Below are 144,179 nucleotides of genomic sequence, written 5' to 3' on the forward strand. Positions count from 1 at the left end.
CAGTGTTTCTTTAGCTGTAATATAATCTGTTCTTGAGAACTTACTTTCAACTAATAGTTCCCTAACAACAAATCACTTACATTACAGAAAAGGTTTTGCAGAATATAAGAAAAAAGAAGTTTCTGATTTTATATAAGTACAAAAGAACATCACAATCTCTATTCTAATTAAAATCATGTGCCTCCTGCCTCTGAGGTATAAAATTTTAGTCAGTCTGATTCCTAACCCACATTTGTAGAGGTGACTTGGGAATTCAGATGCTTGAATTTCATATCTTTAACGTGAAAGGATCTGATTGTTAGAAACTGTTCTGAAAGTTTTCACTGAAAAGCAGTTTTTTAGCAATAGAAACAAAGAAAATTTTCAGGTTAGTTAAAGGTTAAGAACTAGAGGCATCAAATGAAACTAGCAAGAAGTCACAAAAAAAATGAAGTGGTTTTTAACAATGCTGTAGTTTAGGGAAACTACTTCTTAACTTAAAAGATTTTTGTGGGTCGTTAAGTTTACATTTATATAGGTCCAAAAAAACCACTAGGCAAGTTCAAGGAAGTAAATACCGGGAAACTGTGATATAAAAATGACATCTTTAGCCATCTAAGCAACAAATTGCTAAAACTGTGCAGAGTATTCCAGTAAAAAAAATATTGCTATTTGACTTCTTATAATCATTCCTAAGCATAAGATATTTGATTTTGCCCCAGTCAAACATTAATGAGCTAGAAATATATTTTATATGGTCTTTCTCATCATTTTCTAACATCAATCACCTTGTGAAATAGTTGTAATCTAAGAAAAGACATAAAATTACAGACAACACCTAATACTTAAAAAATTACAGTGAACAGAAGGCAAAATATTCAGAAGTTTTCATAAATTAATATTTAGCACAGATGAGGAAAGGAAAATAGCTCTGTTCACACATACACATATTTAAACTGAAAGAGGGTAGGTTCTCACAGCCAATGTGGCTAGGACCTTTTTGAAAACTGGCTAGAGTTTGGAGTTGTTTAAAAAAGAAATCATCTCTATGTCTCCCCCAAAGTGTGGGCTGCCTTTGGCCTTGGAATCTGTGGGCTGATGAGTCTTACTGTTCATCCTTTCCATTTATGGGCTTTAATAAGATGAAGGTTGACAGATTCTCATATGCCTATAACACTTCATATTAAAGACACGAATTACTATCAGCTTTCTGCATCACAGTTTAACATTGTCATCTTCTTGGGTGAAGCTTTTATATATGGATGCTAAATTTTACCTGGGTGGAGCGGAGGACTTGTTCTGCCTGAAAAAAAATAAATTGACCAAAGCAAGATGCAGTTTATTGAGAGGGATGAATTACTGCAGTGAAGTATCTGCTGAAACCATGTATGTATATCCCACTCAGCCAATTTCCATCAAGACAAGTGGTCTTGATGACACCAAAATCTCTGTGGTCCCTGCTTTTGTGGTGTTCTAAGGAACAAAATAACTTTAGTCTAATTAAGATCTCCTGACTCTAGTAATATGAACCACAAAGGCCTGTGATATAAAAGAGACTGAATTAGGTGAAATAATCCCTTTCACCTTAAACTCAACGGAATTATAAAAGCTTTACAAACTCCAGCTAACAGTGGTGTGTATCAATAGCCTTTGTTCTGAGACAGGGATACCCGATATCATATTAGTTCTGCAATGTCAGCTTTACTGAGTTTGAACTGTGGAAGCTTGCCTTTGATACTCTGGCCTTGTTTTAAACAGCATCAGAGAAAATTTGAAAAAGACTGTAGATGAACTAGTGAAACAGCGAAACAGCTCAAATTCAATAAAATAATAATAATAATTTTTAAAAATTACCTTTTTTTATTCTTTTAGAGGATTGATCTTGGCATAGTGTTTAGATTTGGAAGCTGTATATAATAGCTTCAGGCCATGTGGGTAACTGAGAAATGTTTTTTAGCTTTTCTTATAGTTTCTACTGTGACAAATTAAAAAGCAGGAAATAGGTATTATCTGTGTAATTCAGAAACATTCACAGAAATGCAAAGTATTAGGTAGTCTTTACAGAGACACGCCGTGAAGCCTTTGGAGCTGAATCTCTTTTAAATGCATGTCACGTGACTATTCAGTTAGATATGCAAATTTAGGGCATCTGTTACTTTTAGTAGATTGATCTTTATTTGAGATGAAGGCATAGATCACAAGACAAGCATATCATAATATCAGACCTTTTATAATATACTGCAGGTAGTTATGTTTGTTTTCTACTCCTCTTGGCAGTTTGCTTTCTTTCTATAGGGAAAGTAAAATCTATGTTGTCTTAGTTTTGTCATTCCCACAAGCTTTGATAAAGTGTTTCATCACTGAGGCTTTACAAATAACCCTTTGCACTTCAAAAGGACGTTTTGACACTGTAATACCAAACCTACACAATATCCAGCATCTCAGAATTAGTTGTATATTGCAGATAAATGCAGCTGAAAGATCTGGAAAGTCAAAAAGATTCAATATAATTCTGTATTTCTCAAGTACCTAGTTGTGTCTGTAATATATTCAGGCCAGTGAGAGAATGGGAAGAATTGCTACCCTATTTCAGATACTATTTCAAAGTAGATTATTTGCTAGTTCCTTTAGGTGTATTTTTAGAACAAAATTTTGAGTGTTACTCCTGAAACTCTTACAGAGAAAAAAATGAAATGCACTGGGGGAAGGGCATTAAACAAAGGTCAAAAGAAAGTAATTACTGACCACTAAGAGAATTCTTGGTTAGTTAAAAGGAGACTGATTTAAAGTTCTGCAAATGTCCTGATATACATTTTGGAACATTAATAAACCGTAAAAGTAGATGTCACTTGCCAGGAGTCCTGAACTTGAGCTGAAATTTCTCCAATTCCAAGAAGACCTTTATATCCTTTTTCTCACTTTTCCTGCCTTCTCCCCTCCCACAACTCCAAAAGGATGTACACAACAGTCTTATACAGTGAGTAGTTTTATCTTCCTGGTGAGGATAAACTGCTCTCCAGATTTTCTCCAAAGTCGTTCTTTTCAGGTGGATTCTCTGGGAATAGCTGTTAGACATTGCTCACAACTATCCATTCAAAATTATCAGTGGGCTGTTTAGCCTCTGTACACCTTAGTTACACAATAATGGATAAAAGAGGATAAAAGTACTTTTTTTTTTTCTCCCTCCCACAAGAAGAAAATTCGAGCTCAGTTTTGTCATTCTTTAGTACTCTGTTCTGCTGTTACTGCAAGGGATTAAAAATCCCTGTAGCACTCCTTTTTTCCTCGGCTATATCACTTGGTACAATGTTCTCCCTACAAACACTACCTTATCTACGCTTAAACCAGCTCAGCTACAATGATATTGCTAAAAGTTTAAAATACAATATAGGACAGCCAGGTTTCTCTAGAGCAGGGTTTGGATGTTGACAACAGTACAGAGAACAGTATTTCAATGACTCAAGTTTCCCAAGTTTAAGAGAGGGGTACCTGTCTCACTGATATTTAGCTTGGTTGAAGAATTTATTTGTGGGTCCTGGTGGTAGAGATAAAGTTAGTCTTCTTTGTCATGAATCAGTCAAGGTTCTAAAGAAACTCAACACCAGACCATAAAATCCAAGTAAATTTTATTTTTAGATGCATAAAGTTCCCAAAACTCTAGCTGTGACTAAGGTGAGTATTACATACATGCCCTGTGCATTGGAGTCTCTCGTGCTTTCTCTACAGGATCCTGTGCAAATGAACGGTGTTGCTGGAACGATTTGTTTCAATTAGGAAATTCTCTTTAATTCCTTCCTATGTTAAGAGACTGGTATTCTGGAAAAACAAACTACAGAAGAGATGTGATTTGCAACTGCAGTTATCTGTTAGTCAGGCAACAAGCTCATCAATGATAATAAGCAAAAAGGAAAAAAAAAGGAGAAGTGAGCAGATGAGTAGCTTCTTGAAGAACAATAAAGGAACAGCAGGGAAGCTTCTAATTAGTAGCAGACTGCAGTGAGTTCTAAGACAACTGAATAATGGGAAAGACTTCTAAAACATATATATTGGAAGGGTATCGGACACCTATAGGTGTTTCTTATGAGTACTTTGCACAGTTCTATTTTCTAATCAAATTACAAAGTACTTTTGAAATATTAATATGCACTACTAATTAGAATCCTAAAAGGTGACTGAAAGTAGGACTTTAAAAAATTTATTAATAAAAACATTGAAAGCAGAAATCATTGCAATTATATCAGTCACATTATTCCTTTACTTCCACTTTTTATATATAATCATGGCATAACTTTATCGAAAAATGCATGGTTTTATCAGATGAGCTCATTAAAACTAATTTGAGATTATATTTAATCTAAACAATGAAAAATGACAGCTTTGCTTCAGTCTCTGTATTTTTCAGCAACTGCCAAGAATTCTTTTTCCACTATGAAGTGGGGCAGGGGTGGGGAGGAAGGAAAAGAAAAACCAAAAGCAAAATCAGAAAGATTCTGAATGTGAGCATGTGTCATGGTTTGAGATAGCCTCAAAAATCTAATTCCCTAGTCTAAGCCCCCTCCCACATCTCAACCTAATGTGAGATGGGTTTTTCCAGACAAAACACACCAGACTCCAAATGGAGGAAAGGGAATATATTACAATAACTATACAAATAAATATTATAACACATTATACACACGATCACAACTATCTCTACCATGACATATAGTATTTACAATGGATCAGATCTCTTCTCCCCTCCAAATAAAAGTCCAGGAGGGAAGAAGGACAGATCCCTTTCCAGTCTCAAAGCAGGAGTATCTTCTACAGCAGCAGGTTCTCTGTGTCTTCCACGCAGTAGTTGATAGCTGGATTTCTGCCAGCACTCACGAGGGAGGTATCCAAGCTCCCTCGGCCCCGTTGCCACCAAGCGAGGGGTCTTCCTCCGTGGACTACGTCACCCCAGACAAGGTCGTTCCTCCACGGTCATATCACGAGCACAGGGGGCTTCGTGATGGTCTGGTATCTTCAGGAGATTCAAGCTCCTTGCAGGGCCTCTGTGCCCTGCCTCAGGCTGCGAGTTTCTTTGTAGCTTGCAGCAAGGGAGGGTCCTCAAGGTCACCCTCTCTGCATTCCTCTCCGTCCCGGTCCAGCTTCCCAGGACGACTGAGCTTCTCAGCTCCTCTCTCTCTCCGGTGCTGCTGTACTCCAAGGCTCCTCTCAAATAGGAGTCCATCTACTCCTCCTTTCTCGGAGGTCTCAAAGGGGTTTGGGGGAGGTCTGGTTCAGTTCTTACCCCCAAAAACTCTGTCTCTCAGCTGCTGGCCCTCTTTCAGCTTGCAGAAGTTCTGTCTGCTTTGCTGCATGTTTTGTTTGCTGCTCCCTTATCTCCTGCCTCTGTGCTGCCGCTTTTCCTCCGGTCAGTCCTGGCTGCTGCTACTCCGGCCGCTGCCCACGGTGGAGAGAAAACTTCCAACCTTCATAGCTACAGACACATAGTCTAGCTTAACACTGTTCCAAGTCTCTGCAGTCCCCCCCCCAGCCAGGGGCTGGGGGGCCCCAGAGGGCCCAAGGGGCTCTGAGCCCCTTTCCTCGTGGCTCTACAACATGGTCACCTCTCCTGCAACAACCAAACTACAACTCTTCTCTTCCGGTCAGCTTGTGGAATGTTTACATTTTGTAGGAACTCCCATTGGACAAAACTTCAAAACTTCCAGGGGTTACCACCCCTTGGGGGTTTTACCATTTTTCTTAGCCTCTGGGGGAAAACAAGGTCCAAACCACTACAGCACATTAAGCCTTTGTAAGCAATTTGAAAGCACTCTTTAGAAAACCTGAAGTGAATAACCTGAGCACCTGAGGACACCAACTAATGGAGACAGTATCTGTTGCTTTTAAGTGACTCATCTAAATTCAGTAAAATGCATCTAATAGAAGCAGACTGATATTCCAAAACATGCATTTGAGTAGCCATAATGAAAAACATAAACACTTAAAGCCAGGAGTGACATATTGCCTCCTAAGAACTGGCCAGCACTTAACAAAGCTAGCATTAAATTTTATAAGGAAATTTCCAGTTACGAAAGAAGAGTGGAAAGTGGGAACCATGTATTTTGTCAAGAGATATGGAACTTGTTCAACATCTCTAATGACAAAGAAAGCAAAAATTCCACTAAATTGAGCATTATGCGGATTGTTCAGATTTGATTTCAAAGTTACCTTACTGGGCAAATTCTGAGTTCAAACTATTCAAGACAAAAACTGTCCTTGAAATCAGCAGGTGTGTAGGTAGAAGGACATGTCCTACAGACAGAAGTTTCTGCTTTGTGAGAATCCCAGAAAGCATGGAATTCAGCTGGAGCCAAAAACTGAAAGAATTTTTTTGACAATTTAAATATAACTTTGCAGCCTTCCAGGTCCTGAAGGAAGCCTACAAGAAAGATGGAGAGGGACTTTTTACAAGAGCGTATAGTGACGGAACAAGGGGGAATGGATTCAAACTGAAAAAGGGTAGGTTTAGATTAGATATTAGGAAAAAATTCTTTCCTGGAACAAGTTGACCAGAGAAGCTGTGGATGCCCCATCCCTGGCAGTGTTCAAGGCCAGGTTGGACGGGGCTCTGAGCAACCTGGTCTCATGGAAGGTGTCTCTGCCCATGGCAATCCCCCATTGGAACCAGGTGATCTTTAAGGTCCCTTCCAACCTAAACCATTCTATGATTCTGTGATAACTTCCTTAACTATCTATAATCTCTCCCACTAAAGGTTTGAAATTCACAATGCTAAATCAATACAACGAAGATGCATTGACTTCTCTTGAATTATTTTTTCCAGTGTATTGCAGACAGGATTTCTGTGCTGCATCTCACAGACCAGCATCCAAAACAAGCAATTTCACAACTACGAAGAGTTTAATGATTAATAAAAAGGAACTAGAGAAGGTCCTACAAGTATTAAAACAGCCCTGAAACAATGAAATGTTGTAAAGTGACCTTTACACAAATAAGAACTCAAAAATAGTTAAGATTTTGGTACACTATATCAACAAGGGACTGAGTGACTGTGAGAGACTGGTTTAGCATCTCAATGGATTATTTGATTATTGGGTCAAATCAATCAACTTGTGTGTGTCGGGGCAGGGGTCATGTCAGAGTCCTCATGGTAAGGCCTTCCACGGACGGCAAGTGGCCTGCATCGGAAGCCATGTGGCAGAGCCTGTCAATCAAAAGGTCTGCCTGGTAGCTCACCCACACCACACCCCCTGGATCCTCTGGTTGGCTACAGCAACCCTCACTCTGGCCTGGAGGGCACTGAGTGCTCAGTTGAGCCAGATATCCTGCCTGGGAGGGATGGCCACAGTAGCCAAGGCACATAGAGGAGAACAAGGGCTCTATTTTGCCTTTTCGACAGGACCTGCAATCACCATGTGAAGTTCTGGATTTCCATAAGACCTTTCAGCGCTAGCTATGCAATTCTCTTATTCTAACCTCTTTCTTTACTCCTTCTTTCTTTTCTTAATCTCTTCCTTTCTTTATTTTTTCCCTGATCTCTTGTGGGTATTTTACTAAGTTGTACGGGATTGGTGTTTGCTGGGTACTTTAGTGAAATGCTGCTGCTTCTCCTTGGTTGTGTGTTACTCCTGTGAACCTTTTGTCAAAATGCCTATCATCTCACTAAATTAGAAAAGTGTCTTGGGAAAAGGTGCGTGGCTTTTTCTCTTTATGTGAACACAAGGTATTAAAGAACTAAAGGCTCTGCAAAAGTTCACTGGGAACTCTTAAATTCTTAAATAAAAGTAAAATGGCTGGGTGGCTTGTTGTTTTGATCCGGGGCTTTACAGTGACATATTACTCTCTTTGCTTGTCTAAACTTGGATGGGGGGGGAGCTTCACAGACTACATGGAAAAATTATTGTAGTGGAATAAAAAGGAAAATTGTAGCTCTTTTTCTTTGCTGGCAAAATAGATTTGAATAAGGTACAATGTGCATACCAGCTACAGTACAATGATGAGAATATCAAGATGAATGTTTTCAGAGAGTGTTCTTTCTTCTCCTTTAACCTATCTATACAGAGTTAGAACCCTACTGAATTCAGGCTGGTCCTCATAGGCTAGGTGATTTTTCTATGCATCCCAAACAGCAAAGCTGATGCTTTGCTGTACAATATACAGCAGTTTATCATCCCTTGAGTAAAAAAATGGCTCAGTCTGAAATAACATCACTCATAAAAGCAGATAAAAGCATTGGTATCAACTAATATGGAATAAGTAAAATTTTTCAGTAAAAGGATTCCCCTTATTTCTTCTGAATCATCTGCTTTGTGAATTCTTTCATTCATAAAACTAGGCACTTAAATGCTCTAGACAAAACTATTTAAGTGTATAATAAAAATAATGATTTTCAGTTTTCATGAATCTACTGTCCATGTCTAAAAGCAACAAAGTCATCCTATTCTTTCACTTCAGAAAAGTTAATTTCTTTGAAACACTGTGATAGGGCAGGGAGGAAAAAGAGGGAGAGAAAGCAAAGGGTTCTTATGGTTTTTTTTATTTCCCAATCAATATGTATACATATTTATTATTTCACTACCACCACCAAAATAAAAATATTAAAAATTTCTTTTATGACCCATAGAGGACATCTGCCAACAGCAAAATGATTCTCAGAAATTCTAAAGTCTAAAAGTCTAAAATTTTATGAACTAAGAAGCTTGGTGGCTAATTCTTTGTATTTCAGTGATATGAGACATGGAGAATGACACAAAATGTGTCTGACAGAAACAGTTTCTCTCCAGAAATAAGAAGTTTATAGACCATGACATGCATGACCATGACATTGATGAAAGGAAGATCTTCATACTGATGAACCTAGGATACAGCATTGGAAAAGTTTAATGGCCATTTCAGCTTATGCAGCTATCAAACATTATACATGTAATGTTTATTATGACCAATAAAACCTATTTCCAGTCCATTGCAAAGGGACTCTATTGAATGGTCAGTTTCCTAATGTCATCATCTTTGCTGCCATTGTGTAAAATCTAATGATAATTCCATTGCAGAGCATAGAAATGCTGCATGTAGATCAGATTAGCTGGGTCAATTTAAACGTTGTTACTGGGTCGATTATATTGGCTAAGGCAACATTGATTTAAAATAAATTCCCATATTGTTTCATTATCCTGTAGATGATGAGATTAGCTCAGTTGGGTAGAGCATAGCACTAATAATGCCAAGGTTGAGGGTTTTGAACCCTGTATGGGCCTTTCGCTTAGGAGTTGTACTTGAGGATAATTGTGAGTCCCTTCCAACTCAGAATATTCTCTGATTCTGTGAAACATGAACAGCTTCATGTACAGATTTATTCTTCAGATCTAAACAGATTCACAGGATGGCTTCTAATTCTGTGATATATCAATTTTAATAAAGACTAAAAAACTCTGTGTAAACCATATGTAGAGAATTAGTCACAGGTTTATGAAGTTGTCATAGTGTGGGAAAACAGAAAACAAAAGAACATTACAAATATGAAATCTAAAAGGATTCCACCTTGTATAGTTCAGTCAATGACTGATTTAGATTTCAGTTGGAGCGTATACAATTCAGAAAGAGCAGTAAGGTTTTTCCTTTTTAATTGAAAAAGATTATTGCAAAGTTTCAGGTCAAAAAAATCATTTTTACACCAAATTTTGGGGGAGGGGGTTTCCTTCATTTTATTTCTTAGTCTGACCATCTACCAGAGGAAGACACTTCTCAATTACACGAGGCCAAGGGTTAAAAATAAATAAAATCAGAACATAGAGTATTTTTACAGAGGTAAATTCAGGTGGAAACCGTTGTTTCCTAAAAACTCTAAATTTCACATTAAATTAGATATCCAATATAATGCGCTAATGCTTGCTAAGTCAATGAAGGGATCTCTCTGAAGTAAGTATTTGACATAGGTTTACTTGTTCTAAAAAACCCAGTTTGAAATTTTTTTTCCCCTCCACTACGGTGAAAGAAAAGGTGTTGAACGAGGGAGGGGGAGGGCGATTCACACACACAAAAGAACTAGCCAGCAGACCCACATTCCAAGCTAATGGTCCCCAGAAGACTGGGGGGGGGGGGGTGGTTGTCGCTGATAATGTCGGAACGGCCAAAGTGACACGAAAAAAGGTTCCAGCAAAGTTTATTCCAAGGAAAAAGCAGGGACAGCCACCCGGGGCTGCTGCGCAGCCCCTTAAGTACAGTTTTTGAACACACGTAATGCACACGGATAGGACAGTTCAAACTTTCACACCAGAATTCTTACAGCTAATAGGTGCATTTTCTAAACTCTACTTTCTCACAACAACTTTGCTCTTTCTCAAAACAGCCCAGTTCTTTCCCACAACAGTCCCGAGCACCTGTTCTTATTTTTCTCTCATGTTGATGTTTTTCCCAACCACTCTCGTTCAAAACAGGTCCTTGTTCTCATGAGACAGTGCTCCTGCTTTCATGAGACAGTGTTCTCTGTTCCCACGGGACAGCTTCTTCAGGATGCATCAGTATGTTGTCAGGATCAGGGCCTCCATTTTCAGTCCTCTCTTTCAGTCCATCTCAGGGGTATACTTTGATCTGGTCAACATCTGTTGCTTCGTCAGTATGTGCCAAGGTGCTGACAGACCCGCTGTCACCCGTGACAGGTGGTAATGTTTTTTCCTTTCTCCTCGGGAAACGGCATCGGCACTTTACTTTTGCCCTGACTCAGGGAGAGTGTGTGGGAAGAGAAGAGCTCCAGGGTTCATTTTGGTTTTGGCTGGGTCATCTGGTTGCCTTTGGCCCCGATCTGCCTTTGTTCTCCCACACCCTGTTCTGCCCGCAGCCCAGACCTGCTCAGATTTCATCAGAGAAAGCCAGGGCCATCTGCGGAGGAACCTTTGAGGAAGAGGCCGCCCCTTCCCTCCTCCGTTCCTGTGTTGGCAGCGACTTATACGCATTGACAAAGGGAGGTAATCCCAACCAGATCCAGCCACTGACAGCATGAGTCCATAGGAAAAAACCCTTTTTCCCCTTTTTCGCTTCCTCTTCTCGGTGTGGGGGAAACCCCATTTCGGCTTCTCCGGCACACCGCGGCCCCCACACGGTGACCGCCGGAGCTCAACAGCGCCCCCTGCTGGCCAGCACCCAGCAACTGCAGGCTCCGCTCCTCCAGTGATCCAACACCATCCCCTGCTGATCGTGGTTAGAGTTGCACCAAAAGACAAAAAAGTACTGAACTGTTTTTGGAGGGAACCTTGGATACAAGATTGTTGTTTCGCTTTTTTTTGGTATTCTTTTGTTGTTCTGCCTATACACCTATATCCTTTAATAAAGGGTTGTTATCTTTTCTTTCTCACTATTTCCTCAACTGGAGCCTCTTAATTTCGGATTTACAATTCCTTAGAGGGAGGAGCTTGGTCTTTCTCATAGCTCATCCTCCTTAGCAAACACTTCAGTCTCATTAAATTGAGACAGTATTACATACTAAGACTGGCAGAATTCTATCAGTTGCTGATAAGATATAGAGACATTTCTCAAGATATGAAGCACAACTATAAAACATGACCTATGAAGTTAATTTGCAGATAAAAACTATGTTGAAAGTCTTCATTTACATTGCAAAGTCTAGCTGTTGGCATCTAGGGAAGGACTGAATCACAGTTTAATACACAACTGATTAATTGATGATCACATTTTCCATAAACCCAAATTAGGTCCTTCTGAAATGTATATCTGGAAAAGTACTCTGATTAGATACTGGTATTATTTACTGGTTACACAGTAAATATTTGACATTAATTACTTTCCTTGTGTCTTTTGAAATCATTATTGATTTTAATAGTGTGTATTTTGTTTGGTTTTTGATAACACCAAAGTAATATTAGTCTGTACATCCTATTTCATGAGCCTTGTATTTACAGCCTATCCCTCTTTGAATTTTAGTGATGTTAAGTCATGGTAATAGAACTATCTGTTCTCAGGTCTAGACTTCGGGTTGTTCTGTTTCTTTTACTGTTAAATATGCCCAAGGTTATTAAAGAGTTGTGGGCTTCATCTTTTCATTAATTATTACTATTCTGTAAACATCATATATCTAAGTATTATTACATATTTATCAATAATTAATAGAACACTCTAAACTTTTCTTCAGTGGAAGGTGTAAGTAATCAAACTCCTGCCAACAACAGAGGCAAGTATGCATTTGTTGTGATATCTGGATTATTAGATCTAGTGATTTTTAAACACCTAGTTACATGTCAAAGTGGAATATTCCAATATATCAATACCAATTTTGGTATTATCTTCAATATTTTAAAAAAATCTTATCAGCCTCAGGAACGTTTTTCTTATTAGCACCCCTTATGGGTACTCCTGGTCTATCTGAGAAAACATTGATTAAAGTCCCCAGAACTGCATCATTATGTCATTACAAATTAACTTTGAATTCATCTGCTGTATCATCTTGAAAATTCTCCCAGTTTCTAAGAAACAAAATAATTCATATAGAAAAGCCAGCTTAACAAAACTGAATCGCTCCATTATAACAGATACATTCATCTTTTGGCTCCTCATCTGCTCTATCTCTATCTATAAACAACATTTTGTTTATAAATTCACTGGAGTGGAAACTATCATTTACTATATAACTATATAACTATATAACTATATAACTATATAATATAAGTTTTGATTACTTGAGGATCTCTAGGTGTCTCACCAACATAACTAGTAAATACAGAAGAAATGAGACCTAAGTAGGAGCACAATAACAGGTAATGTAGAAACTTCCCTACTGATGTCAAACTTCCCTACTGATGTAGAAACTTCCCTACTGTTGTGCATGATCTCTTTAACATAGACATCTGAAATATAATGATTTGGAGTGAAATTATGGCTCCAATGAAGTCCATGCTTTTTTTTTTTTCCCATCTTATTTTGGTAACAGTGTAACTTTAAGAATATTTGTGTATAAAATTAACTTTAGAAAATGGCATATGTTTTTGTTTTCCTCTGTTCTGCAATGGGTCTATTATTGTATTTACAAGTCCAATATGACAGAACATTCTTGTTTTCATCCTTGGTTTCATACAAGAGCTATTTCTTTTTTCTTTCAAGGTTATGAATCTGATAGCTGTGTGTCAGTTTTGTAGACTTGATAGATATATTCAGTTAAGGGAGGAGATCAAAGGGAAAGCTGATGGGCCTGAAAGTTTTGACTGTGACAGGATGAACTCATCACCGAGCATTGTGCTGACAAGTGTTGCTGTCAGGGCACAGTAAGAACCAGCTGCTTTCTTAGGGCTGGGGAGCCAAGAGCTGAGGGAGACCCCCATGCTGGCTGTGCCCTCACAAATGGGGCACCATCCACAGGGTCTGAACACAGTATGTAGAGCACAGTGATGGTAAGAGGGCCCGTCATCAGCAGTGAACCAAGTCCAGAGAAAGTCCTGTCAGGAGCTGTTGGTGATGGGGCCAGAGACAGGGCTGAAGACAGCTCTACCCTTCAGAAAAAGATTGAGCTGGGCTTGTGGGCGTTTTCAGGTGAGGCTGGTCAATAAGCCCATTCAGGGTCGTGAGTGAAATCAGGCCTCACAAAGAGCCACTTCCTTTTAATTCTTTTCTTTAGTTTCTTTTTTTCCTTCCTTTTTCTATCAACAGCAGACCTAACAAGATGAATACAGCTTGCCTCATTTCATTTGTGAATGGTATCCTGTGTAAACATCTATGAATAATACTTAAGAGTGTTGCAGTCCAAAATTTGGATACCAGCAGAAAAGGAAATGCTGAGTTTAAACAGAAAGCCTTGGGCCACAGGGACCGAGGAAAAACCCACCATCTAAAAGACCAGACAATATCCATTGACATTCATTCATGTGGACTGTCCTGTCTCCCCCAGTAGGATATGGAGAGACTCTGCTGTGATGCTATCAGTTCATGCAAAAGCCCCATTGTTTTCTTCCCACCCTGTGTAATCCTTATTTCGGGAAAAGCTGACCATCCTTCCTTGGTGTAATCCTGATTGCTGGAACTATCAATCCTTTTTCCCCCAAATGTAAATACTGGATCCGAGAAATGTAAATCCCTTTTTCCCCTTATGTCGCCCCTCCTACTGGAAATGCTAATGGGTTGCGGAATACCCTAGTTGGCATAAACTGGTCTCCTTATTAGCATATTAAGCCCCCAAGACCCTTAAATAAGCATTTTGCGTGTTCAATAAACTATTCCAATTTCTACCTCCATATCTGGGATCGTCTAGCTTTATTGGACCCATTACAAAGAGGATAAAATGCTGAAAGTCTTCTTCATACTTAAGGGAAATACAATTAAATTATCTTTAATTGTATCTATTGGATATGCTGAGTTCTTGAGCAGCCTCTTATGGAATGTTTTCATACACAGAGCTCCATCTGCCTGAATCTACAAATTAGCAGACAAATTAAACAAATAAGAGACTCTTTTTGCTTTCATATCTTTGGACTTTTACACTTACAAATGCTAATTTACTTGCACAGCCACACATCACAAAGAAAATTTCTTGATACTACTGAAGAGAGAGAAAGTTTTTCAGTGGAGCTGTGATTTCATACTTACTTGTTTGCTATTCTAACAGGTTTATGTGCGAATGTCGAGGATGTGTTTGGAAAGAGTGATCAACGCCTCCCCTGGGACCTGAAATAAAAGTAAAACAGTAACAGAGACTTTTGCATTTCAAAGAAGGTTCTTGAAACCGAGTTAGTTACGGAGAAAAATAAAACTGACTCTTTCTTTATTCTTTTACCTAGCTTAATACAATGCTTGTAAGACTCATGTTTTTCTTATTTATGCTCCCTGTATTTGTCAGTCAGATTTCCTCAGTCATTAACCCTTCTTTTGCTATTCTGTAATTTATTTTGTTAATTCATTTTACAAGAGAACATGCAAGGATTCTTGCTTCTCTGTTCAAGTGAAGCATAGTGCTTTATGCTAACCTTCACAAGTCATGCTGAACTTGTCAGTGATATTTATCATCCGAGTTTAAAAGGTTATCTATACATTTTCCAGTTGGACACGTCATTCATTAGTTTGTTTATTTTTTTTACTGATTTCTCAGCATGTAGTGATATGGGATTTGTGATCCATATGGTTTACATTTCAGAGCTGATCAGGTCAAAAAAAGATCAGTAGAAGCTGTTCAGTCACTTTGATTGATTTATCAGTTCTAATGACATCATACTGAGTGAAATGTTTTCAAGAATGCTACATAATCATAATCAAACTATCTTGCCTCAACATATGATAGTTCATTGAACTGAAAAGTGACACATAGAAAAGGAATGGAACCATTTAATTTTATCATCATGTTATTAAAAATATTAATTGAAAATCAGGTACTTAGTTATTCAATTTATCAATTGGAAAAAAATAAATATTATGTTCTTAGCCTGTGAATTTGAAAACAACGTATTGGTTTTGTCTTAATAAAACAAATACATACCAGTAAAGCTGGATTAAAGCCAAAATGTGACAGTGCTTTTCAGTGACATTTAAGAAGTTATTAACTAAAAGAAAGCTTCTTCTAAAAGAAACTGGGTACTTCACAACATATATCTCATTAACTTTCAATGGGCTTTTTTGAAAATGAGGTGTCTAATTTATCACTTTTATAAGCAGTAGTAATGGAATACTATCCAGCATTTTCATATATCTCAACCCCAATACACGAATGTTGTAAAGGCACATTCATAAATCATCAATTTCTATGTTGATTTTTTGTTCTATTTAATTGCAGCTGAGATTGACCTCAGCACTTCTAAAATTGCAACCTATTTTTACCTAGATCTCTGGATTTTGAAAGGAAGCTTAAAAATAGGCATTCCAAGTAGACAACACTGGTTTCATTTATGTAATTTAATAGTTTGTCATCACCAAATATTGTAATAATATTCCTTTCATTTTGCCCTTGATCAAGCAGATAATTCATACCAACTGTTGAAGAAAATACTGGGAAGTAGACTGTGCATGCTACTAATATTTTGGATTCAAGTAGATTTTAGGTCAAAGGGAGGACAAAAACATAATTGAAACTAAAATTGTTCATTTCTTTCCCTTCCTTAAGGACTCTTCCTTTGCTTATTTAGGTGAGTTAGTGCTATCTGTAAGAATATTTCTGGTATACAGAAATTTCACAAATTTATGTGGAAAACTACTCACTGAAATCATTCTATGGACAATAATAGAAAAGTCCAAAACATCACTATACACAAAAGAAAGTCAAATAATTACAAATATCCACAAATCCAAATAAAATTATTGCAAATACCCATAGAAAATAAAACTTCTGTTTGTATAGCAAAGACTGACAAAAATACTGAGCAATTTATGTTTGGGAAAAAGATCAAAAATCCTTGTGAGACACCACTTTTACCATAGGAGTCATTCATCCCAAGAGAATTTTGAATGCATTAGGTTGTATGACTGAAATGGTATTTATATATCTTCTCTTTAAGGTGTTTAAAATATAGTTTATCTAATTACACTTTTGCTTGCTGGAGAGTTCCTTATCATTTATGGATGTTGACTCCCACAGTTTTGAAATCTAGAAATACCGCCAAAACTATAACTGATCCTATTCTTCATTTCAACAGGGTTTTTTACAGATAATGTGCAGAACATCAAAAAAGCTCCACTGCAGATATAGGAAAACCTCAGCCTATTATTCATGGAATTCTATCTGGGAATGTTCAAATATTATATAATTTAAAAAGCAACAAATGTGGAACTGAATTCTTTTTTCTTGCAATTAAGAAAAGTGTCACGGATATATGAGGATCACCAGTTATATCAAACACAAGCTGGAAAACTCCTACTATTTTCCCTGGGTATAAATTCTCTTCTTGAATTTCCCCATGCCACCACACATAGTGGTGTGTGGTCCAGCTGCCGCCAAGGGACCAGCAACAGAGAGCGAACAGGGGGAGTGATGGGAGATGGCCTTATTGTGGGAGGTCCCGTGGGAGTTTGGAGGGGATAAGAACAGTTGGCAGGACAGGGACAGGCTCTCTTTGTTCCGGCATGGCAGTCAACAATGAGCAGCCACCTCTTGGGACCGTGGCCACTGTCGTCTTGCTCTCCCTGCCACGGGACCCAGCCAGCCTCCTACCCCTGCCTGCCATGCCTTGCTACATAGAGTCTGTGTTGCCCTGCACACCCATCGCTGGTGTTGCGCTGCATATCAGTGGCACCCTCACTGCTGCCACAGAACCTGGAGGAATTCCCTTTGTGTGTGGTGAGCGTCGCTGCCCAGGCACAGGTCTCCAAAGCTGTTGGCACAGCTGCAGCCAAGAAGAAACTGCTGCCTCTCTTTATTCTGGGATGGCAGCTGAGTTGATGAGCCCCTATGCTCCTGCCTGTGGCTTTGCTCCACATACCAGCGCTTTCACTACCAGCCGCCACCCTCCCGTGTTCCTCTGCTGCCGACTGCTGGGCCAGGGTGTCCCATCCTGCTCACCAGACACCAGGACTGTGCTGTTTTTAGACCACTGGTGCTTTCTGCCATTTTTTGTCTGCGCTGCCTAGGCACCCCCCTATCATCACTACAGCCAATTAGAAAGAACTGGGAACCTCCTTTGTGCACCTCTCCATGTGTCATCTGCCTGGCACGGCGGCGATTCCACTCCAACTCCATTGTAACTCCGTGACTTTGCTGGGACTGCATTGTTGCCTCAGTGACACAGAAGTGAAAAGAGTGATTTCTGGGTGACATTTTTCTCTGTTATTGTGTGGATGTTGCTTTTGTTCTGTTTTGTTCCTTGTTTTTAGTAAACTGTTATCTTTTTTCTATACTTTGCTCGAAAGTCTCATATTTTCAAATTGACAATAAGTCTGGGAGCTAGGGGTCTCTATTTCATTGGAGGTACTACCTCCTAGTGTACATTGTCTTTAACCCAAGACACCCGGCGAAGGACAAAAATTTTACTTGTGACTTAAGGTCTTTAGTACATAATAAAGACATGGTTATAGAATAGAAACAGTTGGAAGGGACATACAAGGATCACCTAGTGCAACTGGTTATAGTGGTCAGAAATCTCTCTTTTCAAAGAGCAAAGTTATAAATACCTTATAAACTAATAAAAACCATGGAGAATCAGAAAATCTGCAGGACAACCAGTAGAAATTTATCTTTCTCTCAAGATTTTTGGTTGTAAGAAATTCTAATTACCATAAAAAGTATCTTCAAAGACTCTGTGTATTGTAACAGGACTTTGGGAAGCTGATAGAACCTTGCTCCAGAGAGTAAGTCTAATAGATGGAGAGAAGTTGCAGGTTTGAAGGTCTACCAAAAAAAAATAAAATATTTTTAGACTTCGCACTAATTCATTATACACAGGGTATAGCAAGAAAATTTGTGCACCATATTTAAATGTATATATACTTTTTCAAAATTACTGCTTCCTGAGCCTCACTGTTAAAGGTTCATTTGCTAGAGTTCTAGCTCAGTTGACTGAGTCTCTGAATTTAGAGCCAAGTGCATTACCTGAGTGACAGCAGATCGAGCCTGCATAAATAAGTGAGGAGTTATCAGTGTAAAGAGTGCAATAGCTAATAGTTCCAATCCTTATTTTTAAATTAAGTGTAATACACACCCTCCTCCAGAATCACCAACCAGATTAAAAAATACAGTCTAAATGCACTGGTGTGAATTGACCCTGACTAGACACCAGACGCCCACCAAAGCCATTCTCTCACTCCCCTCCTCAGCTGGACAAGGGAGCAAAAGTAAAATAAAAGGCCTGTGGCTCAAGGTAAGAGCAGGAAGAGATCAGTCACCACTTACCATCAGAGGAAAACCAGTCCACACTTGGGGAAATTAGTTTGATTTATTACCAATCAGATCAGGATAATGAGAATAAAAAAGTAAATCTCAAAATCACCTTTTATCTGCATAGCACCACTCAGGATTGCATATGCTGTACCTAGTGGTATAGATCCCACACCTGGCAGTGGATCACAAAATGCTTCACCTATAGTAAAGCTCCACTAAACCACATGTGGTTATATTACATTTCTATTATAACTTATGCAATACCCATACAACATGCCAGACCTCTGAAGGGAGAATTTAAGCCATTTCTTAGACTATTACATTATAAAATTATTCTAATAGTGTAAGGTTTCATTCAGCTCTTTACTTTAGTCCCTAATACACAACATATTTTTGGTGTACTTAATTACCAATTTTGTTATATCAGTGCCCAGAAAGCCCTGGTTGTTACGTTCAATAAGCAGTCACATAACTGCCTTTGATGGGTCTAGATAAGAAATTAAAAATAATGGTGAAAGGATATAAAAAATGATGTATAGGCTGAACCTAGTTCTGATTTCAATTTCATTGACTGTATACTAATTTAACTGCACGGACTTAATAAACATATTATGATTTACACTGCTGCCACTCGCCTATATTTCAAACACAGATCATAATTCTATAATTCAGTGCTACCTAATCCCTTAAGGCAACAATGAAAGTCCTCTTTTTTAAAAAAAATAGTATATATTTTTTAAAAAAGTGTATATATATAGATATACAAATATACATACAGACAGACATGCAAATGAAAAATTATATACAATATCTATAAATAAAAAAAAGCTGCTCAGGTATTATGCACCCTCTCAATAAAAAAGAATGGTTAAGGATAATAACTTTCTTTGCTAGCGTGTTAATTTACCTGTTTTGTGTAAAGAGGAGAAAAAATCAAGAGTAAATTTAAAAAATGAAATCAAGGAAGAACAATACTTTATGGGCATTCTTGCAGTAAAAGCAATTAAAACCCAACTGTTTCAGAAAAAAAATATGAACAGAGATTTAAGCACCAAAAATTTTTGTTCTTATGTTAAATATGCTGGTTTGTATTTATACTACTCATATCAACATATATTATGACACGTTGGTGTGGTTTATGAGTGATATTCCCCAATTTAATTTTCCCACTGAAACACTCCAAACCATGTGCCGCTTTGTCACTCCCCACTTCCCTTTCCCTTTCTCCTGCAGCGGGGTGGAGAGGAGAACTGGAGGCACAGAAGGTAAAGATTACGGGTTGAGATAAGAACAATTTACTGGAAACAGCAATGAAATAAGAAACAAACTAACAGCAGCAGTACCAATAACAGGATATACAAGAAAAGAGGTGAACGACTCACACGTTGCTCATCCTGCAGAAACCCCCCAAAATACCCAACCACTCCCTCTGCCACGCTACGTGACCTGGATGAGAGCCCTTCCCTCATCCCCAGAAAATGTCATGAGGTGGTAGAGAATAACTTTCATGTCCTTGTCATGCCCCCTCCTGACTACTGCAAAAATTAACCCTGTCCTTCCATTGAATATACTTAATTTCCCCCTGAAAAGTCCACTTGTAAGGCAATTAGTATTTCTTTGCTAAGTACAATGCAGTTTGATTTCCAACAAGAAAACTTCCCTGTATAAATTTTGAGCTACCTTTACTGTGAGGTCACTACTAACAATGAAAAAGAAAAGCTTAATACAGCCCCTATGGAAAAGCATAGCCCTCTTCTAAAGAATCAATGAAAAATTTCAAACTAAATTTTAGGTTTGTGATTTCATCAGTCCTGCCTGGGTACTTCCTAGAATAATACTGCACCAAGATCCACTTTTAATTGTCACAAATTTTTCATGTAATAAAACTCTATGATTGTAAAAGCAAATATATGGGTATTAACTAAAATATCTTCATTTGTGACATTTACTGCTGATCTGGCTATTTTAAGCCCATACTTCAGGTTATCCAGTTCTTGTTGGTTTGTTTTTCCAATGTGAAAATCTTCAGACAGAGAGGCATGTGGTGCAACAAGCACTAGAACCTCTTTCAAACGGTGTCATAGGTTTACTTGTTCTAAAAATCCAAGCAGAAATTTTCCTTTCCCCTGTCCCGATGTAAGAGAAGGAGGTTGAACGAGGAGGGGGAAGGGGTAATTAACTATACAAAAGAACTAGCTGGCAGACCTGCATTCCCAGCTAATAGCCCTTCTAGAAAAACTGCAGGGAGGGGGAAGGATTTTTTCTGCTCCTCTCCTTGCAAACAGGGGACACTTCATTTTCTGCCATAACGGAGGCAAGGGGGGGGGGGTATTGGAAAAACTTTGCGGCCATTTTTGCTCTTGATCTGGTCATCTAGCTGCTCTTCGGCCTCGGCTCGCCTGCGCACTGCCCTGTCTCCAGCCTGAATCTGGGGGAGTACCGACCGCAGCCAGTCGCAGACAATGTGAGTTTTGCAGGAAAGAAACCGCCCTTCTCTCCCCTTCTCCCCTTCCCCTCCTCGGTGAGGGGGAGATCTCCATTTCAGTTTCTCCTGTGCACTGGGGCTCCCACGCGGTGACCACCAAAGCCCAACAGCACCCCCTGCTGACCAACACAGAGCATTGCAGGCTCTGCTCCTCCAGTGATCCAACACTACCCCCTTCCAACCGTGATTAGAATAGTGCAAGAGGACAGAGAAGTATCAAAACGTTTCTTTTTTTTTTTGAAGGCGACTTTTGGGTACAGGATTATTGTTAAGTTGGTTTTGCGTTCTTTTGCTGTTTTTTGCCAATATACATATATCCTCTAATAAAGGGTTGTTATTTCTTTCTTTTTTCCATACTTCCTCGATTGGAGCCTCTTAATTTCAGATTTACAATTGCTGAGACAGAGGAGTTTGGTCTACCTCATAACTCATCCTCCTTAGCAAAACACTTCAGTCTCCTTAAACTGAGACAAATGGAAACACAGAACTCTACTATAGCCACTGCAGCAGTTCCGTCACATTATTTTAATCACTCTGCAGCATTTACAGTTGTCAGGAAAAGGATTGCTTCCATTGGCTCCATCTGGCCCGCTGTTTGTCATCTTAATGGACATGCATTCCAGGTCTTCTTACGCCCATGGTCATGTTCAAATTCATCCGCCCCAGTGGAATACTTAACAAGAGCAATTTTTAGAAAAAAACATAGTTGAATGAACCATCAGACTTGGTCTTCAGGGTTAATAGCTATTTACCTAATTAAAATGCTTAGAAAACATTTTTTCAGGCTTTCTGTGGCTATTAGCTTTTTGTTTTGGTTTGGTTTTCCCCTTTTTGCCCTCCATTAGTTATTTTTCCATCATCAAGAATGATTTTTGTTTTACAATAGTGAAGGGAGTAAATTAAGGTGTGGACCTAACTATCATCCTCTCAAAACTTATAGAAGGACCTAACTCTGGAATAGAGAACTCTCATGTAGAGTTACAGCAAAGGTACAGCTCAGTGAAGCTCAGTGGTACTGCCTTCCCTTTTGGGAAACTGCATCATCCCTCAAAACTTTGTCAAAAATACAACAGAATACAGACATATCCATCTGGCTTTAAGGTTTTTTTCTAGGTTTAGAAGACTGAGGGGAGGGACATTTGTGATTAAAAATTTTTTGGCACCCCAAACAGGAAGTTTGGCACTTGTTGTCCTAAAGTTGTGTTACCCCTGTAAAGTCTAGTAATTTATGCATATTTCATACATGTGCATGCCTAATAATTTAGAGAAATTCATAGGTTAAGAGAACACAGAAAAGTCTAGCCTAAATAAACATTGATTTAGAGGACAAAAATCAGACAAAAAAGAAAGAAAGAGAAAAAAAAACAACAAAAAAAAAGAACAAGAAAAGGAAAAAAAAAAAAGAGTAAAAGACAGTTGTAATGACCTACCTTCATAATTTGCAAGTGAAGTGATAACTGAAAAATAATTGTTTTAAAATATCTATACCTCAGTGGTAGGTAGCTGATTCATGCAACTGTGAATGAGACTGCAATAGTGAATCACATTCCAGGATCCAGCTACCAGTAAATCAGATATCTTAGAGACATTTGTCTCATGTTTCTGTTTTACACATGTACATACCCACACAGCAGTTTTAGCTTCAGTAGATACTTTGGAAATGAATTTTAATGGAGCTTCATAAAACAAACATTTGCACTAATTTAAATGACATTAATGTATTTTTATCGATCCCATTTGCCATTGCTTTGGTTCTACAAATTTTCTCTCTGCACTCACATTCCTAAGATTAATAAAATTAATATTTTTTGAAAATTGCGGTGTCCCTGTAATTACTTTAGATACAAATTGCACACATTTTATTGCCTTCATTAAGCCTGTAGTCATATGTGGCTCAGAGGATTAGTAATTAGGTGATTAATGGACAGTTTACTCTACTTTTCCAGTCTGCCTTCCAATTTTTTTTTTCCATCCGCTCATAGCTTCTGGAAGCAGTTGTAGCCTTTTCATGTTGACATATCTCTTCTTCCCTGGCTGAAGGAATCACCTACATGGAGTTTCAGAAAACAAACAGTCTTATAAATCAGCACAGAATTACACAGAAATTAGTTTACTTCATTGAAAAGCTTTCTTTCTAACTAAATGTTGCTGCATGTAGTAATGAAAACTGTGACCCTGCAAATCATAATATGGTTATTGACAATTAATTAAGGACAAGAACTCTTTTATTCCCTACAATATTAACAGTCTAGATTCCCAGCAGATAGCCCACATGCTCTTAAATTTACCAGTAGTTTTGAGAAAGGAATGTAATGAAATTTAGGAAACCAGAAATAGGCAAACCAGCAAATTGCAAATTCTGCTTGTGCTCTTCCAACAACCCAGGGAGCCAAAACCTGCCTGAGCTTTTGCTTTGCATTGCTCAGCACCGCATGTGCTAGTTATGCTGGGCATCCAATGCTGCAGATATGGCAGCGGCATCCCCTTCTCCTCGTGGCTTTAGAACATGGCCCCTCTTCTCCAACATCAACTACAACATCCTTCTTTTCCGGTTTGGTGTGATATGTTTAATTTTGCAAGAGTGAGGGGGTAGAGAGTTGTGGTGGGGGAAAAAAGTTTTCCCCCTAGAGTTAAAAAAAATGGTAACCATCGAGGGCGTGGTGTCCCTTTGGGTTTGAGACAATGAGTGCTCCTGCAAAATATAAACATTATCACAACCAGACCGGAAAAGAAGATTGATCTTGTAGTTACTGCAGAGAGTAGCCTTGTTTTAAAGCCACGAGGAGAAGGGGCAGGAGTCCCCCCTGGGGGGCCACAGCTCCCCCTGGGCCCCCAGATGGGGCTGCAGGAACTTGGAACAGTATTAAAGTGGGCCAGGTGTATGTAGCTAAGAGCTGGGGAAGTTTTTCCACTGTGAGTGGGAGCAGAGGACTGAAAAGCAGTGGCAGAAACAGCACTGACCGGAGAACAGTGGCAAAGAGCCAAAAGAGATAAGAAGAAGCAGCAAAGCTGGCATTGCAGCCAAGGAGAAGAGACACAGAGAGACGTCTGATGGAGACAGAGCAGAACTAAGCTCTATAGAGAGAGAGAGTTTGGGGTAAGAACTGAAACAAACTCCCTAAACCCCTCTGAGACCTCCTAGGGAGGAGGAGGAGATGGACTCCTATTTGAGAGGAGTCTTGGAGTGCAGCATGCACTGGAGAGAGAGAGGAGCTAAGAAGCTCAAGACGTCCCGGAGCTGGACCGAGATGGCCAGACGGAATGCGGAGGGGGTGACCTTGGCCCTCCCCCGTCGAGACAGAGCACAGGAGCTCTGACAGAACGGTTGAGGCAAAGGCTTTTAATTGAAAGCTGCCCGAGACGTTCTGACTCAAGGGAGCTTGAATCCTCTGAGGAAGGGACCTTCATGGGGATCTTACCCCCCATGATATGATGTGGTGAAGTGAGTTCTGTCCCTGCTACGCAGCCCACAGAAGAGAGAGAGACCTTCCATTGGAGTCGAAAAGCCGAGAGGGGTAGAGGAGACCCCCCTTGTGTGTATTGGAAAGAGATCCAGCTACAACAATCCAGTTACAGCTGCTGCATGGAAGAAGAGAGGCTGCTGCTCTGAGAGTGGAAAGGATCTTTCCTTCTCCCTTCTGGACTTTTATTGGAGGGAGAAGAGATTGATCCATTGTAAATACTGATTTATCATAGGAGAGATAGTTAAGACTATGTATATGATGTATTGTAATATTTATTTGTGCAGTGATTGTAATTTAATTCCCTTTTCCCCCATATTGAGTCTTGTGTAGTGTCTGGAAAACCCATCTCACACTGGGTTGAGATGTGGGAGGGGGGCTTGGACTCAGGAATTGGATTTTAGGGGTCTCAAACCAGGACTGTATTGTACACTAATCCACAAAGCAAAGTAAAGCTTGGAGTTTTTAAAGTCTCTAGTTAAATTTATATGCAAGCCTATAAAAATTGATATGAAATAGTCATTGTATGTAGCCATAAAAAGTCCATTAGATATATCAGATTAATTGTTTGTAGGTGTGGATTATCTGGTGTATAGGTAACATGGAAGTCATTTACCACAGATGATCTGTTAAAATGATGAAACATTTGTTCTTCTCAGCATGAGCTTCCAGTCGCTCAGAGGGTCTGCTCCTTAAATACCATGCCAATGCACTCTTGAGCCAAGGATCTAGCTGCAGATGGAGTCAGAGGCTTTTTACTTCTTTAAAGCATTAGGCTTTCAAGCACCGAGCTAGAGCTGAAGCAATCAACAGCTACCAGAACATGATGACTGTTCCAGGGTGGTCTTAGTCCTTCAAACGTATCCTGCTCAGTCAACAGAACGAGGATACCTACAAAACAAACTCAGCACCAACAGAATAGACATATAAAATACTCTAAGTGATTGCAAATATCCTGCAAAATCATATTCTTTTAATCTCTAGTTAGCTTTCAGTTAAGTATGCTCTGCCTACAGCACTGATGGATCAATAAAGGATGCAAAAAGCAAAGCATTTTGAAAGGTGTAAGTCTGTGCTTTGGTTTTGGCGTCAGTATCCAAAACAGCTAAAGCTATTGGAGCTTTAGAATTTCATCAAATGCAAATTGTCAGCTTTGGTACACAGAAGGTTAACACTAATTCTTAGCCCTGGAGCGATATATGAAAATATACAGTCAGAGACTTCAGGAAACCCATCTACATTTTGTACATTTTTCACTTCATCAGCTACTCTGGTGGTAGCCAGTAGACCAAATTTCAGCAAATTTGTGCTCCTGACAGCAGTCACATCAAATTACAGAATCTTCCAGACTTAGCTGGCACCCTCATCTTAGCCTTTCTATCAAATAATATGCCTGTTGCCTTCATCATGCCTTAATTATGTGAAAATCAGCAGACTGCTGCTTGTGCCAGCAAAGAAAATGGGGAAAGAATTGTGTTCTTTCCAATGGATATGTCTGGACACACTTCAGAGACATCTGATTTGATTACCAGTAACAATATTCCATTGACGTTCTTTTTATATCTATAGCTTAAGGCCCTTTTCCTAAAGAATTAGGTTATGCATGCACATAATAACCTGAATAATTTTTTTCTTGGTGACAGAGATACTGCGAATTTTAGTTCTGATTTTCCAACAGATGCTACTTGGTAGATTAATATGATGTATCCCTAGGGCCACTATATTATGTTAAAGAAAAGATTAGGAGGGTGGGTGAAGGTTGTTTACTGCAGAGGAATAAATCTTATGGGAGACACATGAAATACCTTATCCTAGTCCCAGACCAAAGTGTTCTAATTTCTTGGAATCAAACACAAAGTCCAAAGGGAATCAAGGTCAACACAACAAACTAGGTGATCCAACATCAACATAATTACATTCTATCGACCCAGAAGAAATTCTAGAAGAAACACAGATACCGCTGGATGCCGGAATGGTATCTATCAATTTCTGGCCTCTGGGTCGTGTCATTACCTGACATCTTCACTGCTAAAACCTTTCCTTCAGAATCTTCTCCTCATTTCTATAACCTGATTATTTACACTGGATGCTAGCACCTAACAAACTGTTCCAGGCTAAATTCTACCAGTCTGCATCATAAAAGGGATTTTGTTCCTTGGAACATCCTGCCTTTCATTATCAATGAAAAATATTTTAAAATAGGTTTCTTTAGAAATCAAATTCTGATATTTGCCATGCATTTATCCTAAGGCATCCCAGGAAACCTGACCAGAGGGATTGTCTGAGGACTCTTGTCTGCCTTAGTTATAAAAGAACCAAACCTCACCAACTTCACAAATAAGAAAGGATAATAATTAAACATCAAAGAAAAATGGAAAAAAAAGAAAACTATGCATGGACAAATTGACCGGTCTATATCCGATATATAATAGATCTCCCTCTTTTCTCTCTTTTACCTAGTATCTCACTGGGACAGGGGTCTGATCTGTGTGCCCACAATACACTATCAATTACAGAAAAGTAATCAAACTCGTGCGTGACAAATATGTTTTACAAATGTTTCTTGCTAATGGCCCAGCATAACTGCTCTTTTCAAGGATGTCCTCCGGAACACTGAGGACAGCTGAAAAAACAAACAAGAAAACTACACTGGAAAGATAAAAAGAAACAGAGTATAAGGATTGTCTGTTTCTCACAGTCTGATGACTTTTCAGGGTGAGAGAAACAGACTGTTATTGGCAAGAAATTAATATTAAAATATAAAATAAAAGGTACATTCGGTCAAGTCCTAAGTCTGTGAAGCACCGTGAGTGTGAACTGTAAAAAGCATTCAATTGTTACAACTGTATTGAACTGTACACTATGCATTTCTTTTTGCTTATTGCCTCATGCCACAAATATTCCCTAATTCCAAATCTCAGCCACATGCAGGAAAATATATTTGTGCTGCAATCTAAATGGTCTAATAAAAACAACATTCAACCATTTGGAACTGAAATATTCATGAGATACTCAGGGAAAAATGAAACTGAATTGCTTCAGCTATCCTAAAGGAACAAAAGTCAAGAAAACACAGGAATAACTAGAAAGTGTTCTACTGTGCCTTCAAACTTTGCTTTTTATTTTTATTTTGCCTTTTACTCCTCTTACTTCAAATCAAGCAACTTCATTCCAATTTAGTAGATATCACTCCTGGCTACCCAGGTTGCTCACATCCATCTATTTAAATTTTAGCCTGTATTAAGCTACTATGAAACGATAATAGGAATTCTGCCCAACTCAGTGAACTTCCTCTGCCACAGTATAGTCATAGAGCCAGATAATGTATTTATGTGAGTGTTTGCATTTTCATGTGAGTCCAAATAAATGCCAAAATTAATTTTAAAAGTTTCCTGAAATTGAATACTTAATCTTAGCGAAAACTGCATATCCCTTGCTTGTTATAATTTAAAGATATTACTTTGCTGAGAACTAGCTCTAGGCTCAAGCTTCTTGAGACACTTGTATTAACTGACCATTTCCTGCTTCAATAGAACATATGACCCAAATAATAAAAACAGTTTCCTAATTAAAATTACAAACAGTATAACTCAATTATCTTACATCATTATTTAGAAATCTGGGTCAGTGCTGTTCTTGCCAGGAATTAAATGAATCTAGAAATAATGCACACTGGGAGCAGCTATCTTAAACTACTGCAGCTCTATCCCTCAGACCCTTATGACTGACATCTGCAGCTAAAAAGGATGTGCCTCTTCAGTATCTGTTGGTCTGGGTGAGCAGAAATTAATTTCACATGATTCTGCATATGTTTATTATTCTTTATTCTTAGCATCTCTCTAGCTATATCTGTAATGGCAAATATAATTGTCACCTTTCTCTCCTTTTTAATGGATGCCCCTTTTCACAAGAGAAAATGGAGCATACCAGCAACAACATGCAGAAGTCCTCTGTCTCCCATTTCCCAAATGTCTTCAACTAACCTATGCTTTTTTCTCTCAACATTATACATAGGAAGGCAACTAAAACCTAAATACAAAATAAAGCAGATAATCAGCCAGCTAAGTCTGTGATACATGGAAATAAGAGAAATTTTACAGAACTCAAAACTTTACAAGGAACCTTTGATCTACTGCTGATCTACTCTGAACATTTTAGATTATGTCCCAGCTGCCAAGATTACCTTTAACTCCTACACTGCAATTTTCCCCTCCTAAACCCTGATGCAACAGCCAGCACTGCCTACCCACAACTTCTTTACACATCATATAAGGGCAAAGGCTGCTCTGTCTGCAGCTAGACTACTCTCTTCCAGCTCCCCAAAGCTCTTTGTCAGCAGCTTTCTGCATCGACTCTATACATTACCAGCTGTTTGAAGCCCTAGTTTGGGCTTCTGCATCAACACCTAAACAATGTTTAAAGTCAGGAAATATTAACTACATTCAAAAACATATCTCTAAATCCAAGATTGGCTTAAAAACATTTAAATTCTTGCCCACTAAAAGATATTTCTTGCCCACTAAAGAATAGTATAAAGATTTGGTATGAATTATTGTCAACTCAGCTTTTCTGAGTATAAGAAAATTAATAGACTAGGGGAGGGGAAAAAACTAAGTTTTTCTTCTAGAAAACTGATTTTTCCTATTGACTTGTTAACTGACAATTTTTGACACGTTCTTTAATGCTAACAACCATTTTTTCTAAGGTAAAATGTGTTTTGCCAGTTTCTTACAGTTTTTAAATCTTCACATAATATGTACCATTGAGAGAAGTCTCATGGATGCAGAATACAAATATTAATAGAGGATTTGGAAACTGAAAAACTAAACACTACCTTACTTAATGTTTTTGTATTTGCATCAAGCTGTCATGTGCTTACAACAGTACAGATAAAACAGGATCTTAATGTTTTTGCATCAAAGAAGCTTGTAAGCTAATTTGATTTGATCCAACTGCTTTACCCTGCAATCCCTCTATACGTAGAGCCTTAATCATGACGTCTTAAAAAACTTTAGGTGCTGAGAGAGACTGGATTCCTATCTCACTAGATTATGTAATTATTGGGTTGAATCAATCAACTTGTGTGTGCTGGGGGAGGGGCCAGGTCGGCCAGCCCTACAGCCTCATGGCAGCCACAGCAGACCACATCGAAGCCACATGGCACAGCCTCACGGAAGGTGTCAATTAAAGGGCCCACCTGGTAGTCTGCCCACACCACGCCCCCTGGAGCCTCTAATTGGCTGCACCACTCCTCACTCAGGCCTGGAGAGCACGGAGTGGTCACTGAGCCAGGTGTCCCGCTTGGGAGGGGTGGCCAAGCTGGCCAGACCATATAAATAGAGGGGCACAGTGTCTCCTCTTTCTCCTCTCCAGCAATCACCACCTGGAAGATTGTCAGTGGTAACTATTGTTCTCTTATTCTAATCTCTTGCTTTACTCCTTCTCTGTTCTCTCTCTCTTTACTCCTGTTTCTTCTCTTAATCTCTCTGTTTCCTTAGTCTCTTGTGGTTAATTTAAACCAGTGGGTTGTATTTTACTGAGTTGTGGGTTGCTGTTTGCTGAGTGCTTTGTGGAATCTTCTTGATTGTGTGTTACCCCTGTGAACCTTTTGCCAAAATGCATATTTTCTCACTAAATTAAAAGAAATCTCTTCAGAAAAAGTGTGTACCGTTTTCTCTCTATGTGACCTCAAGGTATTAAAGAACCAAAGGCTCTGCAAGATTTTGGTGGGAACTCTTGAAGTGTTAAATAAAAATAATACTCCCGGTAAAGCTTGAGGCTTCTGGACTGGGGTGTTATAGGTGCCATTCAAATTTCCAGATTATAAACTTAGTTTTTGGATGATACCTTGTTCCACAGTGGCTCTTTTGCTCAATTTATACTGTGTATTTTCTGAAGTGTTTAGGAATCACTCTGGGATACCAAGTGTTTCAAAGGCATGAGAATGTGCATCCTCCCCGTTGAATGTAGTCTTCAATGTTAAGCCACACAAAATTCTTCTTTCCACTTTTACAAATATCTGCAAAATATTATGAGAAAAAAACCATCTCTTTACTTTTTAGTAAAAAAAAAAATGCTTTTATTAACATAAGTTTCCGTTTGCTTTTCAGAAAAACATTTGCTGGAAAATTAAGGGTTTAAGAATGAAGAGGACTTCAAGACATCATATAGTGAATAAAGAAAGACCAACCCAAACAAGTTTTTGTTTCTCTTTTTTGAAGGCATTCTATGCAGCAGAAAAGTAATATATATTGTTTCATATTTGTAAATCAACCATTAGTTTTGTTTGTTGAAATTATTAACCTGCAGTCCCGTTTGATTCCTAGTTTGAAAAATATATATTCTGTTTCTGTGCCTATTAACAGAATTCTGAATCCAGTTCAGTTAAGTCTGCTCAACTTTGTGGCTATTGTTAAGAAACATAAGTATTTATATTAGCATTTTTATTCAAGGAAATTTATTTATAAGGGAAACAAGACCCATAATTCAAATGTCAACTTTAAAAAAATTATTTATTTGAACTATGTAAAAACTAAGTTAGAATTTATTCATAAAAATAGTGTAAGAAGATATAAATAAATGAAAGTTAAAGTATAGTACTTTTGACAACTTTAATAATATTTATCATCCTCTAAAACATCATCTAAGCTTCTATTCTGCAATATCATTTTGTTATTTCATCATTTCGGCTGGAGAGCTACTCAAACCATTGGATTTCAAAAAGATCTCAAGTGATTCTATGTCTTGTAAACCAGACATGTTCAATAAATAAACTTCCTAATATGAAGAAATTAATGACAAATTATTTTCTGAATCTCCCCTTTGCAGAGCACTGCTGCTCAGGAATTGCCAGCAAACAGTGGTTATATTAAGCCTTTATCTATTGAGTTATTTGAGCTTTAGATTTCAATCTGTACTATAGATTATACATTTTTCTTCTAAGGTATCTTTTGTTATTTTCCTAAAAAGAAAGTCTATTCTTCACAGCACATGTGGAATAGTAAGATATCTGTACTGCATGGAAGAACATGTGCTTTTTTTGCCTCATATTGATAAATCAATTAAACTTTGATTAATGTTTGGCTCAGTGTCACATAAATTTGCCTAAGGGCTGATACCACATAAACCAAGATGGTTGGATGTGACCTCTCTTAAAACACTGCATTCAGTGCATCCCATGTATTCCTTTTCAAGCACAGGTTTGCTTTGTCTCACTGCAGAAAATTTCTGACACGTAGAATGAAGACCTAGAAACACCCATCCTGTGTCTTTTGTTTGCAATCAAACATGGCTAAGAATGCAACCAGAAATATTCTTACAGTGCAAATTACAAGTTTCAATAATCTACTTTAGAGTTTACACTCTATTTGCTACTCCTTTTATTTGCATGATAAAATAAAACTGACAAACTGGAAGATTTACAAAGCTGTCTCATTCTTTCAAAATAAGAATTCTAGATACATCTCAAATACTTTGATCAAAATTTCCTTGACTCATTCAAATCTATTGTCTGATTTAAGTCATCTTTACAAGCAATCAAGCCATGTGTCTCTATACTCAGGCAAGGAATGGCTAATGCTGTGATGAGCTCCACAGCAGCTTCCTTTTAATAAAGCAATAAACTGACTTCCAAGTATTTGGCAATGCCAACCAGGAAGGGTGTAATCATACAAATAGGTAGTTCTAAATAGTTCGCATATGAGTTCCAGACATGCAGGGGGAGACAGTGTGCTAGGAATGCAGAAAATAAACTTCAGTACACAATAACTTATGTGTTAAGAATTCAATTGTCCCCTTGATAATACCATGATAAATTATCCTGTTTAACATGGACAAAGTATATAAAACATTTTTAAATGTACAGCTTCCATCTTTTGGTCGCAACAAATTTGGAGCACCATCTCATAGATTTAATGGCTGCAGTAATGTGGCCAAAGGTTCACTGATCTAGTAAAAGCATTTCTAGAATTATGAAGTCATTAAAAGTCATTAAAAACAAGTAGAGATAACAAGTGAGAAATACATAGACAGTGATGTTAAAAAAAAAACAAAACAAAAAGCTGATTGACAAGGAGTCACTAGTATCACTTTTGATGTATTTAATCAATATTGATTGTACAGCTTAATGACACTCATTGTGGTCAATAACTCTATATTGTTATCTATGGAAATAATTTCATAATTTCATTGTCCATAATTATGGAATTAATGTATGAAGCACAGTACTTGATGTACTATTCAGTATTTATGGTGAAGTCATCTGTGTCATCTCTATCATTTAGCACTGGGAAAGATCCAGTTACAGACAAATTCAAACTGTAATTAGAATGACGAGTCAAATTTACACTTGCTCAGTGGTAGGTATCTATAAAGCGACCAGATTTCTCGGTTACTTCAGATGACTTTTCTCAAAATGTCTATGAATGTTTATCAGTGTCTCCATTTATATTTGAATATGATATGCATTAAGTAATTAGACATTTGAAATAACTGTTAGAATTGTTAGCTGGCTCTCTCTTCTCAAAAGGCCAAAGTAGCTCACAATGGCTAATAACTAAATATTTCATGTGTAAAAGGATATGCAGACGCAATTACTGCTGCAACCTCATCCAAGCAGCCAAGTCTAATTAAGTGCCAAGCTAGAGTTACAAAAGGTTTATGAAACTTCCCCTCAAAAATGATGACTCAGCTATGGTGACACATAGACAATAAAACTACCTCCAGGAGCAAGAAGAACAAGACTTTTATATAGCTTTGTGAGTAATGTTATGGAAAGACCCTGTTCTCCCACACTATTCAAAATATATTATTGAAATTAAAACACAATTGAAACATTCAACCTGTAGTCAAGAAAGAAAACTTGTTGTAATATTCCCACCTTCATTAACACATCCCTAAATCTGTTTAAATTGTTCTTCCCTTCAAATCAAACATAGGAAGCTCTCATAAGACTTACCTCTTTCCATTTGTTATTATTTACATTTCTAATTACTAGTATATCCTATTAATGATTATCTTAATTATTACTAAATTGATCACTAAAATATGAATGTTCTGTATTCTGTTTATCAGCACATACAAACTATAGAGGTCTATGAATGAGAGTACTGTGTTAGATATTCAGAAATAAAGATGGGAAGGAAATATTATTGGTCCATCAACCTTCCAGTTTTAAAACAGCTTTCCTCATTCCACATTGCACTCAGACAGAGCTTTCAACTTCTCGTAAAAGTCTTGACAGAGTAATAAGTCCATATTTTTATCTAGCCTTAGTGTGTACTATGTAAAGAGACTGTACATATCTCAGAGAAGATGTCAGACCTTCATATATCACCAAGTATTACAACAAATGTCTGATTCTTAAGAATAAAAGATATAAAGATGACATAAACACATTTTCTATTGTTTGTCATCCTACACATATACACCGACATTCTTCATAATTTCTTCTTAATGCTGCAATGACTTCCTCATTTGAGAATCAACTCTCAGAAATAAAAGGTAATCAGTGTGGCTTTATCACATCCCATTATTTCTAGAAGTGGCTGCCTATCTTATGTTAGAACAAGGTTTCTTCTTTTACTTCTTCCACAGAGCTCTGTCATTTTCATTGTATCTGTGCTGAATAATATTGATCCTTTTTTAATTTAAAAATGTAATAGTGTTTCAAGTCAATTCCTGCCAGATTACTCTTCATGTAGAGCAACAGAGCTATGCTAATACTTGATGTGGTAACAATGCAGAATTTGCTCAGATTTTACTATTAGGAGACATTAAACTCTTCATGTGTGGTATGCTAATCTTGTTCTAATTCTTCATCCATCTCTTATGAACTTTCCTCCATTCCCTAAATCTACTGACAATCCCATGCCACTGAATATTATTACAGTTCCTAGAACTGTTCAGGATACATTTTATCTTGCTCAAGGAGTCCTTCTGATGATATGAATATGTACATGGAATATCTTAAACTGATTGGCAACCAGTCACCTTTTCCTCAGTCAAGACAGCTATTTAGTATTTTAATATCTTCTCTTAAAAATGCAAGAAAGAATGCAGAAGTTTAACACCGCCTTTAAAAGTTCTGATTTTCCTTCCTACTCAAGCAGTAGTGTCTACACTATGTGCTAATCAAATACCATTCAGTTAAGGGGATGAAATACCAGGCTTACTTAAAGAAGCTATAAATAAAGTTTATTTGTTTCAGTAAGGACCTTAGCAAAGGACAGGTTGCTGTCTTTGGTCGTGCTGGGCAGCTTTCTTACTGCTCTTAATACTAGTTTCGTGATAACCTCATAAATTTCTCATGGGTAATCAACCTGGGAGCCAGGTGCTGTGAAAGCTCCTTCTCCCGCTGAGTGAGCACAAGTCATGTCAGCCTGTAAACCGCTCTGATTATTAACATGAGCTGCACAACTCTCCTTAAAATCTGTGAGCCAAATGCTGTATTGAGCCATTGTTAGAACCATCTTTAACAGTGTCTTCCAATCGTGGGGCATGAACAACATGTGTTACATAAGGTTTCCAAATAGGAAAACATATGGGGCAAGGAGACACCGCTTTCTTTAACAGTCTGCCTCGGTTCCTTCATTGCCTCATACAGCAGCCTTTGGAACTGAGGGTTTTGTCACGGTCTGTATATTATGAGACATGCATTTAATCACTTCCCAGTCCTCTGCTCGTAATGCCTCCTCCCGACACCTTTACCATCTGCTTATGGAAACACTTGTGCCTGCACCTCCATTCTCAGTCTGAGGGACGATGGCTGACCCCTCTCCAGCATCCTCCATTATCTCACTCCTTACCGGACCAAGGCACCCAGTCTCCAACAAGGGCATGTGAGAAAGTGGCCGCTGGACCAGAAAAGAAGGACCCTCTTCTGCCGCGCGGCTTGGACAAAATGGCTGTGAGGCCAGGAGAGATGGACCCTCTTCCACCACATGGCTAGGGGAAAATGGCAGTCCCCAGTCAGCCACGCAGACGCCACATGGCCGCAGCTCTGCAGCCACCCTGTGGCCAGGTTCACCCTGCATGCATCCCTCTATTTCGCGGCAGGAATCTGGGAACCGCCCCCTGGTAACAGTCCTGTGGTTTGAATTACATATTCGTGCCCGCAAAACCTTGGCACATAGCTACCACCCACAACATCCCCCACCCATCCTTGGCTGTGGGAATACAAGACTGACTCCGAGAACATACTTTCTCCTTCCCAAATTCTCTCCTCCTGTGTTCCCAGCAGTTCCTCTCCACCCCCATCTCTGTATCCTGTCTCTAGGGGAATTCTATGTCTGTCGGGGCTTGTGAGGGGAACAGGAGGGTTAGTGTCTATTTCCATGGAGGGATTGGCTCTCCTCTGTGTGCCCTTTAAGGCTTCCATGACCTCCATCCAGGTGGTAAGGTTTCTAAATGCCTCCACATCTCCCAGCATTGCTCTGTCTCTTAAAGTCTTCCTCATTTTTTGCCAAGTAGTCATACTTAGAGTCCCGGCCAGGGGGAACCCCGGTGCAGCTTTGCTGATCCATTTTAATAGCTCGACTAATTTGGTTTCTTTAATTTCTTACGAGTACTTTTTAAGTATTTGGCTTAAGGCTTCAGCATTTTTCTCTAGGTCTCGGGAAGTATGCTTCCCCATCCTCTCTGCTTACCTGGAATCCAGTCTCTGAAGCTGTATTATCTTCTTTTTTCCTTTGTAACTTGATTCTTTTAATGTAGGGTTCCTTCCTACCACAGGATTCCTTCCGACCGATTCCAGGTACTAGGCTTGCAATTCTTTTTAGGAGCTCCTTTCTTTATGTGGTCTAACTAGGGGGTGTTGCCGAAAGACATCTATGCCTGATGTCTCTTACTTAATGTCCCTGTTTGGGTGTCATTTGACGGCACTGCTTGCACAGACCCTGGTGCCTGGGGTAGCAAGCGCCTGAATCAACTTTATTGAGAACAACAACACCTTATATATGAGGTGCAAAAAGTAACAAATGATGTTTAACCAATCACGTACAATTCCATGGAGCACGTGCAACAGAGTACCAGGAACTACATTTCCTAGGATGCCTTTTGGCACTCTTCCTGTGACCTACCTGCCACATCAATCTACTTCTCAGAGGAGTAAGCAGCATGAAAGATAGCTCTGTGAATGACTGATTGACATAGAAAAGATCATTTCACGAAGATTATATTGTATTCCTAACAAGACCAAAACTGTGCACTAAATTACTGTTATGATAATTACCTTTGGCAGGTTTTGTCTTATTGTTGAAAAGCAATAGTAAGGTACCTTAAGAGGTACTTTACAAAGCATCATCTCCTTATAAGGGCTGCCCATGTAACTTTGACAAACATGAGCAGCACTGTACTAGATGATATTTAATGTCCCTTCTGAGCCAAACCGCTACTGAAAAGCAGGAAAAGAGAATGCGCCCTTAAGATTCACATGAACAGAGCCAATAGCAAATGAGGCAGAGGTATAACTAGTCAACAACAACCAAAGAAACATTAGAGTTGTGACAAATAACCCTCAACCAGCAGGACAGTGATGGATTTCCAAATGCTGGCAAAGGCCCTAGGAGAAATACAGACTAAGAGACCTGGGCTTTGGATATGTGTTGATAATATGCTCTTTTTCCTTTTTGCAACACTGTTTCCAAGTTTGTAGTAACCTGACTGATATTATACTTCCATAAAGTGAACTAGAATGACTTTTTTACCACAGAGATTTGTCTAGTCAGCAATATTTTCCTTAACTAGATTTAAAGGGATGTCAGCTTGAGAGCAGTAGATCTATTTCCAGGACATACATACTTACCTTGAGTTACACATCCCAGAGATGTTTCAGATTCTCAGGAGCGGGCATAACGTTTTAGCACCCAGCTGATAGAGTCAAATTTACGGATTTATGATGTCAGGTATTAAATCAGAGGAAAAAAATAATGTCCTCTATGCGATGGAAAAACCTCTGATTCTTTGTGGAAAAATAAGACAGCTTAGAATTTCTGATATATTTTGAAATTCTATTGTGTAGTGTCTTTTTTATTTGTTTGTTCCATTTTTAATATTTGCTCAAATAGGAGAACAATTTATTTTAAATACGATAGAATGACAGTGACCAAAATGGGGTAATTTTTTCAAATATTCTACTGAGTTTCTTTGATACACCTCTAAAAAAGCAGAACACTTATTCTATACAAAACTCCCCTACCAATACACACAGAGGAGAGGGGGAGGCAATAATGCAGAAGAATGGCAACATGATCAGAGGGCTTCTCTCCTGTGAAGACAGGCTGAGAGACTTGCAGTTGCTCAGCCTGGAAAAGAGAAGGCTCAGAGGAGCACATTCCAGTACCTAAAAGGGACTTACAAGAAAGCCAGAGAGGGACTTTTTACAAAGGCATATAGAGACAGGACAAGGGGTAATGGCTTTACACTGAAAGAGCGCAGGTTTAATAGCTTTAAGACAATAAAAAGAAATTCTGCACTGTGAGTGTTATGAGGCAACAGGACAGGTTGCCTAGGGAGTCTGTGGATACCCCATCCCTGGAAGCGTTCAAGGCCAGGTTGGATGGGGCTTTGAGCAACTCTATCTAGTAAAATGTGTTTCTGCCCAAGGCAGAGGGGTTGAAATTAGATGATCTTTAAGGTCCCTTCCAACCCAAACAATTGTGTCATTTTAGGATTTCCACCTTAATTATCAGGGTACAGGCTATCAAAAGCTTTTAAGAACATCCCAAGACACAACAGAATCAAGGCTTCACAATGACCCTTTCAGATAATTTCTACAAGGCTCTGACTTACCCAAAGGCCTTCTAGAGCTACAGTGAATACAAGGAGGGTTTCATTCCTGAGAACACTCTGAGTTTGGACTATAAATTTCATTTGAGTATTCAAGAAGACATGGAAAAATGAAAGCAGTTTTCATCTTTCAAAAACTTATTTCATAAAAAAATAATAATACAATTATTGTTCCCTCATTTGAGAGAAACAGATGTTTGAACAGTTTTCAGTACTTACCACAGAATTTAACACATGCAGCTTATTTAGAGCTTACATAATCAAAGGATTTTGAAATCTGCTTTTAGAATGAGCACACCACTCAGCTGGGTAAAGATCATATCAAACAATTTTATCACATAAACATATGTAAACAAACAGAAAAAATAAAAAAAATGAAATTCAAAAAATATTTCTCACTGTGGTATCATGGAGAAACGTGCCCTGAAAGAAAATGGATGAAATCCACATAAAATTCGAAATTATATCAGTCACTGTTATGCTTCCTCTCAAATTCCTTGTTAGTTTCATAGTACTGAATTTTCACTCCAGTCTACTTGACCACATATCCCTGCAGCTAACATATGGATCCCATCTTTGTTTTCCCCCAGTTCAGTTCAGTTACCTGAACCCTGACCCTGCTGCAGACATCACTGGTTAACCTCCCATTTGGGATAATCAAACACAGCTTTTCCTCTTGAAGGACACCAAGTGAAACAGCACAGAATACTGTTTTTAAGAAACATGTGTCTCAAAATATGACAAGACTGCCTTAAAAAAAAAAAAAACAAAAAAAATAATGCATATGTGCATTAGAAAATCAGTTCATTCATTTCTGTTTTGTTCATGAAAAGGAGCCACAAGCAGTTATTCTTGCACCTTTCCAAGCCTATTTGAACATTCACTTAATGAAAAGATGAATGACTAATGAGCATACAGTTTTGATGAAGGACTTCTGTCCATCATACAGGAGACCATGTTCTGGGACCTAACACAGAATCATAGAATGGTTTGGATTGGAAGGGATCTCAAGAATCACCCAATTCCAACTGCCCTGCCACAGGTAGAGACAACTTCCACTACACCAGGTTGCTCAGAGCCCCATCCAGCCTGGCTTTATACACCTCTAGGTATACTCTGGTTTTGTTGTCATCACCTCTACAACTGGTAGTTTTCAGAAGAAATATAAAAATATCTCCGAGCCACAGGTACAGACTTTAACTCATGGAAAAAAAGGCACTGCATTAGTTTCCTGAAATACTTTTTGTGTGTGCAAACTGTAACACAATATTCAGCTGTATTCATTCAGGTATTCTAAGCTTATTGTCCTCATTATAATATTAGAAATTATTTTAACATGTTTCATCTCAGACTACACACATACAGGTTTGCTAAAATCTTGCATAACTGGGGATCAGCCATACAGAGAGGAAAAAGATAATATAGTGCAGATATTTGACTGTCAAAGAAGGGTTCAAGTTGTGTCTTCTGCTCTCTCTGCCTCAGCTGCAAGGCCAATTTCTGCAATGGCCTGATGTTCCTCTTCCAATCTTTCTTATTCTACAATCCATTTATGTTATTTCTATAACTGAATTCCCCAGTCAAAGCTCTGACTCTCCAAGAACAGAACCTCTACATATACACTAGAAAACAAGTACTTCATTCAGTTCCTACTGACAAACAGGGTTCCATGCTAATGTCTCAGCACTCCTGGTTTCAAAAGGAACAGTGAAATTCTCAGTGTTCAAAAATCTACCTTCCAGATCTGGTGATCCTACCCGAATCTATCACTGATAAGCAGCATTGCTGATATGATAATTTCTTTTATTTAATTTTTTTTCCTCATTAAACATTCTTGAGAATCAATAAATACTTTGAGAGAGAGAATAAACCGTTACACGATAAATGAAGCATGTTCTTATAAACATGATAAAAGTTTAAAAATCATAAAGGGTTCTCTACAGGTGCTAATTTTACTACTTGAATGAAATTAATAAGACTCTCCATGAAACAGCAGGAGATCCTTAGATTACATGAGTAATCAGCAAGAAAATTTATTGTGGATTCACTAAGCAAAAAGTGTTTATGTAATGTATGCAAAAGTGGTATTTTATTCTCCACAGTGAACAATTCTGAGTCCTTATAATAGAAAAATATTTAATAGCTTGAAAACTCTTGAGGCATAGTTTTAAAAAGTTGTTCAACTGTGATTAATTCAAGTCATGACAAACCAGTAATGAAACAGGTCTGCCTTATTTTATATTAAGTAGGATGAATTATTAAAATAACTACTTAAGGTTAAACAATGGTTATAGAGACAACTGAAAATCCAACTTGATGTCTAGGAATGTAAGAGTTAGAAGAGTGGGATTCATAAATGGGGTAGTACATTAATCTGAAAAGCTAAACTGTTTTACAGATAATGTATTTATTTACATGACTACTTATTTCTGTAAACCTCATGTATGTTTTATGAACCATTTCAGATGAAGAAGTTCCAGCAGCAGATCCAAAGAGGAAATACTATCCTATTTGTGCTAATAAATTCCCGGCAAGTTATAGCATTCAAGGAACAGTGTATAGCCAAGCTTTAATAATTTTTCAAAAATCTTTTATTACAATGTACCATGGAATCATGAGTTTGTGTTCAATACTTGATATTGATTGCTGCAATTAATTGCTTTTGGTTTGTACCTTGGGGCTTAATTAACTGGACTAAAAGTGTCAATACACTGTGGCTGTTCAACTGACTCACAAATGAAGCTAAATGATGCTTTACTGTGACTAGTTATTAATGTTCTGTCAATGAAACAAGCAAGGGGACTGCATGGGTCATGGAATTAGTAATAACGATAAAATATAGTGCCTTTAATTTTTAGATTAGCAGCTCAGCACAGATTACCAGTAGCTAAAATGACTGTAATCTTACTAAGGACCCTGATTTACTCATGTTGTATGTGTTATGTAAAATGAGATTACTGATAACAATGTAGTGCTTAAAGACATCTCATGTCCTGAAGAGAGGCGACCAAACTGCCCAGCTTCGGAACCAACTGAAAGGCACATGGTGTCTTCGTACAGTGTTAAATCAAAGCAAACACATCTTAGAGACAAGGCCACAAATACTAGCTGGAGCTAGTGAGCATGAAAATGTGTTCCCATGGCTTTTGAATTGAATCTGTGTCGTATTCCATAGGGCTATAGTTCAGGCAATGGCAATATACAGTGTGGATATATCCACTAACAGTTCAGGAAAGAGTTTTTATATCAAGTAATTTGGGGTTTGATCTACACTGTAACTTCTGTAACTGTTCATCCCATTACAAGATTCTAACCCAACAATGTAAATAGACTCTATTGCTGAACTTTTCAAGTGTATAAAAAAGGAAAACCACTATTTTGAGAGCTTTGACACTTCTCAGGAATAGTATGCTAAAGCATATGCAAATAAAGATGCTATGTTTGTTGAGGTCAATTGCTACACCTTCTTTGATAGCAATTGTTATAGATTAGGAAATCAGGGGAATTTTCCTTCCCCCTGCCCCACTCCAAGGGAAAAGAAACGGAGTGAGGGGGGGGGGGAGGGAGGTTATTAGCATTACCAAAGATGTAGCCAGGCTGGGTTAATGGCTCATTTGGAGGAAGAAAAGGAAGAGGCAGGGAGGCGGGGCAGGTCGGACTCTGGCCGGGAGGGGAGAGGCAGTGTGGGTGTGTGTGGCTGGCTCTCTGGGGTGCAGACAGGTATTTTGGTTGGGAAGGGGGACCGGAGGTCTAGCTTGTTTTTGGCTGTTAATCCTGGGGAGCTCGACCTCCCATCCTACTGGCTTCGACCTGCCTGACTGTCCCGCCCGCCGGAGCTGCTGTGTTTCATCGGAGAGTTTTTGCTTGCCCGCAGGAGAGGAGGAGGAGTTTTTGGAGACATTACCACCTGAGACTGCAGTGAGTCCTCGCCACTTGAGACAGCGCGCCCCCTGCCGACCGTGACCGGGTACTGCAGGTCCTACAGCTTCAGCGACCCAACAGCGCCCCCTGCCGACCGTGACCACGTACTGCAGGTCCTACAGCTCCAGCGGCCCAACAGCGCCCCCTGCCGACCATGACCAGGTACTGCAGGTCCTACAGCTCCAGCGGTCCTACAGCGCCCCCTGCAGACCGCAATTAGGACTGTGCTAAAGGACAGAGGAGTATTCTTTTAGACTTGTTGTTGTGGTGGTTGTTGCTGGTGTTGTTTTGTTTGGTGTTACTGTTTTTTTTCTTTTTTTGCCAACATTCATATATTTCTTAATAAAGGGTTGTTATTTCTTTTGTTTTTCCACATTTTCCTCGAATAAAGCCCCTTAATTTGACATTACAATTGCAGAGAGAGAGGAGTTTGGTCTACCTCACAACTCACCCTCTTTAGCAAACAGTCTAGTCTCTCTAGACTGAGACATTTTTTTGGCACCCAACGTGGGGCCTAGAAAGAGGAAAGGTGGAAAAAGAATAACTACCCTTTTTGTGATTGACACGCATTTTTGAACTTGTAGGCACCATGATATTAGGGGTTGTTGCTTTCCTCTGGCATATAACCATGCCAAGATACCTGTCCCACCTGTCAACGTGTTTCAGTTCGGATACTAGTACTTACATTGCAATAAGTACCTTTGAGTTTGTGCACTGAGTATATGACACGGCAAATTCAGCACCTATGATTTTCATCCGGAACATATCCTCAAGGATACACTACTGCTCTAGCCTAAGCTGCTTCCTCTGGGGTTTTAAGGATAATAGTACCCATTCTTATGGAGACACACAGGGGAATGCGCGCGCCCAACCTTTTATTCAGTTCCCTTTTGGATACAATACAATGATCTCTGGGAAGTTTAAATCATTTTTAGATGTATGAGACATTTCAATTGTTGGGCTTTTCATCCTAAATTGTGCCACTATAGCATACCTGATATACCAAGCCAAGGCCAAGAATTACCGAGAAGGCGTTCAAGAGCCTGACCCAGGGGTGGAAAACCTCGAGTGGCGTGGGTTATGGGAGAACATGGGTAAATTCCTAGAAAGTTGCTCAGCTCCCATGACATGGAAACTTACCCTTGAACAACTCCTGAACCCTATAAAAATAATGAAAGCTGTGAGGGAGAGGGGTCGTGATGGATCCATGGAGAAGCAGGTGACAGCTGCATGTGGGGTCTTGGCCATTGCCTACAGGAAGTTGCTTGGTATGGTGCAGCATTCCCAGGGGAAAGGAAAAGACGAGGACAAGATACCTAATACCAAGGTGACTCAGGATAAGGCAAAAACTAAGGGGCAGACTAAACCAACAGAGGTTGCCACTATCCACAGGAAGAAATGTAAAGCCAAATCAGTTCGCCTAGTTGACGATGATGGAGAGGCAGGGTCCTCACAAGCGGCTGCTCCAGAGCCAGAAATCATCACTGAGTCTCTATCGTACAATAACCTCCGGAATCTACGGGCAGACGTTGCTCGTCGTCCGAGTGAGCCCGTTCTGACCTGGATGATCCGAGTTTGGGACTCTACAGGTGATGCAGTAAACCTTGATGGCGGTGAAGCGAGGTTCCTGAGATCTATTGCCCAAGATGTAGGTATTGAGGAGGTGTTTGTGAGGGAACCGAAGCCCCTGTCTCTCTGGGCACGGCTCGTGGATGGTGTGAGAGAGAGGTTCATTTACAGAGATTCCTTGCAGGCAGATCATTACACCAAGAGCTGGAAGACCATCGAAGAAGGAATCCTACGGCTGAGAGAAATGGCATTGCTAGAAGTACTGTTTGGGGGGGATGGGTAACCTACCAACGATCCTGACAAGGTTAAGTGTACACTACAGATGTGGTGGAGCTTTACACGTATGGGGCCGTCCATACATAAAGGTTACCTGACGTCATTGGAGGCTGGGGAGAAGCGGGAGCCAGTGATGTCTGTAATAAATAAACTTCGGTTGTATGACAGTATGATCGGAGGACTGATACAGGCCCGTATCTCCTCTGTAGAGACAATAGTTAATGAGCTCAAGGAATTAACTACGGGGTTGAAAGAGAGAATTGAGGGAAACAGTCTCCATACGGCCCCAGTGAGAACCAGACGCCCCCCAGCTAGAGAGAGCAGACAGACTTCACGAACTGAGTTGTGGTACTTCCTAAGTGACCATGGAGAAGACATGAGACGGTGGGACAGGAAACCTACCCGGGCCTTAGCAGCCCGAGTACAAGAGTTGAAAGAGAAAGAAAAGGGGAAGTCTGCGAAAGTGAGTGCCGTACCAGTATCCGGCGGGCAGGGATCTGACTCGGTAGAGGGCACCTCCCGTCGACATTCACAAGAGGAAAACGGTGACTGGCAGGATGAAGACGAGTGTTAGAGGGGCCCTGCCTCTAGCCAGGTAGAGGCACGGGACAACCGTGTCTATTGGACTGTGTGGATCAGATGGCCTGGCACGTCAGACCCACAGAAATATCAGGCTTTGGTTGATACTGGCGCTCAGTGTACGTTAATGCCCTCGGGACATGTGGGACCAGAGACTATTTCCATTTCAGGGGTGACTGGAGGATCTCAAGAGTTGACCATAGTGGAAGCTGAAGTGAGCTTGACCGGGAAAGACTGGCAGAAACACCCCATTGTGACTGGTCCAGATGCCCCATGTATCCTGGGCATTGACTATCTCAAGAACGGGTACTTCAAGGACCCAAAGGGACATAGATGGGCTTTTGGAATAGCTGCTGTGGAGACCGAGGCGGTTAAACAGTTGAACTTGCTGCCCGGCCTCTCGGAGAGCCCTTCGGCCGTAGGGTTGCTGAAAGTCGAGGAACAGCAAGTGCCAATCGCCACTACAATAGTGCATTGCCGGCAGTACCGGACGAACCGAGACTCTGTGATCCCCATCCATAAGATGATCCGTGAGCTGGAGAGCCAAGGGGTGATCAGCAAGACCCATTCACCTTTCAACAGTCCCATCTGGCCTGTGCGTAAGTCTAACGGAGAATGGAGACTGACTGTGGACTACCGTGGCCTGAATGAAGTCACCCCACCGCTGAGCGCTGCTGTTCCAGACATGTTGGAACTCCAGTATGAACTGGAGTCCAAGACAGCGAAGTGGTATGCCACTATTGACATTGCAAATGCATTCTTCTCCATTCCCTTAGCAGCAGAGTGTAGGCCGCAGTTCGCTTTCACCTGGACGGGTGTGCAGTACACTTGGAACCGACTGCCCCAGGGGTGGAAGCACAGCCCCACCATCTGCCATGGACTGATCCAAGCCATATTAGAGAAGGGTGAGGCTCCAGAACACCTGCAATACATTGACGACATCATCATATGGGGGGACACAGCAGAGGAGGTTTCCGAGAAAGGGAAGAAAATCATCCAGATCCTCCTGGGAGCTGGTTTTGCCATAAAGAAGAGTAAAGTTAAGGGACCTACCCGAGAAATCCAGTTCCTGGGGGTGAAATGGCAAGATGGGCGTCGTCAGATCCCGACAGAAGTCATCGATAAGATCACAGCCATGGCCCCACCAACCAACAAGAAAGAAACGCAAGCTTTTCTGGGTGCCATAGGTTTCTGGAGGATGCATATCCCGGAGTACAGTCAAATCGTAAGCCCTCTCTATCTGGTTACCCGAAAAAAGAATGATTTCCAGTGGGGCCCTGAACAGCAACAGGCATTCGAACAGATTAAACGAGAGATTGCACATGCTGTAGCCCTTGGGCCAGTCAGGACGGGGACAGATGTGAAAAATGTACTCTATTCTGCAGCTGGGAATAAAGGTCTCTCCTGGAGCCTCTGGCAAAAGGTGTCTGGTGAGACTCGAGGTCGCCCACTTGGGTTCTGGAGCCGAAGCTACAGGGGATCTGAAGCCAATTACACCCCAACAGAGAAGGAGATCCTAGCGGCTTATGAAGGAGTACAAGCTGCCTCTGAGGTGATTGGCACAGAAGAACAGCTGCTCTTGGCACCTCGACTACCAGTGCTGAACTGGATGTTTAAGGGAAAGGCCCCCACCACACATCATGCCACTGATGCTACATGGAGTAAGTGGATCGCTCTGCTCACACAGCGTGCCCGTATTGGAAATCTGAATCGCCCTGGGATCCTAGAAGTCATCACAAATTGGCCGGAAGGCGAGAGTTTTGGTCTAGCAGATGAGGAAGCAGAAGAGCAGGCGGTACGGGCTGAAGAAGCTCCAGGATTTGATAAACTACCGAAAGAAGAAGCACGCTACGCCCTCTTCACTGACGGTTCCTGTCGCCTTGTAGGAACGAAGCGCAAATGGAAAGCAGCTGTATGGAGCCCCGCCCGACAAATTTCAGAAGCTACTGAAGGGGAAGGAGAATCGAGTCAATTCGCAGAGCTCAAAGCTGTCCAGCTGGCATTGGACATTGCTGAACGGGAGAAGTGGCCAAAGCTTTACATCTACACTGACTCGTGGATGGTAGCCAATGCTCTGTGGGGATGGCTGGACAGATGGAAGAAGGTCAATTGGAAACGCGGGGGAAAACCCATCTGGGCTGCTGATACGTGGCAAGACATCGCTACCCGAACAGAGAAGCTCGCTGTGAGGGTCCGCCACGTAGATGCCCATGTGCGCAAAGGCCGAGCCAATGAGGAGCATCGCAACAATGAACAGGCAGACCGAGCTGCACGAGTCAAGGTGTCACAGGTGGACTTGGACTGGCAGCACAAAGGAGAGTTGTTCCTAGCACGGTGGGCCCATGATGCCTCAGGCCATCAGGGCAGAGATGCCACCCATAGATGGGCACGAGACCAAGGGGTGGACTTAACCAAGGACATTATTTCCCAGGTTATCCATGACTGTGAGACCTGCGCTGCCATTAAACAGGCTAAGAGACTCAAGCCCCTATGGTATGGTGGACGTTGGAGTAAGTACAGGTATGGGGAGGCCTGGCAAGTCGATTACATCACACTGTCACGAACCTGCCAAGGTAAGCGCTATGTGCTTACTATGGTGGAAGCCACCACTGGATGGATGGAGACGTACCCGGTGCCTCACGCTACTGCCCGAAATACCATCCTGGGCCTTGAAAAGCAAGTCCTGTGGCGACATGGTACCCCAGAGCGCATTGAATCAGATAACGGAACTCATTTTAAAAACAGCTTAATTGCCACCTGGGCAGGGGAGCATGGCATCAAGTGGGTGTACCACATCCCATACCACGCAGCAGCCGCAGGGAAAGTTGAACGACATAATGGACTGTTAAAAACCACCCTGAAGGCGTTGGGTGGAGGGACAGACAAGAACTGGGACCAGCATCTAGCAAAGGCTACATGATTTGTTAACACCAGAGGTTCCATCAACCGAGCTGGCCCTGCCCAGTCAGAGTCCCTCCACACCGTGGATGGAGATAAGGTCCCCGTGATTCACGCGAGGGGTGTGTTAGGAAAAAAGGTTTGGGTTGACCCTACCTTGAGCAAAGACAAACCCATTCGTGGGATTGTTTTTGCCCAAGGGCCCGGCTGCACCTGGTGGGTGATGCAGGAAGATGGAGAAACTTGGTGCATACTTCAGGGAAACCTTACTCTGAGGTGAGCTGGCTGTAACTGTATACTTGTATCTGTATGTAACCCTGCACCTGTATCTGTATGTGTATCTACCTATTAGTGGATGTGTATATAGTTGGAATACTGCATGTACGTATGAGGATCAAAGATCTAACCTGATAAGTGTGGCAGCATGGGGAAGAAAAATTAGGGGTGGATAATGTTATAGATTAGGAAATCAGGGGAATTTTCCTTCCCCCTGCCCCACTCCAAGGGAAAAGAAACGGAGTGAGCGGGGGGGGGGGGGGGGGGGAGGTTATTAGCATTACCAAAGATGTAGCCAGGCTGGGTTAATGGCTCATTTGGAGGAAGAAAAGGAAGAGGCAGGGAGGCGGGGCAGGTCGGACTCTGGCCGGGAGGGGAGAGGCAGTGTGGGTGTGTGTGGCTGGCTCTCTGGGGTGCAGACAGGCATTTTGATTGGGAAGGGGGACCGGAGGTCTAGCTTGTTTTTGGCTGTTAATCCTGGGGAGCTCGACCTCCCATCCTACTGGCTTCGACCTGCCTGACTGTCCCGCCCGCCGGAGCTGCTGTGTTTCATCGGAGAGTTTTTGCTTGCCCGCGGGAGAGGAGGAGGAGTTTTTGGAGACATTACCACCTGAGACTGCAATGAGTCCTCGCCACTTGAGACAGCACGCCCCCTGCCGACCGTGACCGGGTACTGCAGGTCCTACAGCTCCAGCGGCCCAACAGCGCCCCCTGCCGACCATGACCAGGTACTGCAGGTCCTACAGCTCCAGCGGTCCTACAGCGCCCCCTGCAGACCGCAATTAGGACTGTGCTAAAGGACAGAGGAGTATTCTTTTACACTTGTTGTTGTGGTGGTTGTTGCTGGTGTTGTTTTGTTTGGTGTTACTGGTTTTTTTTCTTTTTTGCCAACATTCATATATTTCTTAATAAAGGGTTGTTATTTCTTTTGTTTTTCCACATTTTCCTCGAGTAAAGCCCCTTAATTTGACATTACAATTGCAGAGAGAGAGGAGTTTGGTCTACCTCACAACTCACTCTCTTTAGCAAACAGTCTAGTCTCTCTAGACTGAGACAGCAATATAAATTTGTAGAAGTGACAAAACTTGACCTAGAACATGAATTAAAATCCAGTTTCCCTGCTTAAAATATGACTTGCACATTAACATATCTTATCAATCCTAACTTAGTAATTTCCTATATCTATTCTATGCAGGTTCTTCTGGAGTCATCACTTGAAAATGCAGACACATATTGTTTCTAAGATCTATTTGGTTAATTTACCCTAAGCCAGAGATGTTCACAAATTGTTCATCACTAACCAGAAGGCTTAAAGTGAAACTTCATTTGTCAGTATTGCAGGTTATCCATAAAGTTGCTGCCAATCTCTGGGCATCAATATGATAGTAGACTATCTTTTCCCAGGCTTTCAAGATTTTCCCTTTCCTACATGCAAGGCAATTTGTCATTTGTCAGATTCCTTTCAAACTTCTGCATCTCTGCCCTTATCAAAAGACAGCATTCAGCTAAAAATGTTCCTAAGCCACTTACTTTTGAAAAAGCTGACTGACTTGGTTCTCAAAGTATCACAATTTGCTCAGAACTTTGGAAATCTTCCTTTATGCCAAGGATTAGTGTTTTCATGACTCTTGTCTCCATGTTGAATCTCCTTTTAAAATCACTTCAGCCTTCCTTTTAAAATTACTTGAACCTTATTCCCTTCCCTCCACACACCAACACACATGTACATATTTATATGTAATATTTATACACCTATAGGTTTACTGGCGTTTATCTGATACAGATTTCCTGCAATGCCTTCAGCCATTTTCTCCCTGACTAGAGGCAAATCAGTCTCACTAATACTTCAGTTTACTGTTTAGGGACAAATACTAATCTTGTGTTCTGGGCAAATAAAATCAGTCCACCTTCAATGGTAAAGCATTATATTTGCATTATATAACATCTATAAAAAGACAGGTCACACAGAAAGATTAAATTTAATAATTTGTAAAATATTTATATTTTGAAGTGAAGTTTATGTTTTTTATATCTCTGTAAACACAAATGCAAGACACAAATCATGCCCTTTAACATATTCCTCTGAGTTTTCTGAGACTAGATCAGATAGAACATTTAAGTATGAACTGCTAAAGCACCATGAAAACCTCAGCACTGGCAGATTTGCTCTGTCTCCTCTGCCAAAGGGTGGGCTCATATTCTTTACCCTGAAAGCATTCCACACAAGAGATGAATGTGAAATTTAGCTTTCATAGATGATACATATATACCAAAAATCCTTATCATCATTTAATCTAATCCTGATAAAGAACACAGTAATTTCCATGCTACATTATTTATATATTAATTAAAGAGGTTAATGAAGTAGGCTCAAATAGTTATATCCACTCTTCCAAATAGATATCTTTGAATCCTATTAATGTTCAGCATCTGTAGAAGTGACGATACCTACAAACACATACACACAAATTTTGCACCACGATGGGCTAGTTCCATCCTTTAATGGCCTCATGCTATATGACTGCTCTGCATAATTTAAATTCTTTGGCCTCTTCTTTATCCAAGCATTTAGGGGAAAAAAAACAAAACAAAACAAAACAAAACAAAAACTACTTACAAGTTTTCAGCAACGTCTACACTGGGCGATGTAGAACAAGCACAGGGATTCCCATGTTTGAGTTCAGCCAGACCAGTAATATCATCTGGAAACGGTATTCATGCAGTGCTCTGCCAAAAGTGCTCTCTCTGAAAGTGCATCTCTCTGCCTGGGATGATGAAAAAAATAGACGGCCAAATGGTATGTACAGTGCCTCTGAGAAAGATCAAGACATTAAAAGCAACAATAACCACAAAAGTATGCAGACAAAATCCGAATGGTCACATAAAGTAAGATTTGGAACAGAATTTAAAACTTGGCAGAGTTGCAACTTTAGTTTCTTCCTTACCTTCCAATATATTCCTTCTATCATATATCATTCCATAAATTTGAGTATATGATGTGGTCAAATTAAAAACTGTACAAGCCCTTTAAAGAAAAGAAAATAGGCCTAAGCACTGAGAATTTTATAAGCAGCCCAACATTCCAGTTTCCAAAATCCCCAAGGCCACTTTGAAAATCTCAGTCTAAATGTTTAGCCAAGTTACTATCTGCTTTTCTTTCAAATTGCAAATCCTAGCTGTTCTCAGAATTTCCTGATGCGTAACACGTTTATCTGAGAAACATAATCTGTGATTAGGATGAAACCTTTGCCCTGTATTTTCTCCATAGATACAAACTGTCTGTCAGTATCCTATAGCATTGCTACCATTCAGCTCACATTGCAATTACCAACCCCTGTACTTTAGGATTTAGGAGGCTTCTGAAACCAACTTTTTTAAGCATTTTCAGCAATATAAAGAGCATTGTTTGTTGATTTCAAGTTTTTTTAATATGACACAAAAGAATGTGAGGTAGCTACAAACACGAAGTCCTGTGGAAAGGAAGCAGGCATTTTAGATAAAAGTACTTAAGATTAATTTAACATGCACAGGATTTCCCAATTAAAACTTTCACGTTAGCACTGCATTTTAAACAGTTAATCTCCTAATGAGACATCCCTAGCAATAAGAAGTGAATTGCAGGACTGAATAAGGCCCTAAGGCCTGCATCTGGAAAAGGCTGTGCTTTGTAAATGATGGATTTATGCTGCTGTCCCAAATTCTGCGATGAAAGAGCTGCGCTGCCACCTACCGCCAAGATGTCTTTTCCCATCAGGAACTGCCACTAAAAGTATCAAAGCACACACAAAAGAAAATGGTGTAACTTAATTCTTTATGCACACAATTATTTTTTTTTAACTATAGTAACTGGAAAGGCTGATTGTTTATTTTCTGTGTCTTTTCATCATAATATGGTAAAAGCAAAAGAAAAATGTGCTGAACAACATGGGAGAGCCTATGCAAAAGTCTGTTTTTTCCTCTTTCTCTTATTCCCAGATATTCATGCCTTTGAATCTTGGCTGACCTGCAGTCATCTCTGCTAATGTCATCCAATGTTGCAGTTGACTTCTTCCCTTTCCTTAGGGACCAAAGGCATTACCTCTGTGATGTGCCTGATCTCTAAGAGTCTAGATGTGAAGGAGTCTTGCACAGCAGCTCACAGCACTGCTGTGGAGGTACTATTTTAATTGAAAATGAAGTTTTACTGCATTTTCCTTTCAGGGTCTTTTTCGACAACTAAACTTGCAAATCAATTAATGTTTTGAGAGCAGCTACTTTCTTTCCTAGTAGAGACAGTCACTACTAATTGCTCATGAAATAAATTTTTATAAGTAGCAGAAAACAAAAAGAATTAATATCTTAGAATGCAGAGAAAGACACTTTAATAGTGATCTAGGGAAGAGAGAACATCAGGATTAATGAATGTCAGCTGTGTTCTGTAAATTCTAGCCAACATGAGCAACCATGGATCTAGGATTTGAGATACAGTAGCCTATAAGTGTGTTTTTTCTGCTCTTTGCCTTAATTGAATATACAAATAGCATTATAGACATATAGGTAAGACAATTCCCATCCTAATGTTTATAGATATTTGGTAACATTAAAGCAGAAGCTAATTCGAGCTGCTGCTAGGAAAATCACAGCATTACATATCATCTGCAAGCACCCCGGGGAGAAAAATATCTTCAATTCACTGTATGTCAGTGGTGTCTCAGACTGAAGTGATAAACACATACTTGAGGAAACATGTGCCTTTCCTACAGCACCATCAAAAAAAGTCCAGAACAAGGAAGACAGCTTAATTGCATTTTTTAAGACTAGATTTTATTCTTTTTCTAAGACAGAAGCTCCTGCAAGATGCGATGAGATTCACTTGTTTGGTGTCTGGGGAATAAAACTCCAGACATCCCAACACTACCTCTTCTCTTCTGCCTTGAGGCCTAGCAGTACTCCACATTTCAAGTACAAATTCAACTACCAAATTTGTGTGTCTCCATTCTGTGTCTTTTTAGATACATAATATGGTCATGGCACCAAAGGATTTCTGTGCTTGGGCCTTAGAAGCGAGCTGTTTCTCTTTTAAAGCATAAATATAGTACAATGATCCTTGAGAAAACATAAATTTCCATACATTTGCACATGAAAAGTGTCCTTTCACTTTTATCAAGAGAGTAGTTCTGAAGAATTAATTCTGTTAAAAATTCTATTCTATCTGTTGCCCTAAAATTAAAATCTTGTATTTTTATGTTTGTCATCTTATGTGCTTTAGGGTTTTTACTGCAAATACATCCAAAGTTTTTGTTTCTATTACAAAACAGTGGCAACAGAGGTAATAAAAAACAAACAATTTTTTGTTCTGTCTTTATAGAAATGCTACCTTTTCTTCCCATTGGAAATGCGTAAAACATCTTCCTTTCAGCAACAAGCCCAGATGATAAGTTTTATATAGCATACTATGAGGCATTAACGAAAGTTGTATTTTATCTATTTCTTTTATCCACTGTGTTTATCCACTCTAATGTAATTGTTACCTTCAGGAATAGTAGACTTTTAAGCCATCTCTACAAAAGCCCTTCAGGCAAAAAACTGAATCTAATTAATTATATGTTTTCATGTTGTCTTTACACAAAATCATCTGACAAGACAAATACCTAGCAAGAGAAAACCAGAAACAACTTTAGGAAGACTAATCTGCCCCTCTACATTTTCAGTAGCTGCTGTTTGGGTTTCACTCCTAGTTGGGCAGACTATTACATACTTAACCAACATCAGTTGTCACTTTTACATATGTTAGCAAGATGTGTCCAGGAAAAACATCTGAGCAGTAGCATAAAACCTTAATGTCCTATAACACAACAAATATTTAAGCGGTCCTTAATCCAAAAGTATTTTGGATTCCCATGTTAATCAAAACTATTGAATTCCTTTCTCTACTTAGTTTCATAGAACTGGGCTTTTTTTTCCCCTCTGCTCTTTGTTATTGCCCAAACTGACTCTCTTGGTATTCTTTCTCTTTCAGTGAAGAAACATCCAACAGTATTTGAGCTGAACCTTCATGTTCAGTGGTGCCCATGGTAGGAAAAATAGGCTGTCCATTTTAAAAAGAAATTACAATGAATATGAGAATCAGTGGAGAACAGAGGAAAAAAAATCTATAGGAAAATTATGAAGATTCTTTTGGCAAGCAAACAAATTTCTAACAAAAACTATATATATTCTTTTTTATTACTATTATTGTTTGGGAAGGACCTATCCTGCAATACCTTCTCTTTTGTAAGTACTGGAAAAACAAAGAGAAAGGCCAGAATCTCAGATGCTCTAAATTATGAGACTTGATGGCACATAACAGCACTGCTGTAATAGGAAGCATGATTAAGCAAAATCTTGATGTACTACAGTTCAAAACCAAGATTTTTACTGTTTGCTGTGAACTTGAGAATTCACTTAATGAGAAAGCTTCATTAACACACAGCAGATATGCTGTTATACAGGTTAACAGAATAAACCTCTGGCTCTCACATAGAGATGAAACCTTTCAGAGCCCTGGTGCCACTTTCTGACAGAGACTGAGTGAAGTACTGCCCAGCTTCCTGATGGTGAATGACGGGATGTCCAAATGACAACATGGCAAGTTAATTGAACAAAATAAAGACACAACCCTCTGAACGTCAGAGGTGTGAGAGACTGCATTCAAATCTCACTGGATTAGTTGTTGGGTCAAAACTAATCCAAGTGTGTGCAGTGGGGGAGTGGCCAGGTCGGAAGCCTCATGGCAGTACTTTACTCCTGTTTCTTCTCTCCCTTTACTCCTGTTTTTTCTCTTAATCACTTTCCTTTACTCTTTTCTTTATTCTTTCCTTAACCTCTTGTGGATAACTTAAAACCAATGGATTGTATTTTACTAAGTGTTGTGAGGTTTGTCATGTGCTTTCATGAAATGCTTCTGTCTTAACTAAATATGTTGTGAACCTTTTGCCAAAACGCCTGTTTCCTCACTAAATTAAAAGAAATCTCTTGAGAAAAAGTGTATGGCTTTTTCTCTTTAGTGACCTCAAGGTATTAAAGAACCAAAGGCTCTCCAATAGTTCGGTGGAGACTCTTGAAGTCTTAAATACAAAAGTAATAGTCCCTGTAAAGCTTGAGGATTCAGGACTGAGATCTTACAAAAGATTAACCACATACAAAGAAACATCCAGGCTAACAAGAATGCCACACTACAAGGCTTTAGTTGTAATTTTTCTTAATATTGCTTCACTATTAATAACCTGATCCCTACTACAATAATGAACACCGTTGTCAACTGTTATGATTAAATGTGTTGGCTGACTAGCAAAACTCCTTTATGTCTTTCTCTGCTCACAAACTCTATTACTGGTACTCTCAGACAAAAGCTCATGAAGTACCTGTAAGATCTGTATAAATAGTTGGAGATGTGCTAACTAGGAATTTGAAGTTCTCTTTTATAAATACTTAGTGGCAAGCCTGGATCATTTTAAGGCATTTCTTCCTAAAAAAGCAGCATAGCCAACAAAAGTATGGAAAGAAATGAAAACTGCTCACCTTTTACACAGCATCTCTGTTTACTTGGAGATTCAGGTTGGTGTAGGCTTTTACATATCCTCCAGTTCTGCCCTCCTCTAAGGCAATTGTTTCACCTCCACCTTGGTCCTACAGATAGAAGAAGAGTTGCATCAGGATTTTTTACTCAGGAGCTGATATCTCTTGAGGAATTTAATTTTGTTTCCTGATTATTTAGGCTTCAGCTGATTAGGTAAATTAAATAGCCTAATGTCTCAGAAACTAGTGGTAGATTTAGTAGTGAGTACTGTCCCTCATTTTGTACTAGATGTTCTATTTTGCACATTTAAACTCTTGATAAGGATCCTCAAGGAAAAAGAAGAAAGATAAAAGAGTATGCTTTCAATTTTCATTATCCACTTAAAAATGAGGTCCTGTATCCTAAATTCTTTACCAACAGGCTTCTTTGGTTTCTGATCTCTGTGATGATTTGGAAAAAAAAAATGTTCAAGAGCTGGAAAATATTCCAGATATAGAATCTATTTTCAAAAGTAAGAATGCAGCTCAATCCTAGACATAAAAATAGTTTTGATATTATAAGGTTTTTAAGTAAAAGTGGTTAAGCTTAAACCACCATAGTTTAAGGAAAAGTACTTTTTCTTCAATTTTTTCCCCACTGTATTATGCACAGGGAGTTGCAATGAATTGTTCTTGACATTAAAGAGAAGACGATCAGTAAAATGGTCTTCCCATTTCCAGATGCTGGCAATAATAGTGCAAAGCAATACAATGTACGTATTGACATGATCTTTGTGAATATCTGGCAAGTATGGAGCATACTTGAGATGAAGGCAGTCTCTGCACCACAGTTCTTCCAATCACAAAGAAAGCAGAGATTGAGACAAAGAAACAAAACCCTCAAGTGGTAACTCTGCAACTGGGAGAGATAGAATACTGTTGAGATGAGTGATATCTTTTAAAAGAGACAAAGTTAAATTGGTATTACTTATCCACATACAATGATTTTATATACTGGTTATACTTGTGCCTGGTTGGTTCTTACACAGTCATCTATGAAGCACTTCTGCTGAATGTAAGTGACCCTCAGAGATCCATCTAATCCTCAACTACATCAAACAACATTAGATTTCATTTAATCCTCATTATTGTACATTATCAACAGCATGACTTGGTTTTAAGTTTTACAACTGTATTGATGTATAACGAAGTTTATGTGCCTCTTACTTGGATAAGCATTGGCGAAGGGTGTGCTGGTTAGACATGGAACACTTATTTGTTTCCAAGTTGAGTAATTTCAGATTCGATATCAAGTGAGACTCTTCATTTCTGAGATGTTTTCTCCCACAGCTTGATCAATCTGCAGTGACAATGAGGCTTTCTAATTGTATTCTGTTAAGGCTTTGCAATTGATGGTACAGGACTATATAGCTACGGCAGAATGCTTTGCGAAGCATTTTCCCCAAGGAAAGCTATGACTGCTTACTTGCCAGTTGAATTATTAAGCTCATGGCTAAAGTTTCAGTCCAGTGAAGAAGAGCTGTATGAACAATGCAAACTGAAAGAGCTCTCAGGCTAAAATAAAGAAACAAAGAAACCCCTACAGTGTTAAACGAGAAAAGGAAGGGAATTATAAGCTCTGAAGAGATTTTTCTCACCCTCTAAAATAAAACTAAATATTTCAGAGCCCACAACACAATGAGGTTAAATAAGGTGGGAGCCTTCCACCTCATGCTTGAGAAACATACATGCTAAGATTATTTCTCTTTAATGAACCAGCCTACATTGACCCATCTTTCATCTAAAGTATATTAACGTGAGCCCCTTTACCCCAGGAACCTTTTGTGGAGAACAGGCATGAGTACTTTTTGGAAAAGAGATTAACCATGGCCAGGGTTGACAGAGTACCTGAGACTATAGCCTAAGCTCTTTATGACTCATTCCTCCACCCTAAAAATATAATATAAAAATATTATTCTTGAAGGAATAAGGTGAATGTCAAGAAAGTTTGCCAGAATTTCTTCTAGGTAGTTCAGTCACTTTCTTTGATCTTATGGCCTAAAAGACCACTGGTTTTTGTTGTGCCATACCCATGAATAAAGATTAAAGGTGCCAAACCACATTTGTGGGTTACTCAAAGCACTTGCTTTGCAAAAGTTCCAAGAGTTGTGTTCTAATACACAACAGGAAATAAAAGCAGAAACACCCACCAAAAATAAGATAATGTTGATAAATGTACTATCACTTACAAGACAAAAAAATTTGAAACATAAACCTGTCATTTTATACTTAACAATGCCAAACTGAGAGGTCAAGGTGAGGTGAAAACATTATATTGACAAAAATATCTTTGCTTCAGTCTTTGTATTAAAGTGCTCTTCAAGTTTTACTGTACTAAATAAAATTGAGAACATTATGTCAATAGCATCACACTTCTGGGCAGAAAGGAACAATATGTGTTGGAGAACACACAGATGGACCCGCCTCTAGAGAGCCCAAGTACAAATGAAGCTTCTTGGTCTGCTAGCAGGAACTCCCAAAACAGATAGTCAGGGTATGACATAGCCTTTAGATAGGATGAATCCCCATCCTGCAGCTCATGGAGGACTTCAGCCAGGCACTCCTCTATCCTGGCCCTCCAACCTCAGTTCCTTTATTTAACCCATGGTTTTCAGAATCTTCATACACACAACATTGTTTTAGTGTCTCCTTGCTGTCTACAGGTTATATTTATTTTTAGTGTTGTGCATATATGTCCATGCAACCGGACATGCCTATCTCATATTGGCTTTTTTAGCCATCAACACACTTGCAACAAACGTGGGTAGAGCCCTTCCCTAATCTTCGTTCGTGAAGCCTAGCCATGAATATGTCCAGGTCAGCAGCTATTAAAAGCAAGAAAATATATTCTGCACTGGAAGAGCAATGGAGTATTTTTCCTCCAGTAAGACAAATGGCCAGGCTCTGCTTTAAATAATCTAGGTGTCCATTGTGCTATAATATGAGCACTGTTTCTAAATAATGTATAGAAAAACTGTTAAGCATAATCTAATATAGTTTCAATCCCTCCAGATCCTCATACAATCACTTTAGGATTAGTTTTAGACTTCTAAAAATATTAGATTAAGCACAGATAGTGAAAAGTCATTAATTAGCTCAATTTTTTTTCATTTTATGAAGCTCTCATTTTGCAAAATGAGATACAACGAAGGATGACGAAATGCATGAATTGGTATATTAAAGATATTCTCATCGCCACCAATACACTTTTGACCAAAACTGACTGCAATCCTAAAGCAGGAGCAGCTATCAGGAGAGAAAGTTTGGTCTCACTACAACAAAGCCCTAATTTAAATTTTTGTTCTTTTCCTCCTTTCTCCCTTACACACATTTATTCACCTTCCAAAATCATGGAAACAGAAGTATCTTAGGATAAGTCAGATAGATTTAAGAAGTGCTAAGAAGAAAATCTGTGCCAAATCTGCAGCTTCAGAAAGTTCCATAAGAATCTGGACATCTGAATCCTATGGAAATGTTGTGTTATCTTAATTATTAATATTCTATATGGATTGGTTATTAATTGGTATTCCTATATCATGTACAAGAATGGGCACTCTACCTATTAAATCTGCCTGAGACCTCCTTTTAACCAACAGGGTTAGTGGGAAGTAGCTGACAAACTGAAATTGATGCATTGTCTCACTATATTACACACAGGGTAAATTGTTTTCATATTCTGCTCTTAAGTCTTATTTTAGAAGGGGTAAAATCTTTTCTCACATGTACACAGCAATATGAGAAAAGAAAACCATGATGCTCTGCATCAAACATAATTAATACACATTTAATATGGAAGTTATTACGTAGTAATAGACAATCAATTATTAAAAACACACATTAATTTCTGTCCCTTTCTATACGCTAATTAAATAACATCCTTTTAGAATTTGTGTTTCTATTAACGCTTCTCAAATTGAAAATCAGAACCATTCTTGTAAACATGTCAACTTCTGTAATGGTTTTCAGACGGTCATCTCCTGAGAGGTGGGAGACTACAGATGCTAATGCACAGTGCTTTTCTGTTGTCTCTGGGCTTATTCACTTGCATGCATTTATGTGTCCTGAATCATCATGCAGTGACAATACAATTAGGATGGACTAAGATTCCACTGTATATAGGCTTCCATCAATTAGTTTCCTTTTTTATATGATTTCCTTGTTAACTTTGCAGAAGGCTGAAAAATACCATAGTCTTATTAGGCAATAATAAATGTGTACATAGAAGCCATTTTCTAATATAGCATCGCAAATTAAAGAACTAGCAGCACTAAGCATTTGCAAATATGTGTTCAGTTATAGATGTATCATGCTGCATTTGTGACTTATTTCACTTTCCATAAACATTCAAATGAACACATTTTTCTTCACACAAATATGCATTAAAAAATACAAAAAGCGATGTGAGTAATGATATGGCCATGCAGCTGCATAAGCTGCATAAGATGCTTTGTGTGTAGTTTGAAAGCTTTTTGTGGGGTTATAGTTCATCAGATCACAGTAGAGAAAAAAAAATAGTATGTAATTTCCTGCTCAATATATTACTGAAATTCAAACAGTCCAAAGTTAATTGATTTGTAACAGAACAGAAAAACATAGATTGAAAGTGATAGTAGAAAGGTGCTCTATGACTCTAATTCAGTTGTAGTGGAGACTTTAGATAGGCAAACTATAATTTGCTGTCATGGTTTGAGATAGCCCCAAAATCTAAATTCCCTAGTCCTAGCCCCCTGTCACATCTCAATCCAATGTGAGATGGTTTTTTCCCAGACAAAACACACCAGACTCCAAATGGGGGAAAGGGAATATATTACAATGACTGTACAAATAAATACTATAATACATTATACACACGATCACAACTATCTCTACCATGACATAAGTATTTACAATGGATCAGATCTCTTCTCCACTCCAAATAAAAGTCCAGGAGGGAAGGAGGACAGATCCCTTCCAGATTTAGGGCAGCAGCTCCTCTTCTGTCTTCTATGCAGCAGTTGCAACTGGATTGTTGTAGCTGGATCTCTTTTCAATACACACAAGGGGGTCTCCAAGCCCCTCGGTTCTCCTTCGGTCCAAGTGAAGGCCTCACCTGTGGACTGCGTAGCAGGGACAGAACTCGCTTCACCACAGGTATATCACGAAATGCAGGTGTATCTTCGTGAAAGTCCCTTCCTCAGGGGATTCACCCCTGAGTCAGACCATCTTGGGTAGCTTTCAGTTGAAAGTCTTTGCCTCAAGAGTTCCACCAGAGCTCCTGTGCTCTGTCTCAACTGCCAACATGGCAGCAGCAAGGGGGGGGGAAGCAAGGTCATCCCCCTCTGCATTCCATCTGGCCATCCCGGTCCAGCTCCGGGACGTCTTTGAGCTTCTTAGCTCCTCTCTCTCAGGTGCTGCAGCATTCCAAAACTCTTCTCCTTAATAGGAGTCCATGTCCCTCCTTTCTCGGAGGTCTCAAGGGAGTCTGGGGGGGTCTGGTTCAGTTCTTACCCCCAAAAACTCTGTAGCTCTGCTGCTGACTCTCCTTCTCGGCTCTCCGAGACAACTCGGTGTCTTCCTTACTCAGTTGCATGCGGTTTCTGCTGCCTCCCCGGTTCAGTTCTTATCTGTCCTGGTTCTTAGCCAGAGTCTCTGGACGCTCTGTCTCTGCTTTCTGCTCTGTCTCCGCTGCCTACGGTGGAGAAAACATCTCCTGGCTTAACTACAGATACTTAGTCCAGTCTAAAACTGTTCCAAGTCTCCGTAGCCCCCAGCTGGGGCTGGGGGCCAAAGCCCCCCTGTGGGGCTCTGAACCCCTTCCTCATGGTTCTACAACATGGCCACCTCTCCTACAACAACCAAAAACAACTAACCTTCTCTTCTGTTTGCTTGTGGTATGTTTACATTTTGCAGGAGTGCCCATTGGACAAAACTTCAAAACTTCCAGGGGTTACCACCCCTTGGGGGTTACCACTTTTTCTTAGCTTCAGGGAGAAAATTTAGTTCAAACCACTACGTTTGCAAAGTCAATTTGCACTGTGATAAGGATACTATTGTATGGCAGCTAATACTAATTTCAAACAGTTCCTTCAATAACGTATGGATTTCTTTAATCTACAAACTTGTCTTTTTATGTTATACTATCTTCACATTTCAGATGTGACCATTCTATAGCTTTAACAATGTCTTTAATAGAAATTACAGATAAGTATTAGCTGTTACCATTACTTAGAAATATCTGTATTTCTCTTATATTTTCAGGTTGATAAATTTAAAATTAAGAAAACATGCGTTTCCCATCAAAATCATTTACAACAATTTATGAGTTGTTTAGATTAATTAATCCCGGTACATCTTTCATTTATAGTGTAGTAAATATGTGCTGTATAATGGACGCATTTAATTTAAATTCCATTTTGCTCTGCTTTTTCAAACTAATCCAGTATCACCTAACATGAAGCTGATAATATTTTTGTCCAATAACTACTATCAAATGAAAATCAAATAAGATGCAATCTTAGACATTTGTGTAGCAAAAGATGTCAACAGTCATTTGAAATTAAGCATGCAGTGTCTTTTATGTTAAAATCATTATAGATGCTCACATGATTAAATCTAAGCAGGCCACTAAGTGGTAAACTGGATCGGGACCCAAAGATTTAAAGGAAAAAATCAATCCTTTGAAAACGACCAAGAAATCCAAGGAGAGAAAGCTTGGGTTCTCACTAACCAAGATTTAGGAGAACAGTCAAAAATTATTAACAGGAATCAATTTGCACACACTGTATGCACCGTATTTAGATCGCACAAATTACTTCATATTACAAATTGTTACTTCCATTCAATGCAAGGTCTAAGACTGATTATCCCCTGCATCTCTGAAAACATACTATAAATACACTAGGTTATCAATATTTGCTTTTTTGGAAATGACCACTTGATCTACATAAAATAATAATAATATAAATATATAATATAATAATATTAAAAACCTCACTCCAAATAATCCAGCTGGAATAAATCAGCAACATAACCTGACATAAAAATCCATTCAAATAGGGCATGTAATATAATGATGAGTTGGCTGGAATGAGAACTGGGAAATACAGATTTTAAACAGTATGCTGTTAGTGAGAATATGATCCTCAGTACTAAAATAGCTAGGTGCAGACTCATTCTGTTTGCTGGTAGAATTGTCCTCAGTTGAAAGCTGTGAGATTGTATTACCAGACAGCTGAGCTAGCAAGCCCACAGAGAGCTAAGGCAAACACGTACAAGTTCAGCTCTCTGCCTCTGTGGCTATTCAGCTTTTACCAGTCTTTTACCAGGCCTCTCTCATCTCTCACCTTCCAAGTGAATTGGTTCTCAGTCTGGGGCAAGTTACTTCATCTTTTTGTTTCCCCTTCCACTTCCATATCTTACCCACTCAGAGTAAAAGCTCTGCAGAACAGTGCAGGCATGACCTCGGTACTTCTAGATGCTTTTGTAATATGAACACAAGCAATAAATCAGGAGAGGATAATGGAAGTGTCAACCGATTCCTAAGTGCAGCAGCAGAGCTGTAATGTACTGTACTATACCCTACATGTAACATTATTCTTCAAGGTCTTTGCACAGTATGGTTTATTCCAGTACAATAATAAATGTATTCATGATGCATCTCCAAGTATTACCCAGCGTTAAAAATTAATCACAGTAATGTTACTTTTACTTCTCCCCAACAAGAAGATAATACTTTTTGGATGTGATATCACTCTGTATAGTTTTTGACAAACTGGAAATACTTTAATGAAATAAGACTGTATTGGAAGCACAGAATTCATCTTGAGGCAGAAGTATATAAAAAGAGAGTGCTGAAATAAGTGTGGCAATTCAATTTATATCTGCTTAGCTGTCCTTATTTATATTGTTTTTCCTAACTGTTCTAGATTCCAGCAGATATTTCCTTTGCAGTTCCTCCCATTTATCACGATCAATAGTTTCTAAGAGGCTCATGAGATGCTACAAGCTAAGCAGGAAATGTCAGCAACTCTATGTATCACTAGAACATATAGACAAATAGTAGAGCAATCAATGTGTAATTTTTAATTCTCTATTAGGGCGATGGTGCTCTTTCAAAATTTGATATATTGCTTCTGATTCTCTTGTTTCTCTCAAAAAATCAGTAAATCTGATTACTGATAATCCCATGAATGCAACTGCAAAGAGCATAAGAGAATCATTAGCATTTCTATTCATGCTGTTCTTTCTTGCTGGATGCTGGCTCAGCCCACACTACTCTTCATTCTATTTCAGCAGGTTTGGCAGGTTTTATGATTTTGTAAATCCATCTAAGTATCAAATGTTTTCCTAAAATGCCAATAAGTTCTGCCAAGTAGCTGTTTCAATGTTATCTACTAATTTAGCAATGTTCAAACAAAACACATTTATCAGTCTCAGTGTCCTTTTTATAAATAAATGCCAACAGACCTCGCAGTGAATATCCTGTAGTTTTACTAGTATTTTCTATATTTTACCAAGACAATTTAGTGCATTCCCTTAGCTCCCACTACTCTACAAAAACATCTTTCTCTCCCATACTACTGATCACATCTATTAATCCTCTTAGCAAAAGACTTACTTTTTTCCATTTCGCTAATAATTTTTGAAGCCTAAAATATAATTTTTCTGATTCTTTGTCAGCTTTTGATCATTCTAATTGCCTTATATCATCTGCTCTCATACAGTGATAAAGACTTTTAATGTTTCGTGTGCTAGGAACGAAAGGGAAAAAACGTGAGCAAAAATCTCTTTGTTCCTGGAATATTACCACCTCCACAGTTCATAATCATTAGGGAGAAGAATTCATTTTAGCCCTCTGTTATGTCAAAGTTTCATCCTTTCAGTGGCCCCACTGTCTCTTTGCAATTTTGTTCGCTTCAGGAGCAAAATGAATTGATCATTGCTGCTCCTTTTGCCACCTACTATTTCTCATGCTACTTTAACATCTCAAATAATGATTTGTACTCACGTCTAATTTTTCTATGAACTGTCTCATGCCTTTTTTAAATATACTGTCTTGTATCTATCTATAATAAAAAAAGTATCATCATCACGTTTGCCCAGGACCTGAATTTTATAATCTCAGTTTTAACATCTTTTTCTTCCTTACAAGGACACACTTTACGAAGTAGAGATTTAAAAACATGACAACCTGTGCAGATTTGCCCAGCGTTTTGAGTTCTGTCCTTTGAGAAGTTAGAAATGGCTCCTAACAGTACAGTCTCTGCCACCATTCAAGTTATACCACCCTTGAATTTCAGACTTCAGAAGCATCTATCAGAAGCTTACACCAAGTATCACCAGAATCCCAATTAAAAAACTTTCCAGAATATCTTCCAATGATTTTGTAGCCTGCTTAATTCAAAAGCAAATGAACTAATCTTGTGATTTTTTTCTTCTCTTTTTTTTTTTCAGTCAACTAAAACTGTTCATAAAAACGTGTCAACTTAAACAAATTTTTTCTCCAGAAGGACTTAACAAGTTCACAGTGGAATTAGTTCTCAAAACAAAAGGCAAAATCAATAAGGAGAGAGAGAAACAAATATTTCTGCCCAGGTATAGTCCAAATCCATTAATTCCCAGGAGATTATCCTAACTTAAATTAGTGAAATAGTCTACCCATAGTACAGTGAGTATTTGTTTTTCATAACTAACTCCAACAGTAGGAGGAATAACAAGATAACAGCACTGGCTTTAGATTTAGAAGATAATTGGAATTGTTCTTCCTCACTGACTGCTGCTGAATTTTCACAAGTCTGAAGAAGGGACATGACTATGTCTTCTATAGCCCAAGATATAGAAGATATCTTCTGGATATTAGCCTCTGTCACAGTTTTGTCAAGCTCCTATTTTGGATATTGTTCTACTGTATAGAAGTAAATGTCTCATTTGGACAAGAGAGACCCAAATGCTGCATGGTCTGGTGGCTACAGCATCTGCCTAAAAGACTTGTATTCCACAATCAGTTTCAGAGAAAAGAGCAAGAAGGAATGACTTAAAAACTTTCTTCAATATTTCTGGTGGAGCATTTGTCTTAGAGCTATGAGTACAGTGTTATAACAAGGCTATGATGTACTGGGGGAAACAAAGGTCTACTAACAAGGTCAACTTCCGAAATAGGTAATCTTGCATTTTGTACAATGTACAACCCAACATACAAACTTAAAATATTTTAATTTTTTAATTTGTGTAAATTGTTCAGTTGCACAATTATGCTCAGACTAAAAATTCCATCATTTTCTGAAATTTTGTTGTCACTGTATTCCTTTTTTTAGTTCTTTTTGTTTCATCATGTGAAACAGTTTTCTTTAATCATAAAATAATTAATTATTACTATATTACTGTAGGCCAAAAGAAAGTAAATGCACATTGAACTTGGCAGTTACTTTCGCCAAGTCTAAACATGAAAATTGCGATGAATGAAAGTTATTTTGCAGATCACTTTAATTAAATAGTACAGATCTGTGTGAACACTTTTAAACTGTTTGCAACGTTTCTTGTGATTTAGCTTAAATCAATAAGAAATCTACTTAAGGTAAATCAATAAAAGCCTTTTGTAAAACCATTTAGGAGTAGCTATATGAGGGCTTCAGGACTGTAACTAAATTGATTTATTTAAATGTGAGTGCAATTAAGCAGGTGCAGCTTTTGTATGAGAACAAGGCCTAAAGGTGTGACATATTGTCTTGTCTGCACTGACTCCATACCTACTTTTAATGGTTATTAGATTTTTAATCTTGTTACTGTTATGGGCCTTCTTCTGAAAGGCAAAAATGCCAACCTTATTTATACATACTGTGATCTATCCCTTGCTCAAGAAACAATTACCCTGTTGGTAATCTCTTAAATACCTCCAATCAAATTCCAAAAGAAACTTTACTCGTTAAGGTGGCAACGAAATTGGTTAGTCAACTAAGCCATTAGGATAATGAGTTCATATTGTTCAAAGAATGGTTTTCTTCAAGGTTGCAAGCAGAACACAAACACCATGACCATTACTAGTAGGCCTAGTGACAGTTTTGACTATCACTAGTCACAATTAGGTGTTCTCTGGAGTGGACCATCAGAACTATGGAGGGATTAGAAACCAGAAGCTATTCACACTTGCAGAGATTCACAGCTGTTGCATTCTGCAGGGCACATCATGCAAATGAACATGTAAATGATATAGTCTTAAGATTTTGTAGTATAATCAGAATGGTGATGGATGTCAGGTAGTCCAGGCAGCCAATAGGCTACTTAATACAGCTAATTGCACTTTCGTTTAGTGTTCAGTCCCCCAAAAACCAGAGAAGAGTGTGTTATGACCTACCTACCAATTAATAGAAAAATTGTGTTCTTGTGGTACCAAAGATTATGGATTCTGGCCCACAGAAAGAGTTATTGCTAATCTTCTTGACTGGATTGTTCACTAGCTGGGACTTTCTCAACACAAGGCGGAATCGCTCTTTCGTAATTTTATGAGATGTGAGGTACCACTTTAAATGCTTAAAAAATAACAACTTCTGCAAAGAAAGCCTAGCTACTACTGCATTTCCAAGGAGTCTCCTTCCCTCAGTTCTCATGAATATGTAGAGAGATTTAGGATTTTCAGTAAAAGTAATACATTGTCAGAATGACTTGGAAACAGTTCTGGTTTGATTTGTCCCTTTAAAAAACACAGTGATCATGAAACTGAGACCTTGGAAACACATGACCCTCAAGTTTGTGGTACTGTCTCTAACAAAGTTTAACCAAAATGAACTGAATACCCCCAGGCACATTTGCCTGAAATTAAATTACTATTTCTTGAAATACAAGCAGATTTACTGAAAGACTGCCGTTACATTTCCAGGTACACCATCATTATCATCACATTATTCTATGCAACAGCATAGAATAATGCATAGAAAAAAACATTCTTCTAACCCTAAATTAAATTCAGAGGATAAATATAAATATATATTTCTACTAGATCAGCTGTGATTTTGTGAGAAAACTAAAATGTTCCTCTCTTACATCTTTAATAATAGTGTCCTAGTTAGGACAGCTGAGATCAGTTCATCATGGTGGGTGTAACCCAAAACTGTATTCTATAGCCTTCCATGTCATTTCCCAGAAACTAGACTATTGTTGTCAATAGACTATTCGCACCCTCTGCCCATAGAGCATGGTGGGTGTAACCCAAAACTGTATTCTATAGCCTTCCATGTCATTTCCCAGAAACTAGACTATTGTTGTCAATAGACTATTCGCACCTTCTGCCCATAGAGCCTGACTCCTCAGGCTATAAACTAGGTGTTAAGAGGCCTGTGAGATAGGAGGATGTTTCTGTCCTCACACCCTTTGTGAACTCCCCGCCCTGAGGAGAGTACCAAGCATTCCTGCCTGAACTGGAGGATATATAATCTTGGAGTTTTGGAACATTTTTCAACCCATTCGTGGGATCCAGAGGACGGCTGCATCTCATCGCTCTCAACCAGACTTAGACCACCACTGGACTGCGATCACCAGTTCTGGCCAGACTGCAGCAGCTCTCCCACCAGCAGGTTCTTCCCCTCTCCCTTTACTTTGGACTCAAACAGGGCCCAAGGAACACCACTTTGCTCAGGCCCCAGGGTACTGGGTTATACATTTGGGTTTTGTGGGTTGAGACCAATTGTTTGTTTGTATTATTGTACTTACTGTACTATTTTAATAAATTGTTATTCTGACTTATAATCTCTCCTTTGAGTTGGGTTCATTCCACCTGCTGGTTAACTTTTAAACCAGCACAAATAGATAGCCATGGAGCCAGCTATGCAACCAGTGGGGGAAAAAAGTAAAAAAAAAAAAAAAAAAGGAAAAAGAACAGTAACAATTAATTCATAGCTATGCCATAAATTATAAATTAACAGGTATCTTCATATTTTAAGGAATATATTCTAAGTAATAACCATTTATACAGAATTGTAAATGTATGCAATACATTACAAAAACTTAAAGACATTCCTTTGTCTGGATTGTTTACAAGCTACCAGTAATAAATATTCTAATCAGCTTTTATACTTCTCCTCTCAGGGTGATACCACAGTACCTTTCTATTAGTGCATTAAATTACATGACTAGCATTTTTCTGTCTCTCTGGCCCCAGGTGGAAAATTGCATGTATTTAAAAATAATTAATATTTTATCTTTTATCTATGCTGTGCATGCACTTCCACAAGCAAATGCAGCAGAATATCTCTCACATTTTACTGTATTGAATTTAAAGTACTAGACAAGCCTATTGTATTAAAATAAGCATATTTATATGCTTAACTGGTGGACATAGAAATGTCTTGAGGAATATGTTTCACACTCTTAGCAGCAACTATTGTTCATTACCCATGCTCCAGAGTAACCACTGATGAACACTTTGGATGGATTTTCAGATATGCACAGTAGTGGCCTAACTTTGCTTCAGCTGGAAGTTTTATCTCATAGTGTAACGGGACCAGAGTTGGGCCACTGCTTAGTGCATTTGGAAACTCCAGACTCTGAAGACAGTGTGAGAGCATAAGCACACCGGACAGCCCAGGAGTCCCTGACTGGCTGCTCAGAGACTTAATTAATCTGCCCCAGTTCCCTCCCAGTCTGATGTAGTTCTTTGTTCACCTCCATATGTAGAAATTGCAAATTTCTTACTGCTACACCAGGTGTAGTCACCAATAAAAGTTTGCTGTTTCTCACAGGCAGTTACAGTTAACTTTATCACTTTCCAGTTTACAATAGGATGGAAACCAGAAATTTTAAATAAGAAAAAAATTACATCACCTCACACATAAGGTTACACCAGAACAACATCTGTGAGTTACCCAAAGAAATTCTGTGGTTGTACTTTATTGTGCTAATTTGTGTATTACACTGACTATTCATTATGCTACTTTCTTATTAAAACTCCTTACTTCTTTCATTTCCAAGACATAACCATATAGAAATTTCAAATCTCAGCCAGTTGTAGAATATATATTTTAATCAGGTTGAATAGGAAAATTCTGATACTCCAAAATGCTTTTTCTGCTGGAGACATGACATAAAAAGGCATTTTACCAAAGATGCTCATAACTTAAATTGGGATTAGATCTGTACAACTTTGCAAGGAAAGCATGGAAACACGTATCCAGTTTTGAAAGATATAAAAGTCAGTGCAGTTGTCAAAAGTAATGCATCCTTCCATTTACTCAATGTGCTTCTAGCATTTGTTTGGGAACCAGACTCCCAAGAACAGACTATAAAACTCAGAGGTCAGGGAGACATTATGCTATTACAGAGGAAACTATGCTACTACTCAGCTATTCTACTTGGATTTCTATAAGTGGTAAATACAAAATTTATTTCTCCCTAATTTTTTGTGCAGATATCTCTTTTTCTCTTAAAAAAATAGAGGAAAAAGTGCTTTATAGCAAAGTATCACAAACTCTGCAGCAAAAAGATGTGAAGAGATCCATTAACAAGAAAGGGTTTTTCAAAGAGTGATCTAAATTATGCGGTAGCCTGATGTTCCAAGTGCATTGCATTACTGCACTGGGGTACACAATCCATTATGCACTGGTGCATACATTCTCACAGCCCCATCCCAAAACCCAGTAGTCATTTCAAAATAATCTCTTGAATCTAACTTCACTAATTTATGTTTCTATAGTCTAAAATGACAAAATTTTGAACTGCATTCCCCCTTCACACACTGTTACGATCTGTTTCAGAAAGAACTTTTCGATTCGAATATTCCCTTGAGCAAAATTAAAACTCATACAAGTTATCTGTTGATACCAAAACTGTTTTTATTAATTGCTAAGAGATGCAAAGAGAAAGAGGAAAAAATAAGAAAAGGTTGGAAAATGCTAAGATTACTTTTAGAAGCAGAGAAAAGATACCACCAAAATCTACCTTTCTGTCCGAGCTGGTCTATGGGTGGGGGTGGAGAGAGAGAGAGAGGTAGTTTTCTGCCTTTTTTTTTTCTCTGTCTCTGCCGGTTTCGATGTCATCTCTTTAGCTGCAGGGGGTCTTAGTTCTCTGGAATGCAGCCAAGCCGTGGGCCTCGCTGCTGCTCACACCAGGCCCTGTCCCAGGCCATGCAGAGGTCTTGGTCTGCACCTCTCAGCCCTCAGAAATATGGTCAGGATGGAAAAACTCACGCAGGTAGCACGGTGGGTCTCAGTCCACTTCAAGACAGAGGTCCAGTCTCTGGTGACGGCAGGCAGCTTACAGTGGCAGAAGAAAAGGTGAGGGCAAGGTGGAGGAGAGATCCTTAGCTGCTATAGCTAATCCTCTCTCCCACTCCTCTTTCCCTGCTTTTCCCAAATTTTTCCCCATCTTTTATAATATTCAAAGGAGGTTGTGTGTGGTTTCTTGGCACATAGCCCTATTCAGATGTTCACAGAGATATGATAACCATGAGGAATAACAGGATCCTTTGGCAGGAAAACTCCAGTGGGAAAATTCTCGTGAGAACTTCTGGTGGAAAACTGACACAGAAGTTTTGGTAGGAAGTTTTTGACAGGCAGAAACAATGGCAAAACATAATTTTTGGCATTTGTATGTTATCTGTCTGTTACACACCCCAAAATCTGTTCACAGAACTATATTTTTAATTTGCAATATCAAGAGGTGTGTCATTATCATTCAAATAGTTTCATTGTTACAATACTATCATGATTAGCACTTTCAGAGGACTTCTGAGCTCTGAAAGACTGATGAGGCAGATTTTCTTATGGATGTATATCTTCTCTTCCCCTTATATCTATACAACCATAAAGTCGTCTTCTGCCTCATCTCTTCCTTTACCCTCCGGTGCTCCACACCATCTTTCCAAGCATCCCTGTTACTTTTCCACTGGCCAATAGATAGCACATGTAGTCACTATACAATTATTTTCATGCTGATTGACTTGCTGTGTGTGGCCAGAGTATATAACATCTGAGCACAGGGAGGACAAACGTGGCTTTTTGCTCTTCTTCCCAGCTTTGGGTTTTCATGAAACTTGCAATTTCAAGATTCCTACCTTCTTTCCAATTTAGATTGGTTCAAATGCTACGGGGAAGGGATTAGCAGACAAGCAATAAGACAAGCTTTCACCTCTGCCCTCAAAAAGAGAAGAAATATCAGGACAATTCAGTGGTTCACCTGAAAGTAAAGGCAGCAATAATGTGGCAATTTTCTACCAGAGAAAACCAGAAGTATCTCACAGTCATTGTTAATGGGGTCAGAATTTTGTCAGAGTAACATCGGTATATTCAGAATTATCTCTGTTTCAAAGATCAGAGATCACCCAGTCCTGTCATTTTCCCACTACTTAATAGTGCGTATACATAATAGCAGAGAACTAGGACAGCATACCCCTCAGTGTTAAACTATTATCTTTTTAAGCCATCTATACTCGTGATCTTTAAATTCTGTTAGGACATCTATTCTTGATGACAAAGTAAAGTAAATCCCTGTGGCAGAGCTGCACCAAGACACTTACATATGTAAACTCTGTTCACCCAAGAAAGCTTGAGAGATAGACAAACAGTACTTGAACAAAGGGACACTCCAAGTGTCATTGTTGATCCAGGTTTTTAAAAGTTTATGCCTCCTAAAATGTAGAACATACTGTTTGCTTGACATATAGAAGTTTTGAGAAGAAAAGTTTAAAAATCTATGTATGCAAAACACAATCATGTTGGCAAAATTCCAAACCAGTAAGAATAAAATAGTGAACTCCTAAAGTGTATGTTTTAGGATGTTTGTAGGATACAAAGATCTTCTAACAACGTTAACATCACTGGATCAGTTCCAAATTTTGATGAAGAAAAAGGACATTTTTAACTGAAGCAAATTTGAACCTGACTGATCCTCCATTAACAGCGGTGTACAGATCACCTTTGTGTGTACACACCTGTGTGTGCAGCAAGACCATACCTGCTGAAACACATGGAGCCCCAGAACTCCTTATTGTGAAGCTGCAAGGCCTTTCCAGCTGGAGGCTTAGGACCAGCTCTACAAGTCTGTGCTTATCACTCTATCTGGTACTCACCAAACTGCCTGAAAAGTATTATTAATCACCTTACATTTGACAGTTTACTGTCGAAGACTGTTGTGGAAAAAAAAAATCTTACAGAATATGTAGCATATATCATTTTACAGATACATCTAAAATTAATTCTAAAGAAAATAACAATGTTGTCTAATCATTTCATAATCAACTTAAATATTATTTTCTTTCATTTTCTGACCATCCTTACTTAAAGACAAATCTGTGCAAATATATCAACCATAAAACAAGAGCAAATTAAATTGACATTTAATTAAAGATATATTTGAATCCAAAGTTATATTAAATCTGGTGTCAAATTAAGATGATACTCTAGAAAACAAAACATCATACAAATGTATGAAGGCAATCCATTTGATTGCACTTCATAAAAAATATTTAATCTTAGATCTTAGGTTTTATACTTACATGCACTAACAGAGTAACTCTAAGATAATAAAAGCAGCAAGGAAAAAATTATTTACTCGTATGGCTACAATAAGACCCTTTGGTGAGCAGTTTAGTGAGCAAATAACTACTAAAACTTTTTCTTATTTTGCCAATATGGCATAAATACAAATCAAAGATGCATAAGAAATTTATAAATCCACATTTTTATTAATAAGAAGTCTCAAAAACTCTTATTTAATAAATGGTTTCTATTACACTCTTTAAACACAGCAGATTATTTAAACCATGTTTGGACTAGAATACTTCTATTTTAAAAGATAAAGCAGGTTTTTCAACCTCGGTTCAATTCATTAGTGTATTTTTTAGAATTAGAGTCCAAAAGCTACAATAATTAAAACTATATGTAGAGCAGGAATGTCTAATTTTTTATGTTATATTACTTCTTCAGCATTATTATAAACTCAGCCTGCCTGATGTGAGTCTAATCTTCTACTCAATCTTAGGCTGAGTCCCACTGGGAAAGTGAGATATTGTGATTATTAAGAAAAGCAGAGAAAGAAGAGATTAAAGACTTCCTGCTAACGAGTAGAAGAGAAAAGAAAGAGATGTGCCAATCTACAGTGTAGTACCTCTAAATTGAACTGCCAAACAATAAACAAAAATAGGAAGTAAACAATTCTTCATCATAAAGAGAGACATTTTTAAATGTTTGTAGATAATAAGTGCAGAATGAACAAAAATACTGATCAGAAGAGAAAACATCAGAGTAGTAATATACATATTGGAATTTATAATGTTTGACTACTTCCCCTACAGTCTCTGACAGAACAAATATAATACAGACATCTGGTATATTTACTAAATATTTGAAAAGATAGATGAATAATAAAAGTCTAGTAACATATTGTTAATTTTATAAATTTTAAATCTGATTTACTGATTTAAAGCTGATTAAAATAAGGAACATAATTCTTCTTCACTGAGAAGGAATGCAATTGTGCTGTAGAGTGGTATTCAACAACAAAAGCATTGAACTTATCACAAAGATCAGCAATTGTGCAGCAAAAATATTTAGCAATGACAGTTCTCCAAAGTTGTTTGAGATACTCTGGATTTTTAACCTCCAGGCAGGAAGTCTCACAACCCCTGTACTCCCAGAATCTTAATTCCATGCAATTTAGAAAAAGCACTATGATTACAAAGAAAAATGTCTTTGAAGGTTGTCTACAATGCAAATTCCCTAAAGATTGATGCTACAGCATTGGGTAAACTATTTCTCTTTGCAGTATTACTGAACAGAGACCATCTCCTCATCAGGACATCTCAACACATTTTACAGAGGAAAATTTTTTAGGTGGAGAAAATCAGGGTGAAAAAACAAACAGAATCTCTAAAATTAACCAATATATTAATACAGCAGAAGTAGTAGTAGTAAATATTATTTTAAAATTCACACTTTTACAAAACAATATTTCTAAATTGCCAAGAGGAACTTGATGCTACTTGACAGAAAAACCACGAAGATTGGTGAAACTCTAGACATGCCTACATCTATTAGATGGCTGCAAAATATTCCTAGAGTACTCAAGAATCTGAGCTCTTTTTGTTCAGATCTCTCAGTTTTTGTATCATCTACACATTGTGCCACTATGAATGACATTTATTCCAGGCCACTGACAAGCCCTGGAACAGTCTCTGGCCATCCCTAAGACCACGATACCTGTGCCTGCATGATGATTACTCAACACTCATTTAGCCACTCTTCATTCATGCAGCATGTAGTGGGACAACTTTGTACTGTTCTAGCTGCTTAATCAAAATTCTTTGCCCTCCCAAGCCCCCTTTGCTATAAAAAAGCCTCCCTACATCAACAGCTCTCTAAGATCTGTCAACCTAAACTGTAATCTCATCAAAAGAGTGTCATAACATCTGTGTTCCACAAGCCTAACAATTATTATTACCCTTATTTCATTCTTTATAACTGAGTTCTATATCAGTCATGTCATTATTTTGCCTAAGATGGATGTCAGTCTGACAGGCCTACAATTACAATGTAACCTCTTTCACCCTATCAAAATATTGTCTCAGCAATAGACTTCTTCCCATCTTCTGGATTTTTCCAGTGCTATTTTTATTGAAAAGCAATGGCAATAGTTCTCCAGGATAGTTTTTCTGTAACATTTTGACACGCTAATAAGAAATGCTGATTTTAAAAGGTCCAAGGTTAGATACATGTGCCCATTTTCATCCTCATTAATTGTCGAAACAAGGTATTTTAACTTCAGCATCATCACATGACAATCATCCTGTTCCTTTTCCACAGAGAACCAAGCAGAGCATTCTGAATCAGCACTAACTTTGAATTTTACACACTAACCTGTAACAAGCCCCACTTGGGAAAGGCAGTGAGACAATAATGGAGCAATAGATAAGACCCCGGCTTAGGGAGTAAAACGGGTTGGAAGGGGAGAATATCAGTTTTATAGAACACAGAAAGGGCAAAGTTGTTTGCTTCCCAGTGTGCAGGCTACTAAAGAACCTAGGGATTTGAAGGGACAGCAGCAATCTAAGAGCTTAAGGAGAAAAGTCTCTAGGCACAAATGAAAATCTGTTCAAAATGAAGGCTTGCAAATTCAAAATCTTCAGTAATTTCTTTCCCTCCTCTGTAATAGGGAGAGTTCGGAGGACACTGAAACTGAAACTGTAACACCGTTGAAAGCTCAACAAGAACTGATATTTATTACCAAGAGGTGGCCAACAAAACGAACAAACCCGATAGAGAGGAAGAAGGAGGAGAATAAACCCTTGTACAACTCCCCAGTTACCCAGGTGTTTCTTATAAAGTTATCTTACCGACCCAGAATGCCTAGAATTACCCATAGCAGAAGCTGCATTTCTGGAGAGAGTCAGCAGGTTCACAAAATAGCAGGCGTCCCTGTGAAAGGCAATGTTGTCCTTGATGTGAAGCTTGCTCCCATCCAACATAAGCTATCTGCTTTTAATACAATTAATTGGTGACGTCTACCAAGGCAAGTGTGGTCAGCACGGCCAAACTAGAGGCCTTCAGTCCCACTTCCTCTTCTGCACATGCATGGCTTTCCCTGCACCTGCGTACTGCACCTGGGGGGGTCTTTTCCAAATGAGTCTAGGGGTTTATGTCATCACCCTAGTCTTCAATTTCTCCTTCAAGCGACCTTGGAGGACAATGAGCAAATAATAAAACAGCAATTAGATATAGTTTATAGAAGAAGCTCTCTTCAAGGACAAAGTTCCTGATTATCAGTGCTTGTTTTCTCATAACTTGGTAGGAAAAAGATAAACTCTCACAGGTGGCTGGGCCAAACAGAGACCAAAAGTATCAGCATAATTAAACCCTGATACACTCATCTCATCTCTAATTATTTACCACCTTACAGGTCCTCTGCTGCTGCTAAACCCCACCTACTTCTGCCTAATCAACAATTTCCCTCGTAGCACTGTCTTCTGTGCCACCCAAATCCACCCAGAGGAGATCACTGAATACTCTTTAGCTAGGAAACTAGGTGTCTTAGCTAAAAAAAAAGTGGACAGGTTAGCACAAAATTCAGAAAAGTAGTTAATCATGAAACAGAAATGTTTGTTGACTACCTGTTTTTCCTGCATTTCTGCCTTTTCCACATAATAACAAGTCAATAACAGAATCAGTATTTTTTTCACTTTAAAAAACTTTTTTAAGTGCTTAATCAAATGGCCATAGATTTCTTCTTGTGTCCTTCTGCTTCCTTTACAAATGTCTTCAATTCCTAACTTCTCATTTATATTCATTTATTCTTTGTTATCAACTTTCCTTTTTATCCCATTTGTTTCATTTTATATTACAGCTGCTTTCCCTTCCCCTGTAAGCCAGATTAGTTTTTAACTGCTGGAAAATTTTCATTAAAAAATGCCAGTGAACCGATCCTGAAACATTTCACTCAAGACATCTCTATTTTGATAAAACTTTTGTCAAAACCAGTAGAGGATTCAAGAAAAAAACTCAAATGGGATGACTTGGGACTGCCACAGAGCCATGCACTCTCTCTTCCTGGCTCTGGAGAAGATCCAACAAGTGCAGCAGCAAACACAAAAAATTTCTAGTTACCAAAACAGAAAAAATAAAAACAAGACAAATAGGGGGAAAAAAATTACAACAAACAAACAAAACCCAAGCCACATCATATTTTAAATTCTCAGTGTTTAAAAACAAAGGAATGTATCTCTCAAATGCTTTCGAAACAGAGATATGTGAACAGGGACTGCAAAAATACAAAATCACAGAACAAATAATCTAAGTCTTAGTATATGCTTGTCTAAATTACCAGAGCCTGCTTAGTTATCCATGGGTCACTCAATTCCAACACTTTATATTTTTAACAGTTGTTCATCTAATTCATAGAATGTCTCAGGAAGTGATGGATGTCTCTCTGGGTGAGAGTGACTGACAAGTGCTGTGCAGGCACACGTGTGATGAATGTCACAGACAACATGGAGGCCTCCTCAGAGAATGACACTGCAAGAGACAGCTTGTCTTCTGGCAGTTAGTAAATAGAAATCCAGTGGGAGTTACATGGATTTGAGTTACTAGTCCCTTTACTCCTGCCTGCTCTCTGTGGGAATCAGGAGAATAAACAAGGGCTTTTTATCATGGCAATTCCCATCCACAGTGGAAGACAGTATCTGGTCACAGAAGACTAGTTGCAAGGGGTAATCTGAATTTTGTTTTATCAACATTCCAGTCATGTCATTACAACTGCACTTGTAGCCAAATAGTTATCATAGACCTAGATTTCCACAAGATGTGTTTTTATGATGTGCTTGTTCTCTCCTCTTTCAAATAGCATGCCATACACAAATAGCACATGGGATCCTGAAAGCAAAGTCCTTTAGAGATATATTAAATGGGCATGACTTTTACTGCCTATTTTCCTGAGTTATACCTGGACACAAGAGCAGATAGTTTGCCAAGAGTGCTCTCACACATGGATGTAGGCAGCCTGCTTTCAAGCTAAACTGTTCCTATTCAGAATAATGAGCCTTTTTTTTTTTTTTTGATTTTGATTTGTTTCTCTTACTGCATCTTTCCATCACGAGAATAGCAGAGCAAAGGTGAGGAGCAATATCTAGAGTTTTATTCAGTGAAACGTGGACACCGGGAAAGCCATACACAGTTGTTGTCTTTTGGTCTGGACATCCCTAAGGCAGTTGACAGGCATGAGAGAATTGTATTCTCTAAAGCTGTACCTAGGACCTGGCACCTGACATAACAATACACACACTTTCAGAACAATCCCTGCATACTGAGGCTGTCTGAGAGGATAAAGCCAGCAGGCGGCACTCAGAAACATGTACAGGCCTGGATGAGAGCAGGATCTTCTGCACTACACAACACTTTCTCAGCAGTATCTTCTCCTCATAACCAGACCGACACAAACAAACAAGGAAAATAAATTTCTGTTATGCAGAAAGTCTGGGTTTTAACCTAATATCAGAGAAACATCTATGAATTCCTAGTCCCAGGTGAAATACTCTGTCAATACTATCTCTAAAGTCACATTCATACAACCCAATTAGGAAAATTCACGTACTCTCTGTTCCATTTTGTTTTCTTTACACCAGTGTGATATGCCTGCAAAGGGGATTTCCATGCTTGATTGCATTTCTTCAGTCCCAAGAGGGAACAAATTTTATCAGTCTTCTGTAACAAGTATGGGATTGGAATCTGTTTTCCACTGCCTTCAGTGTTCATCAGCAAAATATCCGAGCATCTGTAGGCAATTGTACCTATTCACTGAAGAAGATTATTAGTTTTCTAACATTTTTTATGCTTCTTCCCACCTTTTCTTTCAGCATGTAGTTGTTTGCTCAAAATACTGTGGGTCCAAGCTCAAAAATAAAACTTGTTTTAAAGTTTGTCTGCAATAGCAGACATTTATCACTGCTTTATTAATGATTAAACCAACATTGCTTCAGTTTGTGAAAAGGCGTCACTAATGGTCACCAGGCTCCTCTCTCAGTAAATAAGACGAAATCAGTGTTGCCTGACATTCTGAGAAAGATACTGAATCTAAGGCTGCCACGTTAAGCTCAGGTCTCATTATTTATTCTCTTTCTTCTACACAGACCGTTATCAAAATAGACTTCCTTTCAGATTTCACATTTTTTAAAAGTTTAAAACTCGACATTTACAGGTTGGTGTTTTCTCCCCCAATTAGACTTTTGGGGAAAAAAAAAAAAAAGAAGACCTAAAAAAATTTGCAAGGTTGGATCACATTGCTAAAATTTAGTTCCTACACTTTTATAGTTTCATCCCAAGGCAGTGAATTACAATTTAGAGAGCATCCTATATATGGATTGTTAAAAACAAAGCCCATACTTAAAACTCTTTCTAAAACACTGTCCATATTGATTCCTAGAACAAGCAGACTCGCTAAAGTGGCAAGACAGACAAGGCAGTAAGAAAAGTCACAACAGAAATAAATAAAGAAAAAATACTCACACTTCTTTTTTTTTTTTTTTTTAATATGAGCCTTATTGTTCATCCAATGTCAGGGCATAATCCGCACAAAAAGCCCAAAATTAGCATATCCCTTCCCACCACCAAGAAATCCAATAAGAACAAAACTCTTCACTCAGATTTGTACAGTATTTAGCTTGTGAGATACAACTATAAAGGTCAGAAGTACTTCAAGACACAATAAAAATTCATACAGTGCTTCAAGATCCTTCATACTCCAACCACAGAGTCAGTGTTGCTGAATGTGTCTCCTGACAAGAGAGGGAAATGCTACATGCTCAGATTTAATTTTTTAAGTGATACAAACCCATATTTTGTTACCTCTAAATGACCAGATGGGATATTTCAGAGGTGTTTTTTCTTTTCCTCCCGACAGGAGGGATAAATATAGCATACATGGCTAAATTGATTCTGTTCTGGTTCTTTTATTAAAACAATTACACTGTGTATATCCAGAAAAGCTGTGGGGATTTTTTTTTTAAATTTATTATTAATTCCAGTTCAACACTCAAATGAATAAGCAAATAAATCTAGTTCTAGTTAAGGAATTTGTTAAGTGGCTTTACAAGGTGCAAACTATTTTTGGGTATGCTAGACACAAATTTTACAGTCCTGATTAAAATAATCTCAACTGTGAGGAGATCATTTTCTTCATCATTGAGTCAGAGCTGGATTTCAAAAGCAATGCTCAGAAACTGTCAGCCTGCATGGAATTGTCACCTAAGTGACACTTTCAGTTTTGCAAGTTTCGTCTTAAAAAATATTACTTCCCCAATTACTCTGCCACTCCTATCTCGCATAAAATTTTAATTTAGTTAAAGGTGAAACAAATAAGATTTGCTTTTATTATAAAAGAGAAAAAAGCAACCTTTATGTTTGTATTTCCTCTTTCCCCTACTTTTAATGTGGCATATTCTTTAATGGAGAAATCATTCGTGTTACTGCTAGATTACATATTTTGCTTACAGCCATAAATTAAATATTAAGTAAAAGTGACCTGCATTTTAAACATTAATTAGAAATTACATACCTACTGTACAGTATGTTGATCTGACTGTTTTAATTCATTCTGGCTGACTTAATTACACAACTTATTTTTTTCTTTTATTGCAAGCAGATGGTAAATCTTAAAAAATTCTGCCTTTTTATTAAGATTAAAATAAACCCCACAATACATGAGATAATTCAGAATGGCACATTATTAGTGATTTACACAGAACACATAGTAGCTGGTTAATAATGGGTGATCAGGACATTTCTGTGCAAAAAAATCCCCCAACATTCAGAATCAATTGTATTGCCCTTAATGAAAATTCAAATTCCAACAATCTTATTATTTGAAGACTTTTAAAATGCAAACATACTGAATTATTAATATATCTATCTATATATTTATATACACATTAAACATATTTGTACATGAAAATCTGTTTGCATCCATCCTTGTTCCTAACTGTCTAAAACACAAGCTGTTGGGAATGCATCCTGTTCTTAACTGTACTACAGAGGTAAATGTCCAGGATCCTTCCATGAGTCTACAAAGAAAAAACCTTTGAACAGACACTTACTAAGAGACAGGGATATTTTCAGACTTTGATAAGCAACAAGTTTTCACTGCTGTCAGTGATAGATTGAAGTCTGGCTTTATTGTTTTAATGATAGCTACCTTGATTAGAGAAATAGAAAACCAGCATAATGAAAACATTAGCATGGCAAATTTTATTAGAAGGTTGGGATCCACAATGAGGTAGAATTTTTTTCTCAAATAGAAATAGTTACAATTGCTTATACATAAGTTTATAGAATTTCAAATGAAAAACATTTTTAAAAGTTATAGAAGGTATACGGTCATTCCTCTTTGCCTAAATTTTGGGGGTTTATTTTTTTCTACATAAAGTTTTACAACCCTTAGACTCAATAAATGACATGGGTGTCAGAATATATTTGCATAGGCTCTAACCATATATAAAATGTTGACATTTGGAAAAATATTGTTTCTTTTAATCAGAAGTAGAGTCGTTCATTCTAAGATGACTGACTATAATTAGATGGTTAACCAAATCCTCCTACTCTCCCAGCTTTCAATACAACTGTAAGTTATTTACTCACAGAATAAGCCCTGCACCAAGTTAATGAGATGTACAATAAATGCATCATTAATTTATGCTAGATACTATTCTATTCCCTTCATATCTATTGTTGTTATCTTCCCACAGCACTCAAGCTAATTCTAATTGATGGTTTCCATCAGCAAATAAAAAACAATATACTTCAGACTATAGTGATAAAAAAGAGAGAGTAAAACAATATTTTCTAAGAGAACACATCACTTTGTTATCTTTATAGTGCACAATGAAAGGCAAATTAGCTAAAGAATGCTGTGCAAGTCTTTTTGTTTCTTCTATGATAATAAGAAGATACTCCATATTTGTTTTGATTGGATAGTAAAAATTCATTGTCCTGTTACAAATTATTGATTTGGTTGAAAGTCAGCACCGCCTGATTTAATACTTACAGGTGTTTCATTCTGATAGTTTACATTTGCAATTTAAATGGCATTTTGAAAGCTTAAATGACTAATCCTCAACTTCTAGGCACAGTCCTCAATGGAAAATATAAATCCAGTGTCAGACGTCTTTTTTTTTTAAATAAATTATTGGTGAAAAATTTTTTACTTGTCCTGTGAAATGAAGAGAGAATCTTGAAGCTTTAGGAAGGAGGTAAAAATTTCAAAGGGGTGGGTGGAGGTATTTATAAGTTCCTTTAGTAGGTGTTTGACAGCAGCCCCAAGATAATTGCATTTTGTTCGGTCTACACACAGAAATAATTTTATGCTTTTACAGGGAGGGTGGGAAAGGAACTGCAGCTTATTTTGGGCTCTGCAGCTAAGGCAGAGCCAGCCTGAGGACTACAGCCATCAGGCTCACCTGGTTGTTAGGGCCATAATAGCAACATCAATATGGCAGTATAACGTACCTTACTCCTAAATGGGGTTTATTTTGACTTCTGTTGAAAAGCAGTTGTCTTTTAGAGACGATAAACACCACCTCTCCACAGAAAACTATCACTTCAGCATGCATTGCCCAGCTCTAGGGAAAGATATAGAAAATCTTTCACATGTACCCTTCCACCCTCACATGTACCCTTCCACCCTCACCATCAATCTGAAACTGGACTACAACAGCAGCTTAAAATCATTTTACACACAACTTTTCAGATACCTTCTTCAAACAACTGATTTTCCTCCCTCTCTTTGATCTGCTCGTCTCCTTCAAAACCCCATGATTGGCAGTCTGGACCTCTGGCATTGCTCAGGTCCTGAACTCGACACATATAGTGATACATTTGCTGGGCTTAGGGAGCTGCTTGCCCTCTCTGTATCTCAATTTATTCTTAAACTGTAAGTATAGCAGTACTACTTCTGTACAGTGATTTGATGGCTAATGTTAGAAATGAACATATATTCCAAGAAACCATCACTATTTTTGACTGTTTCTCAGCTGACAAAAAGATTACCTGTGTTGATATTTGGCTTATGGCTTTAAACTGAGAATAGATTTAGATTAGATATTAGGAAAAAAATCTTTATTGTGAGGGTGGTGAGGTACCAGAACAGGTTGCCCAGAGAAGATGTGGATGCCTCATCCATGGAAGTGTTCAAGACCAGGTTGGATAGGGCTCTGAGCAACTTGGTCTAGTGAAAGGTGTCCCTGCTCATGGTAGGGAAGTTGGAAGTAGTTTATCTTTAAGGTCCCTTCCAACCCAGACCATTCTGTGATTCTATGATGTTTTGTTTCAGTTTTGGAGGGTTTTTTCCACTTAATTTTATTCCATTTAAGTGTCTCCTAAAAACCATACACTCACAAGAAAATGTTAACATTCTTCCTCCTGGTTCTCTCAGGTCTTGGTCAGTAGTAACCAGTCCTCTTACTTAGGTTTCCATTCCACATCTTTGTTCGTGAAAGGTCCCCTTCCTCAGGCACATGTTAGTCAAAGATGATCAATGTAGTTTTATGACTAACATGATACTTTTCTAATGTTTTTCGAACTAAGTAGTCCATAAACAAAAAATATAGTTTTCCCACCTGAGAGTATCTGATATTTTCTCATAATGATGTTCATTTATTATCATTACCAACCCTGCCTCTGACCAACAAAAGGAGCTACACTGACACATGAATTTACACAATTCCAGCAGATTAACTACACAAGTAAACAACCTTCAGTGAGAATTATATAGACATAATCAGTTTATTTTTAAAGGAAAAATATTATTTTAGGGCAAATACCTCTTAATGCCTGTTGAGTTCTGAAGTTTTTGTAAATTAAAGGAATCTATTCTTTCCTGAATACCTACTAATAAGCAACAGAAACTCCAAACCTTTTAACATATGTGTATCATATTCTATTCAATTATTTTCCTGTAGTTAGCTTTTAAAAATTAGCTGAAAACAAGAGAGATATGAATTGCTCTATACAAGATACGAGTCTTCATTTGAAGTCTTGCTCGAGGGATGATAAAAGGATTTGATACATACATTACAAAGTGCATTAAGCCAAATTTCCAGTTTTAACCCAAAGTATTATTTGCAAGTCTCCTCTCCAGTTATGTAGGTGAACACCAGGACTATGAGGCTTGGAAAGAGTAACTTTAGAGGCAGGTCCGTTGCAGCGGCGACTTCCAGGATCGTGCGAAGCAGAAAAACAACGGCTACTTGCGTTATTTATTGTCCGGGTTCTCTCCCTGAGCTGTGCATTTTCCCCCGACCCACACGGCCCCATTTGGAACCATATTGTCTCCCCTCCCCGATCGCGGACTCCGCCCCTGCACAAGCAGGAGGCTGTCACACTCGCCTTTCCCCAGCCCCCTGCTCTGTTACTGGTATGCGACCCTCCTGTCGAGGGAGCCGCACAGGCGTTGATTCTTCTATCGCAGTGTATCAAGGGAAAGGAGCATTCTAAAAGGGATGAGCATTCTAAAGGCCTGCAGAGACAGAAGGTGTTCATTTTAGGTTACTGCTACTGAAAGGGAGTATTGTGCATGTGTATTCACTTTCAGCACCAAATTAATATTTTAAAGAGAACCTTGAGTACTTCTTAAAATGTGACTACTTTTCACTTCTACTGTTTTAATGCCCTCTGAGAACCTTGAAAATCCAATATGTTTCCCTATTAGTTTTGTCCTTTTCTATTAGATAAATTCATTTATCTGAGTTTCTTAGCAAGACTCAAATTAAAAACTTTTTCTTTCCCTCTCCCTTCCCCATTTGGAAAGTCTGTCTTGCTTCATATGCAGAAGATAAAATATATTACAGCAAACAGCACAGCACATCACAAAACTCAGCAACTTCATTTCAACTTCCCAGAGCATGATCAGGAGCTGAAGAACCTATCCCGCAATAAGAGGCTGCTGTAAAAGCAGCCATGAATCAAATGGTAAAGGAATAAAGGGACACTAACTGGTTTCAAACAGCTCAGGTCCAGGCATCCTAGCATCAAAATTCAGATTGCTAACTTAAAATATCAGAGCACACAAAGTCAGCTGAGGCAACCTCGGGCTCGGACTTCAGAATTAAGATAGAAATACCAAATCCAAAGCAACAGTCCTGAAACCCCTAACTCAGCACCTGCCCAACTTAAAGCGTAAGTATATTCCATGTAGAATTTTCAAGCTATGTTCTTTTACAAGTTACTACTGTTTGCCAATTTAACAGATGCTTTCTATGCCCCCAGAACTGCCTCACTAAAAAGGAATTGACACTTCTAAGGCAAACCAGTATGCAAGCAATCCCACCTATGCCTATGAGGGACCAAATCCAATAGTCACTCACCGTTGCAGTTAAAACACAGCAGCTTGGATACTTAGTGAGAGGGTCTGCAGGTAGCTACTTTGGCAAATATATTATGTGTCAAAACTCTCCCAGCAGTCAATGAAAAGTAACTCAAAGCAAAGCAAAGAGGCTCTGAATTGTAATCAGGAAAAGACTCTTTCTCCTGATGCCTGCAGAAGCCCAGCTAGACAATTTTGCTGGCTAAATTAAATGTAAAGAGCTAATGTAAAGTGATACAAAGAGTTCCCTTTTGTCCTAAAATTGCAAAGAAAGGGTGAAAATAGCATTTAGTAATCTTTCATTCAATTCCTCTTCTCTGGGCTGTTTATGTCTTTTAAGACCCTGACTGCTGAATGTAAATCACACAAAGGCTGCTGTAAGCAGAGAGTAGATTCTACTACTCCTTCTGCAGGCATGCTTAAGCTATGTGAGTCATCTTGTCACTTGTGCTCTCTCTTTTCTTGTGACTATTGCATCCTTTTCTACATAGTGGATCAGCTTCAAGGGCAAAGTTAAGATGGCTGCTGAGATTGCAGACCCACTCAGATTACTTTATGTTTCGCATCACTTTCCTTGTGCTAAAGAAAATACGTATGAAGCAAAACAACAGTTCTATGACTATTGCTCCTGTCCAGTTCTGCTTTAGGAATAAACAAGACACATGCTCACTTCTTAGAGAAGCTAGTTAGAAACTCTTACCATGACGAATTAGTTCTTTAGAGTGGAGGTGGTGAAAATGCACGTGCCTGCTTACAGGTCTGAGTGGTATGGTAAAGAGTAAGAGGGTGTGATTTCACACACAGCATTTATTTGTTATTTCCTACTTACTAGTTAATTAGTTTCTTATTCTCATTGTGTGATTTTGGATGACTTTTGAGCAATTTAACTCACCACACACAATGCACGGGATCACGGATTAGTTACCAAAGGATCTGTTTGCAGCATGTACCTTGCAGATATTTATATTCTTTATCAGAACACAGTGGAAGCAGTCGCTGCAAACAATCATGTTGTCAAGAACAGATGACTGCAAGAGAGAATGATTTGAAGATGTCATCACTTTAAATATAAACCAGCAATAATGATTTTAAATATATTTTTGTGACACATTGGTACTGAAAATTAATATTTTAAAAATCAGACTTCTACAAACCCCTGTGTTACGACCCGCCCCAGGAAAAGAGGGGGGAGGGGGTAACCCAGGTTTTATCAAAAATTCCTTTGGGGTGGATTAAAGCGAAACGACACTAAATAATCGGTGTATGAAAACATATATTGATAAGATCTATTTTAACAATTTTGAATCAATAGGTAAGTTAACATTTTTGGGTGCTGTCATAACCTTTCTGGGGAGGAGAAAAATGCATAGGGGAGAGAAAGGCAGGATAAGAGCAAGGGAGAGTAAGGGAAAGAAAAGCTGAGAGTGGACAGATGTCCATAGTCACCGCCCACGGGGTCCAGCGATGAAACTTGATAGTTGCAGCTTCCATGTCTGTCACTTGAAGTGGTGGCCTTGATCTGCTGGGGGTGAAGGAGGGAAGCCCCCACACTCCAAGAAGTTATGAATTATCATATCCATGGTCAGTGTCACGGGCCATGCCTCCTGCCTCCAACCTCTCCCTGGGCCCTGCGCAAGAGCTGCTGTGTCTGCCCTGGTTCCCGCCCTTTTCCCGACTGGCGGGGGGGATGGGCTCTCATGGGCCATCAGAGGTACAGTGTAACAGTCAAAAGCCTGCAAGCTCGGCTCTTCCCACCTTTTCAGCACTTCACACCTTCAGCGCTGGAGGGAGGGGGGGGCCCGACTGCTCATCAGAGGTATCATGCAAGTCAAAAGCCTGCAAAAGTCTCCTAGAATGCATAAATCATTAACCATTTCAGTCTCTGACACCCTGCTATTACTTTTCTTTTCCCTAAGATATTTCTGAGTAGTTAGCATTTCTCTATGTTCCTTGTCTATCAGCTACTTTTGAAAGCTATTATAAACCTTTAAATGTTTTTAAAATAGTTGTCTCAATTTTCTATAACTTTCCTTATGCAATCTATTCTCTTTCTGTGCAGAAAATGCACCAGCCGCTGTTTTGGAGAAATATCTGTGTGCAATGTGTTGCACAGGACTTTATTTTCACTCCTTCTATTTGTAAGAAACAAATTACTGATGCAGAAGTATATTGGTCTTTGTGAACAACTCACCCCTCAAAAAAATGAAAATTGGAATGACACTTTCATACAAACTTAAGCCAGCAAAATTCAAATAGAAAGGTATGGGGAAAGAAGCCAAAAGTGACTGTGTTTCCCAAGAACAGAAACCAAATTTCAGCCCGTTGACCTTCACTCTCCACTTCTCTCTTCCTTTACAGAGGGCTCATATTTTTCAAATGATGGTTATCCTAAATGGATTACTTTGAAAATTCTGCTTATGGTGACAGTTTGTTTTATGTGAATAACACAGGTTAGCTTCTATCTTTTTTCCTTTCTTGAATAGAACTGAAAAGTCATTTTTCTAACCCCATTAACACTCTGCTAGTCAGATTTCCCCTGGAAATACCCCATTGTGAGAAATATCTCACAACGTGAGAAGTGCGGGAGTAAAGGATAAGCATCAGCAGGGAGGATATAGTCTGAGCTCTATTTCTCAAGTATCCTGGATTTCTCTTGGCTTCTGGAGTCATACTCCATTAGCCAATATATTTACTTCACCCATCTGACTTGAAATGAAAACTGGGAGAGTAGCGATATTAGTAGGAATTAGTTTTTGTCATGAAACATGCAATAAAGTAACATTTTTCTTTGTTCCTGTGTTCAAATAGACACTTGAGAATATTGACTTTCATTCAGAAACAAGGCAAAACCAATGAAACCTCCATCAACTAGTTTGATACAGCTCAATGCCCTCAAGGCCTTCTCAGAACACCACAATAAGTTCTGACTCTTACTTTCATCACATATAACACCACACATAAGACAGCAAGCTGGCTCTGCCGCAGAGGACATGTCAGTCCTATCTTTCACTGGAGATGGTATTCTTTTTTTCTCTCTTTGCATTCAATTTACCAATTTGGATTAAAAAAAAAAGTTAAGAATGTTGAGACTTCAGCCCTTCTTTCTAATCTGATTAAAATTGGCTAGTTAGATTCAAAAGTTATTGGAGAAAGTGATGAAGAGAGAGGTCTTAAATCATCCTTTCTTTAAGAAACTCAGTAAACCAAAGGTATAAAGATATGAAGAAAATAGTTTGAAATGTGACTTCTTATACACTCTCTTAAAAGAGAGTGACAGCTCAGGTCTTTTGAAGCTGCTATATATTTTAATTCTATATTTAGGCAAGAGAAGGCTTTTTAAAGAGATTTTAGAAAGGGCAGTACAAAATATAACAGAAGAACTTCATAAAATCTGACTGACCATTTTGCCTCACAATCAACTTTATCATGCTCAGAGAAAGATTCCAAAGCAGCTGTTTCTTATAGGGGTGAGGTATTAAGAAAGTCTCTCATAAATCTAGCTTATGCCTTTTTGCTTGGGAAAGAGCTTATATTTCTTCTGCAAGTAGTATTCTGCTATGTATAATGCTCTTTCAATACAAGAGAGTACAGAAAACAGACTGTTAAGGCTTTAAGATTCACTGCACTTGCTTTTTGTCTTAACTAGTACCCTGTTTACAAAGATCCAATTACTCCAGCCATCTTGTTTACAGATATTAGGTCAACAAAGAGCAGGATGGGTACACTTTCATGTGATTTGGGTAACCAACATGAACATCTCATTCTGCAAATTATACTCAGGGAAGTACATTCCACAAGCCTAATGTAATTGTAAGATTATTTGATGAACTACATAAAACACACACATTCATATTAAAAAATCATTATCAGGTCATTATCACAGACAGAAAAACACATTAAATCCCAAAGCAGTTATATACAATGAATGGCCCTACCCTCTCTATTCAGTACATGTGTATTGCAGAAGCCAAGTATATTGGTTCTTTTCTGACATTTCATAGATATTCACATACACTATTCCAGCTATTCTACAGATTAGAGTAAGAAAAAGATGTTAACAAGCTGCTTCTGAAAAATCTAGCAATTACACTGATTCGTAAGCTAAAATATGAAAATCCCTTAGATGTTCCATTAAAATTTACTTAAAATCTTTTCTTGAGTAAGCTGTTGAGTATAAAACCAATAGTGTTCTATATTTTTGTTGAAAAAATGCCTTCACTGGTTTAGAATAGCAGTTTGCAGGTACTCATTTGACTCTCTAGCCAAATCAATTATTACAGGGTTATTTAGAATCCTGTTCCAGTAGAGTTGCTCCGTGTGCAAATGCCTATTGATTTCAGTGAAACACTATCTGCTGTGAAGTCTTACTTCTTTCTCATTTAAAATCTTCACTGCTGTGTTTGCTCATTTCATTTCATTTCATTTCATTTCATTTCATTTCATTTCATTTCATTTCATTTCATTTCATTATTGGTTCAAATTATTGTGATATTGAAGCTAACATATCCAAAGTAAATCTATGAAATGAGGGAGACTACAAATCAGAACGATAATGAAAAAGACGATCACAAAGAGGACACCTATTTTTAAGAGTACTAGGAATAAAGAAATCTAATCAATAAACAACACAATATTTCTTAACTCTAATATACCATACATAATCTTATTTGTATTCATTGTTTTTACAGCAGTCTCCTTGCAATGTAAGTTTAACTCTGTTTAATAATTAAAATTACTTAAAAGCAAAATTGACTACTTACAGAAACGAGCACTGATTATGTTCATTTAAATTATAAATGCTTTTCCTTCAGTATGATCATGTATTTTTAAGTCTTTTAGACAATCATGTTTCAAGCACATTTAGTATGGAGTATGTGAACTGATAACTTTCATATGGTAATAAGTTTCCTATTTTATGTAAATCTTTGTTTCTTTCCTTTTTTTTTAACTGAAAGCATTTATCTTTTATTCATTACCTAATCCTCTTTGCATACAATAGCTATACAAAAGATCAGTAATTACTTATTTCATCTTTTTGATTGTTTAACAATTTCATGAAGACTAAAATTTAATTTTCTTCCTTTTTTCTTTTTTTTTTTTTTGCCACATAACCTTCCATATTTTGCTTGTTTCATTTGTTGCTCGCACCCAAACGTGATGTAAATACATGCAGACCTGATTCAGTAGCAACACTTAAAGCACGTGTATTTAAGATATCTGTGGCATAAATGTGCCTATTTGAGTGTTTAAAGCTAGGCAGGGGGTTATGTGCTTTGCTGCACCTTAAAAAACGTAATTTTATATTCAAGGTATTATAGACAGCCATTTGACTGTATTCTCAGATGATACCTCATTAATAATCAAGCAAGTTTCATGCACATAAAAATAGTTCACTGAAGAATCAGGTCTTGATATACCATTTACAGGCGATTTACAACCAAATCTTTTTGTAACCCTTTATACAGCAAAAATAAGAGCATCACTGTTTAACACATTCAGAATAACCCTAATTGCTGTGTGCTGGACTCTGGGATGCGATGCTCTAACAGTTTAAATGGATGCTTGAGGTACTGTGGAGCCTCAGCAATGACAGGAGCAATGGGATTCAACTCATCTTGCTGTAGATGTCTTCTTTGTAGTTACTGGAAACTTGAAAAGAGGGTTGTATTGGGGAACATAACAGAACAAATACACTACTGACTAGTCTTAAAACAACCAGTGTATTAAATATAAAAAACAATGTCGGTCTACAAGACCAAAAAAAAAAAATCAACACAACCCTACGCTCTTTTGTCCATCTATTGATGAAGGTAAAAAAAAGGAAAAATCCAAATAAGCCCAAGGACACTACTAGAGTAGAAGGATGTGTGAAGCAAATAAGCAAATTGTGAAAGTTATCCTTCTAGGGAGGTGTTCATTAGTCCAAAACTTTATGAGAGTTCTTGAATGTTCCAGAACCTCTAGTGCTGAGGGGAAAAGCATAATCTATAGCCCAGATAAGATGATAGAATTATTACAACTAGTCCAACTGTTGTAACCCTATCTAGTTCACCATCCAGTAGCCTATTAGCAGTTCTTCAGAAACGATTCCAAATAACATCCTTTAATGTTTCACTGAAGAGTAGAACTTCACTGTGTACAAAGTAGGTTCTCTGGATGGTAGCTGGGTACACAAACACACCAGGTTTCCTAACTGTTTGCTAGGTGGATGGTAATTTTTCTGACAGTCACTTTTAACAGAGTGACCACAGTTTTTGCACTCTATTTTCAGGCAGAAACAGTTCACAAAGATAAGGTCACTCTCCAAGACCTGAAATGTCAGACAAATCACCATCCAAGTTGCAAACTGTCTCTAAAGGAGACTGGTGTGATTTGCAGCTTCAGGGTTGGGTTTTTTGTATTGTTCATACTCCTGAGAAAATCACCTTGGAGCTCATTTGTTTCAGAGCCTGCACAGTCAAAACTCAAGCATGAGGAACTCCTAGAAGGCATGACCATCAAACACGCTGCTCTTTTGTTCACAGAACAGTATCTTCCAGAGGTCAAAAGAAAATAAGTCTGATAAGCTGATGCCAAGTCATACTTCACTGCAGCGTTGGCTGACAGAAAGGGGCAAAGTCAAAGATCTGTTTGAAGCTTGGATCATCCAGTACATCCCCCACAGCCAATTTCTCAAACACAATACAGCAAGAGAAAAAACACAGTGCGTGCAAGCAGCTTGAGAGATTAAAAGGAAGTCTATGGCTGTGTGTTCACAATAAGAATGCTTAGGTGAAGGTTCAGTCACTGGATTACATGGTTTTTGTTATTTTTTTAAACATGCCAATCCAATCCAATTTTTAGCACATTCTCTTGAAATTAAAATGATTAGCAATACGAATAGTTTTTATTAAATAGGTCATAACATCTTCTATCACATACTAAAAATTCCTATAAAACTGAACTAAAATCTAAACTTTTATAGGAACATAGGTGACATCACACCAGCTGTCCTACTTTGAATTCCCTTTAACCTGTAGGAATGAGGCTTAGGTTAGGAAGTCTGAATTCTGCACAGATATTGTTACATAACTTAGGTATATAAGAAAAGTCAACAGGAGACAGCATGGAAAGCCATCTACATTAGCAAAGAGTAAATACCGTTAAATATACATCATCAGCTATGTCTCTTCTGTAGTTCATTGCATAATCATGATTTTCCTATGTCTGAGAGCAAAACAGAGAAAGGGTCATCAGAGTATTTTTTGCAAATATCTGGACCACAGACATGGTATTTGTCCTCAGACAACTGCAAGAGAAGTGTAGGGAACAGAACAAAGGTCTCTATGTAACCTTTGTCGACCTCACCAAGGATTTTGATACTGTGAGCAGAAAAGGTCTGTGGCAGATTTTGGAACGTTTAGGTTGTTCCCCCTAAATTCCTTAAAATGATCATCTCACTCCATGAGAATCAGCGTGGCCAAGTCAGATATGGCAATGCACTTTCTGAGCCCTTTCTAATAAAGAATGGTGTGAAACAAGGCTGCGTTCTTGCTCCAACCCTATTCACAGTCTTTTTCAGCATGATACTCCAAAGGGCCACGGCAGACCTCGATGATCAGGATGGGATCTACATTCGATATCGTACTGATGGAAGCCTTTTCAACCTAAGGCGACTGAAGGCCCACACCAAGACCTTAAACCATCTTGTCTGGGAGCTGCTTTATGCTGATGACGCCACCCTTGTTTCCCACACAGAAGCAGCTCTGCAGCGTTTAACATCCTGCTTTGCAGATGCTGCTGAGCTCTTTGGGCTGGAAGTCAGCTTAAAGAAGACAGAAGTTCTCTATCAACCTGCACCTCAGGAAGCCCCCCATCATCCCCACATCACCATTGGCCAATCAGAGCTCAAATCAGTCCAACAGTTTAATTACCTTGGTAGCCTCATCTCCTCAGATGGTAAGATTGACAGAGAGATAGACAACAGGTTAGCAAAGGCATATAGTGCTTTTGGAAAACTCCACAAAAGAGTATGGCGTAATAAACATCTGAAGAAAAGCACCAAGATCAGTGTTTACAAAGCCATAGTGCTGCCTATTCTCTTATACGGTTCCAAATCATGGGTCATCAACCGCCACCACCTGCATCTCCTAGAACATTTCCATCAATCCTGCCTCCGTACAATCCTAAACATCCACTGGTCAGATTATGTGACCAATACATCTGTTTTAGAACAAGCAGCAGTCACTAGCATTGAGGCCATGTTGCTGAGAATTCAGCTGTGCTGGGCAGGGCACGTCTCAAGGATGAAGGACCACCGCCTCCCGAAGATCTTGCTTTATGGTGAACTTGCCTCCGGATGCCACAAGAGAGGAGCCCCGAAGAAAAGATACAAGGACTCCCTGAAACAACATCTCAGCCTCGGCCACACTGATCATCATAACTGGTCTACTCTGGCCTCAAATCGGGAGGCCTGGAGACACACCATCTACAACGCTGCCGTTTCCTTTGAGAACACACGCAGGATTACTCTCAAGGAGAAAAGACAACGCAGAAAGAATTGTATCCTGCTGAATACACCATCTAAGGAGTCTTTCTGCTGTGCCTTTTGCAATCAGATATGTCTATCTCATATTGGCCTCATAAGTCACCAGCGTGCCTGTAACAAACGTGGATAGAGCCTTCCTAAATCTTCGTTCGCAAAGCCTAGCTATGATGATGATGATGGATACAGAGCTTTGACAACTTGCACTGCCTCATCTTGCATATCGTAAGTAGTTTATCCACTAGTATCACCTACATTAGGGGATGATTAGATACATAAACAGAGTCCAAATCTCAAAATATTCCCATGTAGGATCTTCTGTTCAAGTTAACAATGACAAAGAATTACTTTGCAATAAGAAGGAGGCACATTTGTTCAAAATCCTACCTTGGAAGCTTTGGTAAAAGCTGGACTCCAGACAGGTCATCAGGAGTGAAACATCATCACTACATCTGACTTTAGGAGCATGACCACAGGCAGAAACTGCAGGGCTCAGTAGCTGAAGATCAGGCACTTACAGTTGCAAGTAGTGTCTATTTCATGTTCCCAAATGCATTCATGGCTGGTATTTAAGATTAAAAAATAAATAAACTAAATTCCTTCTTGCTTTCCTGGCATTTAGAAATGTTACAGAAAAACCTACAGTAGTAAATATTTCTTACCTGAATTTGGCCTAATTCTGTCTTTTCACCAGACAGATCAAAAGAAGGTTAACTGTGCATTTAAAGCTGGTGCTGATGTTACCAGTCAGTGTTCATTTAATTGGGTTGCACACACCTGTACTGAGCGACAAAGATAACTTAGTTACACATAAATTGTTCTGATTTACCCCTATTGTACTCAAAGTGGATATTCTTGTAAAAGTCATTATTTTATTACACAATTATTTGGTGCATCAGTACCTCTTTTAAGTGATGTGATTAATGTTACCTGGTGGATTCTTTCTCAAATCTCCTGAATTTAATATCTGTCTATGTAGGCACAAGCCAGATACTCCACCACAGTATCCAAAACTGTTGAAACTATGAGCAGTTCTTTAGATTTAAAAAGCTCGGGGTGGGGGGGAGGGGGGGAATACAATTTTTACATTAGAGATGGAGAGCAAGAGCAGAGGCAAATGGAAATTACTGATCCCATACCACAAAGGATAGATGTGACTTGACAGAAAATTTACCCTGGGTTTTTTTACATCCAAGCCAAGTACCTCAGACTCCAGGCCATCATCCCGAGTGCAAAGACAACTGCATACTAATTATTATTAATTATCAGATGTGCAAGTTTTCCTTATGCATGCATCACTGAGATTAGTGGGTTTGAAATATTGTGTCACTCTAATCTTCAAAGAAAAGGGATTCAAATATATTCCCTCATCCCATCCGCAGACATTTTTTCCATTATCATTTTAGTGGCCCTTAACAAATGGGGGATAGATGAGAGAAAGTGCATGTTACCATTAAAAATGCTTTTTTGAGGCTCTGGAAAAACACTGGCCAAGGATCTGCTTTCAATACCTTCAATATTGATGTTCTATTAGAAAGGTTTTTCCCCTTTCTTTTATACTTTGACACTTGCAGCAGTTAATAAATTAGCACTTTTCAATTGCACTAAAGTTTGTAATTTCCAGTGTAAGTTAAATAATAATATTTAAATTCAGTTATTTAAGAAAAAAAATTGGATAATTTCAGTTCAATTCTACACTAGCAAAATCAAGCAGAAGTCTCTTGATTCAGAATAAAAATTTGAAGTCACCTGAACTATTAAAATACACAGAAGTCCAAAATAAAGCTTATAGAGTAAATAGTAATAAGATAAATCTAAAAAATTCAGATTAGAAAATATTGCATTGCTATAAAATGAATATTTCAGCCTCAGAAGAGCACTGTGTTAAAGATGTATGTTTCTGGAAAGTTCTGTTTTAAAAGTTTAAGAGTGAGAAGATTTTGGAAAAGTCTCCTAAAACTTCAGTCTTGAATATGCAGATTTTTTCTGTAAAAGATATCCAAACCTGACAATGATCAAGTAACCAACTTCAAATTATAAATCAAACAATAAGGACCCAAGTCAAAGATATTTCACCACAAAAAAACCCCACACCCTCATAACAGGGCTTGACACTTCCTTTGTAGTTCCTCGACTATCCAATTCACAGCATAATAACTTAGATGTGTCAATCAATAGGTCAATCCCCAACCACAGTTTTAACATTTGAGGGAAGTAATTCAGCTTGTAAGAGCTGTGTATGGTGTATTTTTTGAGTCCTGATGTTTTGCTTTAAGAGCTAGTGCCCTCTAACAGCAATTACTGTATGCATTTAAATATTATCCACATTGCGTAAAAATATTTTTTACCTTGAGAAACAAGAACTGCAAGAAAATGTCGAAGCACAGAAGAAATCCCACTTCATTGTTAGCTATGGAAAAAGCAGAAGTGCTTTTTGCACTAGTTGCATTCTGGTTTTAGTCTGTCTGTAAGACAGTATAACATAGTTGGAGAGAAAACAAAAGCCATTGCCTAACCAAAAGCAAGCTTACTTAGAATAATTGAATTGAATTTCCAACCAATCTCACTAATGGGTATCCTCAGCATTTCATTTTGAAATATTTATTGCAATTTTTAAAAGTATATTGGTAAAGATCACTTCAGTTCTCCACATTACTTCTCTATGCTCACGCTTTAATTGAGTTTATCCATCAATGTCATATATTGTTTAGAGAATGGATGCAGGGCTAGAACTGTTAGCACTGCATATGGAAAGGACTTTGAGTTAATTAACAATAGTATTTCTGTAGAAAAGTTAAAGGCTATATTCATTCTGTTCTAATAAATTGGATTCAGGCTTTTTGTTTGGACAGAGAGTGGTGAATGATATTCAGATTTATTTCTAAGAAGTGGCAGGACATGAAACAGAGATGGGCTGCAGAATGGCAGTAACTTCAAACCATTTAAAAAATAAATTATTATTTCACCTTATGAGAAATGTACCATAATGCTGCTCTACAAACCTATCTGAAAAACACTATTGCTTCCTACTTCTGTATTTCTTTCATCTGCCAGGATGAAAATTCAGTTTCAACAACAGTACTGAAAACCACAGTACTGTGGAGTTCCACCTTAAATGCATAAGACATTCCGTGTTGGTTTTGCCTTGGCAGTCAACACATTGAAAAGGCTGACTAAAGGTAATTACTCATGAGGCAATATTCAAAGCAGACCAAGATAGTCTGAATGTGTGGCAAATGAGTCTCATTCAGCTTCATGGGTTACCATACATCTTAATTTGTTTTGCATTTGTACACTGCACTGAGCATCTCAAAATAATAACCAAACAAATTTGTTTAAAAAAAAAATTCTGATTAATGCATGAAGCATAGAGTTGACTTTGGATCATGAAACAGAGAGAAGAAAATACTCTCTTAAATTCTCCCTAAATGCAGTTAAACACCAGCACTTGCAGAACTGCTTTCCAATATTTGATTATGGTACAGAATGGGCACATGATGGAATTTATCTTCTGCTTTTTATAGTAGCTTCTAACCTGGTGTGTCAGAGGCAGTAACAACACGACAAGTAGAAGTAACAGTGGTTGTTCTCATTTTAATCCAGGAATCTTACATTTTAACGTCAAACAACCGAGAGTGAGAACCTTGCAGAAAGATAAATGGAACACATTGTTTCTGAAGTGGAAATGTGCTAATCAGTACCAAAAGGTACTGGTGGTTCTAAACTTAACAGGGGACCTGAGAAAAGAGCAAGAACCACTGATAAATGCTTCAGCAACAGCTGATAGGAGACTCTAAAGTATTGATTCTATCTTTTATCTTCCTTCGCTATGTAAGCAAGTAAATAAACAGCAGGACAACATCAAAAACAAGACTATCCAAACGGGGAGGAGAAAGCTCAAAGTAATTCTGAATGTGTTTTATCATTGTTTCCTGCTGGTAAGTAATGTTAAGTGGAAACATAATAGGAACATGTGAAAGCAAAACAAGAGTTATTTATTTTGTACCAGAAGACAGTACATAATATCTAATTAGAGCAACTAATAATACACCAGCTTAAGTTTAAAGACAAAAAATGGTGTTACTATGACACCCAGAAGTTGAATTTAACAATTAACAATTCTACAGTATTTTAGAACACTTCAGGCTGAATCTTCTGTGTGGGGCTTGTTTAGCTTTGCTGTGGTTTTGTTTGCTTGTTTGTTGAAAGAAAAAGAATACGTCATAAGCTGTCACCATCCATAAACCAGGATGATGCCTCTTGTTAAAGATGATAACATTTCACCTAGCATAGAAACATTATTTGAATTGAGTAATCATGTGAATAATCCTCAAATCTGGCTGAGGCACTGCTTGATTCAAGGTAGCTGCAATGAAGTAACAAGCACCACCTAAGAATTGTACCTTTATGGCAAGGTAAAGCCAGTTTGGTCTCCAGAAAAAAAATTAAGTAACATACATACTGCTTTTAGCTGCCATCAATGGTTAATGTCTCAAGAAGCATATCATAAAATGCTCTTGGTCCTATATATATACAAATGTAATAACAGGACAGAAATTAACATGAATAAATTGCAAGTATCCTATACTGTCAAAGTTTGTTTACCTTCCTGTTTGTCTGCACAGATCTTCACACTTTTTGAAGATTTTCCACGCAGCATTTCTTCTGATAAGAAAAAGACATATAAGAGCATCAGAAATATTTACCTTTTTAAAGAAAATTCTGTGATTCAAGAAGGAAGAAAGGATTAAAACCATTAATAGAATTTTAGGGAATATTTTCAAGTAATGCAAATTGTCAGAAGCCCTTAAAGGGTCTATAACCATTAACATCAACCAGAAATCTTCGTTGTTCACATCTTTGTTTTTCAATGGTTTTCAACTTTTCAACTTTTAAAAATCCACAGCCTACCAAATTTTCCAGGGAAGATGCAGCTCCCTTCAAAAAGTTTTTGCATACATAGTGTTGTAGAACACGTATTAATTTTTCTTCTGCTTTTTGTATTTTGCAATTTTCTTGGAAACAACCACAGATCCTCAGCCTATGACTGATAACAGATCAAAAACCTCCAATGTCTTAACTATAAGCTCCTTGGGTAAGAAATCTCTGATAGCCAGTCTATAGGTACTGTTCAAGGAACTTAGTTCACTCCTTTATTACCTTCCTGACTCTGGACTGTAGATGTTTTAAAGTTTTGTTATTCTTTTTAGTTCACAATTTTCACACAAAAGCCAGTTAGAAAGAATTAACTTCCAGAAGGTTCAAATAATTATTATATTCCTAATGAAAAACTGAGTGAGAATGAAACAGAAGAAGAAGTTGCCCAGAGAGGTTGTGGAAGCTCCATCCTTACAGGTATTCAAAACGCCATTACACATGGCCATAAACAACCTGCTCTAACCATATCTGCTCTGAGTTGGATTGGACTACTTGATTTCTGGAAGTCCTTTCCAACTCACATGATGCTGTGACTGTGTGGGAGGCAACATTATAGAAGTGTGTTAGACAACACTGGATATTCAGCAACTATTCATATTTCAATCATAATTTTCTAGTGATCTTTAATCTTCCATAGCTTTACACATATTTGTGTGGCCCCACTGCTACACTTTTATAAATTCACTCAATCCAGATTTCCTCCACAATAACAGCCATGCTATTCCATGCTCTTCTGGACTAGATTTGTTTTAAGCAACTCCTGTATGTACTGTTGTCCAGGACTAAAATTCAGTGTCAGTGTAGGTCACAGACACCAAACTAGCAATAGGTAGATAATTATCCAGTTATCTACAGTGAGAATTCTAGCAGATCAGTGTAGCTGCCCAGAAAGCAAAATGTGTTCCCTGAGGGCTGAATTATTTTGGTTTCACTCCTTATAGTTCTGCTCAAATTCTTAAGGTGGCACAGAAGGTCTTGATATAACTCAAAGAAACTTCCAGAAAATAGTCCTAGAAACAGGAAATGAAGTTAATGTAGTGCCAATGAAGCTTATAAATATATAACTCTAAGCTCAAAACATAAATTTAATGCACATAACGCACTACATTCATTTATATCGGTATCAATCTCATTTACAGTCTAGATACTTCCTACACATGGTAGCCACAAGATAGCACATGCTTGACTTGGAACATTAATTTAAGAATTTTTTGGGTTTGCTTTTTTGTTTGTTTGGGTGTTTCTGTGTTGGTTTCTTTGGGTTTGTTTGGGGTTTTTTGCATGCCATTGTATAATAACAAGGTGCTTCGTTCTACCACTAAAGAAACAGTATGAATTAAGGTTGACTTAGCACTGAGCATCCCTGGACAATCACTGTGGCTGGTCATTGCTTCTTCTGGGCAGAGAAGAGCTGCCTGAAGCTCAACAAAGGAAAATGCAGGGTCCTGCACCCGGGGAAGAATAACCCCATGCACCAGTACAGGCTGGGGCCCAACCTGCTGGAAAGCAGCTCTGCGAAGAAAGACCTGGGCATTCTGGTGGACAACAAGCTGTTCATGAGACAGCAGCATACCCTTGTAGCCAAGAAGGTCAATAGTGCATTAGGAAGAGCATTGACAGCAGGTTGAGGGAGGTGATCCTATCTCTCTATTCAGCCCTAGTGAGGCTGCATCTGGAGTTCTGTGTACAGTTCTGGGATCCTCACTACAAAAGAGACCTGGAGTTCCTGGTTCAGGGTTTAGTGGAAGGCAATAAAGATTAAGGGACTGGAGCATCTCTCTTGCAAGGAGAGTCTGAGGAAGCTGGGCCTACTGAGCTTCAAGGAGACACAATTGAGACGGGACCTCATCAGTGTCTATAAGTAGCTCAAGGGAGGGTGTCAAGAGGATGGAGCCAGGGTCTTCTTGGTGCTGCTGAGCAACAGGACAAGAGGCAATGGGCAGAACCTGATGCACTGGAAGTTCCACCTGAATATGAGGAAGAACTTCTTTACTCTGCAGTGACCGTGCACTGGAACAGATTGCCCAGAGAAGTTGTGGAGTTCCCCTCACTGGAGATATCCAAGAACTGTCTGGACATAATCCTGTGCTGCGTGCTCTGAGATGATCCTGCTTGAGCAGGGAGGTTGGACAAGATTACCGGCATTCAAACCTCACCCTTCTGTGATTCTGTGATTGTTTCTTCTTTTTTTTTCTTTTCACTAAATGTAGCCTAGGGCACATAAGTCATCCAAGCTCTTTAATATCACTTTTATTTAAAGTTGTGTAAATTCGATTCTTTATTTCTGGAATGCAATGCCATGTTCTTTACAAATTACTTGAATTTTTTGTTTCTCAATACATAGTTTTGCATTTTCTTAGTGATAGTTATGTACCTTACTGTTTACTACTCCATCGGTCTTAGTTTCATGTGTAACCAATATCAGAATTATTTTAAAATTTCTTTCACAAAAACTGAACAGTGTGGCACTGTTTCCCAGACATATCCAAATAAATTTTTTCCTCTGAATATTAAAGTTGATAATGAAATATTCAGATGCTCCAATTCTCACCTTTCTAACAGAAACGATAGTCACAGCATTGACATTTTATAATGGTGTTATTTTGATTGAGATGCCCTCTGTTTATACAGCCCACCAGGTCTATATCCTCCATTCATGAGTCTCAATATTGTTCTGCTGTCAGCAAGTAGTACATTTTGAAATCCTAAGGCCTCTATCCATAGTAGATAGTCTACCTAAAAAACTAGGTAGACTAGAACTTATCAGCTTGATGAGTTAGATCAAGTAGTGCTATATAATTCAACGTCCTATGTGGAGACCAGTGTGGTTCCACCTGATAGTTTTTTCATTTTTTTACTTTTCACTCAAAAAAGTAGAAAATTTTAAATTAAATAATTGCGTTAAAGGTTAAGACTGGAAAGCAAAGCTCTCCAAAAGGTAGGAAATAAAATAAAGGTGTATACTGTGCAACATAGCTCAGATTCTTTAGGCACAAACACTACAATTTCAGTGTTGCCTTGCACAACATGTGCATGCCCTGTGTTCCTTTCCCTTTTTCTTCTCCCCATTCTGTTACTCCCAGACAAAATTACCCACACTCTTTCATTAGAAAAAGGCCAGGTGCTGTGAATGAGATGGTTTTGTCCTTTGGAAAAGAAGAAAGGTGATATCAAATCAGGTGGATCTTCTCTCCACTGACCCTAATACTGATGTTTCAGATCCAATATCAGCATAAAACAAGCATATGCTGAAAAAAATTCCCCAGAGTCCAGTGATTTGCAGCTCAAGGTTTATAAAACTGATGTGATGACTATTCAAATCAACAGGAACTGAGCTTTGAATTTAAAAACTACTATATGAATACTAAAACTAATGGAAAACTGGATCAAGTTTGACATTCAAAACTCGTGAAAACTTTTGGCTTTAAATTTTGTTCTGTGCTAAAAAGGGATAAGAAAGCGAAAGCAAAGAAAATCTTGAGGTTGCTGTGAGGATAAATTCCTTAGGGTTTGTGAAGTAGTTCAATACTCCAGCTATAGCATATAACAAAGGGGCACACAAGGAAATCAGTAATTTGTTACTCTGTGGGGTTTGGATGGCAAAGTAAATAAGGCTTGGGGGTATGAACCATATGATGCAATACAAGCAAATGTTGAGCAATTATCCCCGTGGTAACCACCATACAGTTGTGTATTATATGCATATATAAACTACATATATACACATACAGTGTAAAAGGTGGTGTGGGGGGGAACTATGTTAAGTGGCGATTAAAACCTTTCCAACTGTAGATTAGCTGAAGAGCTGAATGAAATTTCCATAGATTTTCCACATTCTGATATTTGAAAACTTGATTTTCTATTTTTCTTAATGTGTTTCTCTGAGGTGCAAAATACATACATCTATATTTACACAACGTCTACAGATAGAATTACTTTTCAACAGATGTTGATACACAGGACATACTTTCCTTTTGTTTATGTTGTTTTTAAACACATGCATAGAATATATACACACAAAGTATTTTATTGCATTATTTCAAATAATTGCAATAATTCAATTTGATTTATATATTTTAAGGTTTTTTTTCTCTAAGTACTCAAGTTGACTTCATTAATAAGTCAGATGATGAAAGGACTATTGAGAAAATATTCTCCTCCCTCTTTTATAGTTCATTATGGCATACAGCTTAATTCCTTACTAACAGTTTCAAAGGCATACTGAAGCCTCCAGAATACTTAAACGCTATGTTGGGCGCTGCACTGCTAAGCCTTGACCTAGCCTGTCCCAACTACAGGACTTACCACATGCAAGATCAGTTTATAGAAACTTGCCTTGGGGCCCTAGGTCAGTAACAGAGCAAACCATACAAGTTGCCACAGAACATCTGCACAAGCTCCAAGTGATGTGGAAAGATCTACCCTGGATTTTGGAACTGAGATGAATTTCACTCCAAGAGGAAACATTGCTGAGAGCAGTGACAAGCAGAGAGACAGTTATCAAAACAATTTTATGTAAAGGATATTGAATCCTTATTTTATTTACAGTCCTTTTGAAATTTCTATCTTTGGACTCACATTTATACAAACTTCCCCTTAAATTACTGAAGAGTTTTTTCACAGATTTTACTTGACAAATTTGCCTCCTCTGAAGTCTTGCCTCACCCCTCAGTAATACAACAAAACCTCATAAAAGCATATTGCAAACTTTTAAAACTATTATTTAGATTCTTTGGGAGAAAAGTCTGGGTTATAAGAAGCCTAATGATTAGAAAGCCTTTGGGTGCATTCTGATTCTGGACTTATTCCTGTAAAGTCCAAATTTCATTCACAGGAATGCAATAAGCCAGAAACATTGGAGTATACAAGAAAGCAGCATCTTGCCAACCAGCATCAATACAGAAAGAAAAATCAAAAGTAGTCTTCAGTATGCAAAGAAGCTAAGAAGTGCTGTCTGGCTCTGGCTCTCATTCTGATACAGCTTCTGCTTCCAATATTTCATAAATATTTGCTTTTATTTCTGTGCTATGGTCACCTAAAACTCAAGTTGTTACTAAATTGTCACTAAGCAGTGTGTTTGAGGATATACATTTGAAATCTATGTATAAAGGTACAGTTGATTCAGCTGACTTTTCCATATTACTGTGAAGACAGATATTGTAATGGCTAATACAGGAAGCCACTGTATGTGTCACACGGTACTTCTACTTTTTTCAACCTTCCACTGTATGTATGTTTACAAGCACCAAAATGTCAGCACCAAAAAATAAATGCACTCAAAAACCCTCCTATGAGATCTTTTATTCAGTTTCACCTGAAGAGGTCAGGTTAAAAGACTAAACTGAAGCTCTTCAGTAAGCTGCTTGTAAAGGGACAAGAAGGACCTTAGAAAATTAGTACATCTACACTCCTAGCAGATGTCTGTGACAAAGGAATGAAAAACAATTTATGGATAACAGCTGCCCCAACTTTAAAGGACCTAGCCCAAGCTTCCATGTCTCAGTAGCATGAAGTTCCAACAGACATATCTATCATGCTGAAATGTAATTTACCTTGTCCTGGAGTACTCCCGGTGAATAAAGGGTGCACCCTGTCAAAAAAATGGCGTTCGCTGTGCCAGGGGCATTACGTCATCTCCTTCTGTTCACGTACTGACACAAATGTGTTTCGAATAAGACATCACCTCTCCATTGGCAGCCCTATCTGGTCTCGAAACTGACCCTGACACAGAAAGCAGGACAGGTATTAAGAAATAAAAGCAAGTCCTCTTCTAATCATAAAATGCTTATTGTCTGATCCAGTAGTCAATGCTTGGGAACACATACATTTCAAAAACAGTACCACTGAAACATTACCAATCCACCAACACACTTCTACTAATGGCTGTGGGCATGCTCTGGTTAGCTTGTGGGTAAGCATTTTCTGTATAAATTACTTGTTGCTTCTTCAGCTGTCAAATGTATAAAGCATACAAAGCAGCTAGAAACCATCCAAAAATAGCACATTATCTCATAAACCTGACCTTTATTAGGAACAATTCAGGAAAGCATTACAGTGTGTTTAGAGCAATTTAAACTGTGACTTTTTGAATAGATTAATAAAGATTTGTCATCTTTAGAACATGTAGGTAACAAAAAAGCTTTCAGTCCTAAAATATACCTTAGATAATTTAAATGCATATAAATTTTACAGTAACAAACTAAAGCTTGAAGACTTGGGGAACCAGTTTAATATTTTGTATAGATGGAGAGGGATTATGTGTCAAGGGAGGAAAGAAGTTCACAGTTTTAACCCTCCTTCACATTCTCAGTTTTAAAGTTGGTCCTGACCCAAGTCAGGCTTCTGCTTTATGCTATGATGTGGTATTCTCTACTGCCAAGAATAAATGGAAAGGAGCAGGCAAACTAGTAGCATGGCAGACTGCAAGAAAATAGTCAGAACAATCTTTCACAAGAGAACTATCCAATGGAATATTCTCAAGTAAGATTTTGCTTTCTTTCCTGAGTCAAAGAAGTAGAGAAAATGCAGGGTCAAGCAGTGAAATCAAGCATCAAGTGCTGCACTGACACTTTAGAAATTGTAATATAATTTTTCAGTTTTGTCCATAGCCCTTTAACTGAATCACAGAATTATTTCAGTGAAATAATTTAAGAGTCTGGTCTTGCTCTCAAATAGCTCAGCAGAAATGTTATTGCTTTCCTATATGGGACAATCAATCAAAATTTTGGGTAGTATGTTTCTCCATTTATCCATCTCCAAAATGGTGTTCACCAAGGAAGAGCCAAAGTAGACCTCCATGAATACTTCAGTGACTTGTATAAGTTTTTCTCCAGAATCATAGTTTTCTAACTTTAAAAGCCTGCAATGACACTTTCCTACCTCAATAGTGCATCAGCTGTGAGTACATACAGAACTGGGAGACACATAAGAAAATTACCCTTTGTCATATACTATTCACTCCCTGGTGCCAAGTACAGCAGCAGAGAAATCATTCCACTGGGCCATTATCATATATTTAATGCTTTTTGGTAGTCAGTGCTTCATAGGAAAATGCAAACACTGTTCGGTGAAACTGCATCAATCTCATAATGTTAGATGAACAACTTCAAAAGGCAAGCACCTGAAAATGCACCTGAAAGACAAGACAACCCTCCTTCTCCCAGAACTCAAATTGCAGCCTGAAAAATACACCAGATTATTCTTCCCTGTGTATAAGATATAATCAGTTAGGTTTTAGTTCCAACATCTTGAAATATAAGAAATTCATCTTTTTGGTAAAGAGTAAGAGTGAGAAAGATTCCAAGATTAAGAAAAATCAGACTGCTATGTGAAACTGTCTGCAACTTCTGTGGACCTCCCCAGGTACGGTCCAAGGGATCCTCATGGAACTGTAGCTGGGACACTTCAGCTTCCCTCAAATTCTAACTCCCAGTGATAGCCTAGTTTACACAGCACACAGTTAAATCCAGGGCGAAAGCTTATAAACCATGTTATCTTTCTTGATTGTTTTTCTTAAATCTGAAACAAAAGCCACAGGACATCCTCACATTTCAGCACAAAAAGCATAATTATCAGATGGAATAATGTTTGTTCCTGGGCAATTGATACTTACAGCCTCATACTTGTAAGGCAGTAGATAGTCCATTCCAGAGAACACTACAGGTTTCATGGACTCTTAGTGGCCCATGCAGCATTGATGTCCAAGCACAGATAGCCTCAAATGTCAAATTGTTATATTGTTGTTCATAGAATATTTTTCTTAGAGTATTTCAAAGGTTCTCTTAAATCTAGTAAATTAAAATTGCTTTCACTCTCTGAGACTGGACCAAATAGATTCATGTTACTAAGGAAACCTATCTGTGAAAGTGCCTAGATTAGAAAATAGCAAGAACAACAACAATCCCTAAATCCATTGTTAATAACATTCTTTTCTCTCATAATATTTGTGGCACACGCTAAAAGTATGACTATAGTGTTACAAAGGCATTTGCGTGGATGACCTACATGGCTCATTCATGTCTTTGCTGCTTATGAATCTTTGATACATCTATCCAAAAGAGACATCAGTAAAACACTTACACCACACCTTGCTATTCAATGTTCTGTTTTTATGATAAATGCAAGCTGTACCCTAAAGTAGCCAGAATATCAGTACAGGAACTTTTCAATACTGAATTAAATTTCTGCTCCTATCTTCTTATAAAAGCAAATTGCAAGATCCTAAAAACAGTAACAGACTATAATAAATTTCAAATTTTTCTTAGGCAAATGTTTAAGTATGTAATGGGGATCAAAGTTAAATATATAAACCCAAGATATGCAAGAGAACAAAAAACGAAATATGCTCGGAGTGTCTAAAATCACTGGCAGACAATCTATTTATCTAATGTTAGACTACCAACTAAAAGATAAGGAAGGCATATGAGGGGGAAAATTATCTTTTTATACTACAATGGAGAAAAAAAAATAAGCCAGAAATCTCCTGTACAAAACCCCACATGTACAATGCCCATAATATGACAGAGCTTATCTATGTATCCATCAATTACTGTATGTGTAAGGAAATATGAACCAAGAACCAACGTATAAAAAAAAAATAAATCACAGAATCATAGAATATCTGAGTTGGAAGGGATCTATCATGATCACCAAGTCCAACTCCTGGCCCCGCACAGGACACCCCAAGAATCACACCATGTGTCCAAGAGTATGGTCCAGATGCTTCTTGAACAGTGTCAGGCTTCGTGCTGTGACTGCTTCCCTGGGAGCCTGTGCCCAGCCTCCCTCTGGGTGAAGAACCTTTTCCTGATATCCAACCTAAACCTCCCCTGACTCAGTTGGATGCCATTTTCTTGACTCATGTCACTGGTCACAAGTGAACCTGACCTTCCACCTCTCCTCGTGAGGATGTTGAAAACCACAATGAGGTCTCCCCCTCAGTCTCTTCTCCAACTGAACAGACCAAGCATCCTCAGCTGCTCCTCATACAACTTCCCCTCCAGTCCCTTCACCATCCTTGTTGCCCTCCTTTGGACACTCTCTAATAGCTTAAAGTCTTTTTTATGCTGTAGTGCCCAAAACTGCACACAAGACTCAAGGTGAGGCCATCCCAGTGCAGAGCAGAGTGGGACAATCACTCCCTCGACCAGTTGGTGATGCTGTGCTTGAAGCCCTCTAGGACATGGTTGGCCCTCCTGGCTGCCAGGGCACTGCTGATTCATATTTAACTTGCCACCAACCAGGACCCCCAGGTCCCTTTCTGTGGGGCTGCTCTCCAGCCTCTCATTCCCCACTCTACACACAACCAGGGTTGCCCTTTCCCAGGTGCAGAATCCAGGCCTTGCCCTTGTTAAACTTGACATGGTTGGTGATTACCCATCTCTCTAATTTGTCAAGGTCTCTCTGCAAGGCCTCTCTGCCGGGCCTCTCTGCCCTCAAGGGAGTCACCATGCAGTGTTATTGGCAAACTTATGTAGTATTCTTATGACTCCTACACCCAAGCCGCTAATGAAGATGTTGAAGAGAAGTGGGACAAGGATGGAGCCCTGTAGAACCCCTCTAGTGACCAAACGCCAGCCTGATGTTACCTCATTCACTGTCACCCTCTGTGCTCAACCTGTGAGCCAATTGGTCACTCACCACTTAACACAGTTATCCAGCTGTGTGCTGGACATTTTGTCCAGTAGGATACTGTGAGAGACAGCATCAAAGCTTTGCTGAAGCCCAGTATATATTTACAGTAGAATAATGATGTGTAGCGATGTCCTGTATCTAGGAGATTAAAATATGTATGTAGGTACTAAAACACATTTTATTAGGATAAATCCCATAATTGCTAAAACAATCAAGCATTCATGCACAGAAATATTATTTTTTTTTTGCATAATTAAAGATGGTATAAATTTGAAACCATATCAGTTGGTCTAACAAAAATGTATTAATACTATTTACACACCTATTTCACTTGTGTCCTTAGGAGTTGCTATAGCAAAACCTCATTACATCTAACTAGATGTGTACCATTTTTGTTTGATTTAATACAATTATAAGGATTTGAAGAAATCTGTGATAGTTCAAAAATGCACTCACTTATATTATTACTCAATTTCTAAACAAAACTTAACAAGAAAAACCCTCCAAAGAACACATTAAAAAACACTGAAAATTACCTCTTTGTCTGTCAGGATATACATAAAGTTTTGGGGGATTCTTTCAAACAGCTGAATTTCAAACAGTAATTTCATAAGAGAAACACTAAAAAGCAATTCCAATAAAAATGCAAGAAGAACAACAGAACAGACAAGCTATGGTTAAGAAAGAACAGAAATTTTAAAATGTTTACTGAACATAATTTTAAATAATTGTTAAGTAAAAGTGCTTTTTAGAATAATAAGCAGATGTTTAATCATGAGTTCAAAAATGAAATACTAGATAACAAAATTTTAGGTTATTGGTGTAATATTCCAAATTCAAGGTAAAATAAAGTGGTTCAGTTACCTGTGTGCATATGGATGGAAAATACTTTGTATAAATTTTGTTATGTAGAAATAGTTTAGGCATTGACCCTGCAAAAAGACACTTTTAATTTTGTGAGCTTTGAGTGGCTGACTTTCATCTCTGGAGCATTTTGGTCCCATCTAACCACTGCATGCTGCACAAGCACTTGACATTAAACATAGTATATTGTCTGACATACTCTTAAAATAATCAGCATTTAATTAAAAGTTAAAGAATCACAACTTATAGAAATAAATCTCGAGGTTACCTGAAGAATTAAAATGTTCCAAATGCAGGGTATTATTTTGGTTGTTTTGTCTACTGGATTACTGTTGGATTAATGGATCTAGCAGGAAGAGCATTGTTAAAATGGAATTTTCATGACAGTGAGAGACATCTCAAACACACTTGTTAGTGAAACCTATATTAAGAAGCATCTGTTACCAGTGGGTTTTGGACTGTTGCACCAAAGAGAGGAAGGGTGAAGACATAAAAACAAATTCTGTGCATTCCTCAGCTGTACAGATAAAGAATGGAGGAAGAACTGAGCAGACAGTTTTAAAGAGGAAATAGGCATGCCAAAAGATATAAAAAAAAAATATTACCTAGTTTAAAGGGAAAATAAACTGTAAAAAAGGTGGCTGTCAAGAAGTTAGACTCAGTATATAGGCTGGAACTTGAATACAGTCCAACTTGATCTAGTGGATGAGGAAAAGAAAGTCACAATGCAGAAAGACCTTGGAAGAATTTGGCACTAGTAAAAATGGAGACAAAGCAAAGCTCTAAGCTGAGGTGTCTGTGACTATGGTTAAGGACATATAATTGTTCTTTTTTTTTTTCTTTAAGTTTTTCTTTCTACTGTGACAGTGATCTATTCAAATCTGAGTAATGATAAGCAAAGCTCGTTGTGTGCTATATGCACCATGCATGTTGTGTGCTATATGTAGCATGCATGTATCCACAAAACTGTAAGCAAACCTGAAGCAACAAACTCCTTGTAACAATTCGCTAGAATGAAATTCTGTTTATCATCTCTAGATAGGATTAATAAATGCAAGTAAATTTATGTTCCCTTGAAACCAGTAGGCAGAGACACACAGCCAGTAAAGTCTGACTCAGTTGTCTCCAGCGCAATAAATTTAGATGAGGTATTCTCTATGTAAATTGAAAACAGATATCTGATCCAAAAGAAAGCGATGCTATAAGAAACAATTTGCAGGGCTGTGTCAGGCTGCATTGAGTAATGCTACTTACGCTATAAATTAGTATGATATGAAATCCATCTAAACCAAAAGCACTCTCTTTTTGACTTACACTATGAGATACAAGATTATGTAATTGACAGGATGGGTAATAAATTGTCTACACTTTTATTTTGTGTTAAAATTCCAGTGACCAGTACGATTAGAATAATGTGGTCAGTAAAGGATTTTTTTTTCTTTACATACAGAAATGAATCATTATAAAAATGTAACAACTGATAAGCTCTAGAAAGCTCAGAGGCTGATCCTGGTAGATTAATGCAAAGTCTCATCTGCTTGTCTGAATCTGCTGACTGGACCAAATAGAATGAAAATATTGCAGGCAAAAGGTTTTGTGACAGTTTCTTTAAGTTCTACTTCCAATGCAATCCAAAAATTCTGCAAAAGGGACCCCTGTCATCTTTCTGTCCATCTTTAATTTATTAGGAAAACTTGTTTGATTTCCAAAATAATAAAGAAAAAAAGATTTGAGGTCTCAGCTCTTCAGAGCTTCTCTTGGCACTGAGAGTTATCTAGAGAAACTCTCCGTGCCATTCTATACTACCCTGACATCGTTTAAATGAGACTGAAGGACACTTATATGTACGAGTTGGCTACAGTCCCAAAAGCAAATATATCAAATAAGCACAGCCAAAACACACTGTCATGCCTCTCCTCATGCCTCCTGCCTAAGAGGTGAGTGCTGTGCCCCTTTCCTGTACTTCATGAAATTCTAGGCATGATCCACACATTTAAAGTCCTGCTGCATTCCCTGAGTGCTATTCCTTCCTAGATGAAATTTGTATTGCATGAAGTTACCAAAACTAGCATGTAGTCCAATAAGGTTCAAGTGCTTGCAAGTGCATAGAAAGCAAGTATGTTTACCTGAAGAAGGACCATAATGAGGAAACTAATTTTTCATATATAAAAGCCTCTCAACAATAAACATTCAACACAGAAGTCAGATTTTGCATGGATTGAGAAGCTCACTGATGGAGTGGCATCTTATTCATAAAATATCTTCTATGGATTTCCCAAGCATGCAAGATGCCACCATTTATTATGAGTATATCCACCTGATCCAAGAATTAGGCTGTAATTTTCCCAGCATTGCAAATCTGAGCAAATGCACACAGAGCTTCCAGTGATAAAATAAAGGCTAACTTTCAAACGAACAGTGCAAAGCAGCTGTACATTTGGAGATTGAGAAGATTCTCCATTCACAGTTGCATAACTTAAGTCACATTAGAGGAAAACAGTCTGGATTCCCTTGTTGTCCCACTTTAACACTTTAAGTTTGTCAGCAGTTCAGATGTGGAGTTATACTTGGACAGCAAGACAAAATTGTTTGAGTTACCCTGAAATATTATACTTGGTTGAGAATCTCCTGGATTCCAACAGAAACTGAAAAAGAGACAGATTTTCTTATGTTAAATGTGCCAACTGTTACCTGCATCAATAAAAACATGTACTCCTTGTATTTATGTGCTTGTTGTGAGCACAGTGGCATACTGTCTGCCTTATACTGAATTGAATGTTCTCAAACTGCAAAACCAAGCTAAAGACTGAAGGCATTATAGTTTTAATGTCACCAAAAGTAATTAAATACATGTAATTCCAAATTATTCATATGCTTCTGCTGCCCGTATTACTACATAAGTGCATTTCACTAAGACCACAGTATTAAAATCACACAACATTGAAAATATGACCAGCATTTCAGGTATAAAAATGGTTGTAGAGGGTCACCCCAAAGGTTCTCAGACCCAGGAACTTCACCAATGCCAGAGTGCGAAATAACAGAAGAATATAAAATCAAGAAAATACACATGCTTCTCCCTTCAGTACTCTAACACTTTCAAATATGTGAAATAGATTACTCAAATGAAAGGTTTCAATGGATGTTGAAATGCTTATGGGATTTATCTTCCCATAAGTGTTTTTTTTATTGAACCAGCATAAAGTTTTACCATACACAAATGTTTATGGCAACACATTTCACAGCTTCTTGTTATTATTATTTCACAACTTTACATTGTTCTATACATATTATTTGAATGTACTTTGGAACGGTACCTGAACTCAAAGGGGTTTTAATCAAGCACAGCAAGGTAAATCATCATTAGAAGCATGAAAACAGTCCCAACTCAATCATGTGCATGTTCTCTTAATTTTATGCTCAAGAATTTTGCCAGTGTAAAACTGATATTTGTTAATTTATATGGATAGTGCCAGAACAACTTGTAGCTCTAGACTTATATCCTGCAAATATGTATTAAAGAAAAAGCCTTTAGTCTTAAAAAAATTCTTAAGTCAAACGCAACAGTGGACACTTAATTAGTTAATTATCTTTATATATTTTTTACTTCAAAGTAAATGGGCATCTACAGTTTTGCAACTGAAATATTGCAGCATCATAGAGCATTAGAAGTCAAAAACTGAAACAGTCTGTCAACTTACCATAAATGAAAAGAGCTGCCCTACCTGAAAGATGAGCCAAAAAAAAAAAAGGTGATAGAGCAACAATGAACAGGGTTTTGATCCAATCCTGAGTGAGGTCCCTTGTATTTCACCATAAAAATATCCCTTAGGCTGTCATATAAAATATAAAAGGCTTTAATAAAAGATTGCAGCCTCTAGCTATAAGTTGAATGATAATAAAATGTATATGGTTTTTAATGCAAATGTATTAGCATATACTTTGATTATTTTCTTTAAATCACAGATTTTAAGATAGTAGAACATGTTCATGGTCTGTGCTATCATTATTATCCACATCCAGTATTAAAGGAATCACAGTGTCCCTAGTCTGGCTAAAAAATAAATACCATCAATGCAAGATGTAGCAAATTAAAGCCATTTAGAAAAATAGAAATGTTACGTATAACACGTTGGAAAGGGACACCACTAATTGCAGAGTACACAAACAGGTCTTGTAGAGCAGTGGGTCAGAAAATCTAAAAAATGTTCATATGCAATTTTTTTTTTTTCCTGGGGAAACACCAAAAGATGTGCAGAGCTGGTACTCAAAAGTCACCAGCATTTTACACTCAATAACAGACGTCCAGTTATAGCCAAATCAATTACTATAGCTCTGCTTTAGGGTGTAACATATTCAGATCTAACTTACATTATGCTGTCAAGCATATCTTCAAAGTGTTTTGCAATTGCATGGCACTAATGTTGTATGAAGATGTTTACAAGCACAAACGAAATTCATATTCATAACACTGGAATTCTGGATTTAGATTGGTGTCATGTACAATTTAGCTGAAGGAAATGTGCACTGTTTGGCTGGATAGGACGTGGCTGTGCAATCCTCTTTTTTTTCCACCACCAGTGATAGTATGTACCTCGTTCTGCTGACAGGGAGCTTACTCTGCTGCTTCCTTTCAGGATTCTCAAACCCTTACAGATTGTTTCACTTGCATTTAGTTCTTCTTGAAAGTAGGCATTTCATAAAAAGAAAAATTCACCTTGCTCTCCTTTGAAAATCAGCAAAAATCCAATTTCGACTTTACGATAAGGAACTGCATGCTATATCACGTCCTTAGCAAATGTAGAATTGGTAGTTTTGTGCTCACACATAAGACATTATCTCAGTCACACAAATGCAGCACCAATACAAAGGCTCCTATTGAGTAGTTAGTTACCATTATACATCTGCTGTTCAATATTTGTGTTAAAAAACCATGGTTCTTTCAGAGCTTTGAATATCTGACTTTGTCATACCACTTGTCCCAAAATGATTGAAACTGAAATATATATGGGAGAAATCAGAAATGTTATAGATACACTGCAGGCCTAGAACTGTCAGTTCAGAATTCAGATTTTTTACTTATTCAATGCAAGATGAAAGCAATATCTCTTTTTCTGACTGTGTCTATAATGTCATAAGCAATGATGTATCCCTGAAGACAGTGACAGCACAGGGCATCATCCTTGACAATTAAACAGATTGGTTACTGTTCTTACACTGGGAACATTTCTGCTTCAGTGAATTCATCAAAGTAACAGTATTTATAACCTGAAAATCATCTAGAGGGTTTTTTAAAATATGTTTTTATGCTTTTAATAATCTTGAGTCCTATGAGCAATAAACTGACATAGTCCCATTGATGAAATTATCGGCAACATACATATTTACCTCAAGTTCACAAGTAATTTGGTCCCACACTGAGAGTCCAATATGTCCTGTAAGACTTCTTGGTGAACTTAAATTTCTAGAAAACAAAGCAAAACATGTTATTGGCATATCCAAATTAATCTGTAGGTATCCAGGAAAAAATAAGTTTCAGGGAAGTCTCAGTTTTTCTTCAGTATTTTCTGATTAAAACTTTCACAATTACTTGTTATTTTATACACTGTTTCCCTATCTCTCACAGCTACTGATCTCAAATATATGGCAGGAGCTAATAGTATCAAATTAGTATGAGCAACACTCTCATTCACATATCCTCATTGTAAGGAAAGCTCATTGCTTCTCCAAAACTGGAATGTCTGAAAAAATATAGGCATGCCAGCATGTGTCTTGTGTGATTAACTCCGCAGATGGTGATTTTTGTTACTTCCAAGGAACAAAAATCATCGTCAACGACAGTAACAACAACAACAAAAGAGGATTTTCATTGACCTATAATTATCATAAAACCTTGCCTGTATACCAGTTTCCCACTGTGAACTTTATACTGATGCTTCTTTGTGGGTTGCCAGACATCAATTTATAGTCAGCATGAACAAATCTGAGCATGTAATTTCCACTTTACTACCCTAATTAATTTTTCATTCTTTATAAATACCATTAACATCTCATCTGTAATTCAAACTGAAGACCCAGGTACTGCCTTCAATGTGGATCTTTCCCCAGTCCTCACAACACTTGAGATATTTTTATCTCACTCCATCTTCCTACACAAATTTTGTAAAGGGAAGAGTTTCTTTTGTGTCTGAACAGATGAAAATAGCACCTTGGTTTGGTAACCAGCACATTTCAATCTTCTCGTCAGCCTTGACCCCCTCAATTTTACACCAGGGAAATGTAGTCGAAATGCTGCACAAAAAGTCGATTTTCCTTATTAATCGCATGTATCCTTGTCAACTCTATTTTCCTTCAGCAGCTTTCTTTTCTCTCTGAATTAAATAGAAAACTGTCTTCCTGTATCACCTGTTCCCTAAAGCGTCATGCTCTTATTTACCCAACCAGTTCTCCATCTGTTGAATTTTCAAAGATCTTTCTGTAGAATCCTTCAGAGGCCATATTCTGTAGTTTGAAACACTAATTTCCAAAAAACACCTCAATATCCTATTTCTCTTCTCCAAATTTTACCAGAATGATGCTAGAACATGAAATTTATAAAACTTTTTGTTCAATGCAAGGAGCAGGTGGGATGCAAATACTATCGACCATGACAAATATTCCTTCTTCTTGATTATACAGTCTCACTTCTTTGTGGTAGGTAACACTAATCCTAACACAAATTTTGCCTTCTTGCTTTATGAAGGACTTTTCATTGCATATCTAATCTTATTCCAGACAGCGGACACATAGACGAAGACATATATGCTAGAACGAAAATCATCAAGCTGTGAATAGTTTTCTGCTTCAACTGTCTATTGCACACTGTGGATTCCCATAATAATTTCAACTTTGAACTGTTTGTCATTTTAAAATCTTAAAGTCACATCAGTTCATTTTTCTGAACTCTTCTCTTTTTTCCCCACATATTTTTCATTTGAAACAAAAATAAATCTCTGCCATTTTCTACTGAAAACTTCTAAAGATTATACGAATTTCCAGTTCTTAGGTGACTCAAAAAGGGAAACATGACACCAGCATTTCTGACAACTCTTGAGTAAACCACTGAATTTTGTTATCATCCAAATCTCTTTCACAGATATTTGCAGTACATTTTTATGAGACTTTTGATGAGAATACCTCAAAATGATTAAACAACAAATGTATTTGAGGCCCTGGGTTTTCCCTCATCAGCATCTAGTGTTTATTTTCTCTATTATTCACAGACTCAACCTTTCGAAAGTTTTCATTCTGTACTTTAAAAACCAGTTTCATTTTTTTTAGCATCATTGGTTTCATAGTGACTGGTAGAATTAAAAGAATTCCTGAGACAATTATCATCTCATTTGGAAAACCACACAAAATCCCATTTATTTCCTCCCTACCACAATTTCTTGTAACATCAAAACTTTTCAAAACTACAGAGTATTTTTACTTTCAATAGTCCTATATTCTATATCCTACTTTTACTCACTCTTTCCTTATTACAGCAATGTCACCACTGTATTTACCACTCTTCACCATCTTCATCTCCTCATGGACTGTGTTTCGGAAAGACATAAAATGCCAGAGCATTGAAATTTCTCATGCAGGTTGGAACCATTTAAATATACAAATGAGTTTTTTGTATGTAATATTGAGATATCTGTATCAAAAACTTGTTTTCCTCATTAATAAAAGTCTAATGAGATTCAGCTTGCCATTTAGCACCATAATAGTCACTGCTCAAATTGTACTTTGCAGTGGGAAGTTCAAATTAAAAAATTACCACAAGTAAAAATATTGATGTTCAGATAATTAACATTTTAGTAGTTTCCTTTTGAAAATGCCATGTGATTCTCTTCTGCAGACTTCTCTATAGAGCCTTACTTAAGGGAACGTGTAATTAGGCAGGACTTAAGAGGTCCCGCTGGCCACTTCAAGTTTTATTTTTGCTTCAAAAAGAAATTGAAGCCACCTACACTCATTTTTTAGTTTTGTGACTGAGGTATCCTAATATTTAACAGAGGTGCTGGAAATCCAAAACAGCTTTAAACAACCAGGGAACAATGTAGAGCCAGAAGTCAAAATATTTAAAGAGAAGTAAAGAGGATTTCAAATCCATTTTACGCAGCTGCATCTGCTGTGACAGTTTATTAAGCTGCAAGGCAAGGGATTTTTTTTCCTTGCTGAAATATTTACCATAAGCTATATAGAATTGTCACAGTGTCTCAAGTCACTGCTGTGGAAAACTGAGCATTAGCATTCTCAAATGCAAACAGGACTCCATTGATTCACTGAGTGAAAGGGTGAACAAAATCAGATCAAAATGGAAGCCAACCTGCAGCACTCGGATCTGTGTAAGGAACTGAAAATGGGAGAAAAACTGGAGGGGAGAAATAACAGGCTTTGTGCATTGGTGGATGGAAAACAGATGAGAATTTGCCATTTCTGAACAGGTTCCAGGCTCTGATGATGTTCCAGGCAGAAATTTGAACCTTCTTTCTTGCAAAAGAAACTGAAAAATTTCAAAAATATTTTCTTTTTGAGAAAATTACCACCTTGGCTGAGGAGAGTAATGTGTAAAATAATTATGTTGTTTTCTCTTTTGAAACCATTAATGTAAGTTTCCTTTAAGTTGCATCATTCACAAGTGATGTATTACTGGATTTGGTAGAAAAGCAGAAACACAAATCCCAGCTGCCCTATCACTGGAAACATCTTTCCCAAAACCACATGCCAACTGCAACAAGCTAGATTTGCAACCACCAAGCCTCCAAGAAACATTATTCTTCTAACTAAATTCTTCTCTACTCATTCCTTGTTAAATTTGCAGTCGTATGAAACAAGAGTCACTGGCATCCATAATACCAAAATAAAGGTTTAGACTTTCAAAATGGACAATTATTTCAGACAATCAGTTCCAACACTAAATTAACCATGAGAGTGCCCAGTTTTATTTCATACATGTAAACAGAGTATGTGTAGTAAAACAGCTATGTGTAGCAAAGGAGGGAAGAGACTTAGGAGTAAACACACGGGAGCAAGAGGCAAATTCCACCTGCCTGATTCCTGCAAACTTCTGCAGAAGTCAACAGAACTGCCTCAATGAATCAGGCATGCAAGATGTGATCCCTCACTTTTCCCCTTGATATTTAGAGAGAAATCATTGTACTCTGTGTGTGTCACACAGCTAGACCCTGGAATAAAGCTATTGACCTTTAAGAGTTTGTTCCTAATTAAAGGTACTCCTTTGAAAGCACACAAGAAGTTCTGGCACCTTTGGCCATTCATGAATATTAACTGTTATCTGAAAAAGCACTGCAACATAGTCTGCAATTACATGTTCTTTCAAGTTCTGTTCCTTTTAAATAAGTAAGAATTTGCGCTCAATACCGATAGCGTTCTTTCAAGTCTTCTGAAAATATTTTCAGTACTTCATTTTATGATTAATTAGACTTAAACTGAGAGAATAACTCATGATGTTGATAGGAAATTGCATTGGAAGTCAAAGGTTTTGTGACAGTATGTCACATCTCTAAGAAGCTATTACATCGGTTCTGAGGAACTGAAATATAAGCTAGGCCACAATGACTTACTTGTAACACTTATTTTCTATCACATATTCTATTTCTACAAATTAAGTTATTCTGGAAATTAAACAAGCATAAGTTGCTGTGTTCTCTCCTTACAAAAATACGTCCAGGTTCTTCTGATATTTTTGTGATCTACGTCATCACAGAACCTTCAGTTTCTTACTAAAGGTTGAACTGAGCTCTAACCCTTAACTTTTTCCTTTCACTTTTTTTTAACACAACTTTTTCTTTCAGGAATAGGTTGGAGGGGCTGGAGAATGAGGATCATCAACAGGAATATTCTTTTCCAACTGGTTATGACTTTGATGAAACTTATAGATTTAGTATCTCGGAATCTTGTCAAAAGTTGCATCAGCAGTGAAGGGAGATCAGCAGTGGCAGATATTGGGCATACCAGGCTTAAGAATTTAAAATATATTCAAAAATCAAAACTAAATTAATAAAATGAAAGAAGGATAATATCTTTTAAAAAGAAGAATGGCATCGATTTAGGTTGGGAAGCAAAGAACAGTATCAGAAGTCTAATGTGCAGATAAGAAGGTCCTTCCCTTCTGAAACCAAACAACTGAGGGATGGGAGGAGTAGTGAATGATTATGACTGCCCTGCCCTGAAGTCCCATTAACAAGCCAAGATGATAGGAAAGTCATCACAGAAATGTCTGAATAGGAAAATATGAAAAGTGAGGTGCAATGCACTGCCCTGGACATGAATTGATCAAGCATGCCAGTTAATAAAAAGAACAAGAAGCTCTAACATCAGCATTCAAGAGAATGTCCCTGAGAGAGTCAAAATTCTACACTCCTTTTCACACCTAGTGCTCCAGTGATGCACACAAAGTAAATTTTCATGTATTTATGCTCAGCAATACCACAGAATATCAAAAACAGAGCTAATCTCAAAATAAGCAGGATATTTAGTTTGAGTGCAGAAAGGAAGTATCCTTATAGCAGATTTCTAGTAGCTTTTTAGCTCTATAGTACATTTTAATTTCATTTTCTCTGTTTTTGTAAATGATCAAACAAGCTAAACCTAAAACCATTCTATCAGTGAAAATATTCTATCAACTCAAAGCATGATTCATTTGACTCAGATCGTATTTTTATCCAAGTAGGTTCAGTAAACCAACAAGCTGGGAGACACCTTTTTGGCAGCCCTCACCTCAGTCTCTGAGCCCCCTTAGAATGGGGATCCTTACAAATACTTTCCTTGCATTTTCAGCACATGTATCCAATCAAGTACATCTCCAGATAGTAAAGAACCATTCAAACTGAGGCCTTTTCAGTGATGAACCTTTACTTTAAGAATGCTTACACTACAAGGACCACAGAAGTGCATCACAATAGCAGGCTTCAAAGTCACCCTCTAACATCTTTTGCTCCTCTTGAAGTTTTTGACAAACTTCAGTTCCTCCTCTGCACCACAATCGCTGGGTTGCAATTCAAGTAAAGGACATAACAATCATGTGAAAGGTCTCTGTCTTACCCATACTTCTGGGCTCCATACTGGTGGGTTTGTTTTACAGGTGTACGGGTTCTTATTAAACCTTTCCCATTGTTATTTGACTTCATGCATATGAAGCTATTGTAAAGACATTTTTAGCCTTGTGAAGTGCTTTCCCTCTCTCCCTTAATTATCAAGTACCTGACTGATTGCTCATGATTGATGGTTGATGGGGAGAAGGTTCAGCAGGTGCTAATGGGTTGGTTGATGTAAGTGGCACAGAGGAAGGAAGTGGCCCACAATTCCATCAAACTGTGCTTGTTGATGTTCCCTATAAATGGTTTTTTCTATGGCAGAGTGAGCATGAACTTGTATTATAAATGAAAATGGAAATTTCTGTAATGGGATATTACTAATAAGAGTATTACTAAATGAGTATGATTATTTCTGATCTTTGCTAATGGAAATTTTTGTTTATTAAAACTTTCAAATGACACAGAAGATATAGTCAAGGGAAAAAGAACTTCAAGTGGAATAAAGAAATTAAATACTACAAACTGAATTCAGTATCAGAAAAGATATCTTGCAATGTAATCCAAAAACCATTCAATAGCTTCATATAATTATGAAGAGAAATTAATTTACATTAAAAAATTGAATAATATTTGAAGTTAATAATCAAACAGGCAATCATCTTAACAGCACAATTACTTCCTCTGAGATATGGGAAATGCAGTCAATGCATACAAAAATCCAAATTTGAAACTGATTTCTAATTAACTAAAACACAGAGCCACCTTCCTTATGTCTTCTTCTTTGGTGGACTCTGTGCTATCAGGGTTATTTTTATATGTTCATATGCATTACTCCCCATCCTATGTTTAGCTAGCTCTTCTCAGAAGCAGATCCTGAAGAGGGTAGAGTGGTGCTTCTGACTACATAGCATTTCAGTGAAAAAAATCTGGATACTTTAAAAAAAAATTCTGGTAAGATTGGGTATTATGTAATCTCATGTAATCTCATGTAAACTGAAGTGACTAAGCCAATTAATAGAAGTATACAAGCTTGTAGAGTATGGATAAGAAAAAGATGACCTGAAGATCTTTTCATTTAGTTCCATTTATGTATTCTATAATACTTATATTTTCCTACTTCCTAAAGGGGAAAAATTCCTAGAAATAAAAAAAATTTCATTCCAACAGAAAATCCAAAGAGAGACTTTAGAATGTTTATGAAAATATGTTAATAATTGGATTAATAAATGTGCAAGAAGAGGCATCTTTAGGCTAAATTAATGCTTAAAAATGTTTCAAAAAAGGTAGGTAAGATTTTGACATTCTTTCAAAACCACAAAGTGGAAAAATTAAAAGGGTATAGAATATATATAGTGATACATAAATATATACTTTTTATTATAGTTAGCAGTGAATCTTTTCTTATGGAAATATTAAAAGCTTCTTTTTAAATAAATATATATATATATAAGAAATTTTACAGGTAAATACAAGGATATGCATGTTTGTGGAACAATGGATAGGATTAAAAATTATAGGAGACTAAGAATTACAGGGTAAAATGCAGCTGCTGCTTCCCAGATGGAACATGGTCAACATGCCCCACTAAGGTTCCCTAAACAATGAGGAGCACCTGATATGGGGGATAGAACAGAGAGGGGAGTAATGTGAAGGTGCCATGGCCTCCCTCCATAAACATCCTGCAGAGAGGGGAACATGGTGACACTTCGTGGTTCAAAGACTGTCCACTGATGGAGATAGATGCCAAGGAGGACTACCTAATTAAGTACTTATGACTAGAGTCACACAACCTCCATCTAAACCTAAATAAATAATATAAAAGTAAGTTGGAAATAGGGAGAAATTGGAGAAAGACTCTACCAAAACTGTTGGGATCAATCAACGGGCTGAGCCTGTCTCCCCCTGCCTATAGGGACACCTATTGGGTAAGAAACTTATTCTATGCACACTGATTGCTGCTTTTAGGACTAGAGCTTCTGCCTTGCTCCATGGTATATAAATAGATTGGTTTATATTAGAGTTTGTGTTTGTCCTTGCTTTGTTGTATTATTAGATTGCTCAAACACGTTTTTACAGTCAGATGGTGTCACTGATGACCTACAAACCCTATTAACCTGTTACAATTTGTATTAATAAAGAGTGTTATTCCATAAACTCTTAGCATGAGTCCTTTATAAGGTGCTAGCAGTTGCTGGTGGCCAATAACACCTCTGCAAGACCTGCTGAGAGTTCTCCACACTGTTTTTCGTTCCCCGCCCCAAAAAGGGCAGTAGAATCACCTTCCGATCCTATGAATCTGTTGCTGGAGGTTGCCCCCTTACAGGACGCTGACAAACTGGTCAGATGTAAAGGGTTTTGGCTTCCCTGGGGCACCGACAGACAAATAAATAACTGAGGGTCAAGAAAATCTCCCCTCTCTAAGGATCGGGCAAATTCCCTCACCGCCTTTCATGTGCCAATATTACCTTAAAGTATCAAAAAAGTTAGAAAATCAAGCTAGTTGTGTGCTTTGATGCTAAAATGTGTATTTATATTCATTTTGAAATATATGAATTAGACAATTCTGTATTTGTAAATCAAGATAAGACTGATGCAACCATTTCCTATGAATTATCACATAAGAAGCAACTTCTGAATCTCCTGTCATCATTTCATTATGGTGTCACTAAAATCCATAAAATCCTTCTTTGAAATTTCAACCAGTTTTCTATTCAAAGTTGATATGATTAATGAATTCCAAACCCAAAGTTTGAACCTGTTAATCTAACATGAGGAAAAAGAGAGTTTCCCAAATTAAGTATAAAACAAAATCTGTTACATTTGCAAAGGCACAGTAATTGTGTGATGTTTGTAATGTAATTTCTTTTATGTTTTAGAAATGTGAATTTCATCCTAAAGGAGAATGAAATATCATATGCTGCTCACATCACAAACTTTATAAAACGGTTTTATTGAAAGTAGTTCTTACATTTTAAAAGCAGTTATGAATTGTAGGTCTAACATTTAAAATTCCTGTAAAGTTCCGATAGGATTTCTACTTCTAAATCCAGTAAGAGCTTTTGTAAAATACCAGCCTCTTCTCTACCACACTGGCAACTGTTTTCTGAAAACCTGTTGCTGAAACTGATTCTTTTTGCTCTTGAGCCAGAACAATGAACTCCTTAAGCACAAGGAGTGTGTGCTAGATTCCAAACTATTCTGTGGGGACAAAATTATTTGGCATAATAGAATTAAGTAGGAACAGCAAGTTCCACATTTATCCTTTACTAGACTTCAGTATTTTCAAGCTGAAAATCCATGTCAGTGACTTTAAGGAAACCCGTAGACAAAATAGGGCTTTTTACGATGACACAAAAAAAAAAAAAGGACAAAGAAGAAATTGAGAACACACAAAACAGATGAGTAAGAGAACTTTTGAGGAAGTCAGAGATTCAAAAACTAATTTCCTTCCTCTCTAAACCAATTTCCTTTCCTTCCAAACAAATATATTGAAACAAATATTCTTACTGCTTTCAGTAGTAACAGGGTACAGCTTCACCACTTGTAGCAAAACTCAACAATGAATGTAAAAGAAATAGGGAAAATACCAAAAAAATGAGGCGTATTAATGGTCTTGGCAACTTGCTGAGGTCAAGAATTCAGAAACACAGGAATCTACTAGGAGCACAGCTGTTTATGCTGCATCTCAAGCAGCACAGGACATGCATTTCTGGATTACTTTTTTCTCTAAAGAGAAATTTTACAACCTCATCCTAAAGTGGCAGTCAGAAATTATGATTCCCCGATAGTGATATGTGACCATCACAACTAGTGCTTTCTGAAGGCAGTATTTCTAGTTACTCTGTATCCCATCAAGAATGGCAGGTTTATAGAGGAAAACATTGTGAACTACCATATTTAAATATTTTGATACAAACCACAAGTTTCTCTTATTCAGGTTTGAACAGGTGCTTTTTTATGTAGTCCAAAGAAAAAGAGTCTGCAATGGACATGCACAGCTGTAAAATATAGATACATATACATAGAAATATCTATTATTTAATTATTTATTTTTATGTATATATGGCACGTGTATATTTTCTCCATTACATCATCAGACTGTTACTTCCCTAACTTGTCAGATTGTATCACATTCATTCCCCTATTTCATCTATACAAATATTTTAAAAATTTAAGTATTACATTTCATGTATGCTATTAGTATTGTTACTCATATATAAGAGGTTCATTACAAAGACAGATCATCTCTGTAACATGCCTCTGACAAATAGCTCTTTGTGTAAGGGTCTTCCAAATACTATTATGAGAGTTTCCATTCGTTTTCTTTCTTTCTTTTTTCTTTGGCAAAACATCAGTTCTATTCCAGTCTGGGGACTTGAATCTTGGGGAATTTGGCTTCATGACAGCAATTTCCAATAAACAATCTAGTCTTGTGGTTCTCACTAATGAAAGAAGACATTTTTATGGAATGAAAAAGAACAAATATAAAGGGAAAAAAGAGTTACTGTTTCTGAGCTTTAAGGCTAGAGCATTTAAAGTATTTAATAGTATTTAATTTACTGAAAAGTGCTTATGTTTATTCTTTTTGAAAAACAAATACTTTTTGTAAGGGATAATTAAAATATTTCATTATTATTACTGCAGCTAATGGATTACTAAATGTTTGTGTCAACCACACAATCCAACATCCAATGGTTCAGCAAACCAGTAGTGTATTTCCTTTTTAAGGACATGTTAGGGACCTCAATAAATAGCAGTCAAGAGGAAAAGTGTTGCTATAGGAGGTAAATGAGTTATATTTGCACAGCCTGAAAGAACAAAGCAAAATTTTAGTAAAAAGCTTTAAAGTATTGTCAGATGAAAGAAGAAAAAACAGTAAGTTGAATGCCAGAAATAGGTGGAAAATAGATTATGAGCAAACTGGACTACTTAAGATTCTTAAAATTTTCTGAAGTGCTCAAGTGAGTAAATGACCCTGTATTTCCAATTATTATTATTGTTATTAGTGATAACATTGCCCAATATGACTAAATACATTAAAATTGTGTGTATTTTATGTAGTCATCCTTCAAAATAGTTTTATAAAGCAATGTGAGTCCAAAATAATCTTTGCTTCTTCAGTCTCCTATTCTTGAGGTTTTTGTTCTGTTTTGTTTTTCTTGAAATCAAGTCTATAAATAACACTTATTTCTTTCAGATGACTTGAAGAGTTGTTAGATCAACCAGAAAAGGGGAAAATTGATTAACAATGCAATATTATCAACTTCAGATCATCATCATTACCACTTCTGATGATCCCCATAAGCCTGACATTATATGTGATCATTAGACCATCTATGTGGTCTGCCTAGCATTTAGGATTTGCATTAATCGAGGACCTGTTAAGGCTAGACTTCAGAATTCATTCCACTAAAATAATCTCTAAAAATAGTTCTTTCTAGCCCCTGCCCTCACTGCTTGCTTTATACCTCCAGGTATGAGGAGTTTTAGGCCTAATTAATTTTGTCCCATCCAGCAGAACTGCCTGTGTTCTCATTACCCATATAGACATCTAATCCCACTAAGCTTTTTACCTTCTTGGTACTTCATGGCAATAAGGTAGAACAACATTTCCTTTAAATCTCTGTCACCTCTCTTTACACAAGCACCCCTTAGTCTCCCACAGTTCCGTAACCATTTACCCCTCAGAAATCCCTTGCTTGGCATTCAGACCCCCAGAAGTTCATCTGATAAGCCTCACTTTCTCTGCCTTTTATTTATTTTCCTTTAGCTGATCATGCTCAGATCTCATTGAAGACATTATTTTCTACTTTGGTTGACTTCTAACATTTTCTTGGTATCTAAAGCAACTGGCTTTTTACATTCCTCAAAGCATTTTCATTTGCTGATTTTGTGTCACCATGTGCACCCTCAGCTGAATAACTTTTCTTATGTCTATCATCAGTTGTTAATATATCTCTTTTTCACCTGTCCTTCTCTGTATGCCAGACCAAAATAACCTTGTGTCTTCACCTATACATAACGTTTCTTGAATTCCTTCTCCAGAAACTGATCTTCCCCTACCCAGATTGTTTATTTATCCCATACTTTCCTGTCTTTATTATCTTTTCTTATCTTCACATAATGATTTTTCAGACAAACTTTTCCAAACTTTTTGACAAGGTTTTATATATGAATAGTAGGTTGTGACTGAACTACGAACCATGAAAAAGGAAAACAAAGGAAAAACAAAGATGATACAATAGCAAGCTACTACTGACCTTTCCAAGTTCACCAAAATTTTGGAAAGCAAAAGCTGGAAGAAATTTCCGCTGAGTGCACAACAATCTTTATCATTAAGCTTAATCAAGGATAAAGCTGCTAGATCCATCCAGTATAAAGTTTCATTTATGTGGGAAAGGAAAAGAACCAGTTCTCACATCACTTTTAGTCCAAACCATACTCTGCATTGCATGTGTCCAATATTATTCTGTTAAAATTGTGAGTGCCTTCAACTCCAGCTGACCAAATCCTTCTCTCTGCCCTTAAAACATTATATATACATCTCTCCTCTTTGCCATCCAGAACATATTACATTTATCCTTTTATCTCTTCCTCTTTCAGATTATCAGTCTTGACAATTAAAACTGAACCATAGCACTCAGTACCCCTTACTAGATAAAAATATGTTTGTGATAAGAAGATGGCAGCAAGATTGAGCATGACTAACACGAAGATTATGCAGAGGTTCCAAGAACAGTAGAGAATAAAAGGAAGACCTAAAATCATTCTGTTACCCAAGAAACAAGTCACAACAGACAACTCTGGACAGAGAGCAGCACAATCTAACTGCATGTAATTCTCTAACATTCATTTCTTCAAAATATTTTTGGGGAAAAACCAACCATCAAAGTCTTTATACATCATTCATACACATCTCATTTCTTCTCTACTTGCATTGGGAAATATTTTTAGGTGTTATCTATGGCATGTGAGGTTTCCTTTTAAAAATAAAGTTTTGATTATATGTCTTAAAAATTGACATAATCTCTAATGACAAGCTGTTAATTAAAAAAATTATATCCTGTTTCTTTTATCATCTAATTTGTCAGGATGACACATCAAGTTAGCAAATTTTAAATGACACTTGATTGAAATATATTATAGGCACATTTTAATTAAATATTTTATGTGCAAGTAGGGCCTATACAAGTAGATCAAAAGCTATGATTATAATCACAGTTATGTTTCCTCGATCTAGATACATTATCCTAGCAAATATTTTCGTACACATGCCTGAAATTTTTATTTTTTTTTCCTTCTTCACACATACTTGAGGATTCTCTTTTTGTCAATAAATCTGCAGTTTCAATTAGGAAAGCCCTGTAAAAGAATTACCTATCTAATTGTAAAGATTTCATTTTTTCTTCAGGATACATGAGCAAATAAGAAATCTGTGTAATAAATAAAGAGTATAATTTACTTTGGCTAATTTAACAAAATCCTGAAGGGCCATGATGTTCTGTATTGCCAACAGGTAAATCTTCGCCAAGACACAGTAAAATATTTTGCTTCAACAAAGCTGGACCTTGAGTGTTGTGGTTTCACACTAGCTACTGTGAATAAAATCAGCTTTAGTCCAACCAGAACCAGCACACTGAAATATATTTAAAACTCTATGTGCACAATATTATTAGCTATAGATGATCTTTGCTGAGCTACGTAGGATTTAATATGACCTTTTCCGACAACTTATTTAAATGTAGTCCTCCATTTTTTCATATTAGGTGACCACCATAATTTGGTTGTGAATGGTTCTACATCCAGTTGGTGGCCAGTCACTAGTGGGGTTTCCTAAGGCTCCGTAGTGGGGCCAGTCCTGTTTAATATCTTGATTCATGATCTGGATGAGGGGAATAAATGCACCCTCAGTAAGTTTATGGACAACACTAAGTTGGGAGAGGATGATCTGCTGGAGAGTAGGAAGGCTCTGCAGAGGGATCTGGACAGGATGGACCAATGGATCAAGGACAATAATAAGAGGTTCAATAAGGTGAAGTGCCAGGTCCTGAACCTGGGTCACAAGAACAGAAGTCTGAGGGCAATGTGGCTGGGAAGTGGCCGTGTGGACAATGACCTGGGGGTGCTGATGATCAGCAGCTGAACATGAGCCAGCAGTGTGCCCAGGTGGCCAAGAAGACCAATGCCATCCTGGCCTGTATCAAAAATAGTGTGGTCAGCAGGACCAGGGAAGTGATTGTCCCTTTGTTCTCGACACTGGTGAGGCTACACCTCGATTGTTCGGTTCTGGGCCCCTCACTGCAAGAAAGACATTGAGGTGCTGGAGTGTGTCCAGAGAAGGGCAACAGAGCTAGTGAAGGGTTGAAAGAGTGTCATATGAAGAGTGGCTGAGGGAGCTGGGGGTGTTTAGCCTGGAGAAGAGGAGGCTGAAGGGGAAACTTATTGCTCTCTACAACTATCTGAAAGGAGGCTGTAGCCAGGTGGGGGGCGGTCTCTTCTTCCAGGCAACTCCTCTTGTCCTGCTAGTGACAGAACAGGAGTAAACGACCTCAGGTTGTGCCAGGGGAAGTTCCAGTTGGACATCAGGAATAATTTCTTCACTGAAAGGGTAGTCAAGTATTGGAATGGGCTGCCCAGGGAAGTGCTGGAATCAGCACCCCTGGTAGTGAAACAAATAGACTTGGCACTTAGTGCCATGGCTTAGTTGACTTGGTGGCGTTTGGTCACAAGTTAAGACTCGATGATCTTAATGATTCTATATCAACCTTGATGATTCTGTGATTCTATAATTGTCTGTGTATGTCGCTTATAGGGTTTAATTACATCCAAATAATATACAAAGAAATATTTTTCTGAACTGAACAAGTCTAATTTTATATTATTATTATTATTATTAATTTTAAGCAGAATTACATATTGTACACTATGTATACAGCAAAATGTTGAATATAAAGTATATAATATACATATATTTGTATAATCTGTGCAAACTGTACCCCAAAAGGTACACTCACTTTCCTGATTTTCACCAAAATATTTCTGTTAATTCTAAAAGTATCATTGATGACAAATTCCCCCAAAATAGCCTAGGCAGATGCTTGAATTTTTATTTTGTTTTCTTTTTGCAAAGTAGTATGTACAATTTTTTCCCCTACAGTAGATTCTATACTATATTAAGCTTATTTCAAAGATAAATCATTATTTCAAGCACTCCTACCACCTTTTAAAGCAACCTGGAAGATTAAAATGCTCTATCTCTCATGATATCAGGTTTTCAGATTTATCATTGTCATAGATGCACAGCTTCTGCAAGTCACACATATATTTGCTGAGGAGAAAGGCACAGCCTCTTTCCAGGGCATTGATTTCTTTTTGAGAGGATAAGCCACTTATGATAGAGAAAATTCCTTGTTTTTGAAGAAAAACGAAACCCAGAAGATTACAAAATAAAGTTTTAGAATAATTTGCCATTATCCATTCAGCTAGCCGAGGTCATTAACAAAACAGGCCATCAAGCTTTTATGAAAGAAGCCTTCTTCACTGAATTATTATCTGCAGAACCACAGTTTATTCTCCTAGTTTACAGAATCTAAAGAAAAACTCTTAAGCAAATAGAGGTGGGAAAAAAATTGAGGTAATCCAAACCCAAAAGCAGCCCAAAACTCATTACAGCTTCCCCAAATTAACAAAAATAGTGTGTCTTCCTTCTGACCAACCTGATTTTGAAGTTATATCAAAATCTATTCCAACTATCCTTTTTATTTAAAACCTCTTTATGAGGTCTGAAATAAAACTGCACTATTCAATGTTAACATTGCAGAGCTTAGAGTATACAGATAATGGCTACTAGGATTGTTTTTCTTCCACGTATTTAACAAGTAAAACACCTCAAAAATATTTCAGATATTTAGAAGACCAAAGCCACAAAATTCTGTACAATTACTTTGATGTTGATTTTAGTTTAGCTTCACCTAAGAAGTCCAGGAAAAGGTCAAAACATTGTGAAGGAGACCATTTATTCAAGTCGAGAACACATATTCTACAATTTTAATCTTTCTGTGGAGGCCCATCAACATCTAATGTAACTACCATAGAGTGTCATACTACTGAATTAAGTGGTGGCTAAAGCAGATAAATTTTTATCAAGCTCTTCAAAATTTTTGATGGACTGTACTCATCTCAATTAAATGATATTGTGTATATTAAGGGGTGATCAGTTGCTTGACATAAACATAAATACTGCTGCAGCAACAGGCTAACAAGAACTATAAAAACAATCAATTATTTTTAAACATAAAGTTAAAGCATGGCAGTTTGTAGTTTCTAAGTCTCAAAACAATAAACGATCTGCCCCATTAAATCATCAAGAACACTCACCTTTTACTTCCTCTTGGCTAAATCTGTTCTTCTTAAAACTGTTGTGCTGTAGCCAGGCCTAATTCACCGTCCTTTCAAGAACTGTTCCTCTGAATAACTAAGCATCATCAGCTGGCTCGCTCACTCAATAACTGCCACCCATCCCTTGGAGCTGGAATACACAATTTCATTATAGTTTCATACTCAGGAAGGTGAATACCATACATAGAGAGTAGCAGTGGAAAGTGGTGTCTATTCTAATTGCCCCACTTATCTGTCCGTGACAAAAAAATGTGCCTTTATATGAAATAAGAAATACTATCAGTGATTCCTTGTCCTAACAGAGACTAGAAAGTGTCTCCCCTTAAGACACACATCTTTCCAGTTAGGTCAATCAATACTGCCAATATTCTCACATGAAAACTCCAGCAAACAAACAAATATCTCACCTTATAGAAAGCAATCTGGATTTTTGTTAACCACAAACTGATCTACTATATAATCAAGATTTTATTGTATATGGATCAGACAAGTATTTGCTAAAATCAAAATACACCAAAATATAATTCAAAATATTTTTTTCCCTGCCATAGAATGAGCTCATTACTCTACAGCATGTGGCCTACAGTAAGAGTCAAAAAAGTCCATAGTGGTAAATCTTATCAGAAGCTATGAACAGAATAACAAATAACTAAGAAGTTTTACATCAACATCATCAAAATAGTGGACAGAAGGATAAAAGCAAAACAATTATTAGAGACAGCCAGAAAAGGTTTAGAATCGAGTTCTTCAGGGAAAAAAATCTGCAGAGAGCCTTTGGATTTTGTGGAGGAAACCTAATTTCATGAAATTTCCAGAGAACTTTTCTTGCATGTTCATGACAGATATTTGACTAATAGCTGCTTGAAACTTCAAACCACAGTGATTCCTTTAACTCAGTGGACAATCTATACTAGTGCATAACTATGTTTACCTGCAGAAAATTTAGATTACTAAGTGTGCCTGCATGCCCCAAATGGACAAAACATATAGTGGGATGACCTCCTCAGCACAGAGGGAAGAGAGCAGCTCAATCTAAATTGTTTTGTTTATGAATGAATATATGATGTTTTCTGTTCCTTCAGTAATACTGGTAATGTAGAATCATTTTGTAATTCGCTCTAAAATCTATGTTCTAAGGAATTATTGCTGGGTTCTTTCCCTCTAAGCACAGCATTTGTCAGCAGTATGCAATTCAAAAAGGGAAAAACATAGGAAAAAAAACAAACAAGAACCTATCGTGTCAAATTTTCAGTTCTAATCTCAGAAACAACTGGAACCCTACCAGGCTTGGCATCATGAGCAAACAGGAGAAAAGTGCTTTCAATGCTAACACCTGAGTCATTAATAAAACACTGAAAGGGAATCAGGCTCAGGATAGGCCCTGCTCTAAACAATGTACACCCCCAATCTGGCAAGACATCACTCATAATTAAGAAGTTTTATTTTGTTTAATGAGCAAAATGCTGGTTAAGTATTTCCCCTTTCTCAAAGAATGAAGTTTGGGGTTTTTTTGGTTTTAAGGGGTTTCTTTGGTAGTTTATTTTTAGGAATTTATCAAAATCAGTTCTTCCTTGATCCTTCATGCTGCAGAAAAAGTAATACTGGAAATCCTAGTCTCTTTTGAAGACTGCAACATTGCCATTGAATCAGAGTTCTGTGAGTCGTCTTTATTCTAAATGTTTTAGTCCAAATATAGCTGGTTTAATTAGAAAATTTACTTAGCTATTTTATTCCATAAGAGTTCATCTTCCTTCCGTTCCCTCCCTCTCCCTATTTATAATAACTATTGTGCCATTTTGTTACATAGCAGTTCTTCACTCCTGACAATTCTGGTTCCTTTTTTTTCATAACAGTGATAGATGCATCTGATAAGTCATGAAAAGTAAACTTGACAACATTTTCCACTTCCAACTCAATTTCTAATCTGTTTCTACATAGACTCCTTTGCTCCAGTTAACAAAAAAATGATATCTCTGAGCTAATATCAATTTAATATTTACAACCTGTCAAAATGATTCACATTCCTCACTGAAGCCTTAGCTCAGGTGTTTCATTGATCAAGTCTCAAACCATTTTCTTTAATATGAGTGTTAATCAGTCTTTTAGAGCTGGAAACGTTGCTCACAGAAGGTAAAAAGACATTTTTAGTACAGATAAAAGCAGAAAACCTAATTCCTATTTAGTGAAACATTGATCAATGAGAACACTCTCCTGAAGTTTCAAGAGACCTTATATAAATAACTGTGACAAGAAGGCCTTTGTTGTTCAACACCAGTGTCAGGTTCTATCTTCCCTTGTGTGCATGTGTGCACAGGAAAGTGTCTGCCCCAGCTGGAGCTCCCCAGGTGCCCCCAAATGTGAGACCTCAGGGCTGCAGCTGTTTACTCTTCCCTGTGCTCCCAATTTGCTGACAGAAGAGACAAAGGCAAGGGCCAGTCTCAATTCCACTCCATAAGAAAATTCTACTCACCATTTTGATGACAGATGGGGCTGCTCAGATTCAGAAATATTTCTCCAGAAATCAAATAACATGTTTGGTTGGTGAAAACATGGGAAATTTCATGCAAATTATTTTAAATAAATAAACCTTTCTGCAAGAAAAAAAAAGAGATAAAAAAGATAAAATGGAAAGGCTTGCATTTGCCTTTTGGTGTCACAAGCCTTCAAAATTTTCAGTATTTTAAAATCCTCCTATTAACTATGGATAAAGCTAGAACAAAAAGAAGTTGGACTAGCACTCTATCACAAGACTGGAGTATGTATTTTAACACTCTTGAACACTAAAACAGGGTCAGTGTTAGTAGAGGAACCTAAATACTAATTCATGCTTTATGCCAATATTGAGGATTTTTTCAGTGTATAAGTTATTATAGAAGGACCATATATATAGTTATCATTATCACACTTGGGCTGTGCATTATGAAGCCAAAACTTTTCTTTGATGACACAATCTCCATACCAGTTTATTCTACATGAAAGAATACTTGCAGCTATAAAATCTTAGCAAGGGGAAAAAAACCCAAACAAAACCAAGCATTGTAATTTTCCTAAACAGGTAAAAATACATAGAATTAAACGCTGGTCCTTAAAATAAGACCACCTCACCATAGACTTCTGTGAAGAAGGAACTGCATTCTAAGCACTTTGGGATATAATTAAATAATTAAAAAAGTTTCTTACCTTTCTTAATGTTGAATATATCCTACACCACGAGCACCTCTTTAGGTGATTTAACATATGAATAAACTTATTAAATAACTAAAAAAAATAATTTTTCAGCAATAAAATATTAAAACTATTTCTTGCTATCAACTTTTACTGAAAGTTCACTGGCTAAAACATAGGTGTAGCAGTGAAATACAACCTTCTCTTCATTTATAATGCAATTGAAATTCACTTGTTTTGTAAAGGTCGTGTCTGCTCACTCGGTAGGAAGTCATGGCATATTCATTGTAATAATTCACACTAAGTGCACAGGAAAAAAAGGGGATAGAGAACTAAAAAAAATCTGTTATAGCCATTGTCCTTCAGGAATTTTGAGCAACTCTAGTTGAGTATTTAGGCACTTCAATTTCTATCTGATTCAGTATATCTGTATGGGAGAGGGAAAGAAAGAACAAAGTCACTAATAGACATCTAAGTCACTAATAGACATGGGATGACATCTAAACTAAAAATCTCTTTAAATACAATTCACTTAGGCCTCAGAGGAAATGAGTACTATTTTTATGGCCATGAAACATTACAGCCATAGAGCCGATCACACAAATAACTAGTGTTGCTGCAGCAATTTTCACTACCTGCTGATATAGACAATGCCATTACATTCTGCATTTTTTATTGCACTTTTTTATTAGGTGCAGAATATTATTTACATGAAAAAATAAAAGCTATGCACACTTACTCACACATAAGTTCATATGTATATACATATAGTTTTCATAGATAACACCAACTGCTTAATTCTTTTGCCTTTAGTCCCATAGCACTAATAACATCCATCACTGATTCTAGTCAAATTCAAATCACAAGTACCTTTACAAGAATAATTTATAGTCTCAAATGCACTCTGAAATCCTCTGGTGAACAATCTTTACCGTTCTGGTTAGAGAAAAGTAAAAGATAGATTTTAGTTACATACAGGAACTGTGAAATTATTTCAATTTTCCATTAGCAAAGCATCTAATATTAAAGTTTTTATGTTTCTTTCCTAAAATGGAATTAAGTGAACAAATTATTTTTTTAGGCATTATTAAAGGATATTTCCACAGAATAAATAAATTATATACCTGCAGACAGCACAACATGCATATGTTCAAAGCTCATTGACACATCACTTATGATGTAAAATTTTTGTCACCTATCAAGAGGCTTCACAGTAACCATTGGACATATAACATTCCACCTTCTCCAGGAGTGGCAGGGGAACTTACAAAACTGTGAAGATCAAATACTTTTGCTTTGAGCATACACAACTTTGCACCAAACACCAGGTCTCTCATGTTTGAGGGTTTTTTTTGAAGGAAAAACATTTTTAGGCTATTTGAAAAAATCTTCACATCTCTAAGATGCAGCTCGAATGATGTAAATTATCTACTGTAGCATTATCTAGTTTCCAGCAGTATAGCATTCGGGGAGGAAAACTGTAAATAATGAATAGTATTTATAGAGGTTAAAGTATTTGCTATTTATTTATCATATCTGTTCCTCCTTGGATTTAGAAAAAATTCTTCATTTTGATTACAAAAACTTATAAATGGATTTCTTTAAAACATTTTCTACTTTCCTCTGAAAGGGAAGTATGTCTGACAAGCACATGTAGTTCTCCACATACCACAGAGAGTTTCTTAATGCTCTCAATTCCAGAGTGGTCACATCTACTGCTGTTCTCAGGAGCTGTTGGGGCCTCCAGTCCTTTAAGCCTCCCTCTCAAGTCAAAAATAAAAATAAATTCTTGCTAACTGTTAGTGGACCCCTTTTCAGGGCATAGTATTTCAAACTTTACTTTTAATAAGGTTTCAAATGTCCCATTGTAATATGGAGGCAATCCCTGATGTGACCACTCAAGGTTAGAATTCCAAAAATCTTCATTAAAAAATTTACCAATTAATGGTATGCTACCTTTACTAATTAAATTAATAGCTACAGTTGATTATCAAAAAGATTAACTTCCGCATTGTCCTCACTAGGCACGTTAGTTGCTAGGCAGCAATCACTGGGGATTTGGTACTGTATTCTTATCTGTGAAGACAAAGACTGCCATGCATGTTTCACCAGGAGAATGAATGCTACACTGCTCTCACTAAGAGCATTTGTTTCCATCTTTATATCTCAATTCCTCTCCTTCAACTATTTTAATAAATTTGGTGCATTCTAATGTTGCAACCCCATTTAATCTGGAGTATATTTTTTGTATGGAATTGCTTCCATTTTTTCCTCTCTTGCCGGTTTACAAAATCAAGATTTATTCCAAGACACACGTGAAGGTCTTGCACACCAGAGCATGCCAGGACTGCTGATGCAGTAATATTGATGTTTAAACCTTTCTCAATATTTTTCTATCCACTGAACTGTTCATTTTCAAATATTTTTTTACTTTGTTCATTTTACTCCAAACTTCGGTTCATACCTAGGAAGTCATACCTTTGATTAGCAGCCTTGTTGTGTCAAACGCTTTGTCAACACAAGCAACACAGTTACCATTATGTCACTGAGGATGTGATTTATGGCACCAACAATCTGGTCTCCTTTTCTACTGAGCAGCTGGACCTGCCAGTATTCAGATATAGGTGCACTAACCCCCTTTGCAAGCACCCAGATGACTTCCAAAGAATAAAAGACAACCTTGTTTTCTCATTGGCAATTTTTTTTTAGCAAATAAATCCACATCCTGGCACCACATCAACAGCTGGGAAAATTTGGCTTAGCTCAGTAAAACGGAACACACAAGTCTTATTCTCCAAAACAATCCAACCCAAAACCAAGGACTAGTAACGTCTTTATGTTTAAGCTGGAAACAGAATTCCTTCCTGGACTAACTCTGTCATATATTCTTAATTAATAATATCTTAAAATAATAATATATTAAAAATTATATGTGTATCAGTGTTATTCAGAATGTGCTTCCAGTGGCAAATGATTTAGTGATTACTGAATGGGAGAAAACTTGCAGTTGAAGTCGTCTTTTTTAAATTATCTTCTAAGTTACATGAAGACTTATTAAATAAGTTTATTTATTTATAATATATTTTTATAAATAAAAATAAAGAAAATTATTTTTAATTTATTTGCAATTTTGTATAATCATGCCATGCAAATTAATGCCAACATGCATTTTGCTATTTTACTTTTTCTCATGCAGTTCCTTTTATTCGTTTCTGACTATTTGCTTTCGTCTAGATATTTCTCAAGTAATATAATTATTCCAGAAAGTACCACTTGACTGGATGGCCCAAACTTTAGAGAGTTTGAGGAAAAAAACTTAAATAACTAATAGAATATCCATAGAAATTCATATTTCCCTGTTGAATAAAGAAATAATACAATTCATATTCTTTGTAATGAGTATGTAAGCACAGTCAAGGTAAGATATTTTTATAAATAGTTGGTCTACCTTATTGCCCAGTTGTGAGAACTGGCAAGATTTCTTGCAATTATGTCAGCAAAACTTGTCAGCAGCACCACATTTTTTTCCAAGAATAAACAAGTAATCTTATACTGCCTACAGATAATAAAAGAAAAAAAGAAAGAGTAAGTTGCTCAGTTCTGCCTCTGAAAAGGTAAAACTATGGACATTTTAAGGCTCAGCTGAAACAAAAACAAAGAAAGCTATCATACCTTTATAAGCTGTCATAAAAAATTTAGAAAGGAAGATCATGGTAATGTTGAATTTGCAAGAATAGTATATAATGCTTTTGTTTTTAAACAAAGGTTAAATCATGGTATTAACTACATCAAAGATTTTTATCTTTTTCAGCATTCAAGGAATTGGAATGCAACAAAAAATAAAAATCAAACTCTCAATTATTTTTCTGTAAATATTAAACTGATTACTGCTTAGAGAAAAACACAAGGTAACCACAAGCACTTACAGTGCTTGAAGGTACCTTTATTTCCTATAATATGTCAGTTTCCTTTGACATTTCACGGAAAAATATTCAAAATATTCAAAAATTTGCCTGAAAATTTACCTCTTCTGGGACATCAGTTTGAAGGATAATATGCTAATGCACTAGTTACTGGGAAATATTTGAGATTGACATACATAATTTATACTGTACAGTCACACATTAAAATAATTTTTAACTCTTTTAATAGCACATTAGAAAATGCTTTAGAAGTATGTGCATGTAGAGTAGACCCTACAGTTTTAAGACTCAAGGAAAAATACTGTACTTTCCATGAATCTCAAGCATCCAGGACAAAAATTCTGAGGCTAATGAACAAATGTTCTGTTACTTAAACTAGCTAAATATCAGCAAACTTTATAATCTATACAGGATTAGTATTGTAATGATGGTAGTTATAACAAATCCAACAATACACTGATTCTGGATAGATCGGATTTGTCTTGAAATCCTTTCCCTTTTGATCAACATGACTGTTTTTATACAGGAAAGCACATCAATATCCATAGGCTTTACTACTCAAGAGTTGCAACTATGACCAAACAATAAATAAATAAAAGAATATGACAATTGAAGAAACCAGAATTATTAAATTTTACTTTGGTTATACAACCAAACAGTTTGGAGGTATCTGACTGCTTGAAAAGTAATGGGAAACTGTACAACAGGTGATACATAATGAGGAATTTAGAAGTCAGTACAATAGAGATGGTCTACTTTCACATAAAACATTTCGAAAAGAAGCAGCCATCAGGGTTTTTTGTTGGCTTTTCATAAATTGCTGTTCGGGATTTTTTAAGTAACCCTTTTTTTTGCTTATCTGTCCTCCGAAGACTCTTCCCCTGAGCTGAAAGTCTGAGCACAGGAAAAAGCTTGAAAGCCAAAGGAACTAGAGTAGAAGTCACCCAAAGACCACTGAAACAGATTCCTCAATATCTGATGATCAGGGAGATTCACCCCATGACTGGCTGAGGATGTTACAGGGGAAGCAAACATTTCTGAAAGACAACCTACCTCCACTGAATGAACAAAAAAATTCATATTCTCAACAGCAAGGACCTAAATGAACATTGTCTACACAGGAAAAAAAATATATACACACATATTTCTTTATTATAATGATAAAGAAATGGACAACCTCTTTCCCTGTAATCTATACAACACCTGCACATAGAATAGTGTCTATTTAGTTAACAGCCGCATTTATCATGGAAACCATGATCTCAGAATTACAGAATCATAGGATTGATCAGGTTGGAAAAGACTTCTGAGACCATCGAGTCCAACCTTTGACCAGACACCACCATGTCAACTAGACCATGGCACTAAGTCACTTGAACACCTCCAGGGATGGTGACTCCACCACCCCGGGTGGTACGTTTCAATGTTTAACCTCTCTCTACGTGAAGAAATTCCTCCTACTGTTCAGCCGGAATCTCCCTAGTGCAGCTTGAGGCCATTTCCTCTTGTCCTGTCACTGGCTGCCTTGGAGAAGAGACCGACTCCCAAATGGCTACAACCTCCTTTGAGGGAGTTGTAGAGAGCAATAAGGTCACTCCTGAGCCTGTTTTTCTCCAGGCTAAACAACCCCAGCTCCCTCAGCCATAATTTGATATTACAAATTACTTGATTGTTGAAGAATATAATCAAAATTCTTCAAACTGGGATTTTGACCAAAACTATTTTTTTAAAAACTTGGTTTTTAAAAGTTACGAATTTATACTAAACAAAGAAAACCAAATCATCCAGCTCTCAAACACCCACTCCACCTGCTATCTTCTTTCCTTCCCCAGAATATCATATTTTAGAATTGTGCTGCAATGCACTCTGGGAGCAGTAATTTATACATCACAACCACCTTTTTTATAATTATGTTTCTTAATAACAGACATGTTAATCCATTGTTGCACTACAATATCTTAAAAATGGCCCCATGTCTAGAAGGGATGTGAGTCATCTGGTTCTTAGGTTCAACTAACCATAAGAGTAACCAATGAATCCAGTTCAGACTACAAAAAATAATTTTTTGTTATTACAATTATAGTACAACATCGTCCCAAAGCTGCAAAATAATAGTTAACTTTCAAACTCAAATGAAGTTATCCAAAAGACACCACAGTCTAGATGCTATATAGTGAAGTATGCAACTGTAAAGTTATAAAAAAGGAAAGTAGCAGGAACTATGGGTTTGACATCAATCAGATCAACAAATTGCTATATATACCAGACTTGACACCACTAACTAATGCAATTCAAAGTCAATAAAAAAATAGCGGATTTTCACAATACAACACCTTTATTCTTTTATTTTTCTGTATTCCTTCCCTTATATTCTGTCATTTAAAGTGTGTTCTTCCAGTCTGGCCATTTGGTGTCTGACCTAACTGCTGCAAAATTTACTTACTAAATTATTACTTACTAATTATTACTGTCTTAATAATTTAGAAAGTTTAGCAGGTAAGAAAATGCAAGAGAATCACCACAGATTTCTTCAGCAACAAACGCTTGGAAATAAATGCAATTGGGCTAAAAACATTTCAGAAGTTATCTTCCCTGAATACTAAATTATGTGCGATCAGCAGCAAAATAAGGTTTTGCTTGACTTCAAATCATAGAGAGTGAATTGTATTGCTTAATCTGCTCCTGATGCAAAATTATTTTATTATCAGCTGTTGCAAGACACTTGGAAGAAAAGATCACAGGTAAGACATATTTGGTCTCTACCTCCTATTCTTAGAGCAAGGCTTTAAAGATGGACCTAAAAATTTCTGACCAACAGAACTATTTCTCAACATGCCTCGGTCTGAAAGAATAAAAGCAGTACATGATTTTCTTTTTCACACACTGAAAAAAAAACTAACACCTTAAAATTTTGTATGAGAAGAATTATTCCTCTCAAACACAAGCTCCATTATTCATAGAGCTCCAAGCAAAACCCTACTTAGAAGAATCCCCCAGTGTCAATCAATGGGAACTCTGCAAGATTAAAACGAGCAGGATTTGGCACTGAACCTCACTGCCGATGTATTGTTTTTCCCTCACTCTTTTAAAAATGGAAAAATGTCATTGTTAATAAAAAAATTAAATTTGTTATACAAGTATATGTCAGATACCTAATTTCATAAAAATAGCAACAGAAAGGACTTTCTCCCACTCTCTTTAATGTTGTAGATGTCTGTGAGTCTCCCTATCCTGGTAAACAGTGAACTACACCTTTAACAAAATAAGAACTTAAGTTTTCTTCCCTTTCTTATTTTATTTTCTGTTTGGATTCCTGAATCTGATGTTATTTCTCACTTCTTGGCTGCATAAGAAGTTCATTTTAAAAATAAATAAGCTTAAAAATCCAACCTAACACAATCATAAATGTTGAATTAATTTTATTTCAATGTATGCCTTCTTTTTTACCTCAACACTGAAAAGGAAAATAAAAACCTTCTTGATTTTCTTACAGATGAACAACTGTCACAGCTGGTTAGAAACACTTACTTACATCTTTGCAAATAGTATTTTCTATGCACTTTGTGGACCATTAACACCATCTAATTTATGAACTGAAAGGAGTGCTACTCAGGAAGCTCAGTCCCTGTGCTATTTGCAGTGCAAGAACACTTAAAGTTACCTGATGACTGAAGTCTCATAGTAACAACTCACATTTCATTTAACTTTTTAACTAAAATAGTTATCTCTGCAAATCACTCATGCCATGTTGAAGCACATCTTCACTCTGATACTGAAAGATGAGCCTACAAAATGATATGTCTATAGGGAGTATCAATGTCAGTTAACCAGTACACACAGGCTGTTGATAGAGGCAGCTAACACCCACTGTTTTCTTTTATAGTAACATATGTGAAAACAGGAAAAATCACCTAATATTAGTTCTTTATTGAAAGCTTTAGCCAAAACTGCTAGTACTAGAAATAGTTTGAGTTTTTCCCATCCTTCAAACTGAGACCAGACACACTTTAATCTTCCTCAGCCCTCTCTGACTTGAAGACAGTATCAAATGCCAAGCACATGTTTATGAGAGTAGAACAAGGTAGGACTCCCTGCTCGGGGATCACGCTTGCTTCACCTTAATTAAGGAACACTTTGCCCAGGTTCCCTAGGCTAATGCAAATCTAATTGAAGTCAATATTAAGTCCAATACCTTGGCATATGTGCAATCTAAATTCACATCCTAAGCTCAGTTCAAGCAGATGAGAATACCGTGGACTGACCTACTGGAGCTTGCAAAGGGACAAGAATAGTTCACATCCCAAGAACCAGCACCAGCAGACTGCTGAAAACTGAAAACAGAAAAGGAAGATACAGCACCAGGAGGAGTCAGTTGCAGCTGGTAAGCTCAATATGCTCCTCTGGAAGAGATGGGTTAACTCAAAGTGTCCGCCTGTGCCCACAGTATTTCCCAACATCCGCTTCACAAAAATTCCAAGTGCCAAAGCCACCCACTGCTTCATCTGGGCTTCTGGGCAGGGTTACTTCACTCTAACACACAAAAACAACCAAACCAAACAGTATATCCATAATTACCAAAGTCCTCTCATTTTAAAGCAAAAAGACACAAGAGAGGAGAGGAATCATAGATTAAGAATAAAAAACACAAAAGTTATGGATTTAACCCCTCTGTGACTAGAGCTCTTATTGAAGGAGCTCTTCAAAGTGTTTCAGGTAGATAGCCAAGAGATAGAGATTGGTTTCAAACTGTCAGCCCTAGAATCTAATTCCAACTTAACAGTAGTTTAAATATTACAAGAGATTGCCATCATCATTCCTCAACAGCCTGAACCTCTGGAGCTTTCAAAAGTATAGACAGTGAATTGAGTAATTATTAGCCTTTCAGCTTGGACACCTGGCTACAAAGTTAAGACCCAGTAGCTCAGATCATAGCTAATGAGACTGGTAGACTATTTTTGGTCTCCAGTGTGTTCTAATGCCCCTTACACATTCCCCAGTCTTCCTTACTTTTATCTTGTTGGGTTTACCTTGCCCTCCATCCAATTTAAAGTGAAAATTGAAGTAGTCAGGAACATCTGACATCTAATCCTCCTTGTACTGGATGTTCATGGCTGTCAGCAATATTGGAACAATGCCAGTTGTGGAAAACAATGCTACCAATTAAAGATGGCCTTAAGCCCATCCCAGACTTGAACAGTCTTGAACACAGGGTTTGGAATCTGAAGTGTGATCGAGACAAGAAACTTGCAGTAGATCACTGTTTGTCTAGCAGTCTGTGTCAAATATCTCAAGATTTCTTAAGCAGAAGATGAAGCAGAGAAGGAGGATTTTCTAAATATAAGACTTGCTTGTATTGTTTCATACACGTCTTTCACAGCACCTATCACCATGATGTTGGCCAAAGGCCAAGTGAAGGAGCATGTAGATGATCTGCAACCATTCATATAGTAACAAAACCTTACAACTGAGTACAGACATGTCTTAATTATGCCGGTGTCAATTATGCCAGGGAAACTGGTGGAACTGTAATAAGGGTTATGACATACATGGCCTATGGTTCAATAATGTCAATAATGGTTCTGGATATGAAGCTAGTGAAGAACACTTTCAATTCCGGAAGACTTCAGAAGGGGTAGATACCATTTGCCCTTCACAATTCAGACCTCAAACTTCTCAAGACCTAGAATAACTCTGTAGTCTATTCATACCCTAAATATACCCAAGGAACGAACATGTAAAATATATCAGTCTTTTTTTTCCAAGATAACAGTCTGGACTGCTTTGATATGAACAGCACAGAGATCAGTTTTGAAGAATATAAAACAGCTGAATTCAACAAGAGCACTCTCTATTAGGATGTTTTTATTATTTTTACCTTTTAGTCAATGTACCATGACAAGTCAAAAAAAGGAGCAGCAACAGAAAAGAACCATTTAAAATGGAAATTTAAACACTGTGTACTGCATATCAGTAAGAGATGGATATTTGATATTAGTATAGACCTACCAAATTAGCATTAGTCAGAGGTGCACTGGACAACACTTCAACAGAAAATGTGAATAAATATAACTACTATTATTACAGATCCTAGCTAGTTTTGACAAAGAAAATTTGAACCACCAAAATTCAGACTAGATATGTAGGTAATAGGCATCTAGTAAGAAAAAAAAAAAAAGACAAAAAAACCTTCAGGAATTTCATGTTGAATAACAGCAAAACCAATCAACCATTCTAAAATCCATAGATTTTATTTCCATGT

At 37.6% G+C, this 144,179-nt stretch overlaps 1 protein-coding gene across 1 annotated transcript; it reads left to right on the forward strand.

Moving 5' to 3' along the window:
• The first annotated feature begins 42,051 nt into the window (after positions 1–42,051).
• On the forward strand, positions 42,052–44,398 carry LOC127461554 (uncharacterized). Its single transcript, XM_051769463.1, has 2 exons — positions 42,052–42,468; positions 42,527–44,398. Exon 2 carries the CDS (start codon positions 43,504–43,506, stop codon positions 44,263–44,265), a length of 762 nt encoding a protein of 253 aa, XP_051625423.1. The 5' UTR covers positions 42,052–42,468; positions 42,527–43,503; the 3' UTR covers positions 44,266–44,398.
• Positions 44,399–144,179: the final 99,781 nt, after the last annotated feature.

This window comes from Manacus candei, unplaced genomic scaffold, assembly GCF_025592945.1.
Source record: "Manacus candei isolate 608988 ecotype Guabito, Panama unplaced genomic scaffold, ASM2559294v1 h1tg000108l, whole genome shotgun sequence".
Classification (NCBI taxonomy): domain Eukaryota; kingdom Metazoa; phylum Chordata; class Aves; order Passeriformes; family Pipridae; genus Manacus; species Manacus candei.

Coding starts and splice junctions, on each gene's coding strand:
- LOC127461554 (XM_051769463.1), top strand. CDS start 43,504: ATGGGTAAATTCCTAGAAAGTTGCTCAGCTCCCATGACATGGAAACTT.